The sequence below is a fragment of the Mobula birostris genome, chromosome 5 (genome assembly GCF_030028105.1).
Source record: "Mobula birostris isolate sMobBir1 chromosome 5, sMobBir1.hap1, whole genome shotgun sequence".
Taxonomy (NCBI): Eukaryota; Metazoa; Chordata; class Chondrichthyes; order Myliobatiformes; family Myliobatidae; genus Mobula; species Mobula birostris.
Window position 1 is genome coordinate 13,851,633 of NC_092374.1, and position 144,179 is coordinate 13,995,811.

A 144,179-nucleotide genomic window follows, 5' to 3' on the forward strand; every position below is an offset into this window, starting at 1 on the left:
AAACTTTGACAAACTTCTATAGATGCGCAATGGAGAGTATATTGACTGGCTGCATCACATCCTGATATAGAAACACTAATTCCCTTGAATAGAACATCTTACAGAAAGTAGTGGATATGGCCCAGTCCATCATGGGTAAAGCTCTCCCAACCATTGAGCACATCTACATGAAACAATGTCGCAGGAAAGCAACATCCATCATCAGGGACCCCCCGAACTCCAAACTCCCAGACATGCTCCCTTTTCACTGCTGCCATCAGGAAGAAGGCACAGGAGCCTCAGGACTCACACCACCAGGTTCAGGAACAGTTATTACCCCTCAACCATCAGGCTCTTGAACCAAAGGGATAACTTCACTCAACTTCACTTGTCCCATCATTGAAATGTTCCCACAACCAATGGACTCGCTTTCAAGGACTCTTCATCTCACTTTTTCAATATCTATTTATTATTATTATTATTTCTTTTTTCTGTATTTGCACAGTTTGTTGTCTTCTGCACTTTGTTTGAACACCCAAATTGGGTGGTCTTTCATTGATTCTGTTATGGTTATTATTCTATAGAGTATGCCCGCAAGAAAATGAATCTCATTGTTGTATATGGTGACTTATATCTACTTTGATAATAAATTTACTTTGAACTTCCACTATATATTTGGATGAACATGTAACAAATAAAGTTAATCTTGATGCTCATAAATGGTTTTAAATTGTATGATTAGTTTAGCAACCTGAAGGTTAATTTCCAGGTTGAGTCTGTGGTGTGGAAGGCAAATGCGCATTAGCATTCATTTCAAGAGGACTAGAATATAAAAGCAAGGATATAATTTTGAGACTTTATAAAGCATTGGTGAGGCTTCACTTGGAGTATTATGAGCAATTTCGGCCCCTTACCTTAGAAAGGGTATGCTGAAACTGGAGAGGATTCAATGGAGGTTCGTGAAAATAATTCCAGGATTGAATGGCTTGTCATATAAAGACTGTTTAATGGCTCTGGGCCTATATTCACTAGAATTCAGAAGAACGAGGGGTGATCTAATTGAAACCTATCAAATGGTGCAAGGTCTTGATAGAGTGGATATGGAGAGGATGTTTCCTATGGTGAGGGAGTCTAAGACCAGAGGACACAGCTACAGAATAGAGGGGCCAGAGAATGGTGAATTTCTGGAACTCTTTGCCACAGACAGCTGTGGAGGCCAAGACTTTAGTATATTTGATAGATTCTTGATTGGTCAGGGCATGAAGGGATATAGGGAGAAGGAAGGAGATTGGGGCTGAGAGGAACATTTGATCAGCCATGATGAAATGGTGGAGCAGACTCAATGGGCCAGGTAGCTACATCCTTATGGTCTAATATAGTTTTCCAAGATAAAGATAACTAATCTCGTACAGGTTCAAACTTGTCTCTCTCAAAGACCAAGCACAGGCACAATGGGCTGAATGAGAATAATGGGAGGACTTCATTCTGACAAGCTCAGGAGTTCTTTTCCGTAAAGGATATCTTGTACCACCAGATGTATAATTGAGTTGAATTGCTGAGTATTAAGTTAGAAAGAACACAGCCTCACATTGTTCATTTCCTGAGAATAATGAACTGGAACCACTTAATCTCCTTCTTCACTGTGATCCAGTATCTCAGTGGAAAACTACACATGGACCATGGAGAGCAGAAACACAAAATGCTTATTGATTGCTTGGATGTCTCAGTGATGGTCAGATTTATCAAGGGCAGGAACACAAAGCGTATATGGATTAGAGTAGAATTGGAAAGCTTATACAGAGCCATTCTCAATGCTGATATGCTGTACAATAAGGTCATATCTACAATCTCATGGGATCAACAATCTAATATCTTAGCACTAAACTTCCTCTCATAAAATTATTGATACATAGAAAAGTACATCAAAGAATGAGGCATTTTCCCCATTGTCCCCACTGACCAGCAACCAACTCCCCGACTCTTTCCTCAGAATAGTTTTATTTGCCATATGTATATCAAAACATACAGTGAAATTCATCGTTGAGCGTTATGGTAACTACTAAGACAGATCCATGGTCTCTGTAAATTCTTCGGCCGCTCCGAAATGATATCGTATTTGTAAGTAGGTACCGTGCACAATCCTGATTTGATGGAGACAGACGTGAGAAGCACAGAGGAACATCTGGAGAAACTTCTGAAATGCCTGCTTCGCTGCCGCTGCTACTGTGCGATCGAGAATCTCCGGAGGGGAAGGCCCCAAATCCTCGGCTTTGCCTGTTGCTGACATCCAAGGCTGGGGTCGAAGCGCTCGGCAGAGATGGTACTCGGTACTCGGTGTCGGAGGGCTGGTCGGAGGCTCGAAGTTTTCGGATGGACTCAAGAGTCGGCTGTGATCAAGTGCTTCCAGGGTGCTACATCGGCAAGTTTGCGGCGCTGGAAGCTCATGGCAGGGAGAGTTTTTCCTCCTTCTACCGTCTGCATGATATGATGGGACTTTCGAGAGACTTTGAGACTTTTTTTTACCGTGCCCATGGTCTGTTCTTTATCAAATTACAGTATTGCTTTGCAGTGTTGTAACTATATGTTATAATTATATGGTTTTTGTCAGTTTTTTGGTCTTGGTTTGTCTTGTGTTTCTGTGATATCATTCTGGAGGAACATTGTATCATTTCTTAATGTATGCATTACTAAATGACAATAAAAGAGGACTGCGTGTCCTCATAATCTAATCTAAAAATGTGTGGGTTTCCTCCGGGTGCTCCGGTTTCCTCTCACAGTCCAAAGACATACCGGTTAGTAGGTTGATTTGGTCATTGTAAATTATCCTGTGATTAAGCTAGTTTTAAATATGTGGGTTTCAGAGCGGCACAGCTCGTTGGGCTGGGAAGGCCTCTTGCATGCTGTATCTCGAAACAAAATAATTGAATCAGTGAGGATTGTGCTGGGGGCGGTGATACCATAGCATACCTGCAACCTGCTAAACCTAACCAGAATGTGGGAAGAAGAAACTGGAGAAAACCGATGCAGCCACGGGCAGAACATGTAGATTGCTTACAGATAGCAACAGGAATCAAACTCCAGTCTTAACGCTGGCACATATCCTTATAATATAGTTCTTTTTCAGTTACCGAACCAATTCCTTCTGGAAGGCTACTATTGAATCTATATCCTTTCAGCTGAAAAATTCCAAATCCCAACCACTCATGTAAAAAGGATTTTCCCATATTTTCAAGATTCAATATAATTTATTGTCATTTTTCGTATGCAAGTGTGAAGGAGGACAAAATATTTGTTATTCTGGATCTGATGCAGTCTAGAAAAGCGCAATAAGACCATAAGATATAGGAGCAGAAAGTTCAAAGTTCAAGGTTCAAAGTAACATTTAATATACATGTCACCACATACAACCCTGAGATTCTTTTTCCTGTAGGCCTACTTAGCAAATCTATAGAATAGTAACTGTAAACAGGATCAATGAACAACAAATTGTGCAAATGCAAATAGAAATAAATTGCAATAAGTAATGAGTATGAAGTAACAAGATAAGAATTCCTTAAAGTGAGACCATTGGTTGTGGGACCACCAAAAATAGCATGAGTGTAGTTATCCCCTTTTGTGCAAGACCCTGATAACTGAGGGGTAGTAACTGTTCTTGAAGTTGGTGGTGCAAATCCTGATGCACTTGTACCTGATGGCAGCAATGATAAAAGAACATGGTCTGGGTGGTAAGGATCTTTGATGATGAATACTGCTTTTCTACAGCAATGTTTCATGTAGATATGCTCAATGGTTGGGAGGGTTTTGCCTGTGATGAACTGGGCAGAATCCACAACCTTGTGTAGGGTTTTTCACTCAAAGGCAATGGTGTTCCCATACTAATCCATAATGCAGCCAGTCAGCACACTTTCTACCACACAACTACCGAATTAGGGCATTCGGCCCATCGAGTCTGCTCTGCCATTTCATCATGGCTGATCCATTTCCCTCTCAGACCCATTCTCCTGCCTTCTCTTAACCTTTCATACCTTGACCAATCAAGAATCTATCACCCTCTGCCTTAAGTATACTCAATGACTTGGCCTCCACAGCCGCTTGTGGCAATGAATTCCATAGATTCACCCTCTTCTGGCTAAAGAAATTCTTCCTCATCTCCATTCCAGTGGCTGATCCATTTCCCTCTCAGCCCCAGTCTCCTGCTCTACATTGATGAAGGTAGAACAGAAGATGTAGTGCATATGGATTTCAACAAGGCATTTGATAAGGTACCCCATGCAAGGCTTATTGAAAAAGTAAGAAGGCATGGGAACCAAGGGGACCTTGCTTTGTGGATCCAGAACTGCCTTGTCCACAGAAGGCAAAGAGTGGTTGTAGACGGGTCATATTCTGCATGGAGGACGGTCACCAGTGGTGTGCCTCAGGGATCTGTTCTGGAAACCCTACTCTTTGTGATTTTTATAAATGACCTGGATGAGGAAATGGAGGGATGGGTTAGTAAATTTGCTGATGACACAAAGGTTGGAGGTGTTGTGGATAGTGTGGAGGGCTGGCAGAGGTTACAGTGGGACATTGATAGAATGCAAAATTGGGCTGAGAAGCGGCAGATGGAGTTCAACCCAGATAAGTGTGAGGTGGTTCATTTTGGTAGGTCAATTATGATGGGAAAATATAGTATTAATGGTAAGAGTCTTGGCAGTGTGGAGGATCAGAGGGATCTTGGGGTCCGAGTCCATTGGATACTCAAAGCTGCTGTGCAGGTTGACTCTGTGGTTAAGAAGGCATATGGTACATTGGCCTTCATCAATCGTGGGATTAAGTTCAAGAGCCAAGAGGTAATGTTGCAGCAATATAGGACCCTGGTCAGACCCCACTTGGGGTATCGTGCTCTGTTCTGGTAACCTCACTACAGGAAGGATGAGTAAACTATAGGAAGAGTGCAGAGGAGATTTACAAGGATGTTGCCTGGATTGGGGAGCATGCCTTATGAGAATAGATTGCGTGAGCTCAGCCTTTTCTCCCTGGAGCGGTGGATGATGAGATGTGACCTGATAGAGGTGTATAAGATGATGAGAGGCATTGATTGTGTGGATAGTCAGAGGCTTTTACCAGGGCTGAAATGGCTAGCACGAGAGGGCATAGTTTTAAGATGTTTGGAAGTAGGTACAGAGGAGATGTCAGGGGTAAGTTTTTCACTCAGAGAGTGGTGAGTGCGTGCAATGGGCTGCCAGCGGTGGTGGTGGAGGCGGAAACGATAGGATCTTTTAAGAGACTCCTGGATGGATAGATGGAGCTTAGGAAAATAGAGGGCTATGGGTAACCCTAGATAATTTCTAAGTAAGTACATGTTTGGCATAGCTTTATGGGCCAAAGGGCCTGTATTGTGCTGTAGGTTTTCTATGTTTCTACGTTTCTAAATGGAAGTCCCTCTATTCTGAGGCTGTGTCCTCTGGTCTCAGACTCCCTCACCATAGGAAACATTTTCTCCACATCCACTCTATCAAGGCCTCTCAACATTCGATAGGTTTCAGTTAGGTCACCTTCGTTCTTCTGAACTCTAGTAAGCATAAGGAACACAACCCCCCCCCCCAAAACACTTACAATAAATATAAATATATAAGCAATCATATGAAACACAATGAACAAGTAACTGTTATATACATAGACTGATTGCATGTACCAACGTTCCCTCTAATTCTTTTTACAGCAGTGTTGACCAGTCATTGCTCTGAGCAGGAAATTTTTACACAGCCTGAAAATTCCGCGGCACTTTAATAAAACATTATATAAAGGAAAGTTCCAGCTGTGTGCCATCAAAGGCTACGTGCACGGGAGCATTTCAGTCATTGTGTAGCTATGCACAGTGGCATGTACATAAAATGATGCTAGGTGATGTGTACGTAGTGGTGGTGGTGTAGGTTAATGGCTGGCTATGTTGATCACCCTGATGGCTTGAGGAAAGTAATTGTTTTAGAGTCTAGTGGTCCTGGTGGGGATCACTATCTTCCCCATCTTCCCTGATGGGAGTGGGACAAACAGCCTATAAGCATGATATTCACGGTATTGCTGGCTTTTTTACAGAATCTTTCGGTATATATGTCCTTGATACTGGGTAACCTTGTGTTGGTGATGTGTTGATCGGTTTTAACAACCCATTGTCGAGCCCCCTCCCCCCCCGTCCACTCTATTGCAGTTTCCATACCACACAGTGATCTAAAATGTTAGGATGCTCTCCACTGCACATCTATGATCAATAGAAAAATTTGCCAAGAACAATCATGATCATGTAAAAACCATGATCGCCATGTCTTACAACACAGTATGTAACTAATGAATGCCATTACTCTACCTGTGATTACATAGATGTTGAATTCCACTACAATCTTCCTTAAAACTACAATTCCTAAGGTTATTAAAATACCTTTAAAAGAATTAAGTTATCCTGTTCAAAGAAGAATCTGACAAAGCGCTGGTCTTTTCTGACACAAATTTCAGCCAGATAAGCTGCATCTCCATCTGCATGGGAGCAGCAGAGCTTCAGACTAAAAGTCCAGACAAAGGATGTGAGAACGGCAAAGAGGATCATAGTTGCCTCCCTACCATCCATCAGGGACACTTATCAGGAGCATTGTGTACACAGGGCCCTTAGTATTATCGAAGATCCCACCCATCCATCCAGCCTCCTCTTTGACTTTCTACCATCAGGCAGGAGACTCCGATGCATAAAGGCAAGAATGGTCAGGATGAGAAACAGCTTTTTCCCTCAGGCCATTAGGTTTCTGAACTCCCTGCTGCATCACATACTAAGCGTCACTGCTTAACTTGTTCTATACCCTACAATATTTAATTTATGCACTTTAGTTTGTTTATCTGTGTGTAATTAATTTACAGATTTAATTCTTACTTCCCTAAGATGGTGTTTTATACGTGTGTTTTGTGGACTACTGCAATCCAATGGAGACCAATATCTTGGCAGGGAGGTTCGCAGTTCATTTCCGGCATTATCTGTAAGGAAGTTTGTATGTTCTCCTAGACCGCGTGGATTTCCACCAGCTGCTCCAGATTCCACCCACAGTTCAAAGACGTACCAGTTAGCAGAGTTAATTGGTCATTATAAGTTGTCCTGTGATCAAAGGCATCCATTAGTTTTGCGAGACCATGGATCTGTCTTCGCTTTCCAGGTCGCAGGCTTGGGCAAGGTTGTATGGAAGACCGGCAGTAGCCCACGCTGCAAGTCTCCCCTCTCCACTACACCAATGTTGATACAGCTTGGCACCAGTGTCGTCGCAGAGCAGTGTGTGATTAAGTGCCTTGCTCAAGGACACAACACGCTGCCTCGGCTGGGACTTGAACTCACGACCTTCAGATCACCACTTGGTCACATGCCCTGTGATTAGGCTAGGGTAAAGTAGGTAGGTTGCTGGGTGGTGTGGCTCGTTGGTCCGCAAGGACCTGTTCAGTATTGTATCTCTAAATAAAATAAAGAAGCACTCGAGTTCAAATCCAGTGTCATAAACATCTATGTATCATTATTTCATTTACTTGTGTACTGGAAATGACATTAAATAATCTTGAATGTAACATCAGCTCCAATATGTGACACCACATAATAATAACATTTACAAAGCATTTATTCTTTGTTCTGGCTGAGACATTGTACACCTTGTATAGAGAATACAATGCAGTCAAAAATGAAATAGCAAACACGCAAAAATATAGTTCCATTCTCAATCCTCTAAATCAGCGGTCCCCAACCACCGGGCCGCGGACCGATACCGGATCGCAAAGCATGCGCTACCGGGCCGCGAGGAAGCTATATGATTTGGCGATATGAATTAGCTGCACCTTCCCTCATTCCCTGTCACGGCCACTGTTGAGCCATTACGCACGCGAGGTCATTACCCGCGCGTCATCCATGTCAGCGCGGGAAGGAGATCAACTCCTCGAGTTTGCAAATGACGGCAAGCCGAAACGTATGTTTGACATCTCTGCCGGCATTCTGGATCAAAGTCAAGGCTAAAAATCCCGAGATAGCCATGAAAGCACTGAAAACGTTGTTTCCATTTCCAACATATCTCTGCAATGAATGCAATGAAAACTAAACTGCGGAACAGACTGGACATAAGGAACCCCGTTCGACTATCGCTGTCTCCCATCACCCTCCGATAGGACCTTGTTGTTGCAGGAACAGAAGCCCAGGGCTCCCACTGATTCAGCGATATTGGTGTGTTACAATGATTTTATATGTTCATACGGGAAAAACATGTGCTGCGTGTTTAATATCCAAACGATACGTAAAATGTTATGATGATATTGACTTATATAACCATATAACAATTACAGCACGGAAACAAATCTCTCCCCTTCTAGTCCGTGCCGAACGCTACTCTCACCTACTCTAATTTTAACACTACTCTAATTTTTCTTTGAATGATAATATCGAACCTGCCTCTACCACTTCTACTGGAAGTTCGTTCAACACTTATTTCAAGCTCCCCTGATAATTGACTTATCACTATATTCATGCGAGGAAAATATGCACTGTGTGTTTAATATTAAATTCATTAGATAAATCCTTTTAGAAAGGAAATTTAGTGTATTAGCCATTTATCACCGATATTCCGGTTGTGAATAAGAACCTCCCCGAACAGAATCGCCAAAAATGATTTACAGAAAAAAAACGTACACGCATGCCAAATCACGCATGTGCACTGGTGCCCGCGCAAGGCTTCATGGTCATTGTAGTCTTTTTTTGGGAAAAACCCAGCGTATTTGACTGCTACTCTTGTCCGTTGGCAACCCTACCACCACCCCCCCCGCCCCGTGGTCGGCCGGTCCGCAAGAATATTCTCAATATGAAACGGGTCCGCAGTGCGAAAAAGGTTGGGGACCCCTGCTCTAAATAATATAACTTAAAATAATGTGGTATATTTCCAGATTATTTTCCTTTACAGTTATTGTAGAATTAGAATTTATATCTCAGTTCTTTGGTCAATGCCTTCTAGATTTTCTTTTCAGTAAACAACCCTGTTTGATTGGCACTAGTAAAGAGTCAATAGTTCAGTCAAGTAAGTCAAGGTTATTGCCATTTAACTATATGCATGTATCCCGTCAAACAGGACAATAGGGTGTAAAGCGCAGTAGTTCACAAAGCACATGTATAAAGCACAACAACTTAGGGAAGTAAGAATTAAATCTACAAATGAATTACACACAGATAAACAAACTAAAGTGCATAAATTAAATATTGTAGGGTATAGAACAAATTAGCCCAGGCTTGTGATGATGATGATCATCACCCATTGCCCTTCGAGACAGACAGATGCCAACCAACCACCACAATACTGCTCGACCACAGACTACTGTAACATTCATGGCCTTGGACTATACTTTTCTGTGTGACCGACCGTATTTTACCTATATCTTATGTGTTATATGACTGTTGGTACTGTGTTTCACACCTCAGTCCCACAGTAATGCTGCTTCATTTGGCTGTATTAATGGGAATTTATGTATGGTTGAATGACAATTAAACTTGAACTTGAGGTTTAATAAGGTGTTGGTTAGACCACATTTGGAATATTGTATACAGTTTTGGTCCCCATACTTAAAGAAAGATGCCAGTGTTATGCAAGCTTTCATTTGGTTGTACAGTGTATATATGTACAGTCAGATGACAATAAACTTGAAAATGAAACGAGTATGAAAATGATAAAGGTATACAAAGTTATGAGGGTATAGATAGAGCAAATGCAAGCAGGCTTTTTCCATTGAGTCTGGGTGAGACTAGAACTAGATTTAATAGGTTAAGGGTGAAAGGTGAAATACTTAAGGGGAATTTGAGAGGGAACTTCTCAATGGTACCGCTGTACTTTGCCACATGGTGTGAGCAGAATTATCTGCAGCTTAATGTGAAAAAGACTAAGGAGCTGGTGGTAGACCTGAGGAGAGCTAAGGTACCGGTGACCCCTGTTTCCATCCAGGGGGTCAGTGTGGACATGGTGGAGGATTACAAATACCTGGGGATACGAATTGACAATAAACTGGACTGGTCAAAGAACACTGAGGCTGTCTACAAGAAGGGTCAGAGCTGTCTTTATTTCCTGAGGAGACTGAAGTCCTTTAACATCTGCCGGACGATGCTAAGGATGTTCTACGAGTCTGTGGTGGCCAGTGCTATCATGTTTGCTGTTGTGTGCTGGGGCAGCAGACTGAGGGTGGCAGACACCAACAGAATCAACAAACTCATTCGTAAGGCCAGTGATGTTGTGGGGATGGAACTGGACTCTCTGATGGTGGTGTCTGAAAAGAGGATGCTGTCTAAGTTGCATGCCATCTTGGTCAATGTCTCCCATCCACTACATAATGTACTGGTTGGGCACAGGAGTACATTCAGCCAGAGTCTCATTCCACCGAGATGCAACACAGAGCGTCATAGGAAGTCATTCCTGCCTGTGGCCATCAAACTTTACAACTCCTCCCTTGGAGGGTCAGACACCCTGAGCCAACAGGCTGGTCCTGGACTTATTTCCTGGCATAATTTACATATTACTATTTAACTATTTATGGCTTTATTACTATTTATTATTTATGTAGCAACTGTGACGAAAATCCAATTTCCCCCGGGATCAATAAAGTATGACTATGACTATGAGCATACTCACTAACTGCATCTCAGTGTGGTTTGGCAATTGTCCCGTATCGGACCACAAAGCACTCCAGCGTGTGGTGAAAACTGCCTAGCGGATTATCGGCACCCAATTGCCCACCATTGAGAACATCTACCATAAACGCTGCCTGGGCAGGGCGAAGAGCATTATCAAGGATGCATCTCACCCTAACCATGGACTTTTTACTCTCCTCCCATCCGGTAGGCACTACAGGAGCCTCCGCTCCCGCACCAGCAGGCACAGGAAAAGCTTCTTCCCTGAGGCTGTGACCCTGCTGAACCTCACATCACAGCACTAAGCAGTATTGCACCCATATTGTACTGTCTCAGTACTTTTATATTAGTGTGCTGTAGCACTTACTTTTTATTCGCAGTTATTTTGTAAATAACACTATTCTTTGCATTTCTGGTTAGATGCTAACTGTATTTCATTGGCTTTGTATCTGTACTCGGCACAATGACAATAAGGTTGAATCTAATCTAATCTAATCTTCACTCAGAGGCTGGTGAGAGTGTGGAATGGGTTGTCGGTGGAAATGGTTCGATTGCAACATTTAAGAGATGTTTGGATAAGTACATTGATGGGAGGTGTGGAGCGCTCTGCTCCAGGTGCAGATTGAGGGTATTAACCAGAATTGCATTTGGCATGAGCTAGGTGGGTAAAGGGCTGGCATGTTCTGGTGTTCTGTGATTCTATGCTTCCATTAATTGTCCATCCCTAATTGCCCTGAAGGTGTTGGCGGACGGCCTTCTTGAACCTCAATGGCCATCTGGCAGGATTCACCTCTGAGGCATTTTACTCGGATGAAAAGTCACTGACCTCGAATGTGAACTCCACTTCTCTCCCCACGGAGGATCTCTGGCTTGTTAAATGCTTGCAGTACTTTGAGGGCTTGGAGATGGGACGTGGGAGATTGCGACATCGGAACAGTGAGCTGCTGGTCTTCCACTCCCATCGTTGAAGAGTTAGCACTCTCTCCCTCGCTGGTGAGAGGGAGCCTGTCAGAGATACTGAAGTGCTGGGTCATGAGCTATAGTTTTCGTGGACTCTGGATTAAGGTCTCTTTTGGGGGCTTTTGTTTTTGCTTGCATGGTGGGGGTGGGTCAGTGCTTCCGATGGCACGAGTGGGGGGGAGGGGGTTGATGTTTCTGCGGCTGCTTGGGGGGGAGGGGTGGCTTTGATCTTCTATCATTCATTCTATAGGGTCTCTTGTTCTGTGGGTGTATGTGAAGAGTATGAATTTCAGGTTGTATACTATATACATTCTCTGATATTAAATGAACCCAAATGAAATGAAATGAACTTTCTGCTTTTAATCATAGCTGCAGAACTGAAGTGCACACTTGCATCAGCACAAATACATGTATTCTGGAGTACTTGTGATTCATTATTTCCTTTTTGCTGCTCTGGTTTAATTAGATACACCACTTAAACTAATTGCTTAATCAATATTGAGCCAACCACAACGTCTGCCCGACAAATCATATTTGAGTACTATAGAAAATAACAATATTAAAGGTGAGAGATTAGCTTGATTTGTCACATGCACATTGAAGCATACAGTGAAATGCACTTGTTTGAGTCAGCGACCAACACAATCCAAGACAGGGGGCAACCTGCAAGTGTTGCCAGACTTGAACTATCAGTTAGTGACACTAACTCTAACCCTCTGTTTTTGGACCGTGGGAGGAAACCCATGCGGTCACAGAGAGAACATACAAACTCCTTGCAGACAGCAGCCGGAAGCGAACACTGAACCCGGCACTTCTTACACTTCCTTGCAGAATATGAAAAGTGTTTTTAATGGTCATTGTGGAGAGTGAAAGATCAGGTGAATCTGCCGGATGCCAGTGAGTTTTCTGGAGTAAATATTGATTTTCACATTTTGTCCCATAAATTGCGCCATTATAATTCACACACAATACATCTGTTTGTTCCTGCAACATTTCACTCAAAGCATTCACAATAAAGAAAATGAACTAATCAATTAATATCTTAAACAGAAATTCAAGTTTATTGTCATTTGACTGTACATATATACAAACAAATGAAACAATGTTCCTCCGACCATGGTGCAGCAACAAAATATATATCACACACAGCAGACAAAACAAAACATTACCATAGAAACATAGAAACATAAAAAACCTACAGCACAATACATGCCCTTTGGCCCACAAAGCTGTGCCAAACATGTCCCTACCTGAGAACTACCTAGGCTTTACCCATAGCCCCTCTATTTTTCTAAGCTCTATGAAGCCACCCAGGAGTCTCCTAAAAGACCCTATCGTTTCCGATTCCACCACTGCTGCTGGCAGCCCATTCCACTCACTCACCACTCTCTGGGTAAAAAACTTACCCATGACATCTCCTCTATACCTACTTCCAAGCACCTTAAAACTATGCCCTCTCGTGCTAGCCATTTCAGCCCTGGGGAAAAGCCTCTGTCTATCCACATGATCAATTCCTCTCATCATCTTATACACCTCTATCAGGTCACCTCTCATCCTCTGTCGCTCCAAGGAGAAAAGGCTGAGTTCACTCAACCTATTCTCATGAGGCATGCTCCCCAAACCAGGCAACATCCTTGTAAATCTCCTCTGCACCATAATAATAATCAATGGCCCCTGGTACAAAGTAATGGGCTGGTCTCCTAGTGTTGGCGCGTGGCCAAGTGGTTAAGGCATCAGTTTAGTGATCTGAAGGTTGCTAGTTCGAGCCTCAGCTGAGGCAGCGTGTTGTGTCCTTGAACAAGGCACTTAACCACATGTTGCTCTGCGACGACTCCGGTGCCAAGCTGTATTGGCCCTAGTGCCCTTCCCTTAGACAACATTGGTGGCATGGAGAGGGGAGACTTGCAGCATGGTCAACTGCCAGTCGTCCATACAACCTTGCCCAGGCCTGTGCCCTGGAGACCTTCCAAGGTGCAAATCCATGGTCTCACGAGACTAACTGATGCCTATAAGAAGGTCTCTTAAAAGTGAGGCGCGCAGACATTTCTTCACTTAGAGGGTAGTGAATCCCCGGAACTCAGATAGTGGTGAGGCCAGATCATTAGATAGGTTGAAAATGGAAATAAATAAATATTTGGAAGATTAGGGATTTGAGGGTTATGGGGAAATGGCACAGAAGAGGAGTTGAGATCTGGAGCAGATCAATCATGTGAGTCAAGCTTAATGGGCTGAGTAGCCACCAACCGCTTAAAGATTAAAGATGAAAGAAATTTAGCTTTATTTGTCACATGTACATCGAAACATTGATGCAGTGAAAAGCATTGTTTGCGTCAATGGTCAAGACAGCCCAAGGATGTGCTGAAGTCAGCCCACAAGTGTCACCACATTTCCAGCACCAACAAAGCATGTCCACAACTTACTGATTCATACGTCATTGGAATATGGGAGAAAACCAGAACACCCAGAGAAAACCCACACAGTCACAAGGTGAATGTACCAACTCCTTGCAGACAGTGGAGATGATCAAAATCTGATTGCTGGTGCTGTAAAGTGTTGTGTTCTTGTGCCACCCTATTTTCCTGTGTTCTGTGCTCTTGTCATGAAATGCTTCATTGTCTAAAACATTCTTTTGCCTTTCTAGTTTAAAACCGTATCAGGGAATGTTAAAGCAATTTTTATCTTTAGTCTCCTGGTTCTGTCATGCCTTTAAATTGGTTGATTAATGTTTAGTTAAACTGAAACGGGGACAACTTTACTCTGGCTTATTACTGAGAGAGGTAAATTGTTTCTATTTTTGAAGCTATTTGATTAATGGTTTCCAATAGTGACTTAGTTTGCTTGGCATGAATAAAAGATTTATCACAGCATGAATCCCAACAGCAAGAGGCTTGTCACATCAAAGATCAATGCACCTACAATATTTAAGCATATACACGTGGCACGTCAGTTCAACACTCAACGTACACAAAAGGAAATCTTGCAATAAAATAAAATTGCACCCCCTTTTTAAACCTTTCCGCCTTTCCCAAACCTGCCTCCAACAAACCAGCCACAGCAACTGCCTTTGTTAAAGACCTTCCACCAAGTTACATGCCATGACAGGATGCGCGGCCTCTCTGGTGATGAATATCTGTTATCTGTCAAGTACGGGACCGTGCACAATCCTGATTTGATGGAGACAGACATGAGTGCATAACGGAACATCTGGAAAACTTCTGAAATGTCTGCTTTGCTACCGCTGCTACTGTGTGGTAACCGGAATCTCCGGAGCTGAAGACCTTGAAATCCTCGGCTTTGCGTGTTTCAGCGGCTGGGGAGAGGTCAAAGGCGCTCGGCAGAGGATGGCGCTTGGGAGGCTGTATCGGAGAGGCTGCTCGGAAGCTCGGAGCTTTCGGACGGATGGACTCAGTGTCGGCTGTGGTCGGCTGCTTCCAAGATATCGGCACGTTGACGGTGCCTGGAGGTTTATGACAGGGAGTTTCTCCCTTTTGCCGCCGCTATCGGGGACTCGGGAGTCGATCAACTCGGGGACTTTGAGACTATGTTTTTTACTGTGCCTATGGACTGTTCTTCATCAAGTTATGGTATTGCTTTGCACTGCTGTAACTATATGTTATAATTATGTGGTTTTGTCAGTGTTAGTCTTTGGTCTGTCCTATTTTTCTGTGATATCACGCCGGAGAAACATTATATCATTTCTTAATGCATGTATGCATTTCTAAATGACAATAAAAGAGAACTAAGTGTTCTCATAATCTAATCTAATCATGAGTTGCAAATGCATCACTGTCCTTTCACCTCATTCTTCAAACTACCTCATCAATAGCACTGAGGGAGTAAAAAGGTCCAAAGGTTCATTTATTATCAAAGCATGTATGCAGTATATAACTCTGAGATTCTTCTTCTCCAGATAGCCATGAAACAAACAAAAAACCATGGAAATCAGTTCAGAGAGAAACAGCAAACCCAGCTGCAGAATATACTCAGCAAACCTGAGTATATTCACCAGATAGACTACAGTGGTTTAAGAAGGAACTTCACCATCTCCTTCTCAAGGGCAATAATTTTTTTAAAACTTAGAGATACTGCAGAGTAACAGGAACTTCTGGGCCAACAAGCTCACATCACCCAATCACACCCATGTGACCTACTAGCCCGGACATCTTTGCCATTGGGAAGAAACTGGAGTATCTGGAGGATACTCAGACAGACACATAGGAACATACAAATTCCTTACAGACAGTGGTGGAAATGAACCCAAGTCAACTGCCTGTAAGGAATTTTGAATGATCTCTCTGTGACTGTGTGGCTTTCCTCTGGATTCTCTGGTTTACTCCCACAGTCCAAAGACATACTGTTTGGTAGGTTAATTGGTCACTGTAAATTTTTCCGTTCTTAGGCAAGGGTTAAATTTTTGATTGCTGGACAGCATAGTTCGAAGTGCCGGAATGGCCTATCTCAACAAAATATAATAAAAATAGACACTACACTGTAGTGCCACCTCAAAAGGTTTTGGCCTTACCAGAGATACCTACATATCCAGAAAATTAAAACAATATCTGTCTGAAGTTGAGAATTTCAAAGATTCAGAGTGCTTTTTTAAAAAATCCACTTTGGAAGGAAAAACAGAAGATCGGATTATTATATAATTGGTAAAAGATTGCAGCATGTTGCTGTGCAGAAGGACTTGGGAGTGCTTGTGCATGAATTGGTGCGGCCGCACCTGGAGTACTGTGTGCAGTTCTGGTCTCCGTACTTGAAGAAGGATATACTGGCTTTGGAGGTGGTGCAGAGGAGGTTCACCAGGTTGATTCCGGAGAGGAGGGGGTTAGACTATGAGGAGAGATTGAGTCACCTGGGACTGTACTTGCTGGAATTCAGAAGAATGAATGGAGATCTTGTAGAAACATATACAACTATGAAAGATAGATAAGATAGAGGCAGGGAAGTTGCTTCCACTGGCAGGTGTGACATAGCCTCAAGATTCGGGGGGAGTAGATTTAGGACAAAAATGAGGAGGAACTGCTTTTCCCTTAGAGTGGTGAATCTGTAGAATTCTCTGCCCAATGAAGCTGTGGAGGCAACCTCAGTAGATATATTTAAGACAAGGTTGAATAGATTTTTGCATAGTATGGGAATTAAGGGTTATGGGGAAAAGGCAGGTGGGTGGACATGAGTGAATGGCCAGTTCAGCCGTGCTCTTACTGAATGGTGAATCAGGTTCGATGGGCCAGATGGCCTACTCCTGCTCCTATTCCTTATGTTCTTATCTCAGTCCTAACCAGCTCACCTCACTTTCTCTTACATCACAGGATTGTTGTAATACAGGAAACCACTCCCCTTAATGAGCCTATACTGGTTCCTCATGGTGCGATACAAGAGTCCCACTCATTCTCTCTCAAGTTTCTATCCAATTCTCCTTTGAAGGCCCCACTTCCAACCAAACCAACAGGCATGGTCCACTATCTTCTCCTACCAGATTCCTTCTTCTTCAGTCCTTTATCTCTTCCACCTATCACCTCCCAGCTTCCTAATTCATCCCTCCCTCCCCTGGTTTCAATTAACACCTTCTAGTCTGTATTCCTTCCCCTCCCCCCACCTTCTTACTCTGGCTTCTGCCCCCTTCCTTTCCAGTCCCGTTGAAGGGCCTTTGCCTCATACATCAACTTATCTTGTTCCTCTTCATAGATGCTGCCCGATCTGCTGATTTTTTCCAGCATTTTGTGCGTGTTTCTCTGGATTCCCAGCATCTGTAGGAACTCTTGGGATCACCTCTCACATCCTTACTGTATCCTCCCAATATATTCACTCCATTGCCCCAGCTAAACAAGCCATGACCTGGCACACCTCTATCCAATCTCTTTCAGATTCACCCAATCAGGTAATTAAATTGGATAGCCAGAGGCTTTCTCCCAGGGCTGAAATGGCTAACGGGGGTGGGGGGCATAGTTTTAAGGTGCTTGGAAGTAGGTACAGAGGGGATATCAGAGGTAAGTTTTACACACAGAGAGCGGTGGGTGCGTGGAATGTACCGCTAGCGACAGTGGTAGAATTTGATACAACAGGGTCGTTTAAGAGACTCAGATAGGTACATGGAGCTTAGAGAAACAGAGGGCTATGTGGTCGGGAAATTCTAGGCAGTTTCTAGAGCAGGTTACATGGTTGGCACAACATTGTGGGCCGAAGGGCCTGCAAATTGCTGTAGATTTCTGTGTGCTATAAAATTGTTCAACATTTTCTCCAGAGGTTCCCAACCCTCTTTAGTCCATGGACCCCTACCATTAACCGAGGGGTCAGTGGATCCCAGCTTGGGAACACCTGAATTTTAATTTTACTCGGTTTAGTCAGAAAGTCACACAGGCCCTTCGAACCATCAATCACCCACTTACACTAATCCTTCACTAAACCTATTTTTATTCCTTTAATATTCTCATCAAGCTCCCATCGCAGTTCCACTGAACACCTAGTAGAAACCCGCTACAGTTTATGGAGACGTACTAAGTCTCCTCAAACTCGTAAATAGATACAATCTCTGGATTGCCCCCCTTGTGATTGCATCAATATGTCGGGCCCAGGAATGGTCTTCTGAGACATTGACACCAGTTGAAGCTGCTCACTCTTTTCACCACTGAGGACTGGTGTGTGCTCGCTCGACTATCCCTTCCTGAAATCCAACACATTGATGCAATCTTGAAGAAGACATGATAGTGGATATACTTCATGATTTCTGAATGGTCCATGAACCCATGAGCACTACCTCACCATTCCTCTGTCGCATTACTTATTTATTTTATTTTAAATTGTAATTTATAGTAATTTCTTGATTTGCACTGTACTGCTGCCACAAAACAACAAATTTCATGACATATGTCAGCCACAATAAATCTGATGCTAACTCAGGTGACCCAAACCATACTTCAAGGAACTTTGAGACAGGAGGCTATTTCCTCAAGGGTTCAGTCAGGTCCAACTTCCAAAAGAATTCTCACAAGTTACTCAGAAACAATACCCGCTGTGATGCTGCCTCTTCCCCACCCCCACAACATTAAATAACACAAACTCTCATTGGATATCTAATTACTATCTCAGATCATTTATTTCCAGTAGTCTTTTGCAAAATCTTGGTGTGTCGCGACATATTCTGGGCATTGCAGTTGTACAAAATAACCCTGAAAATTAAAATTCACCAAATACATTTGTACCTAGTTGTCACTTGTTAGCCTAAGTAACAGTAATGAATCACAAGCATTCGCATCTTCCCTGTCACACACACACACACACACACACACACACTATAGCAAGGGTTCCCAAACTGGGGTTCCCGGACCCTCGTGCGATGGAGAGAGAGTACTCAGTAAGATACACACACACACACACACACACACGCGCGCGCAGCCTTGTCATTCTGCTTTTGTTGCGCTATGTGTACACACTTCAATGTCTCCCTGGTATGTTGTCATATCAGGTCCTAAACCGAGCTGATGTGGCCGGGTTGGCTTTACGGTGCCTTTCCCACCATACATGGTGAAATATTCCATTTGACTGCGGATGTGTAAATGTGTAACTTTTATTTTGTATACTGTATCTAAGGTAGATATTTCTGTTTATTTTATAATATGATTGTAACTAGATTGTGGTGCATTATAGTCTAGTACATGTTTAGTCTTAAGTTAACTCTGTGGCGGTTAAAGATGCTGTGCCTTGGTGCCCAGTAAAATGGGGCTCAGTCAGATACAGACATCAGGACTGCTAGGAGATCACAATGGACAAAATAGTATGGATGTTTTCTGGCGGATATCTTTTTGTAAATATGGACATTTTCTTTTTGCTATTTTCATTAATTTTTGTAAGCTTGATTTTTGATGTACCTAATAAACGTCCTTGCACTAAAGTGCTAAACAATTCCAGCCATTTTTTCTTTGGCCGTAACCACATACTTAACACGTTGGTTAATAGTATTCAGCTCCTGGCTATCACGTGTGGCTTAGCTACTAAGCCGGGCGGAACCCTTTCTACTGACAGGAGAAGGGGTGGAGGTGAGGTTACTGATGCCTTAAAAACAGTTGCCTTGCGCATCTGGGGGCTCATCAGCCGTGTTTGGCAGCTCATCTACGAGAAGGAAAACTTTGATCTCAAATCTTGACGTAACGTAAAGATTTTTACCCCTCATGTATGTGAAGGATGTAAGAAATAAAGTCAATTCAATTGAATTGTGTCCATACCCATCATCGGGAAGGCTTTAGGAGTAAACCGTGAAGGCAAAATCTGGAGCTGGAGTCTCTACGTTGAGTTCAGTGCTGACTGGCAACTCCTGTGACATGGTTGGTACCAAAATGTATCAATCTCTGTCATTCCTTTGGGTTCATCAGATGCTTGGAGATGGGGAGCTTGCTACATGGGCTTGCTCTCCATATTGTACAGCCCAGGCTTGCGTATCTAGCAGTGAGGATGCAACATCCATGTCAACCCTGACGATGGAGGCCTCACTCACTAATGGTATTGGCCCATGGCATTAATAAGGCTGCGAGCCCCTGCTCTAGAGAAATCATCTCATCTGGAATCAGAATCAGAACTAATATCACCGGCATCATGGCTGAACACCATAAGATATAGCAGCAGAATTGGCCATTTGTCCCTTCAAGTTTGCTTCCGCATTCGATCATGACTGATTTATTTTCCTCTCAACCCCATTTTCCTGTCTCCTTCCCATATCCTTACTAATCAAGAACCTATCAACCTCCACTTTAATACACCCAATGACTTGATCTTCACTGCTGTCTATGACAATGAATTCCACAGATTCACCACCTCTGGCTAGAGAATTTCTTCTTCATCTCTGTTCTAGATGGATGTCCTTCTATTCTGAGGCTGTGTCCTCTGGTCCTAGAGCACCCCACCAGGCTTTTCAACATTCAGTAGGTTTCAGTGAGATCTTCCTCTCAGTGTGGTATCTGCTCTGCCCAAGATCGCAAGATCTTGCGGTGGGTGTTAAATGTGGTCCAGTCCATCACACAAATGAGACATTAGTTCCAATGAGACATGGAAAGGATGGTAGGGTACAAGATCTGTGGTGCACAAAGCCTGTTGTAAATCTAGTCTAAAAGAAAAGAAGAGCTTACGGAAGGTTCAAAAAACTAGGTAATGATATGAATCTAGAAGATTATAAGGCTAGCAGAAAGGAGCTTAAGAATGAAATTAGGAGAGCCAGAAGGGTCCATGAGAAGGACTTGGTGACCAGGATTAAGGAAAACCCCAAGGCATTCTACAAGTATGTGAAGAGCAAGAGGATAAGACGTGAGAGAATAGGACCAATCAAGTATGACGATGGAAAAATGTGTATGGAACCAGAGGAAATAGCGGAGGTACTTAATGAATACCTTGCTTCAGTATTCACTATGGAAAAGGATCTTGGTGATTGTAGGGATGACTTACAGAGGACTGAAAAGCTTGAGAATGTAGATATTAAGGAAGAGGATGTGCTGGAGCTTCTGGAAAACATCAAGTTGGATAAGTCACCGGGACCAGACGGGATGTACCCCAGGCTACTGTGGGAGGCGAGGGAGGAGATTGATGAGCCTCTGCCAATGATTTTTGCATCATCAATGAGGACGGGAGAGGGTCTGGAGGATTGGAGGATTGCGGATGTTGTTCCCTTATTCAAGAAAGGGAGTAGGGATAGCCCAGAAAATTATAGGCCTGTGAGTCTTACTTCAGTGGTTGGTAAGTTGATGGAAAAGATCCTGAGAGGCAGGATTTATGAACATTTAGAGAGGCATAATATAATTAGGAATAGTCAGCATGGCTTTGCCAAAGGCAGGTCGTGCCTTACGAGCCTGATTGAATTTCTTGAGGATGTGACTAAGCACATCCGATGAAGGTAGAGCCGGAGATGTAGTATATATGGATTTTAGCAAGACATTTGACAAGGTACCCCATGCAAGGCTTATTGAGAAAGTAAGGAGGCATGGGATCGAAAGGGACATTGCTTTGTGGATCCAGAACTGGCTTGCCCACAGAAGGCAAAGAGTGGTTGTAGATGGGTCATATTCTGCGTGGAGGCTGGTGACCAGTGGTGTGCCTCAGGGATCTGTTCTGGGACCCCTACTCTTTGTGATTCATATAAATGATCTGGATGAGGAAGTGGAGAGATGGGTTAGTAAATTTGCTGATTACACAAAGGTCGGGTGTGTTGTGGATAGTGTGGGGGGCTGTCAGAGGTTACAATGGGACATTGATAGGATGCAAAACTGGGCTGAGAAGTGGCAGATGGAGTTCAACCCAGATGAAGTGTGAGGTGGTTCATTTTGGTAGGTCAGATATGATGGCAGAATATAGTATTAATGGTAAGAGTCTTGGCAGTGTGGAGGATCAGAGGGATCTTGGGGTCCGAGTCCATAGGACACTCAAAGCTGCTACACAGGTTGACTTTGTGGTTAAGAAGGTTATGGTGCATTGGCCTTCATCAATCGTGGGACTGAGTTTAAGAGCCAAGGGGTAATGTTGCAGCTATATAGGACCCTGGTCAGACCCCACTTGGAGTACTGTGCTCAGTTCTGGTAGCCTCACTACAGGAAGGATGTGGAAACCATAGAAAGAGTGCAGAGGAGATTTACGAGGATGTTGCCTGGATTGGGGAACATGGCTTATGAGAATAGGTTGAGTGAACTTGGCCTTTTCTCCTTGGAGCGACGGAGGATGAGAGGTGACTTGTTAGAGTTCTGCAAGATAATGAGAGGCATTGATCGTGTGGATAGTCAGAGGCTTTTCCCCAGGGCTGAAATGGCTAGCACGAGAGGGCATAGTTTTAAAGTGCTTGGAAGTAGGTACAGAGGAGATGTCAGGGGTAAGTTTTTTACTCAGAGAGTGGTGAGTGCGTGGAATGGGCTGCTGGCAACGGTGGTGGAGGCGGAAACAATAGAGTCTTTTAAGAGACTCCTGGATGGCTACATGGAGCTTAGAAAAATAGACGGCTATGGGTAAAGCCTAGGTAGTTCTGAGGTAGGGACATGTTTGGCACAGCTTGGGACAACTAGGGACATGGGCCGATGGGCCTGTATTGTGCTGTAGGTTTTCTATGTTTCTATGTTTCTAAACCTGTTTCCTTCCATTGACTTCATTTACACTTCTTGCTGCCTCAGAAAAGCAGCCAACATAATGAAGGACCCTGGTTATTCTCTCTTCTTCCCTCAAAATAAGTTGAGACCATGTACCATCAAGCTCAAGGACAGCTTTATCCCTCTGTTATCGTGGTGCATGTGACGAGTGAATCTCAGGGTAGTGTATAGTGACATGTACAGTACTCTGCAAAAGTCTTAGGCACATATATATAGCTAGGGTGCCTCTAAGACTTTTGCACAGTACTGTAGTAATTTTATGCATTGCACTGTACTGCTGCTGCAAAAAAAAACAAATGTCATGACATAAGTGAGTGGTGATAAACTTGATTCTGATCTGGGTCTCTATTGTAGACTGAGAGTGGGAAGGGGGCAGGGAGAGGGGAATCATGGTTGGGAAAAGGGGAAGGGAGAGGGGATGGAGCAGGAAGTACCAGAGAGACATTCTGTAATGATCAGTGAACCAGTTAGACAATAGACAATAGACCATAGGTGCAGGAGTAGGCCATTTGGCCCTTCGAGCCAGCACCGCCATTCACTGTGATCATGGCTGATCATCCACAATCAGTATCCAGTTCCTGCCTTATCCCCATAACCTTTGATTCCGCTATCTTTAAGAGCTCTATCCATCTCTTTCTTGAAAGCATCCAGAGACTTGGTCTCCACAGCCTTCTGGGGCAGAGCATTCCATATATCCACCACTCTCTGGGTTAAAAAGTTTTTCCTCAACTCTGTTCTAAATGGCCTACCCCTTATTCTTAAACTATGGCCTCTGGTTCTGGACTCACCCATCAACGGAAACATGCTTCCTGCCTCCAGCATGTCGAATCCCTTAATAATCTTAAATGTTTCAATAAGATCCCCTCTCAGCCTTCTAAATTCCAGAGTATACAAGCCCAGTCGCTCCAATCTTTTAACATATGACAGTCCCGCCATCCCAGGAATTAACCTTGTGAACCTACGCTGCACTCCCTCCATAGCAAGAATGTCCTTCCTCAATTTGGAGACCAAAACTGCACACAGTACTCCAGGTGTGGTCTCACCAGGGCCCTGTACAGCTGCAGAAGTACCTCTTTGCTCTTATACTTAATTCCCCTCGTTATGAAGGCCAGCATGCCATTAGCTTTCTTCACTGCCTGCTGTACTTGCATGCTTGCTTTCAGTGACTGATGTACAAGAACACCTAGATCTCGTTGTACTTCCCCTTTTCCTAACTTGACTCCATTTAGATAATAATCTGCCTTCCTGTTCTTACCACCAAAGTGGATAGACTCACATTTATCCACATTAAACTACAACTGCCATGCATCTGCCCACTCACCCAGCCTGTCCAAGTCACCCTGCATTCTCATAACATCCTCCTCACATTTCACACTGCCACCCAGCATTTTGTCATAGGCAAATTTGTTAATGTTACTTTTAATTCCCTCATCTAAATCATTAATATATATTGTAAACAGCTGTGGTCCCAGCACTGAACCCTGCGATACCCCACTGGTCACCACCTGCCATTCCGAAAGGGACCCATTAATCGCTACTCATTGTTTTCTGTCAGCCAGCCAATTTTCAATCCATGTCAGTACTCTGCCCCCAATACCATGTGCCCTAATTTTACCCACTAATCCCCTATGTGGGACTTTATCAAAGGCTTTCTGAAAGTCCAGGTCCTCTACATCCACTGACTCTCCCTTGTCCATTTTCATAGTTACATCCTCAAAAAATTCCAGAAGATTAGTCAAGCACCATTTCCCCTTTGTAAATCCATGCTGACTTGGACCGATCCTGTTACTGCTATCCAGATGTGTCGTAATTTTATCTTTTATAATTGACTCCAGCATCTTTCCCACCACCGACATCAGGCTAACCGGTCTATAATTCCCTGTTTTCTCTCTTCCTCTCTTCTTGAAGAGAGGGACAACATTAGCCAACCTCCAATCCACAGGAACTGATCCTGAATCTATAGAACATTGGAAAATGATTACCAATGCTTCCATGATTTCTAAAGCCACCTTCTTAAGTACCCTGGGATGCAGACCATCAGGTCCCGGGGACTTATCAGCCTTCAGACCCAACAGTCTATCCAACACCATTTCCTGCCTAATATAAATTTCCTTCAGTTCATCCATTACCCTAGGTCCTTTGGCCACTATTACATCTGGGAGATTGTTTGTGTCTTCCCTAGTGAGGACAGATCCAAAATACTTGTTCAACTTGTCTGCCATTTCCTTGTTCCCCATAATAAATTCACCCGCTTCTGTCTTCAAGGGCCCAATTTTGGCCTTAAATATTTTTTTTTCCTTTTCACATACCTAAAGAAGCTTTTACTATCCTCCTTTATATTCTTGGCTAGTTTACCTTCCTACCTCATTTTTTCTCCACGTATTGCCTTTTTAGTTACCTAAGTTACCTTGTTTGGAATCGAATGACCTTGCCTTGTGACTCAGGGCTGGGTGTGTCTGCACCTGCGCCAACCCTGCCCCTGGCACTTCTTCTCTGTCACTTGTCCCACACCCCTCCCACGGCACTCCACCCTTGCCATTCCCAACATCCTTTCCTTCCTCCAGATTTACAAACTTGCTCTCCACTCCACATTGAGAAATACAGTACTTTGCAAAAGTCTTAGGCTCCCCAGCTATACTAACGTGCCTAGACTTTTTACACAGTATTGTATGCACTTTGATAGTAAATTTACTTTCAACTTTCAATTGACACTACGACCAATGCACATAGATATACGCACAGGCATGTGTACATTTGTAGGTACAAACACACTCGCCAACAGAGGAACAGATAATTATCAGAGTTGCAACTCATGAAACTCTAGCCCTTCAGTTCTGAAGATTTTCAGAGTTATCTGAGCATAAACTTTGAACACTATCAAAATCTGCTATAGTGATTTGTTAAATAATTTTTCATTTGTTATTTTTATGTTCAAATATTTACTCCAGTGCTAGATAGATATTAGTTGTGTACAAGATCATGACATGGATAGGTTGGGTGAGTGGGCAAATTCATGGCAGATGCAATTTAATGTGGATAAATGTGAAGTTATCCACTTTGGTGGCAAAAATAGGAAAGCAGATTATTATCTGAATGGTGGCCGATTAGGAAAAGGGGAGGTGCAACGAGACCTGGGTGTCATTATACACCAGTCATTGAAAGTGGGCATGCAGGTACAGCAGGCGGTGAAAAAGGCGAATGGTATGCTGGCATTTATAGTGAGAGGATTCGAGTACAGGAGCAGGGAGGTACTACTGCAGTTGTACAAGGCCTTGGTGAGACCACACCTGGAGTATTGTGTGCAGTTTTGGTCCCCTAATCTGAGGAAAGACATCCTTGCCATAGAGGGAGTACAAAGAAGGTTCACCAGATTGATTCCTGGGATGGCAGGACTTTCATATGAAGAAAGACTGGATGAACTGGGCTTGTACTCGTTGGAATTTAGAAGATTGAGGGGGGATCTGATTGAAACGTATAAAATCCTAAAGGGATTGGACAGGCTAGATGCAGGAAGATTGTTCCCGATGTTGGGAAAGTCCAGAACGAGGGGCCACGGTTTGAGGATAGAGGGGAAGCCTTTTAGGACCGAGATTAGGAAAAAACTTCTTCACACAGAGAGTGGTGAATCTGTGGAATTCTCTGCCACAGGAAACAGTTGAGGCCAGTTCATTGGCTATATTTAAGAGGGAGTTAGATATGGCCCTTGTGGCTACGGGGGTCAGGGGGTATGGAGGGAAGGCTGGGGCGGGGTTCTGAGTTGGATGATCAGCCATGATCATAATAAATGGCGGTGCAGGCTCGAAGGGCCGAATGGCCTACTCCTGCACCTATTTTCTATGTTTCTATATGTTTATGCAGGGAAAAAATCTCTACATTACAAGAAGTGTCCTTCACAGAATATGGTTCAAAGACCCAGGGGCACAGTGTTTAAAGCTTTGGTGAAATATTTCAGGACGGTGCGAGGGAGTAATCCGAAAATGACCATCTGCATGGAGACAGGGCCTTTGGAAAGGAAGTGAATAGACAATAACTTCAGGATCACAGGGATTGAGACAGAAAGGACAGCTCTTCAGGAATCAGAGCAATCAAAGGAGCCACGATCTCCATGACAACTGCCTGAAAGTTTTATTTTGGAAATATTTGATTTCGTCAGATTTTTAAAAAAAATTCTTGTTCCTCTTTGATTTTTTTTTGCTTTTCTCTGTATTGTTTTGCACATTAGCTGTTGGTCAGTCTTTGTTATTTATAGCTTTTCATAAAGTCTATTGTATTTCTTTATCTTCCTGTTAATGCCTGCAAATCTCAAGATAGTACAGGTTGACATAGATGTACTTTTAACTTTGCCTCGAACAGCGCTTCAACCGTGATCTGAGCTGAGCTCAATATCCTGCCTTTTTCAGAGATGGTACATTGAGACACGAAAGGACATAATTTAAAAAAATCTATTTATGCCTGGTTGATCATGGGCTGGGTGACTTGCTGGGCCAGCTCAGAAGGGGAGCTATGAATTAACCACACACCTGTATTCCAAGGTAACATGTGGACCAAACTTCCTTCCTGAAATAGGAACATGAACCAAGTGAGACTTTCTGACAGTCTGCCAGCTTTACTGATACTAGCCCCTTGTTCCAGATTAATTTGTTTCACTAATCTGGTGGCACGTGCTTTCAGGATTGTGTATCTTCCTTAGAGTCTCCTCTTGGCTCTCTGTACTGCCCATGTATTACTGTTGACTGTGGACCATGAGCCAGTGAGGTATATTTGAATCTCTCCAGGAGCCCACCAGGTTCAAGAACAGCTTCCATTCTGCTGTGATAATGATCCCTTAATAGCATAACATTGACTCTCGAGCTCAAAATCTACCTCATTATGACCTTGCTTGCAGTGCACTTTCTCTGTAATAGAGACACATACTTTATTGATCCCGAGGGAAATTGGGTTTCGTTACAGTTGCACCAACCAGGAATAATGGAAACACTTTAATTCTGCAACCTGCTGATTTTCTGCAACATTGGTGGTGCGGTGGAGTTAAGTCTCTACCAGAGGAGGTGTAAGGCACTTCTTCCCCCTGCTAGCCTGCAGGTCACCCTTGCGCAAAGTGTAGGATTTGCTTAGCTCCCCGGATCAGGGTCAGGCGAAGCCATGGGAGCAGGTGGTGGATGGTCGTATGAGCAGCCGGTGAATATCACAAGTACTGGTTATGCAACCACTGACGCCAGGCAGACAATCCTGAAGAGTACTGACAATGACTACAGTCGCCCATCTTGTAAAGACACTGCCCAGAAGGCAAAGGTAAACCACTTCTGTAGAAATATTTGTCAAGAACAATCATGATCAAAGACCATGATTGCCTATGTCATTCCACATGGCACATAATGAATGAACTAGCTCAATGTACTGAAGTTATGATCTCTAAAGGTGATAGGCAAAACAAAGATTTTCACTGTACCTTGGTACATGTGAAAATACTTTTTCTAAATCTTTTTATTAATTATTATTGAAAATCAAGAGAAAAATACATCAAAATAATCAAGACAACATATCCATATGTAGAATAAGAGTTAAACTATCAACCAATATGTGAAAATACTAAACCAATTTACTTTGACTGAGAAAGCAATACATTCTTGTATCTGAGAGACGATGAGGTGAAAGCTTCCAGTTAGGTCAGCCTTATGAACATGCAGTCTGTGTAAATGTTGTATTAAAACCCCGTCCCTCTGAAGGTTAGTTAGAGAAAGTGTTGGGATCTGGGACCTGTCCACATCCTGGTACGAAGTCCTTGTAGGCACCTGGGAGCCACCTGTGGCATAATCGCACCATCCCGTTTGGTCCAGTGGAGGGACAGCACAGAGATATTGGAGTTGACACTGCTAACTTATTGCCCAAATGATCCAGGTTCGATCCTGATCTCCGGTGCTCTCTGTGTGGAGTTCGCATGCTCTCCTTCTGTGTGGATTTCCTCCAGGTGCTCTGTTTTCCTCCAATAACCCAAAGATGTGCAGCTTGGTAAGCTCATTTGCCAGTGTAAATAGCTCCCCTCCCCTTCCCCTGCCTGAAGGTGAGTTGTTGGCAGGAGAATTGGAGAATTGGGAGCAGGGGATGAGTTGATGGGAATGCAAGAGGGAAAGATAGCATTTATAAGGATATTCAGTAATCGGCTTGGATACAGTTGTCCAAAAGGTCTGCTACCTACCATATATCCCTTGAAAAATAGGCACCAAATGGTAGCTTTAGATATATAAGACATGCAGAGAACTCACAAAAGAACTGGAGAAACTCAGCAAGTCAAGCAGCATCAATGGAGGAAAGACAGTTGATTTTTCAGGTTGAGACTCTTCATAAGGACTAGAAAGTGGGGTGATGGCCAGAATAAAGAGGTGGTAGGAATGAGTGAGTAGGAATTGGCAGGTGATAGGTAGATCGAGGTGAGGGGTGGGGATTGATAGGCAGTTTAGGGAGAGGGGAAAGTAGAAATGATGTAAGAAGCTGGGAGGTGTTAGGTGGAAGTGATAAATGCTGAAGATGGAATATGATAAGAGAGGGCAGTGGAACATCAAATCAAACAGCCAGAGAGCAGCTGAGATCGCAGGAGGGGAGTAGTGAGAGGGGTTCTCACAGAACTCCCATCAAAGAGGGGAGGGAAATTCCCTCAGGGTTAGCATGCTTCAAAGAGGCTTCACAGTGGAGCAGTGAAATGGAGACACAGAGAGGGTTTGATTTTAGTCTGACCTACCAACTGTGGTAAGTCAGAGACAGAAGAGAGCCTACAGATGCTGGAAATCCATTAAGGGCATAGCTCAGTTTTAGTGGCTTTTTGGGTTCGTGGGGATGGTTTTAGGATCAGAGGTGGGTTAGGTTATCATTTCAGGGACAGGGATGTGGGGGAATTGGAGGACAGGCTGGAGTCCCAAGTCTCTGCTCCACATTTGACAGACATTTGTGGGCTGCCCCCAGCACACCCATGGTTGTTAACACAAACAATGAACTTCACTGTATGTTTCAATGTACACGTGATAAATAAATGTGAACTTTGAACTATCTTCCATTGTCAGACAAGGCACAGAGTGTAAGAGCAAACAACAGGAATTCTGCAGATGCTGGAAATTCAAGCAACACACGTAAAAGTTGCTGGTGAACGCAGCAGGCCAGGCAGCATCTCTAGGAAGAGGTGCAGTCGACGTTTCAGGCTGAGACCCTTCGTCAGGATTATGAGTGTAAGAGCCAACAGGATGTTAATAACTGGGCCATATCTGGAGGGCTTTATCAAGATCATGCCACCACATTACTGGAGTGTTGTGCTGGGCTATTTTCTTTGAAACAGAGGAGGCTGATTTAAGACTTAATTAGGCTGCAGAAGATCATGTGGACTCAAATATCACCTTCTAAAATTAGGGCCTAATCTCAGGACAAGACTAAAAGAGGAGTATCTTTGTTTTGGAATTAGGACCATAAGACCATGAGACTTGGGAGCAGAACTAGGCCATTAAGACCATCGAGTCTGCTCTGTCATTCCATCATGGCTGATTTATTATCCCTCTCAACCCCATTCCCCTGCCTTCTCCCCATTACTTTCGATGCCCTGACTAATCAACAAGCTATCAACATCCACCTTTAATAACCAAGGACTGTGCATAAGAATGGGCAACTATTGCGCTAATCACAGCTGAAGGAGGACCATTTCTGTTTTAAGACCACAAGACCATAAGACAGAGAAGCAGAGTCAGGCCCATCAAGTCTGCTCTGTCATTCCATCATGGCTGATTTATTATCCCTCTCAACCCCATTCTCCTGCCTTCTCTTTTGATGTCCTTAGCAACCAAGAACTTATTAACCTTTAGACATACTCAATGATTTGCCCTCCACTGCTGTCTGTGGCAATGAATTGCACAGATTCACCACCCCCTGGCTAAAGAAATTCCTCCTCATCTCTGTTCTAAAGCAATGCCCCTCCATTCTGAGATTGTGCCCACTGATTGCAGACTTCTCCATTTCTATCTGCTTTGGGAGCTCTATTGTTGAGTATATTCAAGGCTGAGATTGGATTGTAATGGAACATGTCACTGGATCACTCGTGACATCGAATAGCAGAGAGAACTCAAGTAGCTGAGTACTTTTTATGACAGGTCATACAGCTCATTCACCCACTTATTTCCCTCTAACCTGCACTACCCCACAACCCTGTCAACACTCTCCCATGATTCTCTTGCCTCCAACTTGCACCAGGAGCATGCCACCATGGCCAATTAACTCTCCAATGGAATGTGGGAGGGAATTAGAAGACCCAGAGGAAAGCCTTGCAGTCAAAGAGAGAACATGCAAACTCCCCATGGACAGCACCAGAGCTCGAGATCAAAGACAGATTGCTGGAGCTGTGTGGTAGTAGCATTGACTATGGTTCACCTTATTTGTTCACACTGAAGATGGCACACAACATACTTCCTGACTCTTCAGGGAATGAAAGAGGCCACACCATGCCTATGAAGTGGTTCTGTAAGAGCAAAGTATTTTAATAAAGGGCAATTTTATTTTACATATATAGTCCCCCAAGTGATCAATTCTTGATGCCCAGATTTTCTTTAGAAAGTCATGACCCATGTTCTTCCATTCCTTGGAAGCTGCCCAGAAAATAACCAACACTGACAGGATATTCTTCCCACATGTCAAATTCTCTTTGGCAAGTGCAACTTCAATTCTGGTTTAACAGGTAGACAAGAAAAGTGTGAGGTAATTTTTGACAATTTAATTCAGGCTTGATCTGTATATTATGTTGTTGAAGCAGCATTATATTGATTCCTTGATGAGTGCAGCCAGTCGTTGAAAACCCTGAAAGAATAAGAAAGATGGAAGTGAGGAAAACTTATCACATTATTTTAATGGGATGACAAGCAGTTGCATGAAAAGATCTGGTATTTATATACTATCTTCATTTGTAAAAACCATATGCAACGAGATATTTGCTGAAGTAGATAAATGCAATGTAATAGATAAACACAATTTATCATAAGACAGAGGTTCAGAATTAGGCCCTTTAGCCCATTGATTCTCCTCCGCCATTTAATCATGGTTGATTTATTATCCCTCTCATCCTCATTCTCCTGCCTTCTCCCCTCAACCTTTGAAGCCCTTATGAATTAAGAACCTATCAACCTTTGTTTCTATATCCAATGATTTGGCCTCACTGTCTGTGGCAATGAATTCCACAGATTCACCCGTTTCTGGTGTGACTATGTGCGACTTAGGTTTCCCCATTACAGGAAGGATGTGGAAGATCTTTTTCAAGATGTTGGAATGTGCAGGGAAGAAGTTTTAGCAGTATGCTGCCTAGGTGTGGGTGGCATGATAGCGTAGCAGTAAGCGTAATTGCTTTACAGCACCAGCGATCATCGATGTGCTTAATTCCCACCATTGTTTGTAAGGTGTTTGAATGTTCTCATTGTGACTGCATAGGTAAAGGAGTAAAGGTGGGTTACTGATGCCTTAGCACCAGTCGCTTTGGGCAGATGGGGCTCATCAGCCTTGGTTGGCAGCTCATCTAGGGGAAGAAAAACTGCTCTCAAACTCCGTTGCTTTGAGGCATGGAGATGGCTTTGGGAGTAAAGCCCAAGGAAAATTCAGGGCTGCAGTCCTCAAGGCAGTGCTACGTTGAGTTCAATGCTGACTAGCAATGCTTACAATGCCACAGATACCAAACTGTATCAGTCTCTACTGTCCCTTTGGATTCATGTAGAGGGGAAGCCTGCAATATGGGAAACAGCTTGCTCTCCATATCGTACTGCCCTGGCTTGTGTATCATGTGGACAGCTGGGACACAACATCGAAGGTCGACCCCGATGCAATCTGGTCAAACCCAGGTCAGGTCCTCCAGCAGAATGTTCGATACTTTAACATAACCAGTACTTTGATAACAAATTTACTTTGCCCTTTGAGATCAGATAACAAGTTTGTAAGCACGTATTAAATCAGTGAGCGTTGCAAGTACTTACCTGATCTATTTGCTCAGGGGTGGAGATGGAATAGGCGGCACGCACATATGCACAGGGGACTGAACTATCGAGCATGAAGACTTGACCAGGGACAAGCAGCACCTGAGGAGAGAGGAGAGGCAAGTTAACGTAACACTTCAACGAGCATCAACTCTTAGCAACCAACGACTCATGCTGCCGTAACAGCTGTAAATGTGTGTGAAAGTAAAATGAAATGGTCGGTTGAAGAGTCAACTTTGAAGAGTTAGTGAGTTAGCAACCACACAACCACCAGTTTTACCCTAACTTAATCCCAGGACAATTTACAATGACCAGTTAACCTACCCAGTACTTCTTTGGACCAGGGGACAACCCATGATTTAAAGGAGGAGGACAGAGAGACTTCTTGCAGATTAGTGCCAGAATTGGTCTCAGAACTCTGGAACATCTATAAATGTGTCCTGTTAACTGCTACGTTACCGTGGTGTAATGGGTAAAGAAGAGTTTGCATTTACATATCATGTTGCATATTCCACTCAGAGAGCCTCACAGTTGAGGATGCACAAACTGTGACAAGATTTGGAGATGGATGGTCCTGACAAATGCCACACTGGGCTTTGTCATTTCTGAAGATGTGTCACCTAATAGCCCTCCCTTCATCAATTAATGTATATAGATTGGGAAGAGGGCAGTAATTAGCTGGAATGGATTTGTCCAGCTCCGGGTGCGCAGCAAATACTGGGTCACTTTCAGAATTAGAATCAGAACCATATTTATTATCACTGAAACACGTCGTGAAATTTGCTGTTTTCCAGGAGTAATACGATGCAAGACATAAAAAAAATTACTATAAGTGACAAGAAGTAATGCAAAAAGAGAGCAGAATAGTGAAGGATTGTTCATGGACCCCTCAGCAATCTGATGGCAGAGGGGAGGAAGCTGTTCCTAAAACAGAGTGAGCACCCTCAGGTTCCCACATCTCCTCCCTCATGACGGTCATGAGAAGAGGCCCATGTCTCGGATGGTGAGGATGCCATCTTTTTGAGGCACTGCCTCTTTTGAAGATGTCCTTGTGGAGGGGAGGCTAGTGTCCATGATGGAGCTGACTGAGTTTATAACCCTGATGAAGTGTCGCCTCTAGCGTGCCTTCCTCATACGTTTCCCACACTGTCAGGGTGACACCAGTGTGACACTGTTGTATTACATTAAAAATGGTGGGGCTAGGGCAAACCTGTGCAGGGCTCCATCTTCATTTCCTTTTTTTTTTGAAAGGAGATACTGCGTGGTTATTAGCCTGTGCTGCCCAATTACACCCATGCGACCGATTAATCTACTAACCTGCAGGTCTTAGGCACGTGGGAGGAAACCGGAGGGAACACTTGTGGTCATGGGGAGAACATAAAAACTTCCTGCAGACAGCGGTGGGAACTGAGCCTGAGTAGATGGAGCTGTAAATGCCTACCGATGCTCTAAATCCAATCCATGGACTAAGATTGTAAGTGGTGATAAAAATAGGAAAGGTACTCTTAAATTTGCTGTTGCCAGAAGTCCAGGACAGCAGAAGGAACGTGAGAATGTTGTTTTGTTTGGAAACTTTTCTTGAATCAATTTAGTTGACTTCCTTTCTACATTTGCTGTTGCAAGGCGTCTCTACTGGTGGCAAGGATTTAAAGGTTTTCTTTGATGCAGCAAATTCTTTAGTTAATTGTTTATGAAAACAACTTTCTCCTGTCTTTTCATTGGATCAGAATTGCAATGGCACAGAACAGTGTTTTGCAACAGGGCCTGGGTTGCCTTCTTGTGTCAACATAGCTTTAAAGAAAAACATAAGGACCTGAGTATAGAGGAGAGAGGCCATTCTCATGGAGAGTTGGGGGGCGGAAGATGGAGAGGAGGAGAGTGTGAAAATAGTGGAAGTTGGAAGAGGACGGGATGGTGGTGATGGAGTGTGTGATTAAGAAAGAGAACTGTGATGAAGATGAGTTGTTAAGAGTAGAGTAGGGAGAGGAAGAGGTTGAAAAAAAAAGGCAGAAGGTGAAGAGGAAGACTGAAGATTGAGGGAAGGGTCAAGAAGAGTAGGGAAGTAAAGGAGAAGGTGTGAGACGAGGGGTGGAGATGACAAGAGGGTTAAGAGTGGGGTGAGAGGTAAAGGGTTTGTTACCACAAACAGGACATTACCTCCTTTTCTAAGGCTTTCTCTGAGATGAGTTGGTGAGAGTCTGGAATTCCCTTTAGCTTCATCCAGAAGAACATACCAGCACTTGGAACATTCCACTCAACGAGATCTGAAAGAAGAGCAAGAAGAATGGAGATTACCTTTGACCATCGACCTTGGTGCCATTTCCCTGCACTATTCCCAAATCCCTCAATATCCAGAAATCTATTGAGTAATTTTGAACGAATTCAATGAATGAGCCTCCACATCAATTGAGGGCAAAGAATTCAGAAGATTCACTCGACTGAGTGAAGCAATTTCTCCTCATCCCAGCACAAAAATGCCTATCCCAAACTCTGAGACCATAACCTCTGGTTCTAGAATTCTCAGTCAGAAGGGTCATCCTCCCCATATCCAATCTCTGGTCCCATAGAAATTACAATGACCAATTAACTTACTAACCGGTGCATCTTTGGACTGTGGAGGAAACCACAGTGGTTAGGGGGAGAACGTACAAACTCCTTATTGGCAGCGGTGGGAAATGAACCCGGGTTACCGGTAGTATAAAGCATTGTGCTAACCTCTACACTACCGTTAAAATAATAACTTTATTTATATAGCACCTTTTATACATTAAGATGCAGGCACAAAGTGCTTCACTTAGATTGCAAAGATAAATCAATATAGTCATAAAAATTCAAGACAAAATTAAAAACCATAAGTAAGGACAAACATTATATAGAATCAAATGTAATCGAATATACCCAAATTGTAGAAATGCAATCAACGTCAGCAGGCATTAAGTAAACCAATAAGTAAAACAAGGCTAAATTATTTTTCTTAAGTAGGGTTGAACTACTGCAGGTTTTTAAGGAATCTGGAAAAAATGCCAGAATTCAGTGAGCAATTAACTATGTTAATACTGTTGATTAGTGCATCATAATCTTCTTTACAAAGGCCTGTAGGAGTTTATTACTTATTTATTTAGATACAGCACTGAATAGGCTCTTCTGACCCTTCAAGCCGTGTCTCCCAGCGATCCCCTGATTTGATCTGAGCCCAAGTCACCGGACAATTTACAATGACCAATTAATCTACCAACTGGCACATTTTTGGACTGTGGGAGGAAACCCATGCGGTCATGGGGAGAGTGTACAAACTCTTTGCAGGCGGCGTCGGTACTGTAAAGCATTGTGCTAACCACCACACTACCGTGCCACCCAAGTATACGAGCAAGAACACAAGTGGATGGCTTTTAGCTGAGTATTTATTTCTCAGAATAATGAGAGGTTGATCTACGTGAAGAAAACATCTGAAGCATCTCACATGACACTGGCTTCTAGGAAGTTCAAAAGCTCCAAATAAAATACTGATAGGTGTAACAACTGTGCTAAATTACAAATTGAGGCAGTGAAGCTGAAGGCAGCAAACTGTACGTAGATAAATGGCTGGATTATCAGGAGTTGGTTGAGGGACAAATAATGACCAGGGACAATTCTCTCTTCTCTTCTTTACAATGTATCATGGATTCATAGGGCAGGGAAACTTCTACCGCTTACCCACACAAACCTACCAACTACTGCGTCTTTGGGATGCAGAAAGTCACTGCTACAACTGAAGGAAACCCATGAGGTTGGGGGGAGAAATATGTCATAGAGTCACAGAGCAGGTCCCTTGGCCCAAATGGTACATGCCGATCAAGATTCCCATCTAAGTTACTCCTATTTGTCCGCATCCCTCTAAACCTTTCCTATCCATGTACCTGTTCAATTGTCTTTTCATTTCATTTTAAAATCTTTTTATTAATTATTATTGAAAATAGACAACAAAAAAAGATACATTAAAATAATCAAGTCAATATATTAATATGTATAATAAGAATCAAACTATTAACCAAGCTAAACAGTATATCAATAATAATAATTAAAAAAACAAAATGTTAAAGCTATTTTTTTTTGAAAAATGAAAGAAGGAAAAAAGAACCCCTACTAACTAAAACAAAAAAAAACTCCAGCTAACAAAAAAAAACGAGAAAAAAAAACCCATTTGGAGCACAAACCCGGAGCTATACGCCATGCAAGCTTCTATTATTGTCTTTTAAGGCTACGTCCACACTACGCCGGATAATTTTGAAAACGAAGCTTTTTCTCTTCGTTTTGACCCTCCGTCCACACTAAAACGGTGTTTTCATCCACCGAAAATGAAGATTTTCAGAAACGGTCTCCAGAGTGAATAAATCTGAAAACGCCTAATATCCGTTTTAGTGTGTACGGGGTAAATGGAGAGATTTAAAAACGCTGTCATGACAACACCACAACAACAATGCTTTTTCTGCTTCTGCTTGGTACTGCGCAAGCACTGCCGTACGGCTGTTATAACGCGTAGTTGGTGTGAACGGCGTGAGAGTGAAATTGTAAAGTGAGCTTTTTTGACTATTTAAAAACGCTGTCATGATGTGTCGGAACAGATTGCCGCAGCGCGGCATTTCGTTGTTTTCTTGAACGCAACCCCCCACATAACCTAACAATTTCAGAACAGACAGCAACGAGACTGAAGCCAGAAGAGTTAGAAATGTACTCACTAAATACTTTGACCCATAGCTTACTGAATAAATACGTATACTCACTTTGCCCTGTTTTCTGTCCTTGCTTGTATGAAGGTGGTTTACCTATTTATGCAAGTACTTCTCTGACAATAGATGTGTAACAGCCTAATGTAACATTGTATGGAAATACAAGATAACACTAATGCAGACATGTTTTATACATTTAACAAGGTGCTTTATTAATGCAACAGAGTTAGTCAGTTTTTCAATGTTCGTAGTCAGCTGTCATACTGTCCGTGAACTCCCTGTCGGTTGCCTCCATACGCTCCAGTATTTTTCTTTCAGCTTTAAGTCCTCCTGCGCGAGAGCCAACAGCAATTCCTTTTAAGTTTTTCTACTCTGTAACTGGACAAACTCACAATAATACCTCTTCGCTTGTTTTCTGTGTGTCCTGAGCATGCCCAGTACAGGAGATTCGCCCAAATATCCATCTAATGTGGACGGAGATATTTTGAAAAACGCTTAGTGTGGACGCCTATCGTTTTTACTGGAAACCGGTGTTTTCAAAATTATCCGGCGTAGTGTAGACATAGTCTAAAAGTAGTTAATGTACCTGCCTCAACCTTTTCCTCTGGCAGCTCAATCTAAATAATGACCAGCTTTATATTAAATGAAAATATTGCTGCCCAGCTTTATATTAAATCTCTCCCCTCTCACCTTAAAACCGATGCTCTCTGGTTCTCAACTTCCCAACCCTGGGAAAAAGACTGCAAACATTGGCACTCTCTATGGTCCTCATAATTTTATACACATTTCTCAAATCTCCCCCTCATTCTCCTATGCTCCAATGAAAAGTCCCAATGCGCTCAATCTCTCTCCATAGCTGAAAGATTCAAAGTACATTTATTATTGAAGTATATATGCAGTATACAACCCTGAGATTCATCTTTCCACTGACAGCCTTGAAACAAAGAAAATCATGGAAAATGTTCAAAGAAAAACATCAAACTCCTCCCAAACGTGCAAGAATACACCCAAATCATGCAAATGATAACAAAAGAGTGAAAGGCACAGAATAAAAAACACAAAATCAAAGGAGTCCAGGCATATTCAATTCAGTTCAATCTAGTGCTGCGTCGTTCATTACCTGCAGACCGCCCCAATCAAAAACGCCTAAAGTAGCAAGAAATAAAGGAGCGACCAGAAACCAGAAGCACATCATAACGTAAACTAGAGTCCAATCCACAAACTATGTCAATAAAATCTTGTCCAAGACCCGGGTATTGGAAAAACCTCATAAATCTCCTTTGAACTCTTTCCAGCTTAATGGCCTTTTCTCAATATGAAGGTGATGAAAATCTGAACACATATTTCCGGGGCTTCACCAATGTCTTGTACAATTGCAGCATAACGTCTCAACTTCTATACTCAGTGCCCTGAGTGATGAAAGTCAGCATGCCAAAAGCCTTCTTCTTCACCTTATGGTACTATTTTGGGTAACCTAGATCCCTCTGTCCTACAACACTCCCCAGAGCCCCACAGTTCACTGTGCAAGCTCTATCCTCTCTTGTCATCCCAAGATGAAGAACCTAGCACTATCCACATCCTCCGATCATTGTCATTTTTAAAGACCATAAGATTAGGACCAGAATTAGGTCATCCATTCCATCAAGTCTGCTCTGTCATTTTGTCATGGCCGATCCATTTCTTCTCTCAGGCCCAGTCTCCTGCCTTCTCTCTGTGTCCTTCCATGCCCTGAATAATCAAGGATCTATCTACCTCTGTCTTAAATATACCCAATGACTTGGCCTTCACAGCTGCTCATGGCAACAAATTCCACAGATTTACCACTCTCTGGCTAAAGAAATTCCTCCACATCTCTGTTCTAAAAGGACGCTCCTCTGTACTGAGGCTGCGTCCTCTGGTCTTAGACTCCTGCACTATAGAAAACATCTTTCAACATTCTATAGGTTTCAATGAGGTCACCCATCATTCTTCTGAACTCTGGTGAGTACAGGCCCAGAGCCATCAACCGCTCTTCACATGACAAGCCTTTCAATCCTTTTTAGTGAATCTCCTTTGTACCCTCTCCAATGTCAGCACATCCTTTCTTAGATAAGGGGCCCAGAATTGTTCACAATATTCCAAGTGAGGTCTCATCAGTAAAGAGCAGACTGGATTTTAGTTCAACTGGAGAACACGAACTCTTGGGTCATTAAAGTGCCTGCCTGGTTTTTATGCTCAAGTCTTTGCAGCAGGGTTCAAACACATAACCTTTGGGCTCAGAAATATCACCAATTAAACTGTGATATTGAAAAGTGTGGCTCAGAAGAACCTCAGTTTGAATTCAGCCCGATGAAAACATGCTGGGCCTTCAGGGTGGATGCTTTCACCTTTCTCCACGGCAAGTGGCAACATTTTTATATATTTGCGTAAGAGACGTGGGCTTTGTGGGAAGTTTGTCCATGAGGCGGAGCTGAGCTGCCGCCTGAAAGGGCCGCGGTCCATGAAGTGAGGGAAGAACCATAGTGCTGTCAGGGAGGGAGCTCCCGAATTTTGAACCAGTTACGGTGAAAGAATGGTGATATGCACATTTCCAAGTCAAAAACTTCATGCCATCTAAAAGTTTCTTCTGCAGGCAGTTAATCTGATCAACCATCCTAGTTAGTGACCCCCACCCCCTCTATCTATTATCGCTGGCACCGCACTGCAAACACTTTAAACCACTTTTTATAATGCAGTTTACATTGTAAATACATGCTGGTATTTATGCATTTATGCTCATTTTATTTTTGTTTAAATATAGAACAGGCCCTTCTGCCCAATGAGCTGCACTGCCCTGCAACACACCTATTTTTTAAAAGACACACAGAGGACAATTTACAATGACTAACTTACAATGTCTTTGGACTGTGGGAGGAAATCAGAGTCCCCCCGAGGAAACCCATGTGGTCACGGGGAGAACATACAAACTCCTTACAGACAGCACCAAAACTGAGCTCCAAACCTCGACACCCCAAGCAGTAACAGCGTCGTGCTAACCAGTACCCTACTGTGGTGCCCATTTTTATTCCATATCCAAACTCTAACCTCTAACTTTATCTTGTAAATAATTCTTTATAATTGTTGAATGTTGTTTTTTTTTTGTTGCACGTGGTGCCAACACACCACAGCAAATTCCGAATACATACAAGTGTATAAGGCAAATAAAGCAGATCCCTGATGATGTTAAGTGGCTCGGAGGGCAACTTCCATGTGGTGATGATCCCATGTCTTTTTTTCTTGCCCTTCTAGCGGGTAGAGGTGGTGGGTTTGAAAGGTGCTGTCTAAGTGTCTTGCGAGACCACGGATCTGCGCCTGGAAAGTCTTCACTCTCCAGGGCGCAGGCCTGGGCAAGGTTGTATGGGAGTTGCCCATGCTGCAAGTCTCCCCTCTCCATGACACTGATGTTGTCTAAGGGAAGGGCATTAGGACCCATACAGCTTGGCACCAGTGTCCTTGCAGAGCACTGTGTGATTAAGTGCCTTGCTCAAAGACACAACATGCTGCCTTGGCTGGGGCTCGAACTCATGACCTTCAGATTGCTAGTCGAATGCCTTAACCACTTGGCCATGTGCCCACACATGTTGTAAGTGTAGAGCTGGTGGTTTGAAAGGTGCTTTCTAAGCTGGTAGAGATGGTGGGTTTGGAAGGTGATGTCTAAGCTGGTAGAGATGGTGGGTTTGAAAGATGCTGTAAGTGTAGAGGTGCTGGGTTTGAAAGGTGCTGTCTAAGCTTGTAGAGGTCATGGGTTTGGAAGATACTCTCTAAGCATTCTTGGTGATTTGCAACAATGCATCCATAACTATTGGAAAGCAATTATCTCACTCTGAGGAAAGCTGACGCTGCAAAAGCTCAGCCAGAAAAAGGCTGAGCTGTGACCTGATGGAAGTTTATGAGGCGTAGATAGGGTAAACAGACCGACTCTTTTTAGAAATGTCAAACATTACAGGGCATAGCTTTAAGGTGAGAGGGAGAAAATTTAGAAAATAGAATGTAGAACAGTACAGCACAGGCCCTTTGGCCCACAATGTTTTACCTACTCCAAGATCAGACTAACCTCCCCTTTCCAGATCACCCTCCAACTTTCTTTCATACACTTGTCTATCAAAGAGTCTCTTAAATGTCCCTAACATATCTGCCTTCACACCAGCCTTGGCAGTGCATTTCACGTACCTAGCATTTACTGTGTAAAAAAAAACTCCCGTTGACACCCTCCCCCAACTCCACGGTGAATGGTCCCAAGCCCAGCTGTGAAAGGAGGATGTTGGGCAAGCGGTTACCAACCCCCACCCTGTAAAAACCCAGCGCTACAGAAACGGCAACAGAAGCTCCAAACACCTCATCCCTGGGAGAGGAAGGATCTTCATCTAGAAGATGGGCTGCAGATGAAAGACTGGCCCAGGACTAAGAACCCTGGTGAGCTACTGTATGCCCCCAGTGGGATGATGGTTAAGTAGAAGCTGACATCCCCTCTATACTATCCTCCCAACATCTTAAAGTTATGCCTTTTACTTGGCCAGTTTTACCCTGGGGAAAAAGTCTCTGGCTGTCCACTCAAACTATGTACCTTATCATCTTGTACACCTCTATCAGGTAAACTCTCATTGAGAGAGATTTGCAAGGTAAGGGTAGGGGTAGTTGTCTGGAATAAGCTGCCAGGAAGGGTAGTGGAAGCAGATACAATCGTCGTCGTGGCTATCCCTCGAGGTCGAGGATGATGGTCTTCGTTCTGATGAAGTGGCCCACAGAGCGAAGACGCCTGTGCTTGTATTTGCTCAACGTGTGCTTGATGTTGCACTCCAAGAAGCACCCGGTACTTCACAAATCAACCAACTGATTCCAATGGCATGGAAACCATGACGGTTGGAGCTGATGGATTTGTTGCAGCCTTCATCCGCCTTCACAGCCGTTGAGTTCAAAGTAACTTCATCCGCCTGTTCCACCGTTGAGGTTTTGGTTGGATTGTTCTTTGTCAGGGACCTCACCCTCGACCTTACTGCCATGGGCGACCCTACCAGGAGTATAGCTCCAGACAGCATTGCTCTCGGGATCACAGGACCACACAAGCTTCTCCACCATGACAAGGTGACAATCCACAGAGCAACATCTAGGAGGGGCTTAGACAGACACAGGGAGAGCGAAGGTACAACTGTGTGCTGGGGAGCGAATTCCAGGATTTAAACCAGTGACAATGAAGGGAAAACGATGTCTTCCAAGTCAGAATGATGTGTGATTTGGAGGGGAATCTGTGGGTGGTGCCATTCCTATGCATCTGCAGTCATAGTCCTTTTGATGGTAGAGGTCAGGAGATACTGTTACGAACTGTAACGTTTTAGAAATAAACCAGCAGCAAGAGATTTCACACTGAATTGGGTTTTAATGTTAAAACCACGAGCTTTATTAGTACCTACTTATAATATCGTAACCTAACCAAGACAAACAAATGTTAACAGTGTTATGTGTACATATATGTGTAATATAGCTCCCAAACTAAATTAAGCTTGGGGAAACAAAGCTTAGAGTCTTGAGATGGTAAAGTAGAAAAGTTTAGTTCACCCATGGAATGTATGACAGGAAAGAGATATTTGTCATCCCGAGTGAAACGTAGAGAAAAGGTGGTTACGTCGAATTCCACAGGTGAACGAAAGTATTCCACAGATTCCACGATAGTAAAACAAAATAACAGTTGCTGTCGATCTTATCCGTCACGTCGTTCCAAAACCACATACGAGTTACCACCAAAAGTGATCTGTCACAAGGATATCCTCTTCAAGGGATTACCACACAATATAGCCAGGCAAGGGTTAACACATAAGTGGTCTCCACAGGATATCCCAAACAAAATCCACTCCTTTGGATTATATGAAGTGACAGACACCCATTCGTAGTGCACCGTGTGCAGATATTTAACCCACCCTTGTGGGCATAAGAGAGTTTCCAACCATCGCAGTGACCAGCTGAAGTTTCATCAGCTGGTGTCTCTCTCTCTCTCTCTCGACTGTGACTGCCTGTGTCCTTGTTTTAAAGTTAAACAAGCTGCAAGTCAGTCAGTGAACAACATCATATTCCCGCCTCATTTAGGCGCTCTTAAAGTAACAGTCCACAGTAAATGAAACCTGTGGGTTCGTAACAATACTGTGGAAGTAGCCATGGGGAGTCAAGTGTATTTAAGGGGAACACAAGGGGGAAGTTCTTCACTCAGAGGGTGGTGCGAGTTGGAACGCGCTGCCAGAGCAAGTGGTGGACATGGTCTTGACTGTAATGTTTAAGAGAAGTTTGGATGCATGTGGATGGGAGGGGCATGGTCCAGGTGAGGGCAGATGGAACTAGGCAGAATAAGAGTTTGGCATGGACTAGGTGGACCAAAAGGCCAGTTTCTATGCTGTAGCACTCACTCTCAACGCAGGAAGTGCAATTCTCAGGCAGCCACAGCCTACGTTGGTGGACTGGCAGCGGAAAGGGTCAGCAGCTATAAGTTCTCACTGTTCACGCCGGCAATTTGGAGCGATAACTTTGCAGCCCTTACCTTTCAGCCACCTTTCAGCAGACGTCTGCATGGCCTCCCTCTGCTTTTTGTAGAACTCAATCACTCTATCAGGGAAAGAATGGACAAAAAGACAGTTCGAGGTCAGTCACTGGTGCAGTAACATGTTGCGATTTTTTGTACCTGCAGCCCAGGTTCAATGGCGCTCTGCATGTGAGGAGTTTGTATATTCTCCTCACGTCTGTGTGCTCTGCCTTCCTCCCATATCCCAAACACGTACGGATTAGTAAGCACTGGGCAAGCTAGGTTGGCACAGAAGCATGATCCACAGATGCTGCCTGATCCATTAGGTTCTTCCAGCTGATTATTTTTTTTGCAGGGAAATTAATTTTGCTGTGTTAAGGAAATAGTCAAAAGAAAGTAGTGTAATGCTATTCCAGCACCCATGACACAGTCAGTAAAGTAATTCCCACCACTGTCTGCGAGGAGTTTCTCCTTTCTCCCCGTGACTGTCAGGGTTTCCCGAGTGCTGAGTCCTCCCACAGTCCAAAGATGTAGGTTAACTGGTCACGTAGGTGCAAATGGGCAGCATCGTCTTGTTGGACCAGAAGGGCCAGTCACTGTACTGCATCTCAAAATAAAAAATACGTTTAAAAACACTTTAAAGTTCACTAAAAACTAACATCATCTGTGAGATGCAGCTTCTGAGTAATTGCATTGAATACATTTGGGTGAGACACTAGTGTAGTGGGTAGCATAACGCTAATACAGTGACATCGACCCAGGGCCAGTTCCTGCCACTCTCTGTCAGGAGTTTGTTACTGCTTTGTATCTGTAAATAAGATGAAAATTTTAAAAAAACATGGCTTGGAAATCACAAATTATTTTATGGCTAATACAAATGGGCATAATTTGAAGATGATTTGAGGAAAGTATAGGGTGTGGGAAGATGTCAGAGGCAAGATCTTTAGAGTACTTCAGTTGAAATAGTCCCAGATTCTAACTGCAGAGACCCAACAAAAACCTTCTTCAAACTTGCAGTGCATTACGAATTGTCAGACTTGCACAAGGGGCCACTTGAGGAACAGTAAATGCTCAATTTAGAACAGGGGTTCCAATGTTTTTTATGCCATGGACTAATACTATTAAGCAAGGGGTCCATGAACCCCAGGTTGGGAATCCCTAATTTCAAACAAAGAATACTACAGCACCTTACATCCACTGGTGGGTATGTGGAAGGCACTGCCAGGGGTGGTGTGGAAGCAGATATATTAGGGGCATTTAGAAACTCTTAGATAGACACATGGGTGATAGAAAACTGGAGGACTATGTAGGAAGAAAGGGTTAGATTGATTTTGGAGTAGGTTAAAAGGTCAGCACAACATTGTGGGCCGAATGGCCTTAACTGTCCTGTAATGTTCTGTGTTCTGAATCGAGCGTTTATCGTTCCTCATGGGGTCCCTTGTGTAAGACGGACAACTTGTAATACAGTGCAAGCTGGAAGGGGGTTTTTGAGGATATATGGAGTTAGAACATGGGACTGTCTCAACTCTCTCTGAACATTTATGCAAAGGGAAAAGGGGATCAAGGAGAGAGCAAGAGTGTGAAAGGATGAAGGAAAAGGGAAAAATAATAAAACAAGGATGAAAGAGACACCGAAGACTGAGATGCTACTGGAATATGGAGAAACATACAAGATGCTGCAGAACACGAGGGAACTCAGCAGCTCAGCTAGGATCTATGGAGGAAAGAGGACAATCAAAATTTTGGGTTGAGACTCTTACATAGAACATAGGACACTGCAGCGCAGAACAGCCTCTTTGGCCCAGAATGCTGTGTTGATCCTTTAACCTACTCTAAGAACAATCTAACCCTTTCCTCCCACATAGTCGTCGATTTATCTTTCATCTATGTTCCTATCTAAGAGATTCTTCATTGACCCTAAGGCTACTGCCTTTACCACCACTCCTGGCAGTACATTTTCCACCCCGGGGGAAAAATGTCTCTGGCTGTCCATTCTATCTATGCATCTTAGTATGTCGTACATCTCTATCAAATCAAGATTCAAGATAGTTTATTGTCATTCTTTAGTACAAGAGGTTCCTTAAGGTTGTTACAGCTGGGGGTGGTAATGGGGATAAGCTACCATTACCTATAAATGCTCCCAGTGGCGTGCACCTTAAATAGCCTCTGATAATCAAGTCCTTCATGTGTGGCTTAGCCACTAAACCTAATGGAACCATTTCTACTGACAGGAGAAGGTGCAAAGGCAGTTTACCGGGCCTTAAAATCAGTCGCTTCAGGCAGATAGGGCTTGGCAGCCGTGGTTAGCAGCTCATCTGTGAGGAGGGAAATTGTGATCTCAAACCTCCACTGCCTTGCGGGTGCACCCCTCATGGGGAAGGCTTTGGGAGTAAACCCCGAGGGAAAAAATCTGGAGCTGGAATCCCTAAGGCAGTCCGACATTGAGTTCAATGCTGACTGGCAACTCCTGTGACGCTGCTGGTGCCAAATTGTATCGGGCTCAGCTGTTCCTTTGGGTTCATCAGATGCGTGGAGAAGGGGAGCTTGCTACATGGCTAACAGCGTGTTCCCCATATTGCACCGCCCTGGCTTGCGTATCTAGACAGCTAGGACACAATATCCATGGTCAACCTTGACCAACAGAGGCCTCAGAGAGTACACGAGAAACACCTCTCATCCGACTTCATTCCAAAGAGAAAAGCCCTAGCTCGCTCAACCTATCCTCATAAAACGTGCTCTCTCATCCCCTCTGGATCCTTCCTCACGCCCCCACGTCCTTCCTATAGCCAGTCAACTCCTTCATCTGGAATCGTAAACACAAAATAATCTCCAGATGCTGGGGTCAAAGCAACACTAAGCCCCTTGGTATGAACATAGAATTCTCCAACTTCCGGTAGTTCCCTCCCCCTCCCTTCCCCTATTCCTATTTCACTCTGCCCCCTCCCCCGGCTGCCTATCACCTCCCTCATGGTTCCGCCTCCTTCTACTACCCATTGTGTTTTCCCCTATTCCTTCCTCACCTTTCCTGACTATCCCCTCCCTGCTTCCCCCCTCCCCCATTCCTTTATCTTTCCCCTTACTGGTTTTTCACCTGGCACCTACCAGCCTTCTCCTTCCCACCCTCCCCCGACCTTCTTTATAGGGCCTCTGTCCCTTCCCTCTTCAGTCCTGACGAAGGGTTCCGGCCCGAAACGTCGACTGATCGTTTCCATGGATGCTGCCTGACCTGCTGAGTTCCTCCAGCGTGTTGTGTGTGTTGCCTTCATCTGGAATGAAAGGCTGGGAGGTGCAGAGAAATGAAAGGAAAGGAAAATGTAAAGGAGAGTGACGACAGGGGAGAAATTAATGAACAGGTGTGGTGTTTACTTTTTCAAGATTCAAGATTGTTTCCTGTCATTTTACCAGTACACAGATGTAAAGGAGAATAAAATCATTGTTACTCCATATCTGATGCAGCACAAAAAACACAATGAGATAAAGAACACAGTAATAAAAGAACACAATAAATACCAATGCATAAGATAGCTTCTATACATAGATTGATTGCAGGTCCATAAAGTGACACCAGGCTGTACAGGAAGTGACTGGCAATGAAGTAGTGGTGGCAGGGGGGTGTGGCGGAGGGGTGGCGTGGTTATGGGTGGAGGTATTGATCAGCTTTACTGTTTGGGGAAAGAAGCTGCTTTTGAGAGTCTGGTGCTCCTGGCGTGGGTGCTACATAGCCTCCGTTCAGTAATTCACACTCACCATTAACAAAGCAGGACTCTGATTTAACTGCAAATCAGAATTCCTAGTTGCTGTGGTGGCATTAGATTCCATCTCGGTCAAGCTCGTTATTCCAGGACTCAAGATAACTAATACAGTAAAGTAACCACATTTCTTTTATAAATTATCACAGTGGTTTCAAACCAAGAGTGAACTACTTAATATTAAAACACTATGGGATGTCTGGGAATCAAAAAGGTTGGCGCAGAAATGTAAGAATATCGACAGATAGACATTTTTTTCCAAATCACTTTGACCCCTACCATCAGGCAGGAGGTAGTGTAACATTAGGCCAAGGACTGTTCGGGTGGGAAAGAGATACCAAACCCCCAGCCACCACCCAGGTCTCAAGCGTCTGTAGTATTATACTGCTTACTTTTTAACTTGTGCTGCAAATGCACCTTAGGGTGCTAAATATCAGTCTTCTGAAACATATTTTATAAGTTGCTAATTTATTCGTGGTAATATTACTTTAAGTGTACTGTGTACTGCCTTGGTCCGGAGGAACATTGTTTCGTTTAGTGGTATACATGATATGGCTGAATGACAATAAACAAACTGGAAATGCAGGTCAGGTCTGATCCTTTGGGTTCTCTGCTCTCTGGGCCACTGGGATAGAGTCAGTAACGTCTGCCTGTTGGGGATGTTATTCCACCTGTTGCCCCCGATAATCAGATCTACCCAAGAAGCAGAAAGAGGATTGAGTTACTGGAATAGAACTGTGAGCAAGATTACCAAGCTTATGATTTGGAGTACCCATGATGGACTGAATGGCCTCCCTCCCAGTTCACACCATGTCATTCTAATACATTAGCAATGCCACGGTAGTGTAGCAGTTTGCCTGATACTATTACAGCTCGGGGAATTGGATTTTGGGGTTCAATCCCGGCGTTCTCCGTGAAGAGTCTCTGTGGGATGTGTAGGATTTCTTCGGGCTCCGGGTGCTCCAGTTTCCTCCCACAGTCCAAAGAACTGGGTAGGTCAACTGATCGTGTAAGTTGTCCTGTGATTATGTTAGCTAAGTTACAGTAAAATCGGGACTGTCAGGTGTTGCTGGGCGGCATGGCTCGAAGGACCAGAAGGGCCTCTTCCATGCTGTATCTTTAAATTAATTAAATAAATAAATAAATAAATAAATAAACAATGTACCCCATCTTGGAGCGCACTCAGAGGATATACAGCCCTGTATATTCATCCTGGCTAATTAATCCACTCCAGTGATATTTCATTGTCAACTAAATATTTCCTCAGGTTTTCTTCCAATTTCCTTTTGAAGCTAATGTCCTTCAGGAAATGAAACCCAATGGTCTGGCTTAACTGCGCACAGAAGCAGCTCAAGTCAAAGTAGTCAAAGCAGATTTATTACCAAAGTTCCTGTATGTAACTACCTACACACAACAGGTTCTGCAGATGCCATAAATCCTGAGTAATAATAATAATTATCTACTTCCTGAGGAGACTGAGGTCCTTTAACATCTGTCGGACGATGCTGAGGATGTTCTACGAGTCTGTGGTGGCCAGTGCTATCATGTTTGCTGTTGTGTGCTGGGGTAGCAGGCTGAGGGTAGCAGACACCAACAGAATCAACAAACTCATTCATAAGGCCAGTGATGTTGTGGGGATGAAACTGGACTCTCTGACAGTGGTGTCTGAAAAGAGGATGCTGTCCAAGTTGCATGCCATCTTGGACAATGTCTCCCATCCACTATGTAATGTACTGGTTGGGCACAGGAGTACATTCAGCCAGAGACTCATTCCACCGAGATGTAACACAGAGCGTCATAGGAAGTCATTCCTGCCCGTGGCCATCAAACTTTACAACTCCTCCCTTGGAGGGTCAGACACCCTGAACCAATAGGCTGGTCCTGGACTTATTTCCTGGCATAATTTACATATTACTATTTAATTATTTATGGTTTTATTAATATTTAATTATTTATGGTGCAACTGTAACGAAAACCAATTTCCCCCGGGATCCTGAGTCATAATACTACAGGAACTCAGCAGGTCCAGCAGCATCTACTGTATGGAAAGGAATAAGGAGTCAACATTTTGGGCTGAGATCCTTCATCAGGACACCATATATTACCTGAAATTCATTTCCTTGCAGCCATTTACAGGAAACCTCCAATAGGACCACAACCTTGTCATTGGGTTTGAAGGCTTGTGTGTCTCAATGACCAGGAGAGTCACCCATGCCAAACAGGTCAAAGGGTAAAAGCCAGACTAAGAGTGGTCTACCAGTCCTCCAGGTTTGGGGGTTCATTTCAGAGCTAATAACTGACTGGTAGAACAAAACTGTTAGGGAAAGAGCAATGAAGAATCCTTCTACATCTGTGTGTGATAGTATTTCTGAGTCTCCACCTGGGATTTATGTGACTGAGAGTGGTGAAAACCAAGAGTAAACTACTGATAGAATGAAGAAGCCCTGAACACCACCAGAGATGGAGGACCTTCATTGCAGAGAACTTACAAGAAAAAATATTAGTTATTAACTAGTCCCTTAGATTCATTGTTGGCACGTGGCCAAGTGGTTAAGGTGTTCGTCTAGTGACCTGAAGGTCACTAGTTCGAGCCTTGGCTGAGGCAGCGTGTTGTGTCCTTGAGCAAGGCACTTAATCACACATTGCTCTGCGACGACACTGGTGCCAAGCTGTATGGGTCCTAATGCCCTTCCCTTGGACAACATCGGTGTCGTGGAGAGGGGAGACTTGCAGCATAGGCAACTGCCGGTCTTCCATACAACCTTGTCCAGGCCTGCGCCCTGGAAACTTTCCAAGGTGCAAATCCATGGTCTCATGAGACTAACAGATGCCTATAAAAAAGATTCATTGTGGACTCTAAAAGCAACGTTATTAGCGATTTTCAAATCCTGGAGTGAATAAGGTAAAATAAAGGACTTGAATCATTATTCAAGATGTTAGTCAAGGATGTAGATGCTACGATAAAACCTTTACCTGTCAACGTGCGCCAGAAAGCCACTCTGTCCCCACTGGTGAAGCAGCTCCGCAACCAGGATCTACAATAGAACAGAGATGAGGAGGAATTTCTTTCAAGCCAGAGGGTGGTGAATCTGTAGAATTTATTGCCACAGATGGCTGTGGTGGCCAAGTCACTGGGTATATTTAAAATGGAGGTTGATTCTTGATTATCAAAAGTTATGGAGAAAATACAGCAGAATGGGTTTCAGAGGAAAAATAAGTCAGCCGTGATCGACTGACAGAGCTGACACGATGGGCTGAATGGCCTAACTCTGCTCCTATGTCTTACAGTCTTATCAGGTAACACTAGGAGAAGAAAGGGCTTCTCTGTAATATTTGGCTGTGAATGCCATGGGAATGGGTAGGCTGGCGGTTCACAGTGTTAGTGCCCAAAACCTATACAGTGGTCCCCAACTACCGGACCGCGGACCAGTACCGGGCCGCAAAGCATGTGCTACCGGGCCGCGAGGAAAAGATATGAGTCAGCTGCACCTTTCCTCATTCCCTGTCACGCACTGTTGAACTTGGTCCAAGTTCAGGGTTGCCAACTGTCCCGTATTTGCCGGGACATCCTGTATATTGGGCTAAATTGGTTTGTCCCATATGGGACCACCCTTGTCCCATATTTCTCCCGCTAAGGTAGAGCGTTCCTATGAAACCATTTGTAAGCAGAAATGGTGTAAAGCAAAGAAGCAATTACCACTAATTTATATGGGAAAAATTTTTGAGCGTTCCCAGACCCAAAAAATAACCTACCAAATCATACCAAATAACACATAAAACCTAAAATAACACTAACATATAGTAAAAGCAGGAATTATATGATAAATGCACAGCCTATATAAAGTAGAAATAATGTATGTACAGAGTAGTTTCAGTTAACAGAGTCGGGAAGATTAAACCAAAACCGATTTGTAGAAAAAAATCGGCACGTACACACATGCGCACAGAGGTTCCCGCGCAAGGCTTCGTGGTCATGGTAGTCTTTCTCAGGGTAAACACAAGTGTCCCGTATTTGACTGCTACTTTTGTCCCTTATTTGGGAGTGAGAAAGCTGGCAACCCTAAATGTAAAAGACATTTTGAGGTGAGATTAACCCTACTTGAACACCCACACCCCCCCCCCAGTCGGCCGGTCCGCAAGAATATTGTCAACGTTAAACCGGTCCGCGGTGCAAAAAAGTTGGGGACCCCTGTCCTATAAGATGCCAACCAATTACTTTTTATAGTAGTTGTGACGAGATTTTCTAGACCCAGAATTCTATGCATTGGAAATGCCTTTCATTCCAATTAATCAGGAATTAGCACAAATGTTGAGCTGAAACTGGTGTGATGGAAAAAATTCTTCAAGAATTTGATTATTTATCATAAAAAACTGTGTATAATTTGACATTGAAAGCTTTTGGAAAGGTTTAGAGCTTTAAGTGAAGTGACTTATACAGTAGTGTAACATATATCACTTAGTCATTGACAAAATTAAGCATGGTAGAATTCCTGGATAATTATTTTTCAAGCATGTTCACCTTTTACACAATTTAACCCAATGCAATTTGGTGTGAAGAGGTTGATTGAGTACTTCAGGAAGAGGAAGTCATGAGAATACACGATAGTCCTCACTGAGGAGTCAGTGGCGGTAAGGGTGAGCACTTCAAGTTCCTGGGCATCAACATCTCGGACGATCAAGTTCCTGACCATCAATATCTCGGATGATCAAGTTCCTGGGCATCATCACATCTGACGATCAAGTTCCTGGGCATCAATATCTCAGGGGACCTAACCTGAGTTCAATACATCAATGCAATCAGCAATGACTCTACTTCATTAGTAGTTTGAGATTTGGTATGTTAACAAGGCTCTTGCAAAGTTCAATAGATATGCTGTGGAGAGCATTCTGACTGGTTGCATCACAGCTTTGTATGGAGCCTCCAATGCACAGGATTGCAAAAGGGTTGTAGACTTGGCCAGCTCTACCATGAGGAAATCATCGAGGAAATCTTTAGGAGGCGATGACATCCATCATTAAGAACCATCTGGGCATGCTCTCTCATTAATACCATGGGGAGGAGGTACACGAGTGAAGGAGGATGAGAAGTGACTGGATAGAGGTATACAAGATGATAAGAGGCATAGATCAAGTGGATAGCCAGGTAGAAATGGCTAAAGATCTGTGTGTGTGTGTGTGTGTGTGTGTGTGTGTGTGTGTGTGTGTGTGTGTGTGTGTGTGTGTGTGTGTTGGGGGGGGTGGGAATGTCCTGCCAGGGGTGATGGTAGAGGCAGATACATACGGGACATTTAAGAAACTCTTAGATTGACACATGGGTGACAGAAAAATGGAGGGCTATGTGGCAGGGAAGGGTTAGTTCTCTTGGAGTAGGTTAAAAGTCTGGCACAACATTTTGGGCCAAAGGGCTTGTAATGTGCTGCAATGCTCTATGTTCTATAATTTCTACAGATCTTCTCTGCTGCCTCTCTATTTCCCACCTTAAAACATACCTTCTGTACAAGGCTTCTGATCATCTGCCCAAATATCCCCTTATGTGGACTGGGGTAAATATTGTTTGTTAAGAACCTTCCTGTTAACTTTGTGACATTAATGGTACTAAATAAATAGAATAGCTATTTGAACCTTGGTGAATGGACTTGAATTAAAAGCCTTGGTCATCTTAGCAATGTTGGAAATGCAAAATAACAAACAATCAATTGCCCCAGGAGATGGATAAGTTTCTCTGAATGCTTCCTTACAATGTAGATTAGAGTTGTCATAAGCAAATAGGTCAAGTGAATAATCAAGTGATTTAAATGCTCAATTGTTTTATCGACTGCTTAGTGAGAAACCAATCATCATGAATATATAATCTCGTTTGCCAGACTGCTTATCCATCCAACACAGAAGTATAGTAATTAAGGTCACTTCCCCTTTGGACTTTTAGAAAAATGTCTGTCTTATGTTTGAAGAGCACTTCACTTTTCTCCAAAAGCTGCAGATTAATAAATATTAACCCTCATTCAATTGACAATGTACAGTTTTATGGTTTTTTTTTCCAAATTTTGTGAATTAGGTTTATTATCTCTGATGTATATGACATCATTTTTTGTTCTGTGGCAGTAAAGACATAAAATTATTATAAATGATAAAATACGCAAGTGGTGCCAAGTAAAGGGAATAGTGAGGTAGTCTTCATGGATCGTCAAGAAATCTAATGGCAGAGGGTACGAAGCTATTCCTGAATCATTGAGTGTGTGCCTTCAGGTGTCTGTACCTCCTCCTCAAAGGTAAGGATAAGAAGAGGGCAGGTCCTGGGTGATGGGGGTCCTTAATAGTGGACCTAGCCTTTCTGAAGCACCATTCCTTGAAGATGTCTTGGATACTACAGAGGCTAGTACCCAAGATGGAGCAGTCTAATTTTACAACTTTCTGTAGCTTCTTTCGATCCTGTGCGGTAGCCCCATTTCCACCCCACCCCCGACCCCCATACCAGACAGTGATGCAGCCTGTCAGAATGCTCTCCACGGAAGTTACAGAGACTCATGTGCTGGACGCAGAGGCTAGTAAGGTGGTTGGTGAGGACAAGAGTAACCTTATCCCTGGTTTGGCGACAAGAGGAAGGGGCGAGGGCAGATGTGCATGAAATGGAAGAGATGGAGGAGGAAGGGAAGCCCCTTTCTTTGAAGAAGGAGAACATCTCAGTTGTTCTGGAATGAAAAGCCTCATCCTGAGAGCAGATGCACTGGAGATGTCGGAACTGAGAGAAGAGGATGGCATTTTTGCAAGAGGCAGGGTGGGAAGAGGTATAGGTCCAGATAGCTGTGAGAGGCAGTGCATTTATAAGAGGCATGAGTAGATAGACTGTCTCCACAGATGGAGACAGATGCTTGAAAAGGACAGGGAGTGTCAGAAGTGGACCAAGTAAATTTGACAGCAGGGTCAAAGTTGATGAAATTGACAAACTCAGCACGGGTACAAGAAGCAGCACCAATGTAGTCGTCCATGTAGTGTAGGAAGAGTTGGGGCGATGCTGGTGTAAGCTTGGAACATGAACCGTCCCACGTAGACGATGAAAGGGCAGACATAGCTGGGACCCATGTGAGTGCCCATGGCATCACCTTTGGCTTGAAGGAAATGGAAGGAGGAAAAGGAGAAATTATTGAGGGCAAGGACCAGTTCTGCCAGATGGCAGAGAATGGTGGTGGAGTCTGTTGTCCAGAAAGAAGCGGAGAGCTTTAATGCCCTCCTGATGGGGGGTGGAAGTGTATAGGGACTGAACATCCATCATGAAAGTGCGACTCCAGCTGAGAATTTGTTCCTCCAAAATGTTAAGAATCATGTTAATAACCCTGTATTTTGCCTTCAAAATTTGATCTTCCGCAGCAAATCTCTTCACATTTTTCCTGGTTGAATTCCATCAGCTTATCTGTTGATGATGAAGAGATTAACTGGGCGAAATTACAAGAGTGGGATGTAGAGAAGCAATGATGTATTCCCAAACTTTATAAAGCATTGGCTGCTCCACACCTGCAGGTTTGCAAGCAGCTTTGAGCCCCTTATCTAGGAAAAGATGTGCTGGCATTGGAGAGGGTCCAGAAGAGGTTCACGGGAATCTTCCCAGAATGAAAGTGTTAATGTATGAGGATCATTTGATGGCTCTGGGCCTGTACTCACTGGAGTTTAGAAGAACGAGGGGGAATCTTATTGAAACCTACCAAATATTGAAAGGCCCAGATAGAGTGGATGTGGGGAGGATGTTTCCAATAGTAGGAGAGTCTAGGACCAGAGGAGCAGCCTCAGAATAGAAGGACATCCCTTTAGAACACAGATGAGAAGGAATTTCTTTAGCCTGAGGGTGGTGAATCTGTGGCCAAGTCTTTGGGTATGTTTTTACAGCTGGGTTTAATGGATTCTTAATTAGAACATAGAACATAGAATAGTACAGCACAGTACAGGCCCTTCGGCCCACAATGTTGTGCTGACCCTCAAACCCTGCTTCCCATATAAGCCCCCACCTTAAATTCCTCTATATACCTGTCTAGTTGTCTCTTAAACTTCACTAGTGTACCTGCCTCCACCACTGATTCAGGCAGTGCATTCCACGCACCAACCACTCTCTGAGTAAAAAACTTTCCTCTAATATCCCCCTTGAACTTCCCACCCCTTACCTTAAAGCCATGTTCTCTTATATTGAGCAGTGGTGCCCTGGGGAAGAGGCGCTGGCTATCCACTCTATCTATTCCTCTTATTATCTTGTACACCTCTATCATGTCTCCTCTCATCCTCCTTCTCTCCAAAGAGTAAAGTCCTAGCTCCCTTAATCTCTGATCATAATGCATACTCTCTAAACCAGGCAACATCCTGGTAGATCTCCTCTGTACCCTTTCCAATGCTTCCACATCCTTCCTATAGTGAGGTGACCAGAACTGGACACATTCTACAAGTGTGGCCTAACCAGAGTTTTATAGAGCTGCATCATTACATCACGACTCTTAAAATCTATCCCTCGACTTATGAAAGCTAACACCCCATAAGCTTTCCTAACTACCTTATCCACCTGTGAGGCAACTTTCAGGGATCTGTGAACATGTACCCCCAGATCCCTCTGCTCCTCCACACTACCAAGTATCCTGCCATTTACTTTGTACTCTGCCTTGGCGTTTGTCCTTCCAAAGTGTACCACCTCACACTTCTCCGGGTTGAACTCCATCTGCCACTTCTCAGCCCACTTCTGCACCCTATCAATGTCTCTCTGCAATCTTCGACAATCCTCTACACTATCTACAACACCACCAACGTTTGTGTCGTCTGCAAACTTGCCAACCCACCCTTCTACCCCCACATCCAGGTCGTTAATAAAAATCACGAAAAGTATAGGTCCCAGAACAGATCCTTGGGGGACACCAGTAGTCACAATCCTCCAATGTGAATGTACTCCCTCCACCACCACCCTTTGCCTTCTGCAGGCAAGCCAATTCTGAATCCACCTGGCCAAACTTCCCTGAATCCCATGCCTTCTGACTTTCTGAATAAGCCTACCGTGTGGAACTTTGTCAAATGCCTTACTAAAATCCATAAACATCACATCCACTGCACTACCTTCATCTATATGCCTGGTCACCTCCTGAAAGAACTCTATCAGGCTTATTAGTCACGATCTGCCCTTCACAAAGCCATGCTGACTATCCCTGATCAGACCATGATTCTCTAAATGCCCAGATATCCTATCTCTAAGAATCTTTTCCAACAGCTTTCCCACCACAGACGTAAGGCTCACTGGTCTATAATTACCCGGAATATCCCTACTACCTTTTTTGAACAAGGGGATTAGTAATTAGTAAGGGAGTCAAAGGTTACAGGGAAAAGGCAGGAGAATAGGACACAGAGGGTTAAGCAAATCAGTCATGATGAAATAGTGAAGCAGACTCAATGGGCCAAAAGGTTAATTCTACTCCAACCTCTTATGGGCTTATGATTTCAAGATTTTTGAGGAAGAAAAAGACTAGAAGAATTTAAAATCAAGTCTTAAAGTCAATGTACAATATTTCAGCCACTGTGTCACAAGTACCATGCAATGTGTTACCACATACACCATTAGAATGCACTGAAGTTCCAAGTCCTGAATCAATATTTCCAAGAAAAGTAAGTGGTTGGTGAACTTGGAAGTGGGATGAGTACCAAGGAGATTCACTGCTTAGTCAATAACTCTTAAAATACATTTAGCAGGAGGTCTAAAAGAATTATTCAGAGCCCACAACAACTTCAGATGTAGTGAGATTGCCCACGATTACTAAGATTCATGCAGCATAGAAACTGTGTTGAACATCAATCATCCAGTTACACTAATCATACTCTCATCCTATTAAGTAACATGGTAATCATTGCTCTGAAAGGTTAAGCATAGAACATCTTAATCCATCTGAATGGATTGATCTGCCAAGAATCCAAACTGTCTGGGGAAGTATCTCTAAATGACTCACATTTATATTGTCTCTGCCATCTCCTAGCTATTATATAATATGCCATTTGCCCAGCCCTGAATTGTATGGAGAGGCTGTGGGTGGCAAGATAAAACCTCTCTAACATACCGTGAATACAGAAACTTGGTAAAATTATTACATTTTATTTTGTGTAAGTGTGTGGCTGAGATGGGAGAGGGCGATGTGTTTTCAAAGATTCAAAGTACAAACAATTATATAAGTGTGAAGATTCATCTTCAAAGTAACAGAAATACTCCACCTCCGAATGAACAAGATGTAAATTATTTTTTTAAAGAACTAATTTTAATCTATCTGGAAACCAAAAGCAATAATAAAAATAAGAGGGGAGGTAATTACTGGTTTTACACCCTGCCTGTTTAGTTTTTTTTTAAAAGCCTTACATCTGAACCAGGTGATTCAAAGCCAATATGGGGATGTACTTCCTTATACAAAGGGTAGTGGATATTTGAAATCCCTTCCCCCAAAAACTGAAAGGTGAGAGCAGTGTGAATTGAAAACTTGTGTGTGACGAGTTGATCTATGTGTGTAACTTGATTTATCTCTCACTCTGAACTGTGAAACTGTCCAATTGTGAATTGAAATAACAGGCCAATTCTCTGGATTCTTTCAAGAAAGAGTTAGATAGAGCTCTTAAAAATAGCAGAGTCAAGAGATATGGAGAGAAGGCAGGAACGGGGTACTGATTGTGGATGATCAACCATGATCACAGTGAATGGCGGTGCTGGCTCGAAGGGCTGAATGGCCTACTCCTGCAACTAATTGTCTATTGAGTTTTGGTTAGGCAAGAGTTGGAAGAGGTATGGAATCGAGGTAGAAAAAAGGAGTTAAAATACAGATCAGCTATTGGTTATTTGAATGATGAAACAGCCTAGAAGGGTTTAATGGCTTTCTCTTGATTATTCGCCCAATTCCTGTAATTGTTGTAATCCATTATTAAAGCTATTTGCTACTCTAATGTGGGCACGTGGCCAAGTGGTTAAGGCATTGGACTAGCGACCTGAAGGTTGTGAATTCGAGCCCCAGCCGAGGGAACGTGTTGTGTCCTTGAGCAAGGCACTTAATCACACATTGCTCTGTGACGACACTGGTGCCAAGCTGTATGGGTCCTAATGCCCTTCCCTTGGACAACACTGGTGTCGTGGAGAGGGGAGACTTGCAGCATGGGCAACTGCTGGTCTTCCATACAACCTTGCCCAGGCCTGCGCCCTGGAGAGTGAAGACTTTCCAGGCCCAGATCCATGGTCTCGCAAGACTAACGGATGCCTTTATTTATTCTAATGTATGGCAGTTCTGATCATACTAAGGGAAGATCTGATGAAGGTCAATGACTAAAAACATTAATTGTTTTTCTTTCCATAGATGTTGCCTGACCAGTGCTTTTCCTGCATTTTCTGTTTTACTCCTGTGTCATTCCTCCACTGCGAAAGTTTCAATAACTCTATCTGAGATTATCCGTGCCAGGATAAGTCACCATCTTTACAGGGGCATGGGAGGATTGTGCTCCTCCAGAAGGACCACGACCTTACCATGGTTTGGAGGCTTGTGTGCCTCAATGACCCGGAGAACTATGTTGGCTGGAGTCAGGATTTTATGCTTTGGCTCTCGATAGGGTCACCTATGCCAAAGAGGTCAAAGGGTAGAGGCCAAACTAAGACTGGTCTACTGGTCCTTCAGGTTCAGAGGTTTAACTCGGGGCTAACAGCCCGAACTGGTCAAACAAAACAAAAACAGCAATGAAGAATCCTTCTACATCTGAGTGGCCAAGGTCAGAGATGGAGAACCTCCATTGCTGCCCTAAACGCCAGCGGCGTAATGGGTAGTAAGGTGAGGATGGTGCTGGCAAGAGTTACATCACTCCTCATGGTTCCAGTATGACGTTCTTTTCCCCTACCTCACTAAGATTTGGCTTGCAATAGATTCCTTAATATTGCTACACCAAACAATTACTCCTCTACTGTGCAAACCACACACCTAGGGGAAAACAGTGTCTTTATTAAAGAAATTTCACGTAAAAACATTAGTGATCAATATCACACTTGTTAATCCATGTTATGTGAATATTGATTACAAATGTAGAACAATTTGTTTTGAGGTGAAGGCAACCGGTAAAGTTTCACTCGGATCTGGTGCTGATCTTACCCACCTGTGAGAATGTGCTGGTGTGCATTGTGGAGCATTGGATGTGGAGAACAATTCGATTGACAAGTGGCTTAGGACCAGTAAGGAATCCAATTCGTAGTCTGTCAAAACACAATACATTGACATCGGCTTGTTATATAATTTCATTTATTTATTTAGAGGTACAGCGCGGTACAGCCTCTCCTGGTCCATTGAGCTGCTCTGCCAGCACCCCGCCAATTTAACTCTTGCCTGCCCAACTCCAGGACAATTTCCAATGACCAATTAACCTATTAACCAGTATGTCTCTGGACTGTCATTAGGATTGTCACTAATCCCTTCCATCCATCCAACAATCTCTTTGATCCCCTACCATCAGGCAGGAGGTACCGTAGCACTAGGGCAGGGACTGTTAGGATAGGACGTAAGGACCACTGAGCTCCCTGTCACCACCCGGTCCTCATCACGTAAGAAGCACCAGTAGTGTTATACTGCGAACAACAGGAATTCTGCAAATGCTGGAAATTCAAGCAACACACATCAAAGTTGCTGGTGAACGCAGCAGGCCAGGCAGCATCTGTAGGAAGAGGTACAGTCGACGTTTCAGGCCGAGACCCTTCGTCAGGACTAGAGTTATACAGTAGTTATAATAGTAGTGTTATACTGTTTACTTTTTAACTTGTGGTGTTGATGCACCTTACTATTTGTAGTAATGTTACTCTATGTATTGTGTGCGAGTTACAAATACTGTGCTATCCACCTTGGTCTGGCTGTTTCGTTAGGCAGCATACACACGTATGGCTGAAATGACAATAAACTTGAACTTGATATTTACCAAGGTACAGTGCAAAGCTTCTACCTGTGTGCCATCCGGTTATATCATACTATACACAGGTACATCGAGGTAGTAAAATGAAAGAAGATTTGGGCGGCACGGCAGTGTAGCGGTTCGCGCAACACTTTACAGTACCAGTGACTCGGGTTCAATTCCCGCCTCTGCCTGGGAGGAGTTTGTATGTTCTCCCCGTGACTGCGTAGGTTTCCTCCGGGTGCTCCGGTTTCCTCCCACACACCAGTCGGTAGCTTAATTGGTGATGAGGCTAGGATTCAGTTCGGGGGCGATTGCTGGGTGGTGAGGTTTGAAGGGCCAGAGGGGCCTTTTCCATGCTGTATCTCAATAAGTAGGTAAATGATAGATCCTTGTCTGGACCTCTTGTATCATAAACATGAACTCTTAACCTCACAAACCAGCTTGTTATGGCTTTGCACCTAATTGTCTACCTGTGTTGCACCTTCTCTGTAAGTGTAACACTATATTCTTCAGCCTGCTAGGTATCTATCTATCTATTTAGTGATACAGTGTGGAACAGGTGCTCCCAGCCCAATGAGCTGCTCTGCCCCGCATCCTGCCTATTTAACACTAGTCTAATCATAGTGCATTTTACAATCATCAATTAACCTACTAACCCCACATCTTTGGAATGTGGGAGGAAACCACAGCGCCTGGAGGAAACCTATACAATCACAAAGAAAACGTACAAGGAAAGCAAAGAGATAATGCTGAGGCTTTATAAGACACTAGTTCGGCCACACTTGGGAGTATTATCAACAGTTTTGGGCCCCATATCTCAGAAAGAATGTGTTGTTATTGGAGAGAGTCCGGAGGAGGTTCATGAGGATGATTCTGGGAATGAAGGGGTTAACATACAAGAGGTGTTTGGCAGCTTTGTGTCTGTACTCACTGGAATTTAGAAGAATGAGGAAGGATCTTATTGAAACCTACCGAATGTTGAAAGGATTAGATAGGGTGCATGTGGAGAGGATGTCTCCTGTGGTGGGGGTATCCAGAACTAGAGGGCACAGCCTCAAAATTGAAGGGGCGACCTTTTAGAACAGAGGTAAGGAGGAATTTTTTTTTGCCAGAGAGTAGTAAATCTGTGGAATCCTCTGCTATAGACTGTGGTGGAGGCCAAGTCTGTGAGTAATATTTAAGGTGGAAGGTGACTGTTTCCGATCTGTCAGGGCATTTGCAGTAGGCTGGTGAGAAGGCAGGTGTATGGGGTTGAGTGCGATCTGGAATCAGCCATGATGGAATGGTGGAGCAGACGCGATGGGTTGAATAGCCTTGGTAACACAAGACAGAGGGTAGCTGGGGGTGGGGGGAAGGGTGGGAGTTTTTCTGTCTTGAGGTCTGTGACCAGTGGTGTTCCACAAGCACTGGTGCTGGGACCTCTGCTGTTTGTAATGTATATGTCTGATCTACAGTAGGTAGTTTGATTAGTAAGTTTGCAGATGAGTTATGTGTAGTGAGGAAGATTGTCAAAGGATGTAGCGGGACATAGATCAGTTTGTGATACAGAACTGTGCAAAAGTCTCCAGCACATATACATAGCTAGTGTGTCTAATACTTTTGCACGGTCCTGTAGTAATTTTATTTATTGGGATACAGCGTGGATCAGGCCCTTCGAACCAGCAACCCCCAATTTAACCCCAGTGTAATCACGGGACAATCTACAATGACCAAATAACCGACCAACTAGTATGTCTTTGGACTGTGGGAGGAAACCAGAGCACCTGGAGGAAACCCACATAGTAATGGGGAGAACGTACAAACTCCTTACAGACAGCGATGGGACTGTACCCCTGCCACAAAATAAAAAACAAATTTCATGACATACACGAGTGATGATAAACTTGATTCTGATGTGGGTCTCTATTGTGGATTGAGGGTGGGAAGGGGACAGGGAGAGGGGAATCATGGTTGGGAAAAGGGGAAGGGAGGGGGAGGGAGTGGGAGGCACCAGAGAGACATTCTGTAATGATCAATAAACCAGTTGTTTGCAATCAAATGATCAATAAACCAATTGTATGGAATCAAATAGTGTCTAAGGGCTCGGTGTGTCTGCACCCAACCACCCTTCGCCCTCGGCCTTCCTTCTGTCACCTGTCCCACACCCCTCCTGCAGCGCTCCACTCTCGCCATTCCCAACATCCTTTGCTCCCACCAGATTTACAAACTCGCTCTCCACTCCATGTTGACAAATAGAGTACTGCGCAAAACACTTAGGCACCCTAGCTCTATATACGAGCCTAAGATGGGTGCCAACCGCCGTAGAACAAGACGGAAAAGAAGAAGACAACTTTTGCACAGTACTAAAGGTATGAGAAAAGAAATGGTAAAGTGAGCTTAATGGGAAAGGGACGGTACACGCTGAATCAAGGTGACCAGGCCCAAGAGTGTATTGAACCAGCAGGGCCCCAGTCTGAGAGCGAGGAATGGCCCAAGATCTGGACGATTTACGTGTCGGGCCAGATTGAAAAGGTTGAGGAGTCGGGCCTGGAGACGAGGCATGGGCTCGCTACTCCGTGAGGTTTACTTGTCTCTGCACTGAACCGAGACTGTGGCCGGCAACTAACGGGCTGCAGTGATGACTGGCTTCGTGGCTGTGGACTCACTTCCATGAACTTCAGTTACTGCACGACTTGCTTTCTTTTTTGCACACTGAGTGTTTGACGGCCTTCTTTTCAATGAGTTCTACTGGGTTTCTTTGTTTTGTGGCTGCCTGTAAGAAGACAAATCTCAAGGCTGTACATACCTCGATAATAAATGCTCCTTAACTTTTTGATCTGAACAGGTGTGGTGTGTCATATTGGTTTAAATGGAAGTATAGAACCTGAATCAGATTTATTATCACTGGCATAGGCTATGATATTTTTTGTTTTGCAGCAGCAGAACGGTGTAATACAAGAAAGTTACATTAAGTATATTAAGATATACAAGTATAGCAAAAAGAGAGCAACATTTTGAGATAGTGTTCATGTGTTAGTGGACCATTCAGAGATCTGATGGCAGTGGGGAAGAAGCTGTGCCTAAAGCAGTTGCGTGTGTGTCTTCACACTCCTGCACCTCCTCTCTGATGGTAACAATGTCCTGGGTGGTGAAGGTCCTTAATGATTGTGGATGCCTTTTCGAGGCATCACCTTTTGAAGATTTCCTCAACGATGGGGAGGGTGGTGCCCATGAGGGAGGTGGCTGAGTTTACATCTCTCTGCAGCTTTTGTACTCAATAAATGGCAGCACACTTAGGAGCACTGATGTTCAGAGGAACCTGGGGGTGCAAGTCATAGGTCCCTGAAAGTGGAACACAAATGCTTAGGGTGGTAAATGGCACATTTGCCTTCATTGATCAAGACAACTTTTACTCTCAAAGTTGGCAAGTCATGTTCTAGCTGTATGTAGCCTTGGTTAGGCCACATTTACAGTATTGAACACAGTTCTGATCACATTATAAAAAGGATGTGGAGAGTTTGAGGGGGCCAGGTTTACCAGGATGCCGCCAGGATTGAAGGGGACAAGGTACGAGAAGAGGTTGAATAAAATTGAGTCATTTTCTTTGGAGTGCTGGAGGCTGAGGGGAATTTATAAGATTAGGAGAAGCATAGTTAGGGTAGATAGAATCTTTTTCTCAGGGTTTGTTTGTTGTGTGTCATGTTGTATTACATGGGCGATCATGGTTGTTCCACGACAATGATTGTTCTTAGCAAATTTTTTCTACAGAAGTGGTTTGCCATTGCCTTCTTCTGGGCAGTGACTTTACAAGACAGGTGACCCCAGCCATTATCAATACTCTTCAGAGATTGTCTGTCTGGCGTCAGTGGTTGCATAACCAGGACTTGTGATGTGCACCATCTGCTCAAAAGAGGATGCTGTCCAAGTTGCATGCCATCTTGGACAATGTCTCCCATCCACTACATAATGTACTGGTTGGGCACAGGAGTACATTCAGCCAGAGACTCATTACACCGAGATGCAACACTGAGCGTCATAGGAAGTTATTCCTGCCTGTGGCCATCAAACTTTACAACTCCTCCCTTGGAGGGTCAGACACCCTGAGCCAATAGGTTGGTCCTGGACTTATTTCCTGGCATAATTTAGATATTATTATTTAATTATTTATAGTTTTATATTGCTATATTTATACTCTCTTCTTGGTTGGTGCAACTGTAACGAAGCCCAATTTCCCTCGGGCTCAATAAAGTATGACTATGACTCTGACCATCCACCACCTGCTCCCATGGCTTCATGTGACCCTGACACCGGGGGGGGGGGAGGGGGCTCAGCAGGTGCTACACCTTGCCCAAGGGTGACCTGCAGGCTAGCGGAGGGAAAGAGCACCTTACATCTCCTTTGGTAGAGACATATCTTCACCTGGCCACTCAGGGTAGAAATGTCAAACACTGGAAGGCATAGCAAATAATAGGGGGGAAGAGTAAAGGAGATTTATAAGGCAAGTTTTTGCTTTTAAACACAGAGTGGTAGATGCTTTCAATGCAATGCTGGGAGAGGTAGTAAAAGCAGATACAACAGTGAAGTTTATGGGGGCAATTAGACAGACAAAGGAACAGGCAGAGAGTGAAGGGATGTGGACCAAATGCAGGCAGATGGGATTAGTTACTTTGGCATCAAGGTCAGTATAGACACTGTGGGCCAAAGGGCCTCTTCCTGTGTGGTAGTTTCTCATGTTTTTGGAAACCAAGTTTAGCTCCTTCCCCTTTGTCTCTGCTAAATATACATGGAAGCAGTACAAGTGAAACCTCATCTGGTGTTAAAATGAGATGGAAACTTAAAGAGGAAGCAACCATTGTCCATAATAACAGCTAGCTAAAAGTTAATGTGAAGCATCAAAATCAAACATCTCGCACTTAACCTCCACGTGTACATTAATCCATACGCTCATTGTACCTGCGCTGACCCTGAATCCTTAGTCTGCTGTTCTGTATAGCTGTAATCTTGCATCATTTCTCTTTTGAAGTATTTATCTAATTCCCTACTGAAACTTTTTGCTGAATTTGCTCCTGCTCCCAGCATTTCAGGAAGTGTGCGTTGAATGTAAACAACTTCCTTGGGAAGAAGCACGATCCTCCATCTTTTCTAGTTCCCTGAATGTCGCATCTGCTTCCCCTGTCTCGCTGGTGAAAATAGAAGCTTCTCTTTTACTCTTTTCACTCTCACCAAAATTAACAGATACTATGATTTACACTAGATTTTTGAAGGTTTTTTTTGTGTGGAGAGAGGGGGATGGGGGGTGTGATGTTCTTGTTGTGTTTCGTGCGGGGGGAGTTGGGTTGGGGGGGGTGGTTGATGATGGTTTTGCCGTTCTTATTTTGTGCGAGGATTTTCTGTTTCCCTCTGAACTGACTTCCATGGTTTTCCTTTGTTTCCTGGCTACTTGGAGAAGAAAAATCTCAGAGTTGTATACATACATACCTACTTTAATAATAAAAGAACCCTTGAAGAGATTATGCAGATACTGGAAATCCAGAGTAACACACATCAAAATGCTGGAGGACTCAGGTCAGGCAGCATCCATGGAAAGGAATAAACAATCCAAGACCTTTCACCAGTCCTGACGAAGGGTCTCAACCTGAAACATCGACTGTTTATTCCTCTCCATAGATGCTGCCTGACCTGCTGAGTTCCTCCAGCATTTTGATGTGCACTACTATAACTTACACCATCTCCACTGCCTTAATTGTTTATATTGAAAATCACTGCCCTTTTCCCAAAGCAAACTACCTTCTCCTTCCTTTGGAACATTAGTCGCCATAGCAACAATTGTACAGCATTCTTATCTCACCCATTCTTAGTTAATATTAATAGATGGTTTTCAATTTTCTTTTAACAAGGTCATCATGCACATGTGCGTCACTGTATTTTTGTCAATCAATCATCATCAGGTGCCATGCCCGGTTTGAGCTTTGACTGCCATGGCCCACACACTCCTGTTTCGGGTCAAGTGGATCAATTTATTAGTATTCGTTTCCAATTCTCTGGCTGCAGTGTCCATCATCATTTGTCTTTGTCTTCCTCTTGCTTTCTTCCCGTCAATCTTTCCCATAATTATCGTGCATTCTAACTCCTCTTTCCTAATCACATGTCCAATGAAGTTACGTTGCTTTTTCATGATCTCACACATCATTTCTCTTTTTGTGTTTGCTCTGTTCATGACATCCTCTTTAGATATGCATTTTGTCCACGATATTCTTTGCATCCTCATCAAAAACCACATCTCTGCTGCTACAATTTGTTTCCTCATGTTACTAGATATTGTCCAACATTCTGAGCCAGATAACACAACTGGATAAACGTAACATTTCAGTGCTCTTAGGCGGGTTGTCATGCCTAGTTTAGTTCAGATGAAAACAATCGAAAATCTGAAACGCTTCCAGCCTCAAGCATTTCTGAAAAGGGATGCTCAACCTGCAATAAATACCACGTGAGCGTAGAAGCAAATAAATACCCTTACCCTGAGGATAAGATCTTGGAGAAGGAGTCCGTCCTTAGTACCCGACCATCAACGTCCAGAGAGAGGAATGATGGTGCCCAAGGCTGCAAACGAAACGAGGAACAAAGGAGAGTGATAGTTAGGTTCACAGTTACTAGCACTTGTTGTTTGAGTGTGAGTTTGAGTTCCAGTTCAGAGTCACAGAAAAACTCGGCAAACAAACCAAGGGCTGGATAGACCAGAAACACTCAGCAAGTCAGGCAGCATCTATGGGAAGAGAAACAGAATCAATGTTTCAGTTCAGAGACCCTTAGTGAGAACAGGGAAAGAAAGATAAACGAAGGCAACTTTCGAGGTACTGAGTCCGAGAGTTCTCCAGCACAGAAATGGGCCTTTTGGCTCACAGCACCCAGCCACACCGTTGCTCCTTTCTGCGCCTTGTGGCACAACCTCGCCATTTCTTTAGCATTTTTGTCTGTGTTTTTATGAAGCCGAGTTGCTAGCTTGATGCACAATCAGCACAGACACAAGGAGCCAGCTTAACCCAGCTACACTAATCCCATTTAAATGCTAGAGAACTCAGCATGTCGGGTAGCACCTATAGAAAAGAACCATATATAACCATATAACAATTACAGCACGGAAACAGGCCATCTCGGCCCTTCTAGTCCGTGCCGAACTCTTACTCTCACCTAGTCCCACCGACCTGCACTCAGCCCATAACCCTCCATTCCTTTCCTGTCCATTTATCTATCCAATTTAACTTTAAACGATAACATCGAACCTGCTTCAACAACTTTTGATGGAAGCTTGTTCCACACAGCTACCACTCTCTGAGTAAAGAAGTTCCCCCTCATGTTACCCCTAAACTTTTGCCCTTTAACTCTCAACTCATGTCCTCTTGTTTGAATCTCCCCCAAGAATAAGCAATTGACTTTTCGGGCCAAGACCCTTCTTCAGGAATGCACCCATTTGCTTGCATTAAGACCATATTCCTCGAGGCACGTCATGCCAAGTCGAGTAATTGTCACGTACATAAATATGTATGCAGACGAATCACAGGGATATACAGTAGATTCATAGTTAGTTTACCATAACATTGTGGGGTGAAAAGTCTCTTCCTGTGTTATACTGTCTAATGTTGCACCACATAGAGAGCATATAGTCATAGTCATAGTCATACTTTATTGATCCCGGGGGAAATTGGTTTTCATTACAATTGCACCATAAATAATAAATAGTAAGAGAAATAGTAATAGTAATACTACTATTAGTAAATAGTAATAGTCATGGAAATAATAAATAGTAATAGAATAGTAATAGAAAAATAGCAATAAATAGTTAAATAGTAATATGTAACTTATGCCAGTAAATTATGAAATAAGTCCAGGACCAGCCTATTGGCTCAGGGTGTCTGACCCTCCAAGGGAGGAGTTGTAAAGTTTGATGGTCACAGGCAGGAATGACTTCCTATGACGCTCTGTGTTGCATCTCGGTGGAATGAGTCTCTGGCTGAATGTACTCCTGTGCCCAACCAGTACATTATGTAGTGGATGGGAGACATTGTCCAAGATGGCATGCGACTTAGACAGCATCCTCTTTTCAGACACCACTGTCATAGAGTCCAGTTCCATCCCCACAACATCACTGGCTTTACGAATGAGTTTGTTGATTCTGTTGGCATCTGCTACCCTCAGCCTGCTGCCCCAGCACACAACAGCAAACATGATCGCACTGACCACCACAGACTCGTAGAACATCCTCAGCAGAGAGTGAAGAAAAACAACTGCAAAACAAGACATTAAGAATAAAAAATCCCACAACCAGAGACAAATTAATGGTAGATCAAGAGGTGGCCCGTAGTGTTCTGTTGCTGAGGTAGGGTTAGGGTTGTGCAGGTTGGTTCAAGAGCTCTGTGGCTGTAGGTAATCAGTTGTTTCTGATCCCATTCTGTTTTAAGCTACAAAGGATGAAGGTCAAAGAGTGGAAAGGAAAGAGAAATCACTGAGGGGGAACACAGCAAAAGAGACAAATCTAACTCCCATCAGAGGTCTGACAAGAACCACTTCAAAGTTAGTCTTCCTGGAACAGAGCCTTGAGCGATGGGCTTTGTTATCAGGAGTGATGCCTTTCTGATGAGGAGATCCAAAGCTCTGTCCACCTTGTCTATATATCTTGCCGACTCAGTTAAGCAACCAGCCTAATTCAAGGCCATGCCTACACCGGCCAATCCCTCTTCTCTCTTCTCCAATCAGACAGAAGATACAAAATCCGGAAATCGTGCACAATCAGGCTTAAGGATGACTTGTATCTCCTTGTTATCAAAACTCAAAGTAAATTTATTATCAAAGTACATATACAATCCTTCGATTAGTTTTCCTGCAGGCATTCTCAATAAATCCACAATAGAATAATAACCATAATAGAATCAATGAAAGACCGCACCAACTTGGGCGTTCAAATAGTGTGAAAAAGACAACAAACTGCAAATACAAGAAAGAAAGAAAGAAATAATAATAATAAACAAACAATAAATATCGAGAATATGAGATGAAGAGTCCTTAAAAGTGAGTCCATAGGTTGTGGGAACATTTCAAGTGAAGTTGAGTGAAGTTGTCAAACTCTTGAAAGAATTTCCTGTATGATAAAATGGACTCTTGGCTTCTTACAACAGTGGCAATCATCTACTTGACTGTACAAAGGTGCAGCTTGTAGAGCAACTCAGTGCTGTCTGCGTGAAGCTTGCCCATTTGCCCTGTATTTTCCCACTGTGTTCTGCTCCATCACACCTCTCAAAACTATCTGTGGTTTGGAGGTTAATAGGTCACTGTAAATTGTAGGTGCCTGGTAGATTCTGGGGCGAGGTAGAACATAGAGCAGAACAGGAACAGGACCTTTGTCCCACAATGTTGTGCCCAACTATTTAACTAGTAGATAAAAGTCTAACTAAATTAAATCGTCCTGTCTACTCATCCGTCCATCCTCCACAAATCCACTTGTCTTTATTCCAGCCTCTTACATGCCTCTATTGTATTTGCCTCCTGGCTGCATAAAAGAACTTGTTTCACACAACTTCTTTGAAGGTTGCCCTATTTCTCCTGAAAGGCATGTCTTCTTGTATTTGTTGTATTTGGGTGACAGGGTGGAGATACGTTTCTACTGAAGAAGGTTAAGGTACTCCACCCTCCACAAGCCTGCGGATTACCTTTGAGCAAGGGGCAGCGCTTGCTTAGCGCTCCCCCCCCCCCCCGATCAGGGTCACGTGCGGCCATGGAGCAGGTGGTAGGTGATTGTATGACCAGCTGGTACATATTTAGGGGTAACATGAGGGGGAACTTCTTTACTCAGAGAGTGGTAGCTGTGTGGAACGAGCTTCCAGCGGAAGTGGTTGAGGCAGGTTCGATGTCGTTTAAAGTTAAATTGGATAGATACATGGACAGGAAAGGAATGGAGGGTTATGGGTCGAGTGCAGGTCGGTGGGACTAGGTGAGAGTAAGAGTTCGGCACGGACTAGAAGGGCCGAGATGGCCTGTTTTTGTGCTGTAATTGTTACATGGTTATATCACAAGTCCTGGATATGCAGCCACTGATGCCAAGCAGACAACCTCTGAAGAGCATTAATAATGGCTGGGGTCACCCATCTTGTAAAGACACTGCCTAGAAGAAGGCAATGGCAAACCACTTCTGTAGAAAATTTGCCAACAACTATCATAGTCATGGGACCATGATCACCTACATCAAACGACATGGCAGATAATGATGATGGTGCTAGTACTGGACGTTTACATCAATAAGGTCACAATGAGATAGACTGTATGTAGATCTTGAGGTAAGGATAAATGAAAAATAATCTTTTGCAGAGGAGAGGGAACATAGCACTCTGAATGATGCTGTATTTTCAATGACTCAATTCAATAGTCCAGTCAGTCCACCCTTAAAGATCCCCAGCACAACACAATGAAGTCCTCCAGGTTTGGATCAGCATTTAACCCTTTACTGCTGTTTATTGTGAGCTTGCCCTCTACACCTCTCATACATAGGATAGGCCATGCAAACGGTTCAGATGGAGGGTCTCCCACCCAGAACGTTACCCTCTGTCTCTTCTTCTACGGATGCTGCTCAACCTGCAGGGAGTTTCCAGCATTTCCTGCACTTATATAAAAAAGTAATTGGCTGGAAATGCTCAAGAGATTCACTACTTACTCACTTACTTATTTCCTCCAAGAGGACCACAACCTTGTTGTTGAGTTTGGAGGCTTCCGAGCCTCAGTGACCTGGAGAGCTACGTTGGCTGGAGCCAGGGCTTCTTGCTTTGGCTCTCGGTAGGGTCACCCATGCCAAACAGGTCAAAGGGTAGTGGTCCACTGGTCCTCCAGGTTCGGGGATTCAGCTCAGGGTGAACCACCCTAACTGGTCAAACAAAACTGTTATGGAAACAGCAATGAAGAATCCTTCTACACCCGAGTGCGACAGTATTCCTGAGTCTCCACCCAGGATTTGCATGACTGGCAGTAGTGAAAACCAAGAGGAAGCTACTGACATGATGAAGGAAGCCCTGAACACCGCCAGAGATGGAGGACCTTCATTGCTGCCCTAAATGCCAGTGACGTAACAGGCAGTAGGTAAGCAAGCTATTTATTTAGAGATAGAGTGGGGTGGAGCTTAGGAGGGATGATGGTGCCTAACAGAGCCTAACGAAACAGTTCTAGTTCTACCTTTAATATCTTTACTTTTTCCTTTCAGGGTCCTTTTGAAGACCCTGACCTGGAGTTACACGCAGGCTTCGGTTCTTTGCGGGAATGGGAACCGTTCTCGGGGTTCCACGACTGGCCGCTATTCCACATGCCAAGGGTTTGGCCTGAGAATCTCGATTGTGTTCGGAAGCCTAAGATCTCGGGGCTCTGGAGATGGGCGGATCAAGGGTCAGTGTCACAGAAGGAGACTCGTGTGTCATCCGGGAGGCTGGAAAATCTTTCGTTATGGGCCTGAGATCTTTGAACACAGAGCATGAAAAAAGCAATGAAATGGACTTTTAAGATCGTAAATCGGCAGGTTGTTGTTATGTCTCCAGCTCGCTGTGAAAATGGGGGACACCTCCCTCTCCCTTTCCAAGGAGAGAGAGAACCTGTGGGTTGTCGAATTTTGGATGAAATGTGAAGCTTTTGGGGTAACTTTGGTCCGTGTCTTTGCTATTGCTTAACACACGCTTGGGCTCGGTGATGATACTGACGGCATTTTTTATTGCTGGTGGTGGGGAAAGGGGGAATCATTGCTCGCTGCCGCTTACAAGCGGGGGGGGGAGGGAATTTGGGGTTCTCACGTTTAACTGTCGTTCATTCTTTGGGGCACTTCTCTGTTTTCGTGGATGTTTACGAAGAAAAAGCATTTCAGGATGTATACTGTATACATTTCTCTGACATTAAATTTGACCTTCGGACCTTTGAACCTTTGAACAGCCCCTTCTGGCTCAACAACCTGCAACCTACCTATTTAATCCTAGCCTAATCACAGGATAACGTACAATGACCAATTAACTTATTAACTGGTACGTCTCAGGACTCAGAGGAAATGGGAGCACCCGGAGGAAACCCACGTCCTCACGGGGAGAACGTACAACCTCTTTACAGAATTGAACTCTGAACTCTGACACCCCGAGAAGCTGTAATAGACTCACACTAACCAGCGTGCCCAAGCGGTCTAAATAGTTGCTAAATAAATGCAAACTCTTTGATAATTTACCTTTTCAAACTGCAGGAAAAAGTAAGGATCATCTTCAATTATCAGTAAGTCATATTTTCTGGCAATCTGCAAAAAAAGAATTGCGCAGGTTAGAATTTGTGCAGTGAAAGGACCTCCCTCTGACTGGTTGTAAAACCGTCTGGTACGGCGGTTCCAGTGCACAGGATCAGAAAAAACCGCAGAAGGCCGGAAACTCAGCCAGCTCTAAATTGGGCATGAGCCCCCACACTGTTGAAGACACCTTCAATAGGCAATGCCTCACGAAGGTGGCATTGATCATTAAGGACTCTCACCTTCCAGAAAATTGAGAGATGAACGGTCTCTGTCTCTCTCTCTCCCTCGTGCTTGCTGCTGCTGAGGTGTGGTGCTGGAGTCCTAGCTGTTAGGCAAGGTTTAATTAACAGTTTGTGGATTGGACTCTGTAGTTCACGTTATGATGTGTTTCAGGTTTCCGGCTGCTTCTTTTTTTGTTGCTATTTTGTACGATTTTGATCGTGGCACACTAGATTGAACCTAACTGAGCTGAACTGAATATGCCAGGACTCTTTATGATGACTTTGTGGGTTGGTGTTTTTATATTCTTTGTTTCTTGCTTTTTTTTTACCGTATGCATGACTTGTTATTTTTGCACGTTGGGTGTTTTATGTTTTCCTTTGAATGGATTCTACAGCTTCCTTCGTTTCGTGGCTGTCTGTGGGAAAGCAAATCTCTGGGTTGTAGACTGCATACATACTGTTAACGTTTGAGGGTATTTCATGTAATGGTCTTTCTGTAGGAGCGGTGTTTGGGTTATTGTTGAGATAAGGGATGCTTAGGAATGTGGGCTATCCAATCAGGAGAGTGGAATGGGGAGGAGGTTCCAGAGAAGGCTGGGGGAGTGGTTTTGTGACTGACAACGGTGGTGGGTCTTGTCTTTGTTTGGTGGGAGATGAAGAAAGGTGCTGGAGAGAACCACTCATAGGATTTGATCAGGTGGAGAAACACGATTTGATGGAATCCAGGTGTGGAGGTCTGCCAAGGATTGGGGGATATGGCTTTTGAATGATTTGAGCTCCAAACTATGCACATTTGACTGTTTAATTATAATGAACCTTTTTGGTTCTTTTTCCCCCTTTGTTTTCTTTACTAACTCTTTGCTTAAATTAACGTTCACAAATATACTTCTTTATAATTGTTTGCGGTGTGCGATCGATTATTTCATGCTGACTGGCTAATGCAGGGCAGTAGATCACACAGCAGTCACACCAGCCGGGCTCTGGGTAGGTGAGACATCCCAACCTCATGGACTTGGCGGGACCAAGGTCATATACTTCCTGGACGTGCGAAGCCTGAGAAAGGTGGGTTTCTCGCTGCGGAATCCAGTGCCTGTTAGCGAGGGGCTAACAAGCCGTATTTCCAGAGATGCCCAGCCAAAGGGGGTTTCAATTCTCTGACAATAAATGCATTTTGAATCTTTGAATCTCATGGCTACCGTCAGGGCGAAGGCAAAGGAGCCTGAGGAAAGACACTCAACATTTTAGGAAAATATTTTTCCCTCCGCCATCAAGTTCCTGACAGATCATGAATTCTATCTCACTCTTTGCACTTCTTTCTGATATTTCTTATCGTAATTTTTAGTTTTTTTTTTAACTTATTGCTATGTACCACTGCTGTAAAACAACAAATGTCACATGTGTTAGTCATAATAAACCTGGTCTTGTATCTGTTTTGCATTTCAAATAGTTCCTCTATTTTTAGAGCAGTTTCACCTTCTAACCATGAATTACCTGACTGCACATGAATGGCTTTGCAGAATGGAGCATCAGGCAGGGAGTACAATGTGCACACACTACGTTAATTGCACATTTAATGGTGTTGACTGATACACCAGGCCTTTAGTCCTTGCTTTTGAATTACATGCCAGTCAGATAATACAGAAGTGGAAAGTCAGGGAAAGAAGCTGGAGAGAGGTTTAGTCAGATGAGCTCTTTGAGCAGAAGACAATTGTTGGCAGGTTTATCGCTGCTGCATGTACTGAGATACGGTGAAAAGATTTTGCTTGTGTGCCATCCAGCCAAGTTGCTTCATCGATCAACTCACACAAAATGCTGAAGGAACTCAGCAGGTCAGGCACGTCTTAGCCTGAAATGTTCAAAGTTCAAAGCACATATATTAGCAAAGTTTAATTACTAGAAACAACCCGGAAATTCATCTCCTTACAGGTAGCCACAAGACAAAGAAACCCAATAGGATCCATTAAAATAACATTGTCAAATACCCAATGTGCAGAAAAAAAATTAGTGCAAACAACAAAAGCAAGCAAACAACTGAATTCAACACAAAAGTGAGTCCACAGCCATGAAGCCGGTCTTCACTGCAGCCGATCCAGGAGCCTGCAAATTGCAGGCCACAGCCTTTGTACAGCGCAGAGAAGAGTAAATTTCATGAAGCAGCAAGCTGAACTATCCTGTTCCTCACCTCTGGCCCTGACACCCCGACCTTTTCAACTTGGCCCAGTGCTCAAATCATCCAAACCTTGGGTCGTCGTTCGTTCTTGGACCCGGGCCCTGCTACTTCACTACACTCTGAGGCCCAGGCCCTGCCACCTTGATCCGGCCTGTACCTGACCTTTCCAATTCGGCCTGGCTCTTAAATCAATCAAACCTCGGGCCACTCCTTGCTCTCAGACCTGGGCCCTGCCACTTCGATACGTTCCTGGGCCAAGGCCCTGCTGCTTTGATTTGGCCCAGACCCAACCTTTCCAATCAAGGCAGCAGCTATGGAGAAGAATAAACAATGAATGTTTTGGGCTGAAACATCCTGATGAAGGGTTTCAGACCGAAATGTTGACAATGAATCCATCACCATAGATGCTGCTTGACTTACTGAGTTCCTCTAGCACTTAACGTGTATTACTCTGGATTTCCAGCATGTGCAAAATGTCACGTTTATTATTTCACAGATAAGTACGAAGGGATAAACAAAAACAGAATGTAGAATATAGTTTTACAATAATAGATAAACCGCACTGCAGGTTGTTCACTAAGGAGCATGGGCCATGTTGAGATAGATTCGAAGGGGTTTTTAAATCATACAAGAGGTCGATTCATGAGTTGGCTGACACTGGGAAAGAAGCTGTCTTTAGGCCTGGTGACATGTGCTTTCAGGCTTTTGTATCTTCTGCCAAAGTGAAGCCACCTTCGGTCAAAGTTGACCATGGATGTTGCGTCATAGCTGTCTAGATACGCAAGCCAGGGCAGGATGATGTGGAGAGCAAACTGTTGCCCATGTAGCAAACTCCCCTTCTCCATACAGCTGATGAACCCAAAGGAACGGCAGAGACCAATACCGTTTGGTACCAAAAGCATCACAGGAGTCGCCAGTCAGCATTGAACTCAATGTAGGACTGCCTTAGGGACCTCCAGTTCCAGATTTTTTCCCTCGGGGTTTACTTCCAAAGCTTTCCCCCACGAGTGGGTATAGCCGAAAGGCAGTGGAGGTCTGAGATCAGAGTTTTCTTTCTCCTAGATGAGCTGCCAACCATGGCTGACGAGCCCCATCTGCTGAAAATGACTGGGTTTAAGGCGCCAGTAACCCGCCTTTGTTCCTTCTCTTGTCAGTAGAAATGGTTCCACCGGGCTTAGTATCCAAGCCACACACGAAGGCCAGGAGATGGACTTGGTTGTCAGAAGCTATTTGAGGCACATGGCACTGGAAGCATTTAATAGGAAGTGGGAGCTTGTCCCCATTACCACCCCCAGCTATAACAACCATAAGGGATTGGTAGAAAAGAGAAAGTCCAGGGTGGAAGAAGTCCTTCATTATATTAGCTGCTTTACTGAGGCAGCAATATGCCATCCGTGATTTTAAGGGGAACAGTTAGCAGTTCCACGTGTAAGTGCCAGCACTGTCAAGCAAACACTTTTTTTTCTTCTTCACCCCTTCCTTCTTCCACCAGTCACCTCCCAGCTTTGCCTATGAGCTGCCTCCTCACCTGGTCCCACCTCTCACCTTCCCTTACCCCCACCTGAAATGCCGACGGATTCCTTCTTTTCCATAGGTGCTGTCTGGCCTGCTGAGTTCCTCCAGCATTTCTTGTGTGTTACTTTGGATGTCAGGCATCCGCAGAATTTCTCCTGCTTATCCAGGTCAATCTCCTCTGCACTTTTCCTCCTTCTTTGCACATTGGTTGTCAGTTTTTGTGTATATTTTTTCATAAATTCTATCATAGTTCTTTATTTTCCATAAATATCTGCAGGAAAATGACTCTCAAGGTAGCATATGGTGACATATATGTACATTGATAATAAATTTTACTTAGAAGTTGTACGACTTTGATTAGAGCACCTTTCTGTTGAAGACGATGAAGAGTTGCAGCTTGGGGGGGGTGAGAAAGAACAGAAGACAAGTGAAGCAGAGTGTATGGGCTGGTATAATGGAACAGAGAGAGTTCAAGTCAGGCAGTGTAGGTGTGTTTTGAAAATGATGTACTTTTAAACAGAAAGACAATCTGCTCTGAATCACACATCTCTGTGTGAACAGCACCATCATGTGACGAACCAGACTGTTTGCAACACAGCTGACAATTTTAACCTCAAGATGGAATAGAATAGAACAGAACTTCATCGTCTTTGCTCAAGCCAGCAAGATTGTGCTGCCATTCCAGTCTGTCCAAAACAGACATTTACAAGTCATGTGGAATGGCTCTATTAAAAAAAAACAAAAAATTTAAAAAAGCTTCACGTTATACTTATAACAACACAGCAAGAGGCAATTTCAAACTTCAAAGTTCAACATCAATTTATTATTTAAGTATGTACATCTTACTGTCCTGAAATTAATTTCTCCTGACTAACTTCACCACTACTTTATTATTTCCTGTCAGTCACCTTATGTAACCGTATGAATGTACAATCAATGTATATATCTCATGCATTTGTATTTATTGTGTGTTAAATATTATCAGTATTGTGTTTTTTACCTTTGGTGTCTTTTTTGTGCTGCATCACATCAGATCTGGAGTAGCACTTGTTTCATCCTCCTTTACACTTGTGTACAAGAAATTACATTAAATAATCTTGAATTTTCTTGCAGGCGTTTATAGAAAAACTATCCACAAATCAACAATGACTGACAGACAACCAATGTGCAAAAGAAGTCAAATAGTGCAAATATAAATAATACTGAGAAGATAAGTTGGCCAGTCAAGTCCATGCCAGCTACAGAGTAACAATCTCGTCAGCCCGTTTCCCCTTCCTAATTTCCTTGTACTCTTGCAATTTATTCTCTGTTACTCATCCACACTGATCCTTTTAGCCATTCGTTCGTTTGTTATGTGTTGGGTCGTTATGGTGTGGGTGATCATGGTTGTTCTTGACAATTTTTTTCTACACAAGTAGTTTGCCATCTTCTGGGCAGTGTCTTTACAAGACAGGCGACCCCAGCCATTATCAATTCTCTTCAGAGATTGCCTGCCTGACATCAGTGGTTGCATAACCAGGACTTGTGATGTGCACTGGCTGCTCATACAACCATCCACCACCTGCTCCCGTGGCTTCACGTGACCCTGATCAGTGTGGGGGGGGGGGGTTGAAACTAAGCAGGTGCTGCTTTGCCCAAGGGTGACCTGCAGGCCTAGTGGAGGGAAGGAGCACCTTACACTTCCCTTGCTAAAGATGCATCTCCAACTCACCATCCTGCCACCTACTATTAGCCTACACTTAAGGGCAATTCATAGCAGGCAAATTACTTACCAGCATGTATCTTTGAGATGTGGGAGGAAAATGGTGAACTTGATGGGGGGGTAGCCCACATGGTCCTCACGGCCAGGACCAGAGACCATGAATGAACCTGGGTTCCTAGCAGGAGCAGGTAGTAGCACTGACATTTCTTATCAGACATCACATTTTTCCACATCCTGACTAGTAACTCGTGATTAGGAATTGATTGTCAGGCGTACTGAGATAGAGTGAAAGACTTGCTTTTGTATGCCAACCATAGGGATCATTCCAAATTTTCAAGTTGACAGTAGCGTAGTGGGCTAGCACTGATACAGTACCAGGGATCTGGGCTCGCTGTCTGTAAGGAGTTTGTACGTTCTCCCGTGATTGCATGGGTTTCCTCCGGGTGATCCGGTTTCTTCCCACAGTCCAAAGTGGTGGAGGTCAGCAGGTTAATTGGTCACATGAGTGTAACTAGGCAGCAGGAGCTTTTTGGGCCTCTAGGACCTGTTACTGTGCGGCAGCTGGAAACAAACAAACTCAGATACGATGAAAAGCTTTTGTCTGCATGCCATCCAGATGAACCACGCATAAATACACTGATGAAATAAAGCTAAATTAAGTGTTAGGGTTACAGAGGCAGTGCAGGTGAACAATGAAGTGCATAGGCCGTGACGAGGTAAGTCAAAGAGCGAGAGTTCATATTTATCATACAAGAGGTCCATTTAAGTGCCTTAAAACAGCAGGGTAGAATCTGTCCCTGAGCCCTTGAGCCTGCGCTCTCCCACTTTCGTATCTTCTCCCGATGGGAGAAGGGAGAGAGAGGGAATTACCAGGGATGAGGGAGGGATCCGTGATCATGCTGGCTGCTTTCCCAAGGCAGTGAGAAGTGCAGACAGACTCGATGGAGGTAATTTCTATCAGCCAGGCTAAAGGAACAGGTAAAGACACGCCACAGGCAATATGACATGGTAAAATTTGACGCTGTCCATTTTGATATTAAAAGAAAGAGGGCAATATCTTTTAAGTAGTCGGAGATCGAAAGAGGTTGTTGTTCAATGGCACCTTGGCATTCTTGTATATAAACCACTGAAAGTTGATATAAAGACCAGATGATGTAGTACCAGAATTAAGCCATTTGTCCCATTGAAGCCTGCTCTGCCATTTAATCATAGGTGATTTATTATCTCTCTCAATCCCATTCCCCTGCCTCTCCCTGCAACCTTTGACACCCTTAGTAATCAAGCACCTGAAAAAGGATCTCGTGCTTTCCTGGTGTATATGACGAATGAACTCTTCTTGGGTTTCCAGCCAGGTACAATTATCGATTGTAACCGACGTTTTGGTGACAGGCTCTGCCATCTTCATCAGGAACGATGCCCAGGTCCGGTGATATTTATACCCCTGACGTCCATCCTTCCTGATTGGTTAGTCCTCATCCAATCAGGTTTCTGCTATCCCACCTCGTTTATAATTGAATTACAGGATTGACTTTGATGGCAGAAAACTACTGTGCTTCATCAATGGGTTTTGTGACCAGGTGGTGAAGGAAGTCATTGAAATAAAACTAGAGGGAAAGAATTTTAACAAAGATGAAGGTCTCACTCTCAGTAAGAACTGAAGTTCGATTATAAACAAGGTTTGGGACAGCAGAAACCCGATTAGATGAGGACTAACCAGTCAGGAGGGACAGACATCAGGGGTATAAATCCCATTGGACTAGACATGCCGAGGCATCATCCCTGATGGAGATGGCAGAGTTTGTCATCAAAACATCCGTTAAAAATCAATACCTGCACCCGGCTGGAAGCCTGAAAAGACTTTATTAATCAAGAACCTATCAACCTGGTGTTTAAATATACGCAATGACTTGGCCTCCACAGCTGACTGTGGCAATGAATTCCACAGATTCACCACTCCCTGGTTCGAGAAGGTATCACAAGCAACCATTAAGGAAAAAGGCTTGGCCTTATTGCAAGAGGATTGGAGTACAAGTATAAGCTCATCTTTCTGCGGTTATATGGGACCCCAATGAAACCACACGTGGAACACTGCATATATTCTCAGTGGCCACTTTAGTAGATACACCTCTACACCTGCTCATTAATGTAAATATCTAATCAGCCAATCATGTGGCAGCAACTCAATGCCTATAAGCAAGCAGACATGCTACAGAGCAGGGGTTGTAACCTTTTTTATGCCATGGACCCCTACCATTAACCGAGAGGTTCATAAACCCCAGACTGGAAACCCTTGCTTTAGAATCAGAGCCAGAATCAGGTTTAATATCTTCGGCATCTGTCATAAAGTTTGTTAAATTAGTGGCAGCAGTAAAATGCAATACATGATAATATAGGAAAATAAATAAGTAAATAAATTACTGTAAGTACATACATATATATTAAATAGTTAAATTTAAAAAGTTGGCACGTGGCCAAGTGGTTAAGGCGTTCGTCTAGTGACCTGAAGGTCGCTAGTTCGAGCATTGGCTGAGGCAGCATGTTGTGTCCTTGAGCAAGGTATTTAACCACACATTGCTCTGCGACGACACCGGTGCCAAGCTGTATGGGTCCTGGTGCCCTTCCCTTGGACAACATTGATGGCATAGAGAGGGGAGACTTGCAGCATGGGCAACTGCCGGTCTTCCATACAACCTTGCCCAGGCCTGTGCCCTGGAAACCTTCCAAGGTGCAAATCCATGATCTCACGAGACTAACGGATGCCTATAAATTAAAAATAGTGCAAAAACAGAAATAATAAAAGTGAGGTGGTGTTCACGGGTTTAATGTCCATTTAGGAATCTCTTCCTAGGGAAGAAACTGTTCCTGAATCTAGAGGTTCAGTTGTTGTTCAGACCAAACATGAGAATGGGGAAGACATTTAATCTAAGTGACTTTGACTGTGGAATGATCATTGGTGCCAGATGAGGTGGTTCGAGTATCTCAGAAACTGTTTGAGTATCTCACACATAACAGTCTCTAGATTTTACAGAGAATGGTGTAAAAAGCAGAAAAAGAAATCCAGTGAGTGGCAGTTCTATCTGCGAAAAAGTCTAGCTCATGAGAGAGGTCAGAGGAGAATGGCCAGGCTGGTTCAAGCTGACAGGAAGACAGCAATAACTCTAATAACCACGTATTACAACAGTGGTGTGCAGAAGAGCATCTCTGAATGTACAACACATGAAACCTTGAAGGGCTACAGCAGCAGAAGATCACGAATATAATACACTCAGCAGCCATTCTATTCGGTGCAGGAGGTACCTAATAAAATGGCCACCGAATGTAAGTTGGTCCCCCAACCCAAGGTAGGATAGACTGGTGAGGGAGGGTTTACGATGAAAGTTCACCAGCCAGATTCTTGGGATTATGGAGCCTATACTGAGTTTAGAAGAATGAAAAGCAATCTTGTTGAAACATGCAAAGGTCTTATGGAACTGAACAGATCATATGCAAGGACGAGGTTTCTCTGAGCTGGGAGGTCTATAGCCTGGGTCACAATCTCTAAAATCAAGGGGCAACAACTCATGACTGAGTTGAGAAGAAACTTTCGTCCAGAAGACAGTGAATCTTTAGAATCCTTTACCAAAGCAGCTTTTGGAAGCCTGGTCCCAGAATATATTCAAGGCCGAGATCAGTAGTGTGACAAGAATACACAATAGATTAAGATGTTAGCTGTCCTGTGTGATCAGCAGTTGGTCTGCCACCTGTCTTCAGGAGAGAGAGAGATAAGGAAAACAATGGAGCAGCATTTGGAGATGTGTAATGAAGGGACGGGAGAGAGAGTAACAGAAGGAGGGAGCTGTCAAGAGCGGCTCCACCTTTGAACCCTGAACTGTTTGAAGTGATGGACAGGCGATACCCCAGCAGGGGGATAAAAAGGGACAGGTTCGCTAAGGCAGGACACACACGACACCCAGGGTAATGAGACCCTGGAAGCGGTGCGCCTTTCACGAGTCGGTGGGAAGCTTTTGGACGGCTGATCGCGGGATCAAGCCATAGACACACAGGGTGGAAAGGCACGATCGGTGGGAACCTGGTGTGTGTCCACCCTTGCCTGGGTGCCAGGTTCAGCGCAGGGAAACGATCGTATCTGGAAACGGAGGGGTCATGATCGGTGGGAACCTGGTGTGTGTCCACCCTTGCCTGGGTGCCAGGTTCAGCGCAGGGAAACAATCGTATCTGGAAACGGAGGGGTCACAGTCGGTGACCTCAGATGACATCACAAAGGACTCGCCCGACAGCTGACTGCGAAGGTCTGTGTGTGGAAGCTGTGTTGAATATTCATTCGTTTTTGCTCTCTCTCTCCTTCCCCCATACTGTCCATCTCCCATGGCAGCGATTACTGCGAACTGAACTGAACTTTGCGTCACTTTGAAACTGGTCATTTGCCCCTAGACAACGATAGAGCTTGATTGATCCTGTTATCTGAATTCTGTGTACATGTATGTTTATCATTGCTGAACTGTTGCATTCATTATCCTTTTGATTAAGAGTACTGTGTTGCTTGTTTCCTTAATAAAACTTTCTTAGTTCTAGTAATCCAGACTCCAACTGAGTGATCCATTTCTGCTAGTTTGGCAACCCAGTTACGGGGTACGTAACAGTAGATGGTTAAAAATTAAGGGAATAAAGGGGCTGGTGCAGGAATATCAAGTATGAAGATCAGCCTTGATCTCTATATTGTATAGTGGAGCAGGTATGAGGGGTTGAATGGCCCAGATTCCATTGTTCCTGTGAGGCACCACTTCCTAGCCTTGCCTCCTGCAGGAGGTTGCAAAGACCTTCTTGGTAGTTCACTACCCGCAACCTACTCACCCTTAAAGCCTGACCATGCCTCATTATCCAACACAGGCATCAGGACAACTTACATCTCACATATGTGGATCTAACGTAAATATGAACATGGGAAAAGAGCAGGGGATGGGGCTGGGGAAATGAGAGTCTCAATAACCAGGTAACTCATGTACCACTTGGCCCAATATTCGTGTTGTACCTGAAGTGAAATTGTCCAATCAAGCTGGGAAAGCAAAAAGGGGTTGGAGAAAAACTTAACTTTGGACAAGACCAATGTGGTCTTCAAAATCCAATGCAGGGACTCAGCAAATATTACATTGGCCAAACTGGGAGAAAACTATCTGCAAGGATGCAGGAAGATCAACTGGCAGTGAAGCAGCAGGACCAACTTTCCCTAGTCTCTGCCCGTGATGATCGAGAGGTCACAAATTCCACTGGGCATCAGTGAAGGTCATGGTGCAAGCGAACTCACGGCATGCAAGAGAATTCCTAGGAGCGTGGTTTTTGTCAATCAATTCTGTAAACAAACAGGTAGACTTCGACCCTATTTATAAGCCAAAGCAGGCAAAATTCCAGACCACAACGCACAGTCTGCCGTGCAACCAATCAGCGATGGACCTCCTCTGTACATCACAACTGAATTTCCATAATGACGGCCAATCAGCTGATTGATAAGTATATAAAGGTCAAGCATTCAGAGGACACATCACTGAATGATAATGAGTGCACTGATGATGTCTCCTCATATGGTAACAAAACATTTACACCAAGATCGGAGAATAACTCAACCCAACCACAAACATATCTCTTTCTGAATACATTCACACTATGATAGATACGGCATGGTAGCAGACCCTTTCAGCCCAATGAGCCTACACCGCCTACTTACAGCAATATGACCAATTAACCGACTAACCCACACATCTTTGGACTGTGGGAGGAAACTAGAGCACCTGGAGGAAACCCGCGTGCTCACGGGGAGAATGTACAACCTCCTTACAGACAGCAGCAGGAATTGAACCCGTGTCTCTGCTGCCGTAATAGCTATGCTACGCCGCCGCCTCCTGTTTTGTTTTCTTGATCTGACCGCACTGGAACCTGGAAAAGTTCTTTCTTTGTTACGGCAGCTGGATGGGAACTTCTAGGAAAACGTGTAAGTTCATAAAACAGTACAGTACAGGAATAAGCCCTTCAGCCCGCCATGTTCAGCTTAACTAATTAAATGCCTTATTAAACTGATCACTTTGGTCTGCACAATGTCCATTGGCCTCCATTCATGCACCCTTTGAAGAGCTTCTTAAATACCTCCGCTACCACCCCGACAAGACATTCCAGGCAGCCACAGCTCTCTGTATTAAAAACTTGTCCCCCACATCTTCTCACCTCCTCACCTTCAATGCATGTCCTCTAGTATTAGACATTTTGGGATAAAGATACTGGCTGTCTTCTCTATGCCACTCATCATGATCATGTTGGGTCTGGTAACTGTGTACAGTTAATACCTGATATATTTCCATCTTTCTCTCAGCTGTCATGGAGGCTCCAGTTGGGTTCCCGCCATTTGGAATTGTGTACAGAACCTTTGGGATATCTGAGCTGGGATCCTTCGCTTCCTCTGGCTTCCATCTGGAGAGGGTGTCGGACAGGGACTGGGGAATAGCCCCGTGTTGGTCGGTCGTGATGCCCAGGAGCTTGCAGCCCAGTGGCTGGAGCTATACAAGAAAGCGGAAGGTAATAAAGGTTCTTTATTAGAATAAAACCAGAAACTGCAATTCCATTTCCAATTGCTGTCGATACTTGGAAGGTCAGACAGCATCTGTGGAAGGGGAAGAGCAACTCCTGTTGCACAGCAGAAAAAAATAGGAGCAGAAGGTCAAAAAGCCTGTCAAAACCATCTCTACTATTTGTTAAGAAATTCTATCTCAGTGCCATTTTCCAGCACAATCCCTATATCTGCCAATTTCCTTAATGCTTGGAAATCTGTTTGGAATGAACATACTGGGGTAGAGGTTCCAACTACAAAATAGGAAAAGCAATAACCTGGTTTCTGAAACACTGGTGTATCAAGGGCCCTTAAGGTTGTTATAGCCGGGGGTGGTAATGGGGACAAGCTCCCACTATCTATTAAATGCTCCAAATGGCAAGGTTCTCAAGTAGCCTGTGACAAACAAGTCCAGCTCCTGGCCTTCATGTGTGCCTTAGCTACTAGGCCTAGCAGAACTGTTTCTACTAATAGGAGAAGGGGCAAAGGCTGGTTACTGGCTCCTTAAAACTAGCAGAAGGGGCTCGTTGGCCATAGTTCGCACCTTATCTAGGAGAAGGGAAATTTTGATCTCAAACCTCTGCTGCCTTGTGGTTATACCCTCTCATGGGGAAGGCTTTGGGAGTAAATCCTGAGGAAAAATCCAGAGCTGGAGTCCCCAAGACAGACCTACAATGAGTTCAATGCTGACTGGCTACTCCTGCGATGGCGCTGGTACCAAATTGCGTCACTTTCTTCCAATCCTATGGATTCATCAACTGCGTGGAGAGGGGGAGCCTACTGCGTGGGCAACAGCTTGTTCTCCGTTGCTTCCTTTGTAACAGCTAGGACACAATATCAATGGTTGACCCCGACCAATGCAAGACCCCTCCTGTTGCATCAAGTGCCACATGCCAAAACAATGGGAGTCCGATTGTTTCTATACTGGGTAAGCAATCCTCCTCATCAGCTGATTGACTAAACCAGATTAAGCATGCTCTCTCAACCATAAGACCTTGAAAACTTCTTACCGAAGCTAGTGTCCCAGCATACGTGGGACATTCAAGAAGGACGGTGTCTCCAGGACTGACGAGCATCTCAAACACCTGGGAAAAGCAAAGGACAAATTCAAACACCACACACAAAATGCTGGTGGAACGCGGCAGGCCAGACAGCATCCATAGGAAGAAACACAGTCGACGTCTTGGGATGAGACCCTTTGTCAGGACTGATTGAAAGAAGAGATAGTAAGAGATTTGAAAGTGGGAGGGGGAGAGGGAGATCCGAAATGATAGGAGAAGACAGGAGGGGGAGGGATGGAGCTAAGAGCTGGAAAGTTGATTGGCAAAAGGGATATGAGAGGATCATGGGATGGGAGGCCTAGGGAGAAAGAAAGGGGGAGGGGAACGCCAGAGGAAGATGGAGAGCAGGCAAGGAGTTATTGTGAGAGGGACAGAGAGAGAGAGAGAGGAAGAAGAGGAAATAAATAAATAAATAAATAAGGGATGAGGGTAAGAACGGGAGGAGAGGCATTAACGGAAGTTAGAGAAAATTATTGCTTGGCCATAGGCATGAGGATTGGGGAAGACACAGCTTCCTGGATATTGTAATTACAGTGTAACAGGAAGGATGTGACAGAGGATGTTGAGGTTCACTGGGATACTGTCTGGGTTGGAGGGCAAGAGCTATAAGAAGGTAAGACAAACTGGAGCTGTTTTCTCTGGAGTGGTGAAGGCCGAGGAAGACCTGAGAGGAGCTTATCAAATTATAAGAGGCATGGACAGAGTAGCATCTGTATCTTTTTCCCAGGGTTGAAATGTCCTATACTGGGCAGCAAAGGTTCAGGGATACTCTTATATTAAGTGTGTGTTTGTAGTATACAACCTGAAATTCATACTCTTCACAGACATACACAAAACACGACACTCCATAGAATGAATGACAGAAACATCGAAGCCCCAAAGCACCCCCTCTCCCTTTTGCCCAAGCAGCAGCAAAATCTTCAACTTCCCCACCTCAGCAGGAGAAGCGTGTATTTAACGTGAGAGAGAGAGTGCAAAGAAGATTGTGAGGCATTTTACACGGAGAGTGGTGGGGGGGGGGGGTGCGTGGAATGTGCCGCCAGAGGCAGTAGAAGCACTTAAAAGTCTCTTAGATAGGAACATGAATATGCAGAGAATGGGGGAATATGGACCATGTGAAGACAGAAAAAAATTAGATGTCATTAGCTGAATTTATTTGGCATAACAACGTGGGCTAAAGGGCCTGTTCTTGTGCGGTACTGTTTCATGTTTCATGTAGTCTGCCAGGAAAGGGAAATGCTATACCCTTGGATACCAGAAATGATGAGAACATCTGATGGACAGCTGAACTTGATCGAGAGAGGATTTTAATTAAAACTGTTCATATAGGTTTTCTCAAAGCTTAAGTAGAGAAACCCTTAAAGTTAGTATTTACTGTTCCAGTTGAACATCAATGCCAATACTTACGTACACAGTGGGGTTCCTTCCATCATTCTTCAGCACATCATTAATCCTTTCCCCTTCCCGTGCAATCTTCTCTTTTTAATTCAGATGACAGACGTGGGCACCTACCGATGAGGACAGCACTTATTGGTCATCCCTTGAGAGGGTTGTGGCAAGCCTGCTTCTTGAAGCATGCTCTATGAACTACAACTCAGTGACAGACTAGGCCACTTCAGAAGGTAGTTTGTCACTGTGTTTTACAGTGCGTCTGGAATTGCAGAGAGGATGCCAGATTTCCCTCCTGCCTCGGCGCCAGAAGTGTGGCAATATCTGCGGGCTGCACCCGGCACATCGTCAGACTGCGTGGGTTGTCGACGCAAACAACACACTTCATTGCATGTTTCGTTGTACGTGCGACAAATAAAGCTAATCTTTAAATTTTGGGATGGTATGTTAGTGTAGCAGTTACCATAATCGATTCAGAGCAGCCAGCTGTAAGACTGGGGTTCGATTCCCTCTGCTGTCTGGAAGGAACTTGAATGTTCTCCCGTGACTGCGTGGTTTTTCCCCTGTTGCTCTGGTTTCCTCGCATGTTCCAAAGGTGTACAACTAGGGTTAATGAGTTGTGGGCATGCTATATTGTCACTGGAAGCATGGAGCCAGTTGCAGCAGCACAATCTTTGTTGATTTGATTTGAGACATTTCATTGTATGTTTCAATGTACATGCAACAAATAAAACTCCTCCCTCTCAGGCATTTGTGAACCAGTCTGTGTCCTCAAAGTAAAGTGACGTCCATTTAGAATGGCGATGAGGAGAAATTTCTTTAGCCAGAGAAAGATGAATCTGTGGAATTCATTGCCACAGGCAGCTGTGGAGGCCAAGTCCTCATGTATACTTAAGGCAGAGGTTGATAGGTTCTTGGTTAGACAGGGTATGAAGAATTATTGGGAGAAAGCAGGAGACTGAGGCTGAGAGAGAAATGGATCAGCCATGATGAAATGGCAGAGCAGACTAGACGGGCTGAATAGCCCAAGTCTGCTCCTGTATCTTACAGTCTTATGGAACCAAGAGAATCTTTATAGCAGTCTTATTCTTTCATGAAGCCCACTACTATTCCATTTCGATTAAGTAACCATACTTAAATTTGTTTTCGCTGAAGGACTTAATTCCCTGTTTCTCACCTAAATCTTGGCCCACAGTCAAATTATGGGACCTTGGAAATGCTGAGGAAAATTCTTAACAGCTTGGTGGATTTCAAGGAGGGAAGAGAGCTGGAGAGGTTTAAAAGGGAATTCCTGAACCTGGGGCCTAGATTATTGAAGACTTGACTACCACTGGTGGAACATTCAAACCTGGAGATCTTTCCAAATGGATTTCGCTAATGATTCATCTGTGCTCCTTTGTGCAAAAGACCTTTTTTCTTCTTTTGTCCCATTCCTCAATGGTATTGGTACATTATAATTTTATTCAATGTTCATAAATCCCTCAAGGTTGCCACAGAAATTGATAGGGTGTTTAAGAAGGCATAGGGCATGTTGGCCTTCATTAGTCGGGGGACTGAGTTCAAGAATGACAAGGTAACGTTGCAGCTCTATAAAACTTCGGTTAGACAACACTTAGATTATTGTGTTCATTAAATTTCACAGATTCCACAACATATGCCAGTGATTCTAATTCAGTTCTCAGGTTACCTCATTATGGGAAGGATGTGGAAGCTCTAGAGGAGACTTACCAGGATGCTGCCTGGATTAGAGAGAGTGTCTTTTAAGGATATGATGAATGATGGGGTTTTCGCTTTGGAATTGAGGAAGATGAGAGGTGACTTGATAGAGGTGTAGAAAACACAGATAGAGTGGACAGCAGAGACTTTTTCCAAGCATGGGCATGGCTAACACAATGGGGCATAACTCTGAGGTGTTTAAAGAAAAGTCAAGGGGTTATCAGAGGTAGGTTTCTAATACAGAGAGTGGTGGGTGCATGAAACACCCTGCCAGGGTGATGGTAGAGGCAGATGCATTACAGAAATTTAAGGAACTCATAGATAGGTACATGGATGATAAAAAAAAAGTGGAGGGCTATGTGGGAGGGAAGGTTTAGATTGATCTTAAAGTAGGTTAAAAGGTCAGTATAACATCGTCGGCCAAAGGACCTGTACTGTGCTGTAATTGTTCTATGTTCACAAAGCTGGGCGGCAGTGTTAGCTGTGAGGAGGACGCTAAGAGGATGCAGGGTGACTTTGATAGGTTAGGTGAGTGGGCAAATTCATGGCAGATGCAAATTAATGTGGATAAATGTGAGGTTATCCACTTTGGTGGCAAAAACAGGAAAACAGATTATTATCTGAATGGTGGCCGATTAGGAAAAGGGGAGGTGCAACGAGACCTGGCTGTCATTATACACCAGTCATTGAAAGTGGACATGCAGGTACAGCAGGCGGTGAAAAAGGTGAATGGTATGCTGGCATTCATAGCAAGAGGATTCGAGTACAGGAGCAGGGAGGTACTACTGCAGTTGTACAAGGCCTTGGTGAGACCACCAGTTTTGGTCTCCTAATCTGAGGAAAGACATCCTTGCCATAGGGGGAGTACAAAGAAGGTTCATCAGATTGATTCCTGGGATGGCAGGACTTTAATATGATGAAAGACTGGATCGACTACGCTTATACTGTCTGAAATTTAGAAGATTCAGGGTGGATCTTATTGAAACATATAAAATTCTTAAAAGGATTGGACAGGCTAGATGTAGGAAGATTGTTCCTGATGTTGGGGAAGTCCAGAACGAGGGGTCACAGTTTAAGCATAAAGAGGAAGCCTTTTAGGACCGAGATGAGGAAAAACTTCTTCACACAGAGAGTGGTGAATTCGTGGACTTCTCTGCCACAGGAAACAGTTGAGGCCAGTTCATTGGCTATATTTAAGAGGGAGTTAGATATGGCCCTTGTGGCTAAAGGGATCGGGGGGATGGAGGGAAGGCTGGTACAGGGTTCCGAGTTGGATGATCAGCCATGATCATACTGAATGGCGGTGCAGGCTCGAAGGGCCGAATGGCCTACCCCTGCACCTATCTTCTATGTTTCTAGCCACAGGAAGAAATTAATTATTCAAATTTTTAAAATCTCCATTTGATCCTATGCTTATTTTTAAAATATTCAGTCACTGTCTTTTGCTGCTAATGGACAGTCTCTATACTTGGGCCTCTGGAAAACCTGCATGGCTAACTTAAATTAAAATCCTCTGTCAATCAAATTCAATAGCCAGTCAGTCAGATATTCTTATAATTTCTGATATCTAAAACTGTAGCGTTACGTTTTTCTGGAGGGATTTAATCTGATACAATATCCAGGAAGATGCATATTCCACAGTATTATGTAGAACAGTGCAGTACAGCTTTCATACCAAATGCAGGACATACACTCAGTGCCCACATTATTAGGTACAGGAGTGGAGCCCAGTGTGATCTTTTGCTGTAGCCCATTCTCTTCAAGATTCCACATGCTATGTGTATAGAGTGCTCTTCACACCAGTGTTGTGACATGTGGTTATTTGAGTTACTGTGACCTTCCTGTCAGCTTGAGCCAGTCTGGCCATTCTCCTCTGACCTCTCTCATTAGCAAGGCATTTTAGCCTGCAGAACAGCCACTCACTAGATGCTTTTCGCACCATTTTCTGTAAACTCTAGAGACCGTTGTGTGTGAAAGTCTCAGAAGAACAGCAGTTTCTGCGATACTGAAACCACCCCATCTGGCTCAAACAATCATTCCAATGTCAAACCCACTTAGATCACATTCCTTCCCCATGTCTGCATGCTTTTATGTGCTGGGTTGCTGTCACATGATTCTCCGATTAGATATTTGCATTAACGAGGTGTAGAGATGTACCTAATAAAGTGGCCACTGAGTGTACAGGTGTTCAGGGTGATGTGCAGCCACTTGTTCCTTGTAGTTTCTCTTACCTTACTGAGGGCCTCCTGACTGCCGTTAGTGACGCACAGATCCATCTGACCCTGTTCAGGGCTGTAGTTCGCAGTTGGGGGATTGTGAAGATGTTTCTGCAGGTCTTTCATCCAGGATACTAACTCCGGAATTCTGCAAAACACGAAAACTAACTTTGATTCTGTATCAAACAATCAATGCGGTTTTAGATTTTACAGGAAATAAGGAACCTGTCGATTGGGAAGGGAAATGGTGTTTAGATTTATGACCAGCCACATCCTTGTTCTATGGCATAGCAGACATGAGTTGCCAAATGGCTAACTCTAGTTCCTATTTATATTCAGATCATGGTTTTAGAAATCTTCGAAAGGATCCATTTCCATTAGCTCTATGATCTATTTATGCCCTTTCTAATTTTATATATCTTAATTCAGTCTTTTGCAGCTTTCCCAGTTCCAAAGAAAGCAACAACTTCCAGTCTGAGAGTCATAGTATGCATTCAGGCCCTTCCTCCAACTCGTCAACACCAAAAATGGTGTCCACCAAGATAGTCTACGTTTCCCTAAACCTCCCCTATCCACATACTTATCCAAATATCTTCTAAATATTGTTATTGTGCCCGCCTCAACTACTTTCTCCGGCATTTTAATCCATATACAGACCACCCTGATCCATATAGAAAATACCCTTTTGTTTCCCATCTTAAGTCTTTCTAGTTTTTTTAAATTCCTTTTTCCTGGGTAAAAGGTTGCATGTGTTCACTTTGTCTATGCCCCATTGACATTTTATACCTCAACAAAGTCAACCCTTCATCTTCCGAGGATTAAAGGTCGAGCCTGGCCACGCTCTCCCTGTAGCTCAGGCCTTCGAGTCCTGGTAACACTCTTGAAAAACTCCTTCACGCTCTTTCCAGCTTACTGTCATCTTTCAGCTGATGAACTTTAACCGATACCAACTTCTTACAAGCTCAGTGTAAACTCTATGTGACTGGGCATTTCCTAGGAAGGTCAGACTCTGTCAGATAGGTCTTCAAGTTCCAAGGTGTGAACATCTGTCCCGGCCCACCTACATTGATGTCATGGTCAAGAAAGCTCACCAAAAGCTCTACATGTCTCTGCATGTTTCCATCTACTCTTACCAATTTTTAATTGATGCACATGACCACAAGAAACTACAGAGAGTTGTGGACACAGCTCAGCACATTACAGAAACCAGCCTCCCCTCCATGGACTCTGTCTATACTTCTCTCTGCCTCAGTAAAGCAGCCAGCATTATCAAAGACCCCACCCACCCCAGACATTCTCTCTTCTCCCCTCTGACATTGGGCAGTAGATACAAAAGCCTGAAAGTATGTTCCACCAGGCTCAAGGACAGCTTCTATCCACTGTTATCAGAATCAGATTTATTATCACCAGCATATGACGTGAAATTTGTTAACTTAGCAGCAGCAGTTCAATGCAATACATAATCTAGCAGAGAGATAGAAAAAAATAAAATAAAACATAATAATAAACAAGTAAATCAATTATGTATATTGAAGAGATTTTTAAAAATGTGCAAAAACAGAAATACTGTATATTAAAAAAAGTGAGGTAGTGTTCAAAGCTTCAATGTCCATTTAGGAATCGGATGGCAGAGGGAAAGAAGCTGTTCCTGAATCGCTGAGAGTGTGCCTTCAATCTCCTGTACCTCCTACCTGATGGTAACAGTGAGAAAAGGGCATGCCCTGGGTGCTGGAGGTCCTTAATAATGACACTGCTCCCTGAAGATGTCCTGGGTACTTTGTAGGCTAGTACCCAAGATGGAGCTGACTAGATTTACAACCTTCTGCAGCTTCTTTCGGTCCTGTGCAGTAGCCCCTCCATTCCAGACAGTGATGCAGCCTGTCAGAATGCTCTCCTCAGTACAACTATAGAAGTTTTCGAGTGTATTTGTTGACATGCCAAATCTCTTCAAACTCTTAATAAAGTGTAGCTGTTGTCTTGCCTTCTTTACAACTACATTGATATGTTGGGACCAGGTTAGATCCTCAGATCTTGACACTCAGGAACTTGAAGCTGCTCACTCTCTCCACTTCTGATCCCTCTATGAGGATTGGTATGTGTTCCTTTGTCTTACCCTTCCTGAAGTCCACAATCAGCTCTTTCATCTTACTGACGTTGAGTGCCAGGTTGTTGCTGTGGCACCATTCCACTAGTCGGCATATCTCACTCCTGTACGCCCTCTTGTCACCACCTGAGATTCTACGAACAATGGCTGTATCATCAGCAAATTTATAGATGCTATTTGAGCTATATCTAGCCACACAGTCATGTGTACATAGAGAGTAGAGCAGTTGGCTAAGCACACCCCCCCGAGCTGCGCCAGTGTTGATTTTCAGCGAGGAGGATGTGTTATCACAAATCCGCACAGACTGTGGTCTTCGGGTTAGGAAGTTGAGGATCCAGTTGTACAGGGAGGAACAGAGGTCCAGGTTCTGCAACTTCTCAATCAGGATTGTGGGAATGATGGTATTAAATGCTGAGCTGTAGTCGATGAACAGCATCCTGACATACTGCAGGTGTTTGTGTTGTCCAGGTGGTCTAAAGCCACGTGGAGAGCCATTGTGATTGCATCTGCCATTGACCTATTGTGGCAATAGGCCAACTGCAATGGGTCCAGGTCCTTACTGAGGCAGGAGTTCAGTCTAGCCATAACCAATCTCTCAAAGCATTTCATCACTGTCGATGTGAGTGCTACCGGGCGACAGTCATTAAGGCAGCTCACATTATTCTTCTTAGGCACTGGAATAGAAACATAGAAAATAGGTGCAGGAGTAGACCATTCGGCCCTTCGAGCCTGCACCGCCATTCAGTATGATCCATGGTTGATCATCCAACTCAGAACCCTGTACTAGCCTTCACCCCATACCCCCTGATCCCTTTAGCCACAAGGGCCATATCTACCTCCCTCTTAAATATAGCCAATGAACTGGCCTCAACTGTTTCCTGTGGCAGAGAATTCCACAGATTCACCACTCTCTGTGTGAAGAATTTTTTCCTAATCTCGGTCCTAAAAGGCTTCCCCTTTATCCTCAAACTGTGACCCCTCGTTCTGGACTTCCCCAACATCGGGAACAATCTTCCTGCATCTAGCCTGTCCAATCCCTTTAGGATTTTATACGTTTCAATCAGATCCCCCCTCAATCTTCTAAATTCCAACGAGTACAAGCCCAGTTCATCCAGTCTTTCTTCATATGAAAGTCCTGCCATCCCAGGAATCAACCTGGTGAACCTTCTTTGTACTCCCTCTATGGCAAGGATGTCTTTCCTCAGATTAGGGGACCAAAACATAGAAACATAGAAAATAGGTGCAGGAGTAGGCCATTCGGCCCTTCGAGCCTGCACCGCCATTTATTATGATCATGGCTGATCATCCAACTCAGAACCCTGCCCCAGCCTTCCCTCCATACCCCCTGATCCCCGTAGCCACAAGGGCCATATCTAACTCCCTCTTAAATATAGCCAATGAACTGGCCTCAACTGTTTCCTGTGGCAGAGAATTCCACAGATTCACCACTCTCTGTGTGAAGAAATTTTTCCTAATCTCGGTCCTAAAAGGCTTCCCCTTTATCCTCAAACTGTGACCCCTCGTTCTGGACTTCCCCAACATCCGGAACAATCTTCCTGCATCTAGCCTGTCCAATCCCTTTAGGATTTTATACGTTTCAATCAGATCCCCCCTCAATCTTCTAAATTCCAACGAGTACAAGCCCAGTTCATCCAGTCTTTCTTCATATGAAAGTCCTGCCATCCCAGGAATCAATCTGGTGAACCTTCTTTGTACTCCCTCTACGGCAAGGATGTCTTTCCTCAGATTAGGGGACCAAAACTGCACACAATACTCCAGGTGTGGTCTCACCAAAGCCTTGTACAACTGCAGTAGTACCTCCCTGCTCCTGTACTCGAATCCTCTCGCTATAAATGCCAGCATACCATTCGCCTTTTTCACCGCCTGCTGTACCTGCATGTCCACTTTCAATGACTGGTGTATAATGACACCCAGGTCTCGTTGCACCTCCCCTTTTCCTAATCAGCCGCCATTCAGATAATAATCTGTTTTCCTATTTTTGCCACCAAAGTGGATAACTTCACATTTATCCACATTAAATTGCATCTGCCATGAATTTGCCCACTCACCCAACCTATCCAAGTCACCTTGCATCCTCTTAGCATCCTCCTCACAGCTAACACTGCCACCCAGCTTCGTGTCATCCGCAAACTTGGAGATGCTGCATTTAATTCCCTCATCCAAGTCATTAATATATATTGTAAACAACTGGGGTCTCAGCACTGAGCCTTGCGGTACCCCACTAGTCACTGCCTGCCATTCTGAAAAGGTCCCGTTTATTCCCACTCTTTGCTTCCTGTCTGCTAACCAATTCTCTATCCACATCAATACCTTACCCCCAATACCGTGTGCTTTAAGTTTGCACACTAATCTCCTGTGTGGGACCTTGTCAAAAGCCTTTTGAAAATCCAAATATACCACATCCACTGGTTCTCTCCTATCCACTCTACTAGTTACAACCTCAAAAAATTCTATGAGATTCGTCAGACATGATTTTCCTTTCACAAATCCATGCTGACTTTGTCCGATGATTTCACCGCTTTCCAAATGTGCTGTTATCACATCCTTGATAACTGACTCCAGCAGTTTCCCCACCACCGACGTTAGGCTAACCAGTCTATAATTCCCCGGTTTCTCTCTCCCTCCTTTTTTAAAAAGTGGGGTTACATTAGCCACCCTCCAATCCTCAGGAACTAGTCCAGAATCTAACCAGTTTTGAAAAATTATCACTAATGCATCCACTATTTCTTGGGCTACTTCCTTAAGCACCCTGGGATGCAGACCATCTGGCCCTGGGGATTTATCTGCCTTTAATCCCTTCAATTTATCCAACACCACTTCCCTACTAACATGTATTTCGCTCAGTTCCTCCATCTCACTGGACCCTCTGTCTCCTACTATTTCTGGAAGATTATTTATGTCTTCGTTAGTGAAGACAGAACCAAAGTAATTATTCAATTGGTCTGCCATGTCCTTGCTCCCCATAATCAATTCACCTGTTTCCGTCTGTAGGGGACCTACATTTGTCTTTACCAGTCTTTTCCTTTTTACATATCTATAAAAGCTTTTACAGTCAGTTTTTATGTTCCCTGCCAGTTTTCTCTCATAATCTTAATTGTTGCCTTTTTGAAGCAGGTGGGAACTTCTGCCTGTAGCAGTGAGAGGTTGAAAATGTCCTTGAATACTCCCGCTAGTTGGTTGGCACAGGTTTTCAGACTCCTGAATGGACCCCTTGTATGATAAGGTGGATTCTCAGCTTTGCAATCTACCTCGTTATAATCTTGCATCTTCTGGCCCAACAAGCCTGCTCTGCCCAATTACACCCATGTGACCAATTTAACCTACTAACCCACAAACCTTTGCAACGTGGGAAGAAACAGGAGCACTCAGAGGAAACAGGCACTGTTACAGGGAGAATGTACAAACTCCTTACAGAGAGTGGTGGAATTGAATCTGGGTTGCTGGTGCCATAATAATGTCACGCTAATTGCTATGGTACCGTACCGCTGATACTGTTTTACCTTAAAGGTCAAAGTTCAAAGTCCAAAGTAAAATTTATTATTGAAGTAAATATATGTCACCTGACATTAATTTTCTTGCGGCCATTCGCTGTAAAGAAATACAATAGAATCAATGAAAAACGACACACAAAGGGCAAACACCAATACATTGTGCAATGACTTGATCTCTATAAACAGTATGCAAGGCGGGTTTTCAATGTACCTTGGTACATATGACAATAATAAACTAGTGCCCTGTCTCTCATTACCCTGCTGAACCGGAGTATTGTAGAGCTCGTTTCATTGTCTCTTGGCCAAACGTGATGCTCGGTCCACCCTTTATGGTGAAGTTGGCACACTCAAAGGGGAACATGTCGGGGTTTGGCATCCCCCCTGCGAGAGAGATCATGGTCGGTGAGCTCCTCTGCAGCAGCTCAGCTGAAAACAAACAGAGAAAGATTCCAGGTTATCGGGCCATTATTTGGAGGTTGTATCAACAGCCTTACTCGGATAGTTTGAAAAACAAAGGTTATATGCAGTAAGTTAATTGTTGCCATGTGTGCTGAGGTACGGTATGGAAGAGTGGATCTGAGAATTCAAAGTTCAAAATAAAATTATGATCAAAGTACGTATACAGTATGTCACCAACTACTACCCTGAGCTTCATTTTCTTGGAGGCATTCAAAGTAGAACAAAGAAGTACAAATGAATAAATGAAAAACTGCACACTAAGACTGACAAGTAACTATGCACAAAAGGCCATAGACTGAGCAAATATAACAAAAGAAATAAAACAATAACTAAACAGATAGCAACACACATCAAAGTTGCTGGTGAACGCAGCAGGCCAGGCAGCATCTCTAGGAAGAGGTGCAGTCGATGTTTCAGGCCGAGACCCCTCGTCAGGACTAACTGAAGGAAGAGTGATTAAGGGATTTGAAAGTGGGAGAGGGAGGGGGAGATCCAAAATGATAGGAGAAGACAGGAGGGGGAGGGATGGAGCCAAGAGCTGGACAGGTGATTGGCAAAAGGGGATACGAGAGGATCATGGGACAGGAGGTCCGGGAAGAAAGACAAGGGGGGGGGGGGACCCAGAGGATGGGCAAGAGGTATATTCAGAGGGAGAAAAAGGAGAGTGAGAGAAAGAATGTGTGCATAAAAATAAGTAACAGATGGGGTATGAGGGGGAGATGGGGCCTAGCGGAAGTTAGAGAAGTCGATGTTCATGCCATCAGGTTGGAGGCTACCCAGACGGAATATAAGATGTTGTTCCTCCAACCTGAGTGTGGCTTCATCTTTACAGTAGAGGAGGCTGTGGATAGACATGTCAGAATGGGAATGGGATATGGAATTAAAATGTGTGGCCACTGGGAGATCCTGCTTTCTCTGGCGGACAGAGCGTAGATGTTCAGCAAAGCGGTCTCCCAGTCTGCGTCGGGTCTCGCCAATATATAAAAGGCCACATCGGGAGCACCGGACGCAGTATATCACCCCAGTCGACTCACAGGTGAAGTCAGGGACATCTGCTCTCACTCCATCCTCCCGCCACCCCACTAGGAATAGGGTTCCCCTGGTCCTCACCTACCACCCCACCAGCCTCCGGGTCCAGCATATTATTCTCCGTAACTTCCGCCACCTCCAACGGGATCCCACCACTAAGCACATCTTTCCCTCCCCCCCCCTCTGCATTCCGCAGGGATCGCTCCCTACACAACTCCCTTGTCCATTCGTCCCCCCCCATCCCTCCCCACTGATCTCCCTCCTGGCACTTATCCGTGTAAGCAGAACAAGTGCTACACATGCCCTTACACTTCCTCCCTTACCACCATTCAGGGCCCCAAACAGTCCTTCCAGGTGAGGCAGCACTTCACCTGTGAGTCGACTGGGGTGATATACTGCGTCCGGTGCTCCCGATGTGGCCTTTTATATATTGGCGAGACCCGATGCAGACTGGGAGACCGCTTTGCTGAACATCTACGCTCTGTCCGCCAGAGAAAGCAGGATCTCCCAGTGGCCACACATTTTAATTCCACATCCCATTCCCATTCTGACATGTCTATCCACGGCCTCCTCTACTGTAAAGATGAAGCCACACTCAGGTTGGATGATCAACACCTTATATTCCGTCTGGGTAGCCTCCAACCTGATGGCATGAACATCGACTTCTCTAACTTCCGCTAGGCCCCACCTCCCCCTCGTACCCCATCTGTTACTTATTTTTATGCACACATTCTTTCTCTTACTCTCCTTTTTCTCCCTCTGTCCCTCTGAATATACCTCTTGCCCATCCTCTGGGTCCCCCCCCACCCCCTTGTCTTTCTTCCCGGACCTCCTGTCCCATGATCCTTTCGTATCCCCTTTTGCCGATCACCTGTCCAGCTCTTGGCTCCATCCCTCCCCCTCCTGTCTTCTCCTATCATTTTGGATCTCCCCCTCCCCCCTCCAACTTTCAAATTCCTTACTCACTCTTCCTTCAGTTAGTCCTGACGAAGGGTCTCGGCCTGAAACGTCGACTGCACCTCTTCCTAGAGATGCTGCCTGGCCTGCTGCGTTCACCAGCAACTTTGATGTGTGTTGCTTGAATTTCCAGCATCTGCAGAATTCCTGTTGTTTGCAACTAAACAGATAAATAATATTGAGAACTTGAGCTGTAAAGTCCTTGAAAGCGTTGTGCTGAGTGAAGATACTTATGCTGGTTCAGGAGCCTGAAGATTGAACGTTTTCCTGACCCTGGTGCTGTGTGAGCTGTACCTCCTTCCTGATGGTAGCAGCAAGAAGAGAGCATGGCCTGGGAATTGTGAAGGACGATCTACTGAATGTGGAGGCTGCTGGGTCGGAGGTGAGGACCAGGAGGTCTCTGTCCAGGAGGAACTTATCATATTGCCTCATTATAGGAAGGATATGGAAGGGTGCAGAAGAGTTTCACCAGGATGCTGACCGGATTGGAGAGCATGTTTTATGAGGAAAGGCTGTGTGAGCTAGGGCTTTTCTCTTTGGACTGATGAAGGATGAGCGATGACTTGATAGAGATGCAGAAGGTAAGAGGCATAAAGCAAGCAGAGTCAGAGATATTTTCCCAGGGTGGAAAAGGATAGTGCAAGGGGGCATAATTTTAAGATGATTGGAGGAATGTATAGGGAGCATGTCAGAGGCAGGTTGTTTTTAATGCAGAGTGGTGGGTGCATGGAGCATGTTGCCAGGGGTGGAGGCAAAATCATTAGGGACATTTAAGAGGCTCTTTGATAAGCACGTGGCTGAAAGAAAAATGAGGGCTAAATTGGAGGGAAGGGTTAGATTAATCTTGAAGTAAAAAGACTGGCACATCATTATGGGCTGGATAGCCTGTACTGTGCTGTACTGTTCTATGTTCTATGTTGGGGAGAAACAAGTGAGAGCGGGAGTTATGGTCAAGGGCTCTGTCCACCATGGTACAGGAGAAGTCATGATTGAGGAATACAGGAAAACCATTCAGAGGCACTAGTGCAGAATGTCTTACTAACAGAGAAAATATATAATAGAGACAGACTGCAAGAATGGGATGGAGTTCTTAATGGAGTTGGTGAGGATGTATCATCAAGGTAACTTATTAAAGATATTTTTAAAATGTCCTTAGCTACAGCTGTGGTGTCAGAGGATCTGGGCTAATGTTCTAATAAACTGGATCAGCAAATTTATGGATGACACCAAGATTGGGCATGTGGTAGACAGTGAGGAAGGCTATCAAAACTTGTAGTAGGATCTGGACCAGCTGGAAAAATGGGCTGAAAAACGACTGATGTAAGTTAATGTAGACAAGTCTGAGGTGTTGCATTTTGAGAAGGTAGACCAGGGTAGGATTTACATGGGGAGTGGTAGGGCACTGAGGAGTCTGGTAAAACAGAGGGATCTGGGAATATAGATCCATAATTCCTTGAAAGTGGTATCACAGATAGATTCAGTCATAAAGAGAGCTTTTGGCAAAATGGCCTTCATAAATTAAAATATTGAGTTTGGATGTTATGTTGAAGTTGTATAAGATGTTAGTGAGACCTAATTTGGAATATGGTGTGCAGTTCTGATCACCTACCAAAAGGAAAGATATCAATAAGCTTGAAAGAATGCAGAGAAAATTTAACACATCAAAGTTGCTGGTGAACGCAGCAGGCCAGGCAGCATTCCTAGGAAGAGGTACAGTCAACGAAGGGTCTCGGCCCGAAACGTCAACCGTACCTCTTCCTAGAGATGCTGCCTGGCCTGCTGCGTTCACCAGCAACTTTGATGTGTGTTGCTTGAATTTCCAGCATCTGCAGAATTCCTCGTGTTTGCGAGAGAAAATTTAAAAGGATTTTACCAGGACTTGAAGAACTCCGTAATGGGAAAAGGTTGAATAGGAAAGGACTTCATTCCCTACAGTGCAGGCGAATGAGGAGAGTTTTGATAGAGGTATACAAAATTATGAGGGGTATAGATAGGGTTGATGCAAGCAGACTTTTCCACTGTTGAGTGAGACTAGAACTAGAGGTCATGGGTTAAGGGGGAAAGGTGAAATATTTAAGGGGAACATGAGGGGGAACTTCACTCTGAGGGTAGTGACAGTGTGGTATGAGCTGCCAGCAGAAGTAGTGAATGCAGATTCAAATTCAACTTTAAAGAGGAATTTGGATAGGTACATGGATGGGAGGGATATGGAGGGCTACGGTCTGGGTGCAGGTCGATGGGACTAGGCAGTTTAAAAGTTGGCATGGACTCGATGGGCTGTTTCTAAGGAGGACTGAAACAAAGACTATTCCACACATCTTACACAGCGACTTGACTTGCGAGAGTCCAAAGCTGCATCTTTGAAATGGAGAACCTGACTGGAGTTGAAGAAGAAGTTATTTAATGGGAGGGAGGACAAGTTTAGTCAGCTGGAGGAACCCAGCAGGTTAGGCAGCATCTATGGAAGTGAATAAGCAGTCAACATTTCAGGCTGAAGAAGGGTCTTTGCTGATGAAGTGTCTGAGCCCAAAGTATCGACTGTTTATTCATTTCAGTCTGACCTGCTGAGTTCCTCCAGCATCCTGAGTATGTTGCTCTGGATTCCCAGCATCTGCAGAATCTCTTCTGTTTGAAAGCTGAATGACTGTCAGCAGAGCGCAACTGGTTGGCAGGTCGTGGATGATTGTTTTTTTCTCTATTACTTGTCTGGGTGACATTTATTCCAAAGTTAAGATTTTCCACACTTTTTTTTTAAACTATTAATATTTACCTCAGCAACTGTTGATTACTGTGATCATTAACACTACACAATTCTAACATAAAAACCTTATTATTTATACATCAGAATCCAAAGTTAAGTGTCATCACTTTATGTGACCAAAGTGAATTCTGATAAAAATGTTGTACAGATCACTAATCGGTACCTGTCATAAATGTGACTGTAACTGTTTCTAAATATGATCTATAACATATTGGTAGCTAATATTAACAGTGGTAATTATTAGACTAGTAATCCAGAACCACAGATCCAGAAAATGGAATTCAATTTCTAACCTGGTGACTGAGATAGTTCAATAATATGTACAATACTACTGTCATTCCTTTGGATTCATCAGCGGCTTGGGGAGGGGGGAGCCAGCTGCACAGGCAACAGCTTGCTCTTCATATTGTACTGCCCTGGCTTGTATATCACGTAGACAGCCAGGACGCAATATTCAGGGACAACCAAAGCAATGGAAGGCGTCATGTAGAAAATGGAATAATTGGTTGGTCCCTATACATGAAGAAAAATGGCTTAGAAATGAGGCATCTTTTATTCCCCAAAGCTGTGCTTATGAAAATCCGCTCTCTCTTATTAATTTGTGATGATTACTGGACTGAGTCATGCCCCTCTAATACTTGATCTGGTCACAAACTGTGTGTTATTACCCCTCAACCATCAAGCTCTTGACCCAGAGGGGATAACTTCACTCAACTTCACGCACTTCATCACTTTCAAGGACGCTGCGTCTCATTATTATTTTAGATTAGATTAGATTATGAGGACATGCAGTCCTCCTTTATTGTCATTTAGTAATGCATGCATTAAGAAATGATACAATGTTCCTCCAGTGTGATATCACAGAAACACAAGACAAACCAAGACTGAAAAACTGACAAAAACCACATAATTATAACATATAGCTACAGCAGTGCAAGCAATACCATAATTTGATGAAGAACAGACCATGGCCACGGTAAAAAAAGTCTCAAAGTCTCTCGATAGTCCCATCATCTCATGCAGACGGTAGAAGGAAGAAAACTCTCCCTGCCATGAGCTTCCAGCGCTGCAAACTTGCCGATGCAGCATCCTGGAAGCACCCGACCACAGACCGACTCTGAGTCCGTCCGAAATCTTCGAGCCTCTGATCAGCCCTCTGACACCAAACACCAACTCTGCCGAGCGCTTCGACCCCAACCCCGGCTGCCAGCAACAGGCAACGCCGAGGATTTGGGGCCTTCCCCTCCGGAGATTCTCGATAAAACAGTAGCAGCGGCAGCGAAGCGGGCATTTCAGAAGTTTCTCCAGATGTTCCTCTGTGACTATCACAGCTGTCTCCATCAAATCAGAATTGTGCACGGCCCCTACTTAACAAATACAATATCATTCACCGGAGAGGCCGCGCGCGCTGCGTTGCGTCGCCATCTTCTCCTCCCTCCGATTATTAATGCTATTTTTAAACATTTTTCTTTTTTTTACAGTTTTCTGTCTTTTGCACATTGATTGTTGGTTGTGATCTTTCTTTGATTGTATTGTGATTTTTTTTATTCACTGTGAATGCCTCCAAGAAGGTGAATCTCTGGATTGTATATGGTCACAGATATATCGTTCATTCATTATGTGCCATGTCGTATGATGTGGTCTTTCCACGACCATGATTGTTATTGACAATCTTTTCTTTTTACAGAAGTGGTTTGCCTTCTCTGGGCGGGGTCTTTAAAAGACGAGTGACCCTAGCCATTATCAATACTCTTCAGAGATTATTTTCCTGGCATCGCAGGTCACATAGCCAGGACTTATGATATACACCGGCTGCTCATACAGCCATACCCCATCTGCTCCCATCCACCATGTGACCCTGATCAGGGGGCTGAGCAGGTGCTACACCTTGCCCAAGGGTGACCTGCAGGCCCGTGGAAGGAAGGGGCACCTCCCACCTCCTTTGGTAGAGACGTATCTACACCCCACCACCAGAAACATATATGTAATGCCCTGGTTCATATTTTTACTGTTATGTTGTACTTATTTCATTTAGCAGCTAAGCTCTGTAAGAGCAGTCTGTTCTGTTTTCACCTTGTTTGGGTGATTGTTGAAGGTAAGAGATGAGCAGAAATGTCTGCCATCCAGTTAGGACGGTCGAATTAACTGGAAGTTTCTCTGGTGAGGGACACTCAGGTTGGGCTTGGGGCTTTAGGTTCGAGAGGGGATGAAGAGGGAAGACACAGGATTTCACCCGGAGCGGGACCGTGATTTGACAAATTCAGGGGGCGAGATCGATTGAGGATCGGTGACTATGGAGAAACCGTGAGCTCCAACTTGTGCACATTTGACTGTTTCGTTAAAGTGGACCCTCTTCTTTTTTTTTGTTCTTTTCTTTACTAACCCTTTAGTCAAATTAAGATTCATAAATATAACCTTTTAATCATGTGTGATATACTATTTGTTATTTTGTGGCACTGATTGGTACAGGGTAGCAAACTACACAGCATCCACACCAACAGGGGTTCAGGATGGGAGAGCGCCTCAGTCTCACGAGTCTGGCGGGGCGGGAGGTTGTTTTCCCTAGACTTACGCAGCCAAGGAAACCAGCGTGTTTCATATATATATTATATATACACATACAATCACAGATACATATATACACATACACACACACACACATATATATACACACACATACACACACACATATACACACATACACATACACACACGCGCACACACACACATATGTACACACACTTGGACAATAAACTTACTTTAAACTTTGAGCAAGGGAGACAACATCAAAGTTTCTTCACAATACTGCTTAGGACATTAGTGCACATTGTCCTGAATCATGCCTGCCAGCCCGAGCCTAGGTGGATAATCTACTCAAAAGGTCCCCGTACAGAACAAACAGTAAAACTCTAATAATCCATCACTCCCAGGACCTTGGTAGCACTGGACTACTGGATATTACACACTTCTATTTCACTCTTTTGTTTCAGACGATACGAGTGAATAAGTTTAACAATAACCAGAATAAGTTTTCCAGTGAGCCCAGTTAGTTTACAGGGAGCAGGAAACTGTGTCCCGCTCAGTTTAAAGGCCTTAATGAGTGCCACAGCAGCGTAACATTTTACAGTGCCAGCAACCAGAGTTCAATTCCTGCCGTTACTGTAAGGAGTTTGCACATTTCTCCATGACCGCGTGGGGTTGGTCCTTGCACTGCAGTATCCTCCCACAGCCCAAAGACAGATAGGTTAGTAGGAGATAGTAAGTTGTGGGCATGCGAGGCTGGTGCTGGAAGCGTGGTGACACTACGGGCTACCTCCCAGCACAAACTCGGACTGTGTTGGCACAAAACGATATACACTTCCCTGTATGCTTTGATATACACGCAGCAAATAAATCTCCAGAGCCAGTCAGAAATAGAACTCAGTGAGCTTCAGCTCACCAAACAAGCACACTGGATTCCAGCCAGCATTCCAGGTTCTGGCCTTTCAGCGGGCCCATTCACCCGTCACTGCAATCCAACCTCGCATGGACACAGATGGCGTGGAATGGTGGCGAGATGCGGAATGAAGAATTAAACTGAATGGAGGGCCCACTCTGCTCCTTTATCTTACACCGTCCTAATTGCCTTTGTTAATACAAGCGTGGAAGCGACACGACCATCTGGCTACTTACTCAGTACCCTGATGGGTGATAACTTTCGAGCTGCACTCACTGCGTTGATAAATCTTGAGTAATTCATGTTATCTGCAAAACAAATTCAAACGTGAGACCTAAAGAAACAAAACAGATGAACCACATCCTCAGAGAAAGAAATATGCTTAAGAAATCAAGGCAACAAACTTCTACTCTGAACAGTTTTAACCAGCGCCTTTCTCAATCTGTGTTGAAGATCCTGGGAAAACCAGTAAGTTACCAGACCAGCGACAGACTGCTGATGTGAAGAGTTCAATACTCACTCTGACAGCTGGGGGATTTAAATTCATGTTATTAAATAAAACTTGAGCTTAAAGTAGCAGAAATAGCCTCAATAGCAGTAGCATGAAGTTAAGAATTTTTTATGAACCTGTGAATCTTACCCATTCTCAACTAAATGCACCTCCTGAGCCGCCAGAACTGTGGACTTCAACCTGCTATTTGACACTTCCTTGCCAGTTAGTCAGTGCATGGGGTTAACAGTACGATCTCTGAATCAGGTTTATCATTACTAACCTCTGCTGTGGAACTTCTTGTTTTGCAGTGGCTGCGTGGTGCAGTACTTAAAAAAAAACTATAAATTACAATAAAGTATACAGTGGATTCCGGTTAACTAGGCCTTCGGTTAATTTGGGCAGCTGCTTATTTGGGACAACTTTTAAAGAATAAAATCTAATCAAGAAAATAGCCAGGAATCCTTTCAATTATTTGGGACACTAAGACACTTAATTGGGGCAGGAGACTATTGTTGAACAGTAATAAACTAGTGTCAGTCGCTAGTGTGGCCTTTGGATGCTACACTGCGCTTCAAGTGAACAGTTTTTAAAATAGTGTCAGTAGCATGTGCTTGTTTTCAAAGATCAGTGATTTTTGTCACTGATAGTTGGGGAGAAATAAGCAGTAAGATAATTCAGAACTGTTTTGCTCACTGTGGTTTCAGGTATTCAGGCTTAGAGATGCCAGAAATGGACTATAGTGTAAATGAAACAATTTCATTACTTCAACAAGTTAGGAACTAGGGAGGGGAGGAGAAGATGGCCGCGCGACGCAGTGCGCACTGCCTCTCCGGTGAAATGATATCGTATTTGTTAAATTTGTTAAATAGGGGCTGTGCACAATCCTGATTTGATGGAGACAGACATGAGAAGCACGGAGGAACATCTGGAGAAACTTCTGAAATGCCTGCTTCGCTGCCACTGCTACTGTGCAATCGAGAATCTCCGGAGGGGAAGGCCCCAGATTCTCAGCTCTGCCTGTTGCTGGCGGCTGGGGCTGGGATTGAAGCGCTCGGCAGAGATGGTGCTCGGTGCTCGGTGACGGAGGGCTGGTTGGAGGCTCAAAGTTTTCGGATGGACTGAGAGTCGGACTGTGGTCGGGTGCTTCCAGGGTGCTGCATCGGCAAATTTGCGGTGCTGGAAGCTCGTGGCAGGGAGAGTTTTCTTCCTTCTACCGTCTACGTGAGATGTTGGGACTTTCGAGAGACTTTGAGACTTTTTTTACCGTGCCCATGGTCTGTTCTTCTATCAAATTACTGTATTGCTTGCACTGTTGTAAATATATGTTATAATTATGTGGTTTTTGTCAGTTTTTCAGTCTTGGTCTGTCTTGTGTTTCTGTGATATCACACTAGAGGAACATTGTATCATTTCTTAATGCAATGAAGACTTGGAGGATGACACACAAAAAGCTGAAGGAACTCAGCAGGCCAGGCAGCATCTGTGGAAAAAAGTACAGTTGACGTTTTGGGCCAAAAGCCTTCGCCAGGACCGGAAGTGTCCCAAAAACATTTCCGCCTGAAACGTCAACTGTACTTTTTTCCCCAAAGACACTGCCTGGCCTGCTGAGTACCTCCAGCATTTTGCGTGTGTTGCTCGGATTTCCAGCATCTACGGATTTTCTCTTGTTTATGATTTGGAGGATGCAACTGTCGATAGCATTGTATGAAGGCAGTCCATTAGCTTCACTGGGTGTGCACACTCATTATTCATTTACAGTCAACCAAAAGTACGGCAGTCTATACCAAACTGAATTCTTCTCTTGGCAAGTATTAGAAACTAATACTCAGTTTTATAGTACTGTAGCACTATCAGTAGTGTTCTAATTTGTTCTGGGTGTCTCGCAAGATGACCCGGGTATTCCCTAACCGGAAACCTTGGATGAATTATGAGGTCATGTCCCTTTTAAAGGCTAGAGCTGCGGCTTTTAGGTCCGGGGATACCAGTCGCTACACGGAATCCAGGCGTGAACTCTGGAAAGCCATTAAGGACGCCAAGAGGCAATATCAAGCCAAGTTGGAAGCCCAGGCTAACCAGAGGGATGGCAGGGTCTAAAAGAGATAACTGGGTGCAAAGAAAAGGCTGGGAATATCAATAACTGTGGCGCTTCTCTTCTTGACGAACTTAACGTATTCTACGCAAGATTCAAACAGAAAAGGAGCGTCCCGCTCCCTCCGGATGAACTGGACCTGGTGGCATCGAGATTCATTGTCACCGAGGACGTTAGAAGGGCCTTCCTGAAGATAAATTCAAGGAAGGCGACGGGCCCAGATGGCGTCCCGGGACACGGGTTCTCCGGGCCCGTGCAAGCGAGCTAGCTGGAGTGTTTGCTGATATCTTCAACTGCTCCTTGCTTCAGTCTAAGATCCACTCGTGTTTTAAGAAGGCAGCGATAATCCCAGTGCCGAAGAAGAGCAGGGTGGCATGCCTGAATGACTATCGACCTGTGGCTCTGACATCAATTGCTATGAAGTGCTTCGAGAGATTGGTTATGGCACACATCAACCACAGCCTACTGGTCAACCTCGACGCTTTGAAATTCGCCTACCGGAGCAACAGGTCAATGACAGATGCCATCTCTCTGGCCCTACATTCCTCCTTAGAACACCTGGAGAATAAAGATGCACACGTAAGGCTCCTTTTCATTGACTGCAGCTCTGCCTTTAATACCATCATTCCAAATAAACTGATTCCTAAGCTCCGGAACCTGGGCCTTAGCACTCAGATCTGCAGCTGGATCTTCAACTTCCTCACAGACAGGACCCAGGCTGTATAAATAGGGGACAAGCTCTCCTCTACAATCACTCTGAGCACCGGTGCCCCACAAGGCTGTGTACTCAGCCCCCTGCTGTACTCACTGTACACCCATGATTGTGTAGCCAAATTTCCATCAAACTCAATATATAAGTTTGCTGATGACACAACAGTTGTAGGCCGTATCTCGGGTAATGATGAGTTTGAGTACAGAGAGGAAATTAAGAATCTGGTGGCATGGTGCGAAGACAATAACCTATCCCTCAATGCCAACAAGACGAAGGAATTGGTTGCTGACTTCAGAAGGAGTAGCGGACCGCACGACCCAAGTTACATCAGTGGTGTGCAAGTGGAACAGGTCAAAAGCTTTAAGTTCCTCGGGGTCAATATCACAAATGACCTGACTTGGTCCAACCAAGCAGAGTTCACTGCCAAGAAGGGCCACCAGTGCCTTTACTTCCTGAGAAAACTAAAGAAATTTGGCCTGTCCCCTAAAACCCTCACTAATTTTTATAGATGCACCGTAGAAAGCATTCCTCTAGGGTGCATCACAACCTGGTATGGAAGTTGTCCTGTCCAAGACCGAAAGAAGCTGCAGAAGATCGTGAACACAGCGCAGCACATCACACAAACCAATCTTCCGTCCTTGGACTCACTTTGCACCGCACGCTGTCAGGGCAGAGCTGCCAGGATGATCAAGGACACGACCCACCCAGCCAACACACTTTTCGTCCCTCTTCCCTCCGGGAGAAGGCTCAGGAGCTTGAAGACTCGTACAGCCAGATTTGGGAACAGCTTCTTTCCAACTGTGATAAGACTGCTGAACAGATCCTGACCCGGATCTGGGCCGTACCCTCCAAATATCCGGACCTGCCTCTCGGTTTTTTTGCACTTACTTTCCATTTTTCTATTTTCTATTTATTATTTATAATTTAAATTTTTAATATTTACTAATTTTATTTTTTTTAAATATTTAATATTTGTAATCCAGGGAGCGGGAAGTGCAGAATCAAATATTGCTGTGATGATTGTACGTTCTAGTATTAATTGTTTGGTGACAATAAAGTACAAAGTACAAAGTTCATTTAAATACTGTTTAAAACATTTCCATGAAACTTCAGCTAATTGAGTCAGCCAGTGCTAATCGGTGCAAAATGAACCGCTCCTGAGTATCCCTGTGTAGCGAAATCCACCATGTACATCTCTTATTGGAATTTATTTAATACTCTGGGCGCTATGGTTAGTGCAATGCTATTGCAGCTCAGAGCACTCCCAGAGTTCACAGTTCAATTCCAGCATCCTCCTAAAAGGAGCCTATACAGCCTCCATGGGGAATGTGTGGGGTTTTTATTTCATGGATTTATTAGTGCGGAACACAGCCTTCCAGTCCTTCAAGTTGAACTGCCCAGCAATCCCCTGATTTAATTATAGCCTAATTACAGGACAATTTACAATGACCAATTAACCTACCAACCGATGTGTCGTTGGACTGTGGGAGGAAACCGGGGCAACTGAGGAAACATACAAAGAACATACAAACTCCTTACGGGCAGTGCTGGGGATCGAACCCAGGTTGCTGGCACTGTCAAGCGTTGTGATCACTGCTACGCTACTGTGTTGCCTCCTACTGGTTTCCCCGGGTGCTCCCACAGTCCAAAGACATGTTAGCCAGGTTAACTGGCCATTGTAAATTGTCCCGTCATGAGGTTAGGGTTAGTAAGGATTGCCAGGGCCTGCTCCATGCTGTATAAATAAACAAACAAACAAACAAATAAATAAAGTAGTGCAAAAAGAGTGAGATGGTGTTCATGCATCACTGTCCGTTCAGAAATCTGATGGTAGAGGCGAAGGAGCTATTCCTACAACATGGAATGTTGTCTCCAGGCCCCTGTACCTCCTCCTCCTGCAGTGAGACTGCAGGTAAACATAAAATCAGGTCACTCGTTACAGGAAGGATGTGGAGGCTTTGGAGGGGGTGCTGAAGAGGTTCTCCAGGATGCCGCGGAGATGAGAGAGCATGTATTATAAGGGGTGACGGGGTGGAAGTACGTCTCTACCAAAGGAGGTGTAAGGCAGTCCTTCCCTCCACTAGCCCGCAGGTCATCTCTGGGCAAGGCCAAGCACCTGCTTAGCCCTCCCCCCTCCGCTCCCGGATCAAGGTCACGTGAAACCATGACAGATGGTCGTATGAGCAGCTGGTGCATATCACACGTCCTGGTTATGCGACACTGACGCCAGGCAGACAATCTCTGAAGAGTAATGATAATGGCTGGGGTCAACCATCTTGTAAAGATACCGCCCAGAAGAAGGCAATGGCAAATTACTTTTGTAGAAAAAATTTGCCGAGAACAATCATTGCCATGAGATCACGATCACCCACATTATACGACACGGCACACAACGGTGATGATAATGTCCATTAGAAATCATGCATTTAAGGTGAGAGGGGTGAATTCAAAGGAAATGTGCTCAGACATCCTACCTCTCCCGGAAGTTCTGGGAGTCTCCTGCATATTAATAGTGGCTCCCTGATGCCCGCAAATTATATACAATATCACGGAAATCAATTTTTTTGAGAGCGAGCGAGAGAAAGCAAGTGATAGAGCGCATGAGCGAGAGAGAGAGAGCGCAAGAGCAAGCAAGCGAGAGCGCGAGAGAGAGCACGAGAGCAAGCAAGCGAGAGAGAGAGAGTGCGAGAGCAAGCGAGGGAGCGAGAGAGAGAAAGCAAGCGAGAGAGAGAGAAAGCAAGCGAGGGAGCGAGAGAGAAAGCAAGCGAGGGAGCGAGAGAGCGCGCGAGCGAGAGAGAGTGCGAGAGCAAGCGAGAGAGCAAGAGAGAGAGAAAGCAAGCGAGAGAGAGAAAGCGTGAGAGCAAACAAGTGAGAGCACGAGAGCGACAGCGCACCATGGCAGAGTGTTCCAAAAAAATATAAAACGTAGGTCACCCCAGACTACACTAAAGTGTAGCCCTGCCTAATAGGGGTCAAAATAATGACAGTGTTGCTCACTGCGCTGTTTGCAACAGTGACTTTTCTATTGCCCATGGTGGGTTAAAATGTAAAAGACATGTTGAGGTGAGTTTAACAGGTGTCATTCATTCATTAGCATAGCTAACGTTATTTAAATGAGCTGGTTAGCTGCTAAGGAGCTACTCTATTGCAGACATTCCACCTCTCCCAAAGTCTCGTGCAAGTCGATAGTGCTACCTCCCTGAAATCAGTTTTTGCAGGGTGGGATGTCTGTGCGCTGCCTGGCCTTCCTCCAGCATTGTGTGTGTGCGTTGCTTGGATTTCCAGCACTTGCAGATTTTCTCATTTGTGAAATATGCAGGGCAAGTTTTTATTTTCCAGAGATTGGTGGATGCCTGGAATATGCTACCAGTGGTGGTGGTGGCGGCGGCAGAAAGAACAGGGAGGCTGAGAGGCTCTTAACATGGGGACAATGGGGAGATATGGACATTGTCTAGGCAGAAGTGATCAGTTTAATTGAGCATTTAGTTACTAGATTAATTTGGCACAACACGTTGGGCCAGAGAGCTTCTGCTTATGTTGTACTGTTCTACGTTCCAGCCTGCTGGAGGAACGCAGCAGGTCGAGCACCATATGTGATGGACGGAGTTGGGGGGGGGGGGGTTTCTGGTCGACCCGCTGAGTTCCAACAAAAGACTACTTATTGCTCTGGACTCCAGTTTCCAGAGGCTGCAGATATTGGGATCAGCAGCGAAATCTAAGTATCTGGGCTTTTTTTTTCCTTTGCCCCTTTGTGGTAAACCATGTATATATGTTGTAACTCGGTTATCTGTCTGGACACACACCTCTGCTGACTGCCCCTGTGGCTCCTCCCACAGAGTCCTGTATAAAGGTGTTCGCCTTGCCCCTTCCCCTCAGTCCGGGGGCAGACACTCACTGTGGAGGTCGTATTGTACAGCGAATAAAAGCCTTTCAGTATTTTACCAAACCTCAGTCTTTTGGAGTAATTGAAGGTGCTTCAATTTTATTTGCTGTACGTTTTAAAACATGGAACAGGCCTTGAGACCAGAAAAATTAGACCTCGATCCGCAAATGCCTGACGCTGGAAACGCTTTCGTACTCTGGCTGGCCTGCTTCGAAGTGTATCTAGAGGAGATTAAAGTGACCGACCCCGTAGCGAAGCGCAGAGTTCTACTCTCCAGGGTCAGTCCACGGGTTTATTCGCTGATCAGAGACCAGCCGAACTACGACGGAGCGATGAACGCACTCAAAAGATAATACCTGCGGCTGATAAACAGCGTCTATGCTCGGCATCGCTTAGCGACATGGCAACAACGGTCCGGGGAATCGAGTGCTGAGTTTGTCCGGGCCCTACAGACACTCGTGCGGGTCTGCAATTGCCAGGAGCTGACGGCGGCGCAGCATGCAGAACTCCTAGTGAGAGACGCCTTCGTTACGGGGACCAGGTCAGTGTACGTGCGCCAGCGGCTGCTGGGAAAAGCCAATCTTACCCTAAGTTCAGCGATCGAGCTGGCTGATACGTTGGAGGCTGCTCTGCATAACTCCGAGGCTCTCCAGGCACGCGATCCCCCGATGGCCTCGTGGGCGCCGCAGACCCCGCAACCCGCCGGCGAATCGACCTCAGCTGCAGCCAGTTGTGAGTCCGCGAAGTGCTACTTCTGCAGACTGGAGAAGCACCCCCGGAAACGCTGCGCGGCCCGACAAGCTACCTGTTCCAGCTGCGGAAAGAAGGGCCACTTCGCCAAGGTCTGTAAGTCAAAACCGCGAGCGGGATTGAGCAGCGGCGCGTGCGAGACGTGGGGGTCACCATCTTCCCTGCACACTGCCACCACGTGCGAGACATGGGGGCCACCATCTTCCCTGCACGCCGCCACCACGTGCGAGACATTGGGGGCGGCCATCTTGGTCGGCGCCACCTCCCACCGCCTACGACCAACGGATGCTCACGGGCCACCCCATCGCACCGGACCAAGACAGCGACCCCACCCTGGCTTCCGTGACCCTCGACCAAAGCGCTCCCCACCAGCTCGCAAGGTCAATGATGGACATCCTGGTGGAGGGGCACAGGACAAGCTGCCTGTTTGACACAGGCAGCACGGAGAGTTTTATTCACCCGGACACGGTGCAGCATTGTGGACTCATGATACGACCGGTAAGTCAAGAGGGTCACCATGGCCTCCGGGTCGCATACAACAGACATCCGGGGGGGTTGTGTAGCGACACTAGTGGTGCAGGGCACAGAATATCGGGACTTTAAGTTACTGGTCTTGCCTCAACTATGTGCCCCTGTGCTGTTGGGGTTGGACTTCCAGAGCCACCTGAAAAGCGTGACAATGAAGTATGATGGGCCCCTCCCGCCAATTACTGTCATAAATCCCGTTTTGTAGAGATATGTCACGTACCCCGCTACTGACCACACACACACACCGACCCGCGCATCCCACCCAACATCATGCCAACTGCCACACTACCGACACCACTTGCGGCCACTCCACCCTCAGGATCCCTCCCCCACCGCTGTTCGCCAACCTGACCCCCAACTGTAAACCTGTGGCAACTAAAAGCAGGAGGTACAGCGCGGGGGACAGAGCTTTCATTAAGTCGGAGGTGCAGCGGCTGCTCAGGGAGGGGGTCATTGAGGCAAGCACAAGTCCTTGGAGGGCGCAGGTGGTCGTTGTTCGGAACGGGGAGAAGAATAGGATGGTCGTGGACTATAGCCAGACCATCAATAGGTTCACGCAGCTCGACGCGTACCCTCTACCCCGCATCGTGGATATGGTCAATCAGATAGCACAGTACAAGGTGTACTCGACCATAGACCTAAAATCTGCTTACCATCAGCTCCCCATCCGCCGGGAGGACCGCCCTTACACTGCCTTCGAGGCGGACGGCAGGCTTTATCAATTCCTGCGCGTCCCCTTTGGTGTCACGAATGGTGTATCGGTCTCCCAGAGGGCAATGGACTGGATGGTGGACCAGGGCCAACTGAAGGCCACGTTCCCATGTCTGGATAACATCACCATCTGTGGTCACGACCAGCAGGATCACAACAACAACCTCCAAAAATTTCTCCAAGCGGCCAAATCTTTCAACCTCACCTATAACAAGGACAAGTGTGTATTTGGGACCACCCGACTTGCTATCCTTGGGTGTGTCGTGGAGAATGGAGTCATTGGCCCTGACCCCGACCGTATGCGCCCCTTGTTGGAACTCCCTCTTCCCAATACCCTCAGAGCCCTCAAAAGGTGCCTGGGCTTCTTTTCATATTACGCCCAATGGGTCTCTAACTATGCAGACAAGGCCCGCCCCCTGGTCAAGTCCACCACATTCCCCCTCTCTGCCGAGGCCCACGTGGCCTTCAACCGCATAAAAGGGGACATTGCCAAAGCAGCAATGCATGCGGAGGATGAGGCCATTCCCTTCCAAGTAGAGAGTGACGCCTCCGACTTTGCGCTGGCTGCTACCCTCAACCAGGCAGGAAGACCAGTGGCGTTCTTCTCCCGTACCCTTCAAGGCCTGAAATTCGGCACTCTGCGGTAGAGAAAGAGGCCCAGGCCATAGTGGAAGCTATTAGGCACTGGAGGCACTATCTTGCCAGCAAAAGGTTCACCCTGCTAACTGACCAGCGCTCAGTCGCATTCATGGTTAATAATCAGCAGCGGAGCAAAATCAAAAATGATAAAATTCTGAGGTGGAGAATCGAACTCTCCACCTACAACTATGACATCATGTACAAGCCTGGGAAGCTCAACGAGCCCTCCGATGCCCTATCCCGGGGAACATGCACCAGCGCGCAACTCGACCAGCTACACGCCCTACATGTAGACCTTTGCCACCTGGCTTTTCCACTTCGTGAAAGCCCGGAACCTGCCTTACTCCTTTGAGAAGATCAGGATGACGACCAGGGACTGCCAAGTCTGCGCAGAGTGCAAACCGCACTTCTACCGACCCGAAAAGGCACCACTCATCAAGGCCACCCGCCCCTTTGAGCGACTGAGTGTTGACTTTAAGGGCCCCCTTCCCTCCACCGACCGCAATGTGTACTTTCTTAACGTAATTGACGAGTACTCGCGGTTCCCCTTCGCCATCCCCTGCCCTGACACCACTACCACGTCAGTTATAAAAGCCCTGCGCAAGCTCTTCACTCTGTTCGGATACCCATGCTATATCCACAGTGACAGAGGGTCCTCGTTTATGAGTGACGGGCTGCGCCAATATCTACTGGCTAGAGGAATTGCAACCAGTAGGACCATGAGCTATAATCCCCGGGGGAATGGACAGGTAGAGAAGGAGAATGGCACAGTGTGGAAAGCCACACTCTTAGCCCTCAGGTCAAAGGGACTGCCGGTCTCCCGCTGGCAGGAGGTCCTTCCCGAGGCACTCCACTCCATCCGCTCCCTGTTATGCACGGCCACCAATGCCACCCCTCATGAGCGGCTCTTTTCTTTTCCCAGAAAATCGACCACTGGAACCACCCTACCAACTTGGTTGACGTCCCCGGGGCCAGTGCTGCTCCGGAAACATGCGAGGAGCAATAAATATTCCCCGATGGTCGAGAGGGTTCACTTACTTCATGCGAACCCCCAGTATGCCTACATGGTTTTACCTGAAGGGCGGGAGGACACGGTCTCCATCCGCGACCTGGTGCCCACAGGAGCTCTGGGCCCCTACCCTGAACACTCCGTGGTGACTATTGACCCCGTACCCACCAATGTATGTACCTACGAGACTCCGTGCACCCCAAACCCTATACAGACACCACACGACACTCCCATACCGGGCGCGACGCACACGCACGAGGGATTACCGACGCCTAACGTGCTGGCACCTGAAGTCAGGCCGGAGCCAGCACAACCGCCATCGCCAGTGCAATCACCGCCGGTGCTACGTAGATCACAGCGACGGACTCGACCGCCTGATAGACTTAACCTGTAAATATACTTCTTGTAAATATTGTCAGTCACTTCACCCCGCGGGACTCTTTTTTAAAAAAAGGAGGGGTGACTGTGGGAAACCATGTATATATGTTGTAACTGGGTTACCTGTCTGGACACACCCCTCTGCTGACTGCCCCTGTGGCTCCTCCCACAGAGTCCTGTATAAAGGTGTTCGCCTTGCCCCTCCCCCTCAGTCCGGGGGCAGACACTCACTGTGGAGGTCGTATTGTACAGCGAATAAAAGCCTTTCAGTATTTTTACCAAACCCCAGACTTTTGGAGTAATTGAAGGTGCTTCACCCTTTTTAGCATCTCCATCCACCAGTGTACGCACTTCCTGCTAAGCGAGAGACAGAATCTGCTGCAGCAGCTCAGCATGTCAGGCAACAGCTAAGCAAAACAGTAAATAGTCGACGTTTCGGCCGCAACGTCCACTGCCTGGCCTGTATTTGTGTCTGTCTGTGTGTTTCAGTAAGTGACATTAAAAAAAATAAACTGCAACTGCATGCAGCCACAACCCACGGGAAGGCGCAATACAAACTCCCACCCCTGTTAAGGCAGTAGCTGATTGGGCAGCCACGAGAATCCTCCCCGATGCAGTCACGACATTAGTCAGGAACACATTTAACTGGGGATTTGTCAATGCAGATTTCAGACCGCACCGGACTCGCTACCGTGTGGAAGCTGCGCGGTTGGGCCGGTGGGCAGCCCCCGCACCGCCGCTGCCCATTGCAAGAGCACTTCAACCCCGTGGCCCGCTCTCACCTGCACGGTGTGCCCGATTCACTGACACCGACACGCCGGGCCCTCTGCTCGCTCCGGTGCCGCCTCGACTGCGCTCCAAGGGGGCCGACGGGCGAAGTGCAACCGGTTAAATGCCCGCACAGATTGTGGGTGTAAACCCGGCTCAGCGATTATGCAACAAATACTCTGAGTCATTGGAAATTAACATTGGCATTTTTTAATTCGCTGTAGGAATATTTTCACCTGGATTATCAACTAGTAAGAACGGCGGCCCCGATTCCCCACTGCGAAGTTCAAAATTCAAAGTCATAGTCATACTTTATTGATCCCGGAGGAAATTGGTTTTCGTTACAGTTGCACCATAAATAATTAAATAGTAATAAAACCATAAATAGTTAAACAGTAATATGTAAATTATGCCAGGAAATAAGTCCAGGACCAGCTCAGGGTGTCTGACCCTCCAAGGGAGGAGTTGTAAAGTTTGATGGCCACAGGCAGGAATGACTTCCTAATGACGCTCAGTGTTGCATCTTGGTGGAATGAGTCTCTGACTGAATGTACTCCTGTGCCCACCCAGTACATTATGTAGTGGATGGGAGACATTATCCAAGATGGCATGCAACTTGGACAGCATCCTCTTTTCAGACACCACCGTCAGAGAGTGCAGTTCCACCCCCACAATGTCACTGGCCTTGCGAATGAGTTTGTTGATTCTGTTGGTGTCTGCTACCCTCAGCCTGCTGCCCCAGCACACAACAGTGAACATGATAGCACTGGCCACCACAGACTCATAGAACATCCTCAGCATCGTCCGGCAGATGTTAAAGGACCTCAGTCTCCTCAGGAAATAGAGACGGCTCTGACCCTTCTTGTAGACAGCCTGAGTGTTCTTTGACCAGTTCAGTTTATTGTCAATTCGTATCCCCAGGTATTTGTAATCCTCCACCATGTCCACACTGACCCCCTGGATGGAAACAGGGGTCACCGGTACCTTAGCTCTCCTCAGGTCTACCACCAGCTCCTTAGTCTTTTTCACATTAAGCTGCAGATAATTCTGCTCACACCATGTGACAAAAGTTTCCTACTTTATGGCACCATATACTACCCTCAGCTTTATTTGCAGGCATTCACAGTAGAACAAAGAAATAACGGAGAAGCAATGAAGAACAGTACACAGCAACCAATGTAGAAAAGAAGACAGGTTCTGCAAGTAAAAACAAATAAATAATACCCAGAACACAAGGTGTAGAGCCCTTGAAATTGAGGCCGTGAGATCTGTTCAGAGTTGAAGTGAGTGACGTTATCCACGCTGGTTCAGGAGCTTGATGCATTGAAGGGTAATAACTGTTCCTGAAACAGGTAGTGTGGGACTGAAGGCTACTGTACCTCCCTCCTGATGACAGCGGTAAGAAGAACGCATTGCTTGAATGATGAATACTTACCCCTGATATCTCCTCTGTACTTACTTCCAAGCACCTTAAATCTGTGCCTTCTCGTGCTAACTATTTCAGCCCTAGGAAAAAGCCTCTGACTATCCACAGGATCAATGCCTCTCATCATCTTATAACCTCTATCAGGTCACCTCTCATCCTCCTTTGCTCCAAGGAGAATAGGCCGAGTTTACTCAATCTATTCTCATAAGGCATGCTCCCCAATCCAGGCAACATCCTTGTAAATCTCCTCTGCACCCTTTCTATGGTTTCCACATCTTCCTGTAGTGAGGCAACCAGAACTGAGCACAGCACTCCAAGTGGGGTCTGATCAGGGTCCTATATAGCTGCAACATTACCTTTCAGCTCCTAATATTAGCACATTATACATGTGGTATAATTGTTTTTTCAAAATTTTTTAATAAGTTTCTACAACGCAACAACGAAAAAGAACAGTAAAAAAAGAGGTTTATACAGTGCAAAACAAACATACCAAATATACAGTTCATAACAGTTAAGGAAAAGCACCCATAGTAGAATCGTATAAAGTTAGTTACCACCCCACCCTCCCACTACCTAACTCCAAGCCAACCTTATGATATATAGAAAAGTTGATCAGAACTTTTATCATCACAGAGTTGTATTTATAAAAAGAAGGTATATTGCCTACTACCTGAGCTATAATATGTTTACACATCAAAAAAAAGCCGTAAGTCTTAACCAAAAGAACCTGGAAGTAAGGGATTTAAATGTAAAAGAAAAAAAGAGGGATAAACCCTTAATCTAAACAGGAATTATGAAAATATTCAAGAAAAGGTCCCCACACCTTTTGGAACTTTATGTCTGAATTAAGAAGTGAATAATTAATCCTTTCAAGGTCTAAGCAGGACATAATGTCTCTGAGCCATTGTCTTAATTGTGTTCCTATTTATTGGATTATTTCCAGCTGAAGGATTTCTGTTATCTCGAGTATAAAGGTGACAGATTTTTCAAAGGCACCATCTTCTCCTTTTCTTCTTTACATTGAAACTTTTTGCTTCTCAGCTCCTCATTCAGTTTCAGATGTTTGTATCTTTCTTCAAACATTAAAATAAATGGTCACGAAGAATCAATGAATCGAAGTTTCTCATTCATTGCCAAACTCCTAAAAGAGCCCAGGGAATGAAAATCACAAAGATCTGACATACTCATAAGACCATACATAAGACATACGGACAGAATTAGGCCATCTGGTCCATCGAGTCTGTTCTGCCATTCAATCATGGCTGATCCATTTTTCTATCGCCTCCTCAACCCCAGTTCCTGACCTTCTCCCCATAACCTTTGATGCCATGTCCAATCAAGAACCTATCAATCTCTGCCTTAAATAAATCCAGTGACCTGGCCTCCACAGCTGCATGTGGCAACAAATTCCACAAATTCACCACCATTTGTTGTTGGGCATGTGGGCACGTGGCCAAGTGGTTAAGGCGTTCGTCTAGTTATCTCAAGGTCACTAGTTCAAGCCTCAGCTGTGGCAGCGTGTTTGTGCCCTTGAGCAAGGCACTTAATCACACATTGCTTTAGTCTGTGCGAGGAGTGATGCCCCAAACAGACTTCCAATCTGCGCCTTGTAAGGCATGAAAATGCTCGACACAGGCCTCTCATGATCTGAGTCGATGATCCCCCCCCCCCACCACCACCCTTTGGCTAAAGAAATTTCTCCGTATCTCTGTTTTGAAAGAACGCCCTTTTATCCTGAGGCTGTGCCCTCTTGTCCTAGACTCTCCCACCATGGGAAACATCATTTCCACATCTACTCTGTCTAGGCCTTTCAACATTCGAAAGGTTTCGATGAAATCCCCCCTCATCCTTCTGAATTCCAGTGATTACAGACCCAGAGCCATCAAACATTCCTCGTATGATAACCCTTTCACTCCTGGAATCATCCTTGTCAACCTCCTCTGGACCCTCTCCAGTGCCAGCACATCTTTTCTAAGATGAGGGGCCCAAAACTGTTCACAATACTCAAGGTGAGGCCTCACCAGTGCCTTATAAAGCCTCAACATCACATCCTTCCTTTTGTATTCTAGACCTCTTGAAATGAATGCTAACATGGTACTTGCCTTCCTCACCACCAACTCAACCTGCAAGTTAACCTTCAGGGTGTTCTGCACAAGGACTCCCAAGTCTCTCTGCGTCTCAGATTCCTGGATTTTCACCCAGTTTAGAAAATAGTCCGCACATTTATTTTTACTACCAAAGTGCATGACCATGCATTTTCCAACATTGTATTTCATTTGCCATTTTTTTGTCCATTCTCCTAATCTGTCTAAGTCCTTCAGCATCCTGTTTCCTCAACACTATCTGTCCCTCCACCAATCTTCGTATCATCTGCGAACTTAGCAACAAAGCCATCTATTCCATCATCTAAATCATTTATACACAGCATAAAAAGAAGTGGTCCCAACACTGACCCCTGGGGAACACCACTAGTCACTGGCAGCCAACCAGAAAAGGATCCTTTTATTTGCACTCACTGCCTCCTAACAATCAGCCAATGCTCTAGCCATTTTGGTAACTTTCCCGTAACACCATGGGCTCTTAACCTGGTAAGCACACTCATGTGTGGCACCTTGTCAAAGGCCTTCTGAAAGTCCAAATATACAACATCCATTTCGTCCCCTTTATCTATCCTACTTGTAATCTCCACAAAGAATTCCACCAGGTTCATCTGGCAGGATTTTCCCTGAAGGAAATCATGCTGACTTTGTACTATTTTGTCCTGTGTCACCAAGTACTCCATCACCTCATCCTTAACAATTGACTTTAAGATCTTCTAACCACTGAGGTCAGGCCAACTGTTCTATAATTTCCTTTCTGCTGCCTTCCTCCTTTCTCAAAGAGTGGTGTAAAGTTTACAATTTTCCAGTCCTCTGGCACGATGCCAGAGTCCAATGATTTCTGAAAGATCATTTCTAATGCCACCACAATCTCTAACACCACCTCTTTCAGAACCCTAGGGTGCAGTTCATCTGGTCCGGGTGACTTATGTACCTTTAGGTCTTTCAGTTTTTTTGAGCAACTTCTCTCTTGTAACAGTAACTGCACCCACTTCTCTTCCTTCACACACTACAACATCAGGCATACTGCTAGTGTCTTCCACAGTGAAGACTGATGCAAAATACTCATTTAGTTCAGCAGCCATCTCTTGTCCCTCGTTATTATTTCTCCTGCCTCATTTTCTAGCGGTCCTATATCCACTCTCATTTCTCTTTTATTTTTAACATACTTGAAAAATCTTTTATTATCCACTTTGATATTGTTTGCTAGCTTGCTTTCATGTTTCGTCTTTTCCTTTCTAATGATTTTTGTAGTTGCTCTCTGTAGGTTTTTAAAAACTTCCCAATCCTCTATCTTCCCACTAATTTTTGTTTTGTTGTATGCCCTCTCTTTTGCTTTTACATTAGCTTTGACTTCCCTTGTCAGCCACTGTTGTATTATTTTACTATTTGAGTATTTCTTCATTTTTGGAATACATGTGCCCTGCACCTTCCTCATTTTCCCCAGAAATGCATGGCATTGCTGCTCTGCTGACATCCCTGCCAGCAGCCCCTTCCAATTTACTTTGGCCAGCTCCTCTCTCATACAACAGTAATTTCCCTTATTCCACTGAAATACTGCTACATCAGACTTTACTTTCTCCTTATCAAATTTCAAGTTGAACACAATCGTATTCTTTCACCTGAAGCTCCCTAATTGCCTCCGGTTCATTACATAGCACCGAATCCAGTATAGCTGATCCCCTAGCAGGCTCAATGACAAACTGCTCTTAAAAGCTATCTCTTAGGCATTCAAAAAACTCACTCTCTTGAGATCCATTACCGACCTGATTTTCCCAATCAACCTGCATGTTAAAATCTCCCGTAACTATCATAACATTGCCCTTTTGACTTGCCTTTTCTATTTCCTGTTGTAACCTGTGGTCCACATCCCAGCCACTGTTGGGAGACCTGTATATAGCTGCCATCAATTTCTTTTTACTGTTGCAGTTTCTTAACTCTGTCCACAAGGATTCAACCTCTTCCAATCCTATATCACATCTTTCTATTGATTTGATGCCATTCTTTACCAGTAGAACCACACCACCCCCTCTGCCTACCTTCCTAGCCTTCTGATATAACGTGTAACCTTGGACATTCAGCTCCCAACTATAACTATCCTTCAGCCATGATTCAGTGATGGCTACAACATCATACCTGGCAAAATGTAATATTGCAACAAAATCATCCACCTTATTTCTTATACTACGTGCATTTAGATACAACACCTTGAGTACCCAATGACTTCACCTCCACAGCCATCCGTAGCAATGAATTCCACAGATTCACTACCTCCTGGCTAAATAAATTCCTCCTCTTTGCTGTTGTAAAGGGATGATTTTGTACTCTGAAGGTGTGCTTTCTGGTCCTTGACTCCCCCACGATAGGAAACATTCTCTCTACATCCACTCTTTCTCAGCCTTTTAATACTCAATAGGTTTCAATGAGATCCCCCGTCATTCTTCTAAGCTCCAGCTTTATAGAATGAGCAGTGGTAGCTCCAGTGTTACATTGAGTCCACTGCTTTTTCTGGTCCTATTCGCATGATTTAATTTTTTTTCTTTCTGTTGCTCATCCAGTGTTGGTCTTTGTCTTTATTTTTATTTTTATTCTTTTCTTTAATTGGGTTCTTTTGGGTTTCTTGCTTTGTGGCTACCCGTGAGTGAGCAAATCTCAAAGTTGTATAATTCATACATTCTTCGATCATGATAAATGAATCTTGAGGAGTGATTGATAGTTCTGGGCCGGTACGCATTGGAGTTCGGAAGAGTGAAAGGGAATCTCACTGAAACCTATTGAATATTCAAAAGTTAGATACAGTAGACATGGAGAGGGTGTTTCCTACAGATGGGGAGTGTAGGACCTGAGGGCACAGCCTCAGAATACAAGGACATCCCTTTAGAATAGAGATGAGGAGGAATTTCTTTGGTCAGATGGTGGTGAATCTGTGGAATTCATTGTCACAGATGGCTGCGGAGGCCTAGTCATTGGGTATATTTAAAGACAATCAAGAGAAAATCTGCGGATGCTAGAAAACCTAACAACGCACACAAAATGCTGGAGGAACTCACCAGGCCAGGCAGCATCTAGGAAAAGAGTACAGTCGATGTTTTGAGCTGAAGCCGCTCGGCAGGACTGGAGAAAAAAGCTGAGGTGTAGATTTAAAAGGTGGGGGAAGGGATAGAGAAACACAAGGTGATCGGTGAAACCTGGAGGGGGAGGGATGAAGTAAGGAGCTGGAAGTTGTTTGGTGAAAGAAACAGAAGGCCATGGAAGAAAGAAAAGGGGGGAGGAGCACCAGAGGGAGGCGATGGGTGGACAAGGAGATAAGATGAGAGAGGAAAAGGGGGATGGGAAATGGTGAAGGGGAAGTGGGTCATTATGGGAAGTTTGAGAGATCAATGTTCATGCCATCAGGTTGGAGGCCTCCCAAATGGAATATGGTGTTGTTCCTCCAACCTAAGTGTGGCCTCATCACAACAGTGGAGGAGGCCTTGATTGGACATACTGGAATGGGAATGAGAAGTGGAATTAAAATGGGTGGCCACTGGGGGATCCCGCTTTTCCTGGTGGACGGAGCATAGGTGCTCGGTGAAGCAGTCTCCTAATCTACGTCGGGTCTAACTGATATACAGGAGGCCTCACTGAACGCAGTGTATGACCCCAACAGACTCACAGGTGAAGTGTCACCTGACCTGAAAGGACTGTTTGGGGCCCTGAATGGTAGTGAGGGAGGAGGTGTAGGGGCAGGTATAGCACTTGTTCCACTTGCAAGGATAACTGCCAGGAGGGAGATCAGTGGGGAGGGATAAATGGGCAATGGAGTCGCATAGGGAGTGATCCCTGCGGAAAGTAGCGAGTGGGGCAGAGTGGGGAGGAAGAGGTGTGCTTGGTGGTGGGATCCCGTTGGAGGCTGCGGAGGTTTCGGAGAATTATGTGCTGGACGTGGAGGCTGGAGTGGTGGTAGGTGAGGAGAAGAGGAACCCTACCCCTGATAGGGTGGCAGGAGAATAGGTTAAGAGCAGGCATGTGTGAAATGGAAGAGATGCAGTTGAGGGCAGTGTTGATGGTGGAGGAAGGGAAGCCCTTTTCTTTGAAAAAGGAGGATATCTCCATGTTCTAGAATGAAAAGCCTCATCCTGAGAGCAGATGCGGCAGAGACAGAGGAATTGAGAGAAGGGGATAACATTTTTAAAAGTAACAGGATGAGACGAGGTATAGTCCAGGTAGCTGTGAGAGTCCTTTGGTTTATAATAGACATCAGTGGATAAGCAGTCTCCAGAGACAGAGACAGTGAGATCAAGAAAGAGGAGGGGGGTGTCAGAAATAGACCAGATAAATTTGAGGGCAGGATGGAAGTTGGTATACTTAAAGCAGAGGTTGATAGCTACTTGATTAGGGTAAGGCAGGAGAATGGGATTGAGAGAGAGAATAAATCAGCCATGATGGAGAATGGTGGAGTGGAATTGATGGGCTGTACAGCTCAATTTTGCTGCTGTGGTCTTCTGGTGGAAAGTCAAGAACAGTTTGGATGAACTGGATATCAATGCTCCAATGCCACATAGTTTGAGTTCAAGTTAAAAGTGAATACTGCAGAAATGGAGTCAATACCTCTGCAATATTGTACTCCCAGTGAATCAGTAACGTAGGGACACTGCTCTACCAGACGGTCAGCACCTGTGGCATTTTACCTTCCCAGGAGATTAATAATGAGCAAACTCTGCACAGAGGATCGGCACTGAGGGAGCACTGTTCTGAGATTTAAGATTCAAGATTCAAATTTGTTTATCATGTGTACTTCAAAACGTAGTGATGTGTCATTTGCGTGAACAATCAAGGTGTGGAGGGAGCAGCCTGCAAGTGTCGCCACACATTCCAGTGCTAGCATAATGTTCCCATTGCTCGGCAGAACAATACAGAAGGAATATGGCACTGTCTTAGTACAGAGGGAGCAGAGTGGTGAGGAAGGCCAACAATGAGATTTATCTATAAAAGCAACACACTCAAAGTGCTGCAGGAACTCAGCAAGGAGTTGTCCTCTCAGCCCTTCTCCTCACCTGCCCATCGCCTCGCTCTTGTGCCTCTCCTCCTTCCCTGTCTCCCATGGTCCACTCTGCTCTCCTACCCCAGTCCTCCTCCTTCAGCCCTTCACCTTTTCCACCTATCACATCCCAGCTTCTTGCTTCATCACACCCCCAACTCATCTGGTTTCACCTATCACCTGCCAGCTTGTACTCATTGCCCTCCCCCCCACAGAGGTGCTACCCGACCTGCTGAGTTCCTCCGGCATTTTGTGAGTGTTGCTCTGGATTTCCAGCGTCTGCAGAATCTATTTTATTTACAACAGAGTCTGGAAATGTGCACCCTTGGAAATGACCCTCAACAGTGTTCCTTCAGCACTGAACCCAACATCCACACAGTAGCCCCTCAGCTCTGCCCTTTTAACCATCAATGAGTGGAAGAGAACTGTGAACTGTGATGAGTTTATTCATTATTTCAACACCTCATTCACCAGGATAAAATATCAATATTGTAATGTGTGCATAACAGATCACAGGCAATAATTAGACAGCCTCATTACAGAAAAAGACAATACAAATTGACTGTCAAAAATGAGAAAAAGAAGCTTTCATTTAGAAAGAAATTGATTTTATAAAGGAGATAAATTAAGTAAAAGATTGATCTTTAAAAATACCAAACATGAGAGATTCTGCAGATGCTGGAAATCTGAGCAACACGCACAAAATGCTGGAGGAACTCAGCAGGTCAGACAGCTTCTGTGGGGAGGATTGAAGTGTTGGGCTGAGACCCTTCATTGGCACTGGAAAGAAAGGGGGTAAAAGCCAGAATAGAAAGTGGGAGTTGTGGGGGAGGGGAAGAAGTACAAGCTGGCAGGTGATAGGTGAAACCAGATGGGGGGGGGGCCGGGGGAATGGAGTCAAAAGCTGACAGGTGATAGGTGGAACCAGATGGGGGGAATGGAGTAAAAAGCTGGCAGGTGATAGGTAGAAGTGGTAAAGGGCTGAAGAAGAAGGAGGGGAGAGATGGTTTCCTCCGAGTGCTCTGTTTTCCTCCCACATTCCCAAGATGTTAGTAATATGTGGACATGCTACTTTGGTGCCGGAAACATGGTGAATTTGTAGGATGCCTTCGTAGAATATTTGGACTATGTTGGCCATTGATGCATTCCTCTGTATGGTTCACCATAAAGCCATAAGATATAGGAGCAGAATTAGCCCATTTGGCCCATCGAGTCTGCTCTGTCATTTCCTCATAGCTGATCCAAATTTCCTCTCACCCCCAATCTCCTGCATTCTCTGCGTATTCCTTCATGCCCTAACCAATCAAGAATCTATCAACCTCTGCCCTAAATATACATAAAGACTTGGCCTCCACAGATGCCTGTGGCAAAAAACAACATAGACTCACCACTCTCTGGGTAAAGAAATTTCTCCTCATCTCCGTTCTGAAAGGACGCCCCTCTATTCTGAGGCTGTGTCCTCTGGTCTTAGACACCCCCACCATAGGAAACATCCTTTCCACATCCACTCTAGCAGGGCCTTTCACCATTCAATAGGTTTCAATAAGGCCACCGCTCATTCTTCAGTGAAGAATACAGGCCCAGAGCCATCAAACGCTCTTCATGTGACAAGCCATTTAATCCCTGAATCATTTTCATGAACCTCCTCTGAACCCTCTCCAGTTCCAACAGATCCTTTCTAAGATAAGGGGCCCAAAACTGCTCATAATACTCCGTGAGGCCTCACCAGTGCAATAATAATAATAAATAAACAATAAATATCAAAGACATGAGATGAAGAGTCCTTCTAAGTGAGTCTATAGGTTGTGGAAAGATTTCAATGATAAGGCAAGTAAAGTTGATTGAAGTTATCCCCTTTGGTTTAAGAGTCTGATGGTTGAGGGGTAATAACTGTTCCTGATCCGGTGTGGAACTTGAAGCATTCTGTGCCAGAATGTGTGGTTTGCACTCTGCCACCAGAACATCCTTCGGTTATTGACACAGACTATGCATTTCAATGTATGTTATCATGTAAATCAACCTGAATCTGAATCTGAAATTATCTGACCTCTATGACTTCTCAAAATGCATCACCAACACTTGTCGGGATTAAATTTATTTGGTTTTGACCTCATTAGTGTTATAGTAACGAACTTATCAATATCTTACTCATGTTTCATTTGGGAACTTTTCAGTAAGAATGCACAAGGAACTTCACATAGTCCTTGCAAATCCACAGTAGCCCAAGCTTAGATGTAAAAGTTAAGATTGAATAAAATGCTTGTGCCTCCAGCTGGTTTGAACAAACAAGATGCAGGCATAGCATTCTATAATCAGAAATCCCTTTACAGACTTGATCACAGAGTGAATGCAATCATGTTGTGCTGAATAGGTCAGATACTGGGTTTCAGTATTCACAAGAATAGATTTATCCACTTTTGGCATTTCCAGATACTGAACATGTTGAACTGTGTAATTTTCCCAGGTGGCCAATTTGAATATTTATGTTCGCCTTCCTGCTTGAACTGGTTGGAAACGCAGTGTCAAGGAGACAAGAAAACAAGTGGATGCTTAAATCTCTGAAAGGGTTTTTTATTATTTAAAACTTCGGGAGGGCAAATCCATTTTGGGTGTAGAGTGAGTATTCATGTCGTAACCAAGGAGACCTAGTTCTAAATTTTTACCACTTTTATGCTCTCAATGCTCCCTGAGTTTTTCCCTGAGGGTTATACTTAAAGTTCAGATTCATTGATTTGTGATTTCTTTGTCTAAGTACAGTATATAATTTTTCGGTGACGGAAGAGTTTCAGTAGATGCTGGAATTCTTGAGAAACACACACAAAATACAAGGACACCCCCCCACCCTTTAGAACAGAGATGTGGAGGAAATTCTTTAGCCAGGGAATGGTGAATCTGTGGTATTCATTGCCACAGATGGCTGTGGAGGCCAAGTCATTGAGTATATTTAAAGCAGCAACTGAAAAGTTCTTGATTAGTAAGGGTGTCAAAGTTACGGGGAGCAGGCAGGAGAATGTGGTTGAGAGGGATAATGAATCAGCTATGATAGAATGGTGGAGCAGACTCGATGGGCTGAATGGCCTAATTCTGCTCCCGTGTCTTGTGAAATAAAATACCGGCGGAACTCAGCCGGTCAGGCAGCATCTGAGGAGTGAAATAAGCAATCAGTGTTTCGATCCAAGACCCTCTATCTGGAATCATCGTCACAAACAGGTCCTGATGAAGGTTCTCGGCCCAAAACATTGACTCGCCTCCTGATCCGCTGAGTTCCTCCAGAATTTTGTTCGTTTCTGCTCTGTAATTTCTCAGCTTCTGCCAGACCAAATCCATTTGATATTTTAAAATATCCCCTTGGAATCAGCTCGCAGTCACCTGCAGCTGAGGAAATCCAACCCTGACCTGCCTTTGACAGGTGTTTGTCAGTCAAAGGAATTAAGTAATTTTACGGAGTATGGCAACATCAGTGAATAACGACCCAGCTTGTGAGGCTGAGTAGCCTCTTAGTCCCTGTTTTTCCTACAGAATTGATGATTGGAAATTGGTTTATTATCAGTGCACTTAATGAGATAGGTGAGAAGCTTTGTTTATATGCCACCCAGACAGATCATTCCATGCACATGTACGTCGAGGCACTACGATGAGAAAAACAATAAGATAATGCAGAATATAGAGATTCTGTTACAAGAAAGTGCAGTGCAGATAGATAATAAGGTTCAAAGGTCATGAGAAGGTTGAAGGCCTGAAATCTGCGAGTCTGGGTCAGGGACTGGAGGTTGGAAGCCCAATAATTGCGAGTCTGCAGGCCAGGGCTAAGAAATGGGGATCAGTGTCCTATCCTGAGGTCGGAGGCCTGTCTATGTGTATGAGTGGGTGGATGGAAGGGAGGTAGGGGGCCCAATAGTTGCGAGTCTGAGACTCCAGGGCTAAGAAATGGAGATCAGAGACCCAGAAGTGGTCTATCCTGGGATTGGAGGCCTTTCGATGTGTGTGAGTGGGTGGGTGGGTGGGAGGAATGTGGGAGGCCCAGTATTTGCGAGTCTGAGAGCCCAGGCCCAAGAAATGGAGATCAGAGGCCTGTATGTGGCCTATCCTGGGGTTAGAGGCCTGTCGATGTGTGTGAGCGGGTGGGAAAGGAACTTGTTTTGCTTTTCTTTTTTTTTTGTTGTTGTGTTGTTGTTTCTTGTAGCTTCCGTTGTCCTGCTGAACATGGTGGGCATGCAATGTAGGTGCCAGAATGTGCGGCACCACTTGCGGGCTGCCACAAGAACATCCTTAGTTTATGTTGGTTGTTAATGTAAATGACACATTTCACTGTGTGCTTGGATACGTTCAATCTCAGTTTATTTTCTGATCTTTAGGGTTATTCCAGGAATCAAGAATGACGAGCAGTCTTAAAATCTTAATGATCGTTTATTCTAAAGTACAAACAAACATACAAATATTAAGAAAGCTAAATAAAGGGCTGAGAAACAGAATAACGATGAATGAAAAGCAGTCAGAAGCTGAAGATAAAAGATGGCACCTCTGAAAAATCCATAACTTTTATAATTGACTAAGAGAAATTCCTTAGATAAACTAAACCGATCAATGACTGCACAATTACATAACATGGATAATGTGCTAATACTCAGCCAATGAAAAATGAGAAAGGTGATAAACCATTAGTTTAGCTGCTATACCATTTTCTGCCAGTAAGTGGGGATGAACTGCCACAGATTCCAAAAAATACATGAGTTTGTTAAAAAGTACAAATGATTAAAATACAACTTCAATCATATTAATTCATCTTATAAAAATATTAATAAAACACTGTTTTCCAACAGATATACATGTGATTAATGAATGAATGAAAGGACTGTGAGATCAAGAGTTAGTCAATGAGAAGTCCATTCAAATGTCTGACAACTGCGGGATAGAAGCTGTTTTTGAGCTCGGTAGTAGATGTTCCCACGCTTTCTTATCTACTGCCCAATAGAAGGGTATAGAAGGTAGGAGGGGTCTTTCATGATGCTGGCTGCTTTCCTGAGGCAGCAGGAAGTGTAGACAGAGTCAATGAAGAACTTGCATAATGGGCTGGGCTGAGTTCACATCTCTCTGCAATATCTCGTGGACTAGAGCAGAGCTGTTGCCGCATCAAGCTGTGATGCATCTAGATAGGATGCTTTCTATTGTGCATCTATAAAAAGTAGTAAGAGTCATGTTGGGAAAATCATTACCGGGGGAGATGGTGAAAGACAGGAAGGAAAGGAAAGTACTGCCAAAGCTTTGCTGGTGTCTTCATGGGGAGTAAATGGAAACAGATTTGGCAGGGATGAGACTCTATAGTGTCTTAGAGATATCAGTGCTGTATTACCATTTACTGACTGGTGCTGTAGGAATGAAACAGTTCCAACAAAGCTTCTTGGAAACAGATGTTCTCTCTTGCAGAGCATTAATTCTGATTGACACAATGCGTGTTCTGGAACAAGGTCCAACATGCTGAAACACTGATCACTCGTGTCGAGTATGATGTTCTCATAAGGGGCTGTCTATTGGTGGGTCCACAGGTGGCTGTCGAGGCTGATCTGGGACCCACATAATCCAACATGTTAGGGTGGATTCCCTTAATGGAGGACGCCTGTGCCTGACTTTGCATAGCGTGGGGAGACTGATGCACAGGCAGCCACTACACAGTCCTCGAGGGCCCAGTGGCACAGATTGAAAGACAGCTTGGGACCCTCAACTGCTGCAGCCTTCCTCTGCCTTCACTCTGATTGTGAGGCATCATCATCTTCCCCAGCTCTACTCAACCTATTTCATAAGGTCTTGGTTGGATTGCTCATTTTCTGGAATCTCCCCTTTGACCTTACCACCATGGGTGACCCTGTCAGAAACTAAACTCCGGATGGCGTTGCTCTCGCGATCTTGCGAGCTCACAAAACTCTCCACCTCAACAATGTGGAAACTACAGAAAGGGTGCAGAGGAGATTTATAAGGATGTTGCCTGGATTGGGGAGCATGCCTTATGAGAATAGGTTGAATGAACTCAGCCTTTTTTCATAAAAGCGATGGAGGATGAGAGGTGACCTGATAGAGGTTTATAAGATGATGAGAGGCATTGATTGTGTGGGTAGTCTGAGGCCTTTCCCCAGGGCTGAAGTGGCTAACACGAGAGGGCACTGTTTTAAGGTGCTTGGAAGTAGGTACAGAGGAGATGTCAGGGGTAAGTTTTTTACACAGAGAGTGGTGAGTGCATGGAATGGGCTGCCAGCGATGATAGTGGAGGCGGATACGATAGGGTCTTTTAAGAGACTCCCGGACAGGTACATGGAGCTCAGAAAAATAGAGGACTATGGGTAACCCTAGGTCATTTCTAAGGTAAGGACATGTTCGGCACAGCTTTGTGGGCCGAAGGGCCTGTATTGTGCTGTAGGTTTTCTGTGTTTCTAACAAGGTGAGGTGAAACACTGATGTTTTTATGGTGGAACATGGAAATATGTAAGGTTGATTTTTCTTCCATCAAGTGTTATACTCTTGAGTTCCACTAGTACGTAGCATGAGGCTCTCCCTGGGCCGAGGGTACGCCCAACATCAGCTCCACCAGAGTGACACAGCTGGAGGTGCTACTACCTCGCAGCACTAGAGACCTGAGTTCAGTCCTGCATGTAGTGTGAACTTATCCCTGTGACTGAGAGCACAGTGAGGCTTTGGGCCTTCTCCGGGCTGCCCCGAGGTTCAGATCTGAGCACTCAGCTTTGCTTTGGAATGCTGTTCGCTTCAATTGTTTGCATGATTTATCTATTTTTTCTTTCTCTTGCACATCAAATGTTGCTCTTTTTATTTTTTATTCCCTTTTATTTTCTTTTCATTAGGTTCTTTCAGGTTTCTTGCTTTGTGGCTACCTGTGAGCAATCAAATCTGAAGGTTGCGTAATTTATACATTCTTTGATAATAATAAACAGATCTTGAAAAAACATTGCATCACAGTGTGCTATGGCAATTCAGATGTGCAGCAATGTAATAAGTTTCAGATAGCCGCGGATTCAGTCCAATACACCAGGAGCGCATCCCTCCTCATCATCTGCAGTATCTACAGGAGGAACTACCTCAAGAAAGCAACATCCATCATCGAAGTTCCCCACCGTCCATGCCAGACATCCCGCCCTGCAAAAACTCATTTCAGGGAGGTAGCACCCCGCCGCAACACCACGTCACCACCCATTATCATTAAGGACCCCTTCACCAAGGACATGTCCTCTTCTCATTGCTATCATCAAGGAGAAGGTACAGGGGTCTGAAGACACACTCTGCGTTTCAGGAGTAGGTTCTTGCCCTTCACCATCAGATCTTTGAATGGACATCACCATTTTTTTGCTCTCTTTTTGCACGACTTATTTAACTTAAATGTTTATATATATTTCTTATTGCAATATTATGTATTGCAATGTGCTGCTGCTGCAAAACAACAAATTTCACAACATACTCCAGTGATACTAAACCTGATTCTGATTCTTATGGACCCTGCCCTGTATGGGACAGGAGGTACACGAGAGGGTATTCAGGTAGCTTGAAGGGGAGGTGTGGTCCTTCTGCCATTTATGCTGGGCTCTGTATGGTGGAGCGGACTCGATGGGCTGAACAGCCGAATTCTGCTCCTAGGTCTTGTGGTCTTATGGTCTGTGTCATCCTGATGACAGGGCTTGATGTTCCCAATGCCATCCTGAATGTCTACAGATTGAGTATCCCCTTAGAAGCCCTGTCAGTCTTTAGAACCACTGGTATTTCCAGAAGAGAGTGTATACTTGCAAATTGCATAAGTTTTGGAGCTGTAGAATGTTAACATTTTAATGCAACAGAAATGGTGGTTGACCAGTGATGTCCATGCTTATCCTATTGCCTTTTGTCATCGGTACGATGCACCCTTTTGTTGTTTGAGGGGCTTGCCCACTAGATTCAGTCCCTTAATGTCTGACACCCTAGACTGTGATGCTTCTCCATGGAGCCTTTGCATTAGCTGCATCGAACTTCAGTGTATCCCCGCAGCCTGGAATGAGCCACTCGGCTGCACACCATTATGGACGTCTTGCTGAGCTGGGCAACAAGTTTCAGGTAGACCTAAGTGTGTCCTTCACTGAGTTGTAGTGTGTGCACGTGTGTGTGTGTGTGTGTGTGTGTGTGTGTGCCTCTGTGCACATGCATGAGCACGTGTATGTGCCTATGGGATATTGGTTGACCTCAGAGGGAACTTGGTCAGCAGCGATAGACCTTCTCAGGTTTTGCTCTTCTAACACTTTCATTCTGTGACGAACAATTCTGGAGTCTGTGACATGTTCAGTCATCACATATAACGACTAAATAAAAAAAAACAGCTGTCCATTAATTTTAAGATTGTTGTTTACCTTGTCTTCTTTCAATTAACACACTGACTGCTGCGTGCTTGGCTCCCTCCTTTTACCGAGCTGTTGATTCTGCAAATGTCTTGACAATTGCAAGCAAGGAAAGCGTGACATTGGCTGTGAAATGCAATTAACTCATTCAGAGAGATAAAAAATATTTTCGTTCACACTCAGAGTGTTGAACAGTGTGATAAGCACCTGCAGATATTAATTGCCCTCTTTGAAGAGTGCATCTGGTTAGCCTGACATAATGAGATACAATATGAGCAGGTGCAGGGCCGGTCTCACTACGCTGACTTCCCAATCTGTGTACTCACGAGTCTTGTTCATTTGGAAACCCTCTCGTAGGTGCCTTATCTAGACTTCACTCTCAGCATAACAAGACGCAGCGTCGAAGGGAAGTTCAGGAGGAAACCCAAACAGGTGGGTCGGATAGCAATGCTTTCTTGTGAAAAAAGTAATCTCAGCCCTTCAGTCTGAGAGATTAGAGCAATAAAGCACAACTCCAAATATTCAAAATCTCAAAGGGGTAAGAAGACTAGAATTGAGCAGGGGGCAATTGGCTTACAAAAAGGAGAAAAGAACAAATTAAGTTGTACATTTGTAATACTGTTCTTTGCTTGACAGATCAAAATGACCTTGAAGCTACAGCTGGATCAGAATATTTATGCTGGTAATTCCCATACAGTTGGCTTGAACTGAAGTGGCAGGCAGAGATAATGAAGGTGGATTTCAGAACCTTTGAGAAAAACATGAAGTTACACAGCTCCAGAAGCAACAACAGCAATTTACATTTATATTGAGGCCTCGATGCAGCTAAAGATGAGTCATAGCAACAGTATCAAATAAATTTTGATTCTTTGTCAAGGGCAAATTATTCAAAGTTGAAATCCTAGAGTGGTGTTTGGGGAATTTAAGTTGTTAATTAATTAATCTGAAATGAATTCGGATCAGACTCATTTATTTATCACATGGATGAATAAATGAGGGTAGCAGACACCAACAGAATCAACAAACTCATTCGTAAGGCCAGTGATGTTGTGGGGATGGAACTGGACTCTCTGACAGTGGTGTCTGAAAAGAGGATGCTGTCCAAGTTGCATGCCATCTTGGACAATGTCTCCCATCCACTACATAATGTACTGGTTGGGCACAGGAGTACATTCAGCCAGAGACTCATTCCACCGAGATGCAACACAGAGTGTCATAGGAAGTCATTCCTGCCTGTGGCCATCAAACTTTACAACTCCTCCCTTGGAGGGTCAGACACCCTGAGCCAATAGGCTGGTCCTGGACTTATTTCCTGGCATCCTTTACATATTACTATTTAATTATTTATGGTTTTATATTGCTATGTTTATACTCTATTCTTGGTTGGAGCAACTGTAACGAAAATCAATTTCCCTTGGGATCAATAAAGTATGACTATGACTATGACTATAGGATACTAGAACGTACAGTGAAATGTTAACAGCTATGAGAACCCCAAATGTTGCCACACATTCTGGCGCCAACAGAGTACACGCACCATGCTCAGAAACAAGAACAACAACAGCAGCGGCAGCAGAACAAGCCCCTTTCCCAGCCTTCCACCCTCACACATACACACAGATAGGTATCCAGTCCTGGGACAGGCTGCCTGCAGGCTTCCAACCTCCAGTCCAAGGCACCAGAGTCTCAAGCTCAGGGATATCCAGCCACCAAGCTCTGAATACGTCAGCTTCAGTCTTCGACCTCTGGTAATGACCCAAGACTCATCGATCACGGGACTTTGGCCTCTGGTCCTCAACCTCCAGACTTGAACAGACCTCTGACCCCAGGACTCGCTGCCCTTGGGGGGAGGCATAAAAGTATAAAAAGCTGGGAACAGTATTCACAATCATGAAACTACCATACTGCCATAGGCATATTTATCTGCTGTCCTATAGGAAATGAAAACTGCCACTCTTACATGGTCAATTATGCCACATCAATGGCATACAGTTGACTCATAACTGTGGGGTAATGTCATGGGTGACAGATGACACATATTGTTCATAATAGGAATTATGTTCCGCATAATTCACAAACACCATCATTGAATTGTTGTGTTCGCTTTAGGAGTAGGTGTCTGATGTATGATGTCAGTGTAAGGTGACTGCTTTTGGTTTTTGTTCATAACGGAAGTAAAGGGCTGTGCCTTTTGCTTAGCACCTAAAACGACTCTAGCGTGTTTTATTCATGTAATTCTCAGGTTCGGCTAGCGGCTTACTCTGGGGGAGACAGCCTCTGGCCCGGCCAAACTTGAGAAATCTTGTTTGGGTGGATGCTGCGTGATGTGTTCCCCTGTTACAAATCAGTACCATGAAATAACAAACAGTACACAATATGCAATTAAATGATTGAACTTTATAATTCTTAATTTCACTATAGGGTTAGTAAAGAAACAAAAAAGTAAAAGGGCCCATTCTCACGGAACAGTCTAATGTGCAATGTTGGAGCTCACGGTTCCGTCCACTCGCTCCCCGTCGACCTCCTCCGGGCATTGCCAACCCTCAGACTCTCCTCCAAGTCCACTCCATCTGGTGGCCTACCAACTCTCTCCATTCGCGTCTTGTCTCTTCATCTCTCACTGACAAAAGACCACGAATCCCTTCTCGCAGACCCACAAGAAAGAAACAACATGCTCTCATCGGATGGCACACATGCCAAAGCCACCGTTATCTCTAGTCATAACCCAAACGTTGCTGCTACAGAGAAACCATTACCTTAGCAGTGAAACATTACAGAGAAGCCATTATATTAGCAGTGAAACCTTACAGTGTGTTACACTTTCTGCCCACCAAATTTAATTATGTCTTCATGACGCTGAGATAATTCACCAACCCTTCCTGCAAAAGACAAAGTCCAACCCAGGTGTAAAAGGCAGTGACATAGCCCTCCAAAAAGGTAGGGATCACACTCTGTTCTCCCAGTGCTACATAGGCCAGCCTATCCGGTAGTCTCCTAATACTCTGAGATCTCTGTTCCCCCTCACCTAACTCTTCAGGTTCAGACACTACTGAGGATACTTCTGGTCTACCTGGCGAGGCCTCCCCCAGCCTCTCACTCGTGCCCACCGGCAACTCGGACCCCTTGGTCCCGTGGCCAGACCCTGCTTCATCCCTTGCAGGGTCCCACTGCAACCCAGGCTGTCCACAGATAGCACCGCCCCCCCCCCCCCCCCCAATTTCACCTGACTCAGTAGGAGAAGGGCTGGGAGTCTCTTCCTCAATCAATGCGGAGTTAACAAAAGGCAGCATATATCACACATCCAAGTCCTCATCCTCCAAATCAGTATCCCTCTCAGGGGTGGGGGCCGGCCTAACCTCACTTGCTGTGGTCCCTGCAGTCCCCCCCACGTTTCTGCAGAGTCCTCTTACTAGGTGTAGGCTCCAAGTCAGGCTCTGGGTCAAACTGCACCTCTTGTCCTAGGAGGAGCAGGTGGTTCCAATGGAAAATCTTGACAGGCCCATTCCCTTCCTCTGGTTTCACCCGGAAAACTGGTAGATTTGGCATCTGACTCTCCACCACATACAGCGTAGCTGCCCAGCGGTCAGCCAACTTATGCTTTCCAGGTTGCCCCAAATTCCTTATGAGGACTTGGTCTCCTGGCAGGAGTTGGGAGAACCTCACCTTTTGATCGTACCTCCTCTCATTTCCTTGATTCTGCTTGGCAGCCGTGACCTCAGATAATTCATAGGGCCTTTTCAGCTCTCTTCTCATATCAGACATACTTCAGATAAGGCTTCGATGGTAAGTCGCCCTGGTCAGTCCCAAAACAGAGGTCAATGGGCAACCTCGCCTCATGCCCAAACATCAGATATTACGGCGAGTACCTGGTAGCTTCATTTCAGATACATTTGTAACTGTGAACCAGATGTCCAATATGTTGACTTCACCTGCTCTTCATGCTGATCTCCAATGTCCCGAGCATGTCCAGCAAGGTCTGATTAAACCTCTCAGGCTGGGGATCACTCTACAGATGATAGGGTGTGGTCCTCAGTATTTTCTCATTTATTCGTCAGGTATGGGCAGCATCCAATGAAGTCAATCCCGAATGATGCCCCCACAATTGTAACCCTCTGGTACGGCTACTGATTTAATATAGGGGGAGGACAGCCTTCGGCCCGGCCAAACTTGAGAAATCTTGTTTGGGTGGATGCAGCGTGATGTGTTACAAATCAATACCATAAAATAACAAACAATACACAATATGCAATTAAACAATTGACCTTTATAATTCTTAATTTGGCTATATGGTTAGAAAAGAAACAAAAGAACAAAAGAAACAAAAAAATGAAAAGGGTCCATTCTCATGAAACAGTCTAATGCGCAAAGTTGGACCTCACTGTGTCATCCATTTGTTCCCCGTCGACCTCCTCCGATCGTCGTTGACCCTCGGACCCTCGGTCTAAGTCCACTCCGTCTGGCAGTCTACCAGCTCTCTCCATTCGCGTCTTCTCTCTTCATCTCTTGCTGACAAAAGACCGCGAAGCTTCTTTCCACCTGTGATAAGACTGCTGAACAGATCCTGACCTGGATCTGGGCCGTACTCTCCAAATATCCGGACCTGCCTCTCGGTTTTTTTTGCACTACCTTATTTTCCATTTTTCTATTTTCTATTTATGATTTATAATTTAAATTTTTAATATTTACTATTGATTTGTAATCCAGGGAGCAGGAAGCGCAGAATCAAATATCACTGTGATGATTGTACATTCTAGTATCAATTGTTTGGCGACAATAAAGTATAAAGTATAATCCCTTCTCCCAGCCCCACAAGAAAGAAACAACAAGCCTCTCATTGGATGCCACACATTCCAAAGCCCCCGCAATTCCAGTCATAACCCAAACGTTGCTGCTACAGAGAAACCATTACGTTAGCAGTGAAACCTTACAGTGTGTTACATTCACAAAATCCTACACTGGTGACACCAAGCTCATCAAATGCGCAGCCTTCTGAAAAAAAAAACACCCAAAAAATTTACCCAGTTCCAGGACAGTCCGGAATGGGTAATAAATGTTCGGCTGGCTACCAATTCTTATGTTCCATGAAAGTTTAGGAAGTCCAAAGAATGGTGACAGTTTCAGAGTGTGAGGAGGAAAGTTGCTTTGACTGTTCCAGTGTGGTAGTGACTTTATAAATCGGTGGCATTAAACAAAGGTTCTACACCACGGTTCAAAGTTGAAAGCAAATTCATTATCAAAGTACGTGCTTATATCATTATATACTATCCTGAGATTCATTTTCTTGCAGGCATTCACACTAGATGAGATAGTCTCAAAACATGGGTTTACATTCAGTGGTCACTTTATTGGGTACACCTGTACACCTGCTTGTTAATGCAAATCATGTTGCAGCAACTTAACACATAAATGCATACTGAGATGATCAAGAGGTTCAGTTGTTTAGACCAAACATCAGAATGGGGAAGTAATGTGATCTAAGTGACTTTGACCATAGAACCAAGTTGGTGTGGCCTTTCCTTGATTCCATTATGGTTATTATTCTATTATGGATTTATTGAGTATGCCTGCAAGAAAGTAAATCTCAGGGTTGTATATGGTGATATATATGTACTTTGATAATAAATTACTTTGAACTTTGAATGATTTGTTGGTGCCAGATGGGGTGGTGTGAGTATCTCAGAAGCTGCTAATCTCCTGGGATTTTCATGCACAACAGTCTCTAGAGTTTACAGAGAATAGTGTGAGAAGCAGTTAAAAAAATCTAGTAGCCAGCAGTTCTGTGGGCACAAACACCCCATTAATGAGAGAGGTCAGAGGAGAATGGCCAGACTGGTTCAAACTGACAGGAAGGCAATAGTAGCTCAAATAACCACGTGTTACAACAGTGGTGTGCAGAAGAGCATCTCTGAATGCGCAACACATCAAACCTTGAAGTGGATGGATTACAGACAAACATACGGAGAGGAGGAGCAAAGTCAAGATGGCGCTAAACGGCAACTCCTTTGCTTGCATCTTTGGAAACAGCTCAATTTGCATCTTTAATATTTTTATTTTCCCCCTTCAGGGTTTTTTTGAAGACCCTGACCTGCAGTTACATGCTGACTTCGGTTCTTTGCGGGAATGGGACTCGTTTTCGGGGTTTCAGGACTGGCCGTTGTTCAACACGCCAAGGGTTCAGCCTGAGAGTCCGGCTCGGATTTGGAAGCCTAAGATCTCGGAGCTCTGGAGATGGGTGGATCAAGGGTCCGTGTCACGGCAGGAGACCCGTGTGTCGTCGGTGGAGTCGGGAAATCTACTGCTGTGTGCCCAAAGACCCGGGATCTTTGTGATCTTTGGGAACAGAGTTCGGAAAAAGTGACGTAACAGGCTTTTAACATGGTAAACCAGTGAGTTGTTATGTTTCCCCGCTCGCTGGGAATAAAACAGAAACAACTCCTTCTCCCTTATTAGGGAGAGTGAGAACATGTGGTACAGTATGTCGAATGCCGAATGAAATGCGAAGTCTTTGGGGTAACTACAAGTCTGTGTCTCTACTATTGCTTTGCTCATGCTTGAGTGCTTGGTGGTGGGTGCTGATGCTGTTTTTTGCTAATGGGGGAGGGGGCAATTGTTGCTTGCTGCCGCTTACGCGTGGGAGGGAGGGGAACTGTGGGGGGGTGAGACTTTGGGGTTCTAACGTTTAACTGTCCTTCATTCTTTGGGGGACTCCTCTGTTTTTGTGGTTGCGAAGAAAAAGCATTTCAGGATGTATATTGTATACATTTCTCTGACATTAAATTGAACCTTTAAATATACACTTAGTGGCCACTTATTTGGATGCAGGAGGTTCAAATAAAGTGACCACTGAGTGTATTATCATGAACAAATTCCTCCATGTAGTAACTTCACCCCAAAGATATTAACTATATTTTTGCTACTAATAAGAAATTGTGATGTGGAATTTTGAGGATGTATCTTGTCTGGGACAGGACAACATGGATTTAAATGCAAGTCTTTCTATTGCAATAGCACTTATGCTTGAAGTTCTGAAAGTGCTAACATTTTATAAAGGCAAAATGAATTAAACCACATTTCATGGTTCCTTGCACCCATTTATTGAATGTTATAAAATGTGGTACTTAAAATGGATATAAATGAGTTTCGCTGAATATTGCATTGTGGAAATTATTACTATTTTCAAATGGTAGAGCATTCAAGCCTAAAATGCAAACCTTTTTATTCTCTCTGCTCTTTGTATAGAACCTATTTCCTTTTCAAAGCAAGTTCATTCAATGAGCTAGTCAGTAAATGAGTATGTATTTATGTCTGGGATTCCTTGGTGATGAGATCAAAGCACAAATGGTGGCAGAACTTATCTACTTCTCTACTTTTTGATCAAGATGCAATTTTTGGTCAACTTCTTATATCAAAGATGCCGACTATTGACTCCACGCCATCTTCTCATAGCTGTCGTTGGGTATGAGGTCAAGAGGACCACAAGACAAAGCAACAGAATTAAACCATTTGGCCCATCGAGTCTACTCTGGTATTCGATCATGGCTGATTTATTTTTCCCTCTCAACCCCATTAACCTGCCTCTGATACTCAAGGGCCTATCAGTCTCTTTGGGTGCAGGGTGGAGATACATCTCTAACAAAGGAGGTGTAAGGCACTCCTTCCCTCCACTCACCTGCAGGTCATCCTTGGGCAAAGCGTAGCACCTGCTTAGCCTCCCCTGATCAGGGTCATGTGAAACCATGGGAGCAGGTGATGGATGGTCGTATGAGCAGCTGGTGCATGTCACAGGTCCTGGTAATGTGACCACTGACACCAGGCAGATGATCTCTGAAGAGTATTGTTAATGGCAGGGGTCACCCATCTTGTAAAGACACTGCCCAGAAGAAGGCAATGGCAAGCACCTCCCAAGAGCAATCATGTCAAAAGACCATGATCGCCCACATCATATGACACAGCACGTATTGATGAAGATGATCAATCTCTGCTTTTAATATGCACGAATCCTGAAGTCCCATGCTGCCGAGTTCAGGAACAGCTACTTCCCTTCAACAATTTGGCAGATGCAGTTTAATGTGGATAAATGTGAGGTTATCCACTTTGGTGGCAAGAACAGGAAGGCATCTGAATGGTGTCAAGTTAGGTAAGGGGGAAGTACAACGAAATCTAGGTGTCCTTGTCACTGAAAGTAAGCATGCAGGTACAGCAGGCAGTGAAGAAAGCAAATGACATGTTGGCCTTCATAACAAGGGGAGTTGAGTATCGGAGCAAAGAGGTCCTTCTGCAGTTGTACAGAGCCCTGGTGAGACCACACCTGGAGTATTGTGTGCAGTTTTGGTCTCCAAATTTGAGGAAGGACATTCTTGCTATTGAGGGAGTGCAGCGTAGGTTCACGAGGTTAATTCCCAGGCTGGCAGGACTGTCATATGTTGAAAGATTGGGCTTGTATACACTGGAATTTAGAAGGATGAGAGGGGATCTGATTGAAACATATAAGATTATTAAGGGATTGGACACGCTAGAGGCAGGAAACATGTTCCCGATGTTGGGGGAGTCCAGAACCAGAGGCCACAGTTTAAGAATAAGGGGTAGACCATTTAGAACGGAGTTGAGGAAAAACTTTTTCACACAGAGGGTTGTGGATCTGTGGAATGCTCTGCCTCAGAAGGCAGTGGAGGCCAATTCTCTGGATGATTTTAAGAAAGAGTTAGATAGAGCTCTTAAACATAGTGGAGTCAAGGGATATGGGGAGAAGGCAGGAACAGGGTACTGATTGTGGATGATCAGCCATGATCATAGTGAATGGTGGGGCCTAATGGGCCAAATGGCCTACTCCTGCACCTATTGTCTATTGTCTATTGTTTAGGATTGTGCCAGTTGTTTAAAGAACTGAATTATAGTGTGACGATCTTGTTCACTTTCACTAAAATTAGCTTTTTAATGTTCTGATTACGTTATCCTTTATTTATAAATTATGCTTCATTTTTTTTGTGAATGCTGTTTATGTGATACTCTGTGCCTGTGCTGCAGCTACAAGGAAGTTTTCCATTTCACTTGTGCATATGTGTCCTTGTGTATATGACAACCTCTTTGACATCAGGAGGCTCCGCGCAACCACCAAACTCCGTAGAGAACGGGTCCTGGAGCTGCAGTATGCAGACGACTGTGCTCTTGTGGCCCATACTCCGGAGGATCTTCAGACTGTCCTTGCCGTGGCGGTGAGAGCGTACAGCAGGATGGGGCTGACTGTCAATACCACCAAGACAGAAGTGGTTTGCCAATGGAGTACCAGTGTCCCACCCACTCTACCTGTCTTCACTGTTGGTGATGAAAAGCTGTCAGTAGTGCCATCTTTCAAATATCTGGGGAGCATTCCCTCTGAGGATAGGGGCATTGACAACGACATCCAGAGCCACATTAAACAGGCATCAGCTGCCTTTGGGAGACTTTGGCGTAGGGTCTTTCAGAACAGGAGCCTTCGTCCCTCCACAAAGGTCGCCGTATACCAAGCGGTCTGTGTCACCACCCTCCTTTATAGCTGTGAAGCTTGGGTAACCTACAGCCGTCACATCAAGTCCTTGGAGCGCTTCCACATAAGCTGGTGTGAGCGGGTGCCTCACACT

General features: G+C 44.5%; 1 protein-coding gene across 4 annotated transcripts; it reads right to left on the reverse strand.

Annotated features, from left to right (window-relative positions):
• Window positions 1–31,191: 31,191 nt before the first annotated feature.
• On the reverse strand, window positions 31,192–117,772 carry aadat (aminoadipate aminotransferase). 4 transcript variants are annotated; one of them, XM_072257102.1, is made up of 14 exons: window positions 117,669–117,772; window positions 105,931–106,002; window positions 97,310–97,478; window positions 91,452–91,584; window positions 86,065–86,139; window positions 84,795–85,004; window positions 72,801–72,866; window positions 67,083–67,165; window positions 59,801–59,897; window positions 50,648–50,709; window positions 43,944–44,008; window positions 34,854–34,960; window positions 32,697–32,798; window positions 31,192–31,536 (listed from the first exon to the last, which is right to left on the reverse strand). In XM_072257102.1, exons 2-14 carry the CDS (start codon window positions 105,995–105,997, stop codon window positions 31,495–31,497), a joined length of 1,278 nt encoding a protein of 425 aa, XP_072113203.1. In that variant the 5' UTR covers window positions 105,998–106,002; window positions 117,669–117,772; the 3' UTR covers window positions 31,192–31,494. The 4 variants fall into 4 exon arrangements, with proteins under 4 accessions (XP_072113203.1, XP_072113205.1, XP_072113202.1 ...); XM_072257104.1 differs by lacking the exon at window positions 117,669–117,772 and adding an exon at window positions 113,458–113,482; XM_072257101.1 differs by lacking the exon at window positions 117,669–117,772 and adding an exon at window positions 106,335–106,386.
• Between the last annotated feature and the right edge of the window lie 26,407 nt (window positions 117,773–144,179).

Bases quoted from the DNA above. Each gene is read 5' to 3' on its own strand.
- aadat (XM_072257101.1), bottom strand. The intron at 97,479-105,930 runs GTAAGTAGCCAG...GTTTGTTTTCAG, and splicing joins ATCACCCATCAGGGTACTGA to CTGAGCTGCTGCAGAGGAGC. The intron at 44,009-50,647 runs GTAAAGGTTTTA...TTTCCCTGATAG, and splicing joins TTTCTGGCGCACGTTGACAG to AGTGATTGAGTTCTACAAAA.